This window comes from Mesoplodon mirus (genome assembly GCF_964341445.2).
Source record: "Mesoplodon mirus genome assembly, chromosome: 14".
NCBI lineage: Eukaryota > Metazoa > Chordata > Mammalia > Artiodactyla > Ziphiidae > Mesoplodon > Mesoplodon mirus.
In genome coordinates, this window is record NC_138990.1 from 32,899,046 (window position 1) to 33,041,972 (window position 142,927).

At 48.2% G+C, this 142,927-nt stretch overlaps 1 protein-coding gene across 5 annotated transcripts; it reads left to right on the plus strand.

Moving 5' to 3' along the window:
* Nucleotides 1-33,745: 33,745 nt before the first annotated feature.
* On the plus strand, nt 33,746-106,775 carry LPIN1 (lipin 1). Of its 5 annotated transcripts, none has more exons than XM_082642481.1 (21): nt 33,746-33,801; nt 52,760-52,960; nt 53,714-53,809; nt 57,142-57,449; nt 60,044-60,169; nt 62,336-62,443; nt 65,872-66,001; nt 67,338-67,653; nt 68,767-68,860; nt 69,520-69,710; nt 70,769-70,862; nt 71,616-71,685; nt 74,992-75,084; nt 78,144-78,223; nt 83,807-83,933; nt 85,424-85,572; nt 85,935-86,021; nt 93,730-93,882; nt 99,444-99,558; nt 101,024-101,127; nt 104,241-106,775. In XM_082642481.1, exons 2-21 carry the CDS (start codon nt 52,769-52,771, stop codon nt 104,398-104,400), a joined length of 2,793 nt encoding a protein of 930 aa, XP_082498607.1. In that variant the 5' UTR covers nt 33,746-33,801; nt 52,760-52,768; the 3' UTR covers nt 104,401-106,775. The 5 variants fall into 5 exon arrangements, with proteins under 5 accessions (XP_082498607.1, XP_082498610.1, XP_082498606.1 ...); XM_082642480.1 differs by having other exon boundaries at nt 33,757-33,880; XM_082642484.1 differs by lacking the exon at nt 62,336-62,443.
* Nucleotides 106,776-142,927: the final 36,152 nt, after the last annotated feature.

The following is a 142,927-nucleotide window of genomic DNA, read 5'->3' on the forward strand; positions in this document are numbered from 1 at the left end:
GTATATCGATGCCTTGATGTTATCATGGCTGCTTCTGCTGAGTTCCACCTTCTGGGCTTGTGGCTCCAGGATGCCAAGTGTTTTAAGTGTACCCAAGATTTGTTTTATTCCAGTGCAGTAAGACATGTGGACACAGAAATGACTGTCATGAAGGAAGAAGTTTGTAATTCTCACAGATCCCTAGAAACAGGAAGCAGATGCTCCATGCAGGGCCACATGAGGAAGCACCAGGGTCAGTCAGGTGGTAGAAGGCGAGAGGGGAACATATGGGCAAGAGTCTTTATTGTGGTTTCGGGGGGAAGGAATGGACAGGCAGGGTCAGCAGGCTTCAGACTGGCTGGCGTGAATGATTGCAGCAGGCTCTGGGGGATGGAGCTGTCCCTGGTTGTCTGGGCCCTCTTCCCGGGGTGATTAGGACAAGTGGATAGTAGCCCAGAGTGTGAGCATTTGATCAGAGAGGTGGTTGAGTTGAGGGCTCTGGATTGGTTGGTTTGCATATGAAAGGCAGGCCCCTAAACATCATCAAGCCTGGGATCTGAAGGAGAAACCAGTCATGGAAAGCTGGATTTCAACTGTGTCACTTGTAAGAGTTTTTTTTTCTTTTTCCTTTTTTTTTTTTTTTTTTTTTTTGGCCACTCTGCTGCAAGGCTCGTGGGATCTTAGTTCCCCGACCAAGGATTGAAGCCGGGCCCTTGGCAATGAGAGTGCAGAGTCCTAACCGCTGGACCACTAGGGAATTCCCAGAAGAGGTTTTTATGCTTAAGAAAATAAAGAAGTAAATACTGCTGCTTTTTCTTTTGACTCACAAGACTAGGTGTTCAGTAGCAGAGAAACGACACTAATTTCTCTTCTTGGCTACTCGGGGAGGGGTAGTCTCTCCAGGATCAGCAAAGCTCTAGATATTAAAGTATTAAATACAGAAAATAAAAAGACATGGTTAAGACACCATGGAATGTGGGTGCTTGAGACAGACAAACCTTGGCTTACTTGGCGTGGGCTAGAGACGAAGATCTTAGTGAGAGCCCAGGGCTCTCTCTTTGATGAGACCTGCATGGAGAGTGTGTCAGGATGGTAGCAGAGAGGGCTTGGGCCAACCTCCCTTCCTCTGGCCTTGGTTCAGTCTTCTCCCTCGTCCCCATGGCACAAACATCTTCTCCTGTTTTCATTCATCTTTACTGCCCTCCCTCCCTCCCCTCTCCCTCCCCCAGCCCTCCCCGCCCTCCTGTGTCTCCTTCTACTAGTCTCCCCATTCAGACTTGAATTTCTTCTTTTCTTTTTTTTTTTTAAGATTTTTGATGTGGACCATTTTTTAAAGTCTTTATTGAATTTTTATTACAATACTGTTTCGGTTTTCTGTTTTGGTTTTTGGCTGCGAGGCATGTGGCATCTTAGCTCCTGGACCAGGGATGGAACCTGCAATCCCTTCATTGGAAGGCGAAGTCTTAACCACTGGACTGCCAGGGAATTCCCCAGACTTGAATTTCTTTTGTAAATTTATTTCCTTTATTTATTTATTTTTGGCTGCGTTGGGTCTTCGTTGCTGCGTGCAGGTTTTCTCTAGTTGCGGTGAGGGGGGGCTACTCTGTTGCGGTACGTGGGCTTCTCATTGCAGTGGCTTCTCTTGTTGCGGAGCATGGGCTCTAGGTGCGTGGGCTTCAGTAGTTGTGGCACATGGGCTCAGTAATTGTGGCTCACGGGCTCTAGAGTGCAGGCTCAGTAGTTGTGGCACACGGGCTTAGTTGCTCCATGGCATCTGGGATCTTCCTGGACCAGGGCTCAAACCCATGTCCCCTGCATTGGCAGATGGATTCTTAACCACTGCACCACCAGGGAAGTCCCTGAGTTTCTTAAAACTACTTACTACCTTACCTTCTCTGGCGGGGACGGTGGAGATGGGAGATGTGGATGACTGACCCCCAGGGTTGGAGACCACACCTGTTACTTCTGCATCAGAATGTCCCCTGAATGAGTTACCAGACACACAGAGACCACCATTTGCTCAGTGGAAAAGGGATTTCAAGATTGTGTGGTTTGAGGAAATCCTACATTTTATATTCCCTTTAGGAGATTGACAGCATACAATGAGGTAGTAAGGAAAGAAGTTATGCAGGAAATAAATCTTTGTCTGTTTTATCTGATGTTTCCAGAATTACCTGCCCCACCGCAGAACTGGTTTTTGCATAAGACTTACTACCATCCCACGAGAAATCCTTGGGGAAGGTTGCCCTGCTTGCCGGGTGGAGTGGGGGATGGCTTGGCTCTGAGCTGCCCACTCATGGGCTTGGACTGATGATCTTACAGGGCTTCAGGTGCCCCAGGAGCCCGAGGTCACTGCCCCCAGAACTCTGGGCTCTCATCTTGGCCTGATCCTCCCTGGGTCCCCAGGCTCCCGGCATCCCAGGGCATTGTACCAGGCCTTGCTTCTCTCTGGATTCCCAGCTCCTGGCACAGTGCCTGGCAAACAGTGGGTGCTCAGTGGTTGCCTGTATTGAATGAATTCCCCAATAGAACCCACCAATTAGAGGCTATGCCCTTGTTTTCTAGTCAAACCTTATCCTTTTATAGGCACACACACGCGTGAATACATCTGTGGTCTGTGTGGGTTCTTCTTAAAAATAGGCAAGGAGGCACGTTAGCACTGGGATTGGATTTCACGGGGGAGAGTCGTCCTCATCATTTTGCCATAAATACACACACACACACACAGAGAAAATAAGAAGACACACAGATAAACACACAGAAGCAGAGGCTGTTTAGATACAAGCAAACACATAGACACACTTGCAAAAATAGGCACAATCACAGATGCGCAGATATAATTTTACATGAAAACAAACAGAGAAATACAATCCAGACGCACTCCCCACATCACACATCCTCTGTTCTGGCTATTTATTCCTCCAAAGCAAACTGCTTCACAAATTAGTGCATTTACACCACAACTATCTCATTCTATCTCATGATTTCGTGGGTCAGGATTTGGGCAGGACTTGGCTGGTGATGCTTCGCCTCCTCATGTGATGACTCAGTGAACCTGACTGCTAGACGGGCCGGTCTGGATGGACAACGCTGGCTTCCCTCACATGGCTGGTGGCTTGGTGGCAGTGACTGGTAGCCCGGCCTCAGCCGGGACTGTTGCCAGGAGTGCCTTCCGGGCCTCTCAGACGTGACATCTCAGGGTAGTCAAACCTCTTACGTCTCAGCCGGCATCCCCCATAAAGAACATTGCAAAACACGGAGGGGACAGCTGGAAGGTTTCTAATGACCTCAGGAGTTGAAGAATGTCACTTGTCCTGCATATCACTGAGCAAGCAAGTCTGTTAGGCTTCCTCAGATTTAAGGGGAGGGCTGTTAGACTTTATCTGTCAATGGCAGCAGAGAATTTGAGGCCATCTCTAATCTAACACACACACACACACACACACACACACACACAAAGGCTTCCCTATTAAGCACACCACTGGGGTTGCCTCTGGGTCTGAAGCTGTGGCAACTGTGAGGGCCGTGCCCTCGGGCAGAGCTGGGAGGTGCTGCCTCTCTTCACTGTCCTCCCAGTGGCTGCACATGAAATATGAGGCTTGGGTAAGAGCCTGTACGGGGTGGGGGGGTGGGGGGTCACTCCTTTCAGGGGAGAGTTCTCTCCTGGAAGTTACATCTCAGGTACTTGCAGGGACCAACACCACCTTCATCTTCCCTTAGGAAAAGTACAAAAATCAGGCCATCCACTGTCCCCTTCCTTTACCAGTTGCCTGCAATCCAGATGGAGTGATGTTGTGGCTTAGAGGTCAGTCACACCTGGGTCAGATCCCAGCTCACCCACCCCCGCTTGCTAGCTGTGTGACCTTGGCCAAGTTTCTCGACCTTCTGAACTCCAGTGTCCTCCTCTGTATGTTGAAAAAGTCCCACTTTTATACTTCCGTTCAACAAGTATTTATTGACTATCTTCCGGGAGGTGCAATGGTGAGAACAATAGGCACTGTCCCTGATGCAGGAAGCTGTCATTAGCTGAAGAGTTATGCAAACAATTGTAACTTTGCCAACTGTGCCAAGTGCCAGCAAAGAGCAATAAAGGTGCTATCGGAGGGTGCAGTCACGATGTGATCACTGCCAAAGAGGCCAGGGACCACTTCTCTGAGGTGATACTTGGCTGTGGTCTGGGGGATCCATAGCAGCTCACCAGCTGAAATGTGTCTTGGGCAGAGGAAATAGCATGTGCAAAGGCCCTGTGGCTGGATGGAATAAATTGAACAGGAGATGGTGAAAGACCAGTGTGACTGGGTCAGAGAGATCAAAGGGTGCAGGTGGGAGATGAGACTGGACACGTGGGTGGAAACTTTGTTCACCAAGTTAAGGAAGGGTTTAAAAAATTGTATACGTTTTATATATTTATTTGAGTGGTTTTACTCATGGAGGTAAAATGACCAGATTGTGTTTCAAAAAGATGCCCTTGGCTGCAGCAAGGAGAATGAACTACAACGTGGCAAAAGGAAATGTGGGCAATCCCATTAGGAGGCTGTGCCAGCAGAATAGTGCCCCCCTAAGATGTCCATGTCCTGATCCTCAGAACCCGTGAATGTGTTAATTACATGGCAAAAAAGAATTAAGGTTGCAGATGGAATTAAGATTACTCATCACTGACTTTAAAATAGGGAGATTATCCTGGATTACCCAGCTGGGCCTGACGTAATCCCATGAGTTCAGAGAATGGGTCAGAGACATGGGACATCAGAGGCACTCAACCTGCCCTCGAGAGCTTTGAAGATGGAGCAAGTGCTATGAACCTCATTTTGTAGCTGAAGAAACTGAATATCTAAGACATGAAGTGACCTACCCAAGACCAAGCATTATTAAGTATTATAACCAGGGCTTAGATCCAGTTCTCTTGACTACAGACTCTCTTTCCATTTCTACACTGGTCTAAGGGATCCTGGGGGACCCAGGTTAGAGTCTGACTGGGTCCAGTTCCAGCCCCACCTGTAGTGTCCTCCTCTTCACCCCATCTCCTTCCAACCAGAGCAAACCCTTCCTTATCCTCTTCCCTTACTTCAAATCGTATTGACAGAGGGTGCTGGTCTGCAGAAGAGGGGGATCTTGGCATTGGAATCATGATGTAGGAGGGAACGTGCATTTAGGCTTATAGAATTTTGGAGATAAAGAGCACTTAGTGTAATTCTGTCCTTTGACAGATGAAAAACTGAAACCCAGAGAAGGGAAGTACCTTGTCCAAGTCCCCCTCCAAGTTAGTAAGACAGTCAGGACTAAATCCTGAATTGCTTCCTCCCCAGACCAAGCCTCCTCCCACTGCATCCTGGGCTGTTCCCAGGTGTCCCTGGAATCCTCAGCTGGCGTTTGGATGCGTTTTCCCATGAAAGTAGGCTGTATAAACCGTAGTGCCAGCAGGTCCCTGGTTGTACAGCTGAGCATTGCTTCAGTTCATCTAGGCTATGGCTTCCTCTGCCTTTCCTCCCCTGGAAAAACGAACTCACTTGGGTGGAACTCTTTCTATGCAAAAATGTTACTCTCTATTTAAAAAGAAGTTCAGATGAACAAATGGACTTTAGAATGTGTAAACTGGGACGCGCCTGGCCTATCACTGTGGACTTAAGGCCTGATGATCTGGAAGACTTTCTCTCTGAAGTCTCCCTCTTTCTCCTTCTGTGTGGTGGGAATCCTGTGGTCCAAATGTTTCTCCATCAGTGAAACAGCAGCAAGAGTTTTGGAGTCACGCAGACCTGAATTTGAATTTGGATTTAGGCCCATATATGTGACCTCCAGCAAATCACGGGCAAAGGTGTAGCAGTGAGCAAGGCCCTACGAGGAACACAGGAGACTGTGTCCTGGACCTTGATCTTCATCAGGCTGCCATCGAGATTCAAATTCACCTTCATTGAGCACCTACCATGTGCTGGTCACTGTCAAGTACATCTCTCACTTAATTCCCACAGCAGCCCTGAGGTGGGTAGTGTCATGTAGGTTCTTTAGAAGAGGAAACGGAAGCTCAGAGAGGGTGAGTCAGTGGTTCAGTATTACTCTACTTATAATTGGCAGAGGCCCTGACCAGGACCAGTCTTTGTGGTTCTATTTCAACTGCCCTACACCCCATAATGATTAATATAGTCAAGTGAGCAAGCAAATCAACACAGCATAAAGGAAAAGACAAGAGGAAAGTGTCTATCTATCTCCTATCTATTATTCTATCTACATTTACTAGGTCCATTCTCCAACCATTTTTTCATTTTTCTATATCTGTCTGTCTATCATCTATCTGTCCATTACTGTATTTATCGAAGGACAAAAGATGGTTCAAAACATAACGGAATTTCTGTCTTGATCAGCTGAGGCTGTTATAACAAAACTGCCACAGACTGGGTGGCTTAAACAACAGAAATTTATGTCTCATACTTCTGGAGGCTAAAGAAGATGTGGGTGCCAGTACAGTTTGGTTCTGGTGGGAGCCCTCCCCCTGGCTTGTAGGTGGCCACCTTTGTGATGTATCCTTACATGGCAGAGAGAGAGCTCATTTCTCTCCTATCTCTTCTTTTAAAGGCACTAATTCCATCACAAGGACTCCACCCGTATGACCTTATTACCTCTCAAAGGCCCCACCTCCACATACCGTCACACTGGGGATTAGGGCTTCAAATATGAATTTGGGGGGGGGACACAAACATTCAATTCATAGCAGTTACATATGTCTAAATTAAGTGAGGAATAAAAGAAAAAAAGAGGTAGAGGCAGAAAATAGAGCCAAGAATGAGGCTAAGACAAACATGCGTTTCGTAGAGTCTGGCTCATGTATAAGGAGTGGAGCAGAAGTGTGGCTCTGGCCCCCAGTGTCTCAGGAAGGACCTGAGCAATTACACACTTCATGGTACAAATAAGGGGAGAGCAAACCAGCTGTTCAGAAGATGCTCACCTGTTCCTGACATTGAGACCTCTGCGTTATCATCATCCAGGATTAGCAATTAAAATGTGTGCACTATTTTTTACACAGTATTATATCTTTTCATTCTTACATCAGCTCCAGAACTATTTTATTTTTCTCTTCCTTTTACAGATGAGAAGATTGAGGCGTAGGAAGGTTAAATTCCTTGCTAAAGGCCATACAGCTCTTATTGGGAGAATGGGAGTTCAAACCCAAATTCATTTTTGGCTTCCCCCATGGTTGCTAACTGCTTGGTGCCCAGGGACCAAAGGTTGGGTTCCAAATTTTGTGTTAGAATTTTGAATGACAACAGACAAATAGCTGTGGGGTGGAATGAGATTATTTTCTTCTTAGCTTTGAGAGAAATTACTGTTGAAATACATGGGTTCACCATTTTTGGTGTTCTTGTGTTTATTTTTAATCTCTGAAATCAAAGCAAATTTCTGGGGGATCAGAGTCATTGCTCCCATGGCAGCAAAAAATATATCTGGTATTTGATTTGCAACTTCATTTTTAATTGGGACCAAATCCAAGCATTGTGAATTTAAACTGCGGCCAGCCTTCCTAGCCTACCTCGTGAGTGTAAAATCAGTGCAACTACTGTACCCAGCGAGTGCTGGCGGGCATGTGACTATGTTTGTGTCCCATGAGGAATTTGAGTTGGGTGGTTCAGAACATCTGTATCCAAGTGGCACGATATTTTGCAGAATGCTGTAATACTCTAGAGGAGCTAAAATGGAGGTGGTAACTGGACTTCCAGAAGTGTTTCAAATGCATTGATTGGTTGAAACCAGGACTGAAATAATTACTATATTAAGCCATTTATAGATGCAGAAACCAATCGCCTTGCCCGCTTTCCCTACCAGGATCTGGACTTGAATAGAATTCCTTAACTCACATCTACCTTCCTTCCCAGATTCTGTCTTAGAGGAAAATCTATCCTTTTTATTACAGATGTTCCAGAATACTCTAATGGTCCTCCCCAAATTTATCCTTTCAGTTTTCCTCATTGGTTGATGTTTAATGATACCATCATCTACCAAGTCACCCAGGCCAGAAACTTCAGTCATCCTCAAAATCTCCCTCTTCTGCACCCACCCGACCATCCGAGCCAATCACTAAGCCCGGGGGCCTCTCCCACTAGGCAGCGCTCACAGCCGCCCCTTCCTCTTCCCCACTACTGTCACCACCTTCCTTCACACCCTGGCCACGCTTTGCTAGAATAGCCTTCAAAGGAAAAAAAAAAAGGGAATTCCACGGCCGTCCAGTGGTTAGGACTCCGCACTTTCACTGCCGAGGGCTTGGGGGTTGAATCCCTGGTCGGGGAGCTAAGATCCCACAAGCTGCGTGGCTAAGGGGAAAAAAAAAAGCCTTTAAATTTGCTTCTCTGCGTCCAAAACACGGATGTCCGAGTGATCCTGTAAAACACAGGTCTGATCATCCTGCCCCTCGGCAGCTCCCCACCGTGTGCAGTCATTGTTCTCAAACTGTGTTCTCTGAAGCCAGGGCTCTGCAACCAAGACTGGGGACTCCAAGCCTCTTCCCTGAAAAGACCACAGCATTCCCCTTCTATTTTTTTAAAATTAATTAATTAATTAATTTTATTTTCGGCTGCGTTGAGTCTTCGTTTCTGTGCGAGGGCTTTCTCTAGTTGCGGCGAGTGGGGGCCACTCTTCATTGCAGCGCGTGGGCCTCTCACTGTCGCGGCCTCTCCCGTTGCGGAGCACAGGCTCCAGATGCGCAGGCTCAGTAGTTGTGGCGCACGGGCTTAGTTGCTCCGCGGCATGTGGAATCTTCCCAGACCAGGGCTCGAACCCGTGTCCCCTGCATTGGCAGGCGGATTCTCAACCACTGCGCCACCAGGGAAGCCCCATTCCCCTTCTATTTACATACGGGCTTCTGCAAAAGGTTTTGTTTAAGGAGGGCATTTGTTAAAAAAAAGGAACTTTTTTTAAAATGACCCCCCTCTGCCCATGTCTCCTGACTGTAGACCATCCCGGGCCTGCTCCGTATCACTTGCACACGATGGGATATTCTCCAGTCCTGGGCACTCCTGGCTGTTCCCCAGACATAAGTGTGGTGCCTTTGTTTCTTCGAACACACCCTCTTCTCTGCTTGGAATGGAATCTCTCCTCTCTCCCCCGAGAGCTCCACTTATCCTTCAGAAGCAGCTCAGATGTCACCTTCTGTGGATGGCACAGGACCTTTCTTATATTTCCCGCAAGCAAACTATTACCTCCCTCCCGGGCTCCCACCCGACCCTGGGCATGTCTTGGTGGTGGTCCTGGCCCTGAAAACCTTTTCTACATGTCTTCCTGCCTGCCCCCCCACTAGATCATGCGTGACTCAAGGACAGGATTTCTATTTTACTCATCTCTGTGTTCCCACTACCTAGCAAAGCACTTGGCCCCTGTGAGAAACTAAATGAATCATCAGGTAAAACAACACCAGTAATTATCTGCCAATCAACAGTATGGGTTGGAAAAGCTAAATGCCGTAGATGAAGAGCAGGTAGGGTGACGGGCAAGGGGATGAGAGGATGAGGGAAATAGGAGTAGGGGGCTTCAAGGGTTGTTGATTCTGGGCTGCTTTAGTTGCACTCAGAACATATGTGGTTTTTAAAAAATTTTACTTTATTTATTTATTTATTTGGTTGTGCCAGGTCTTAGTTGTGGCCCGTGGGCTCCTTAGTTGTGGCATGTGAACTCTTAGTTGCAGCACACATGTGGGATCTAGTTCCCTGACCAGGGATCAAACCCGGGCCCCGTGCATTGGAAGCACAGAGTCTTAACCACTGTGCCACCAGGGAAGTCCCAGAATATATATGTTTCTGAGTATAACTTAAGTATAGTTTAAGGACTATGAAAATGTATCACATCCCTTAGGCTGGGAGCTCTAATGGGGACCCCTGTTGGAAAAGCAGACTGTGCAGGTCCTACTTGCTTGGATAATTTCATACCAACAGTCTTAACAGCTCATCTGTGCAGGAGGCTTTGCCCTTTCACCGGAATAGACTCAGTGAATGCTCACAACACACCCATCCATTCCAGGGTTGTTGTTATACCCATTTTACAAAGAAAACTAGCCCTCTGCAGTCATACAGCCAAGAAACAGTAGAGGCAGCACGTGAAAGCATGTCTTCGGACTCCAAATCCCATCATTTTTCCATGTTGCCTTATCTCCTGACGTTTCCCCAATAGGTCCATGTGCTCTGGGAAGGAGGAGACCACAGAGAAGTAAAGGAGTAGGAGAGGGAGATTTATGACCTCACGATGTGTCGTTTCTTACCAAGACCTCACACTCTGAGTGTGTTCAGAAAAACCTCACCAAATCCTTCTTCTTACTGCATTTCCTTTTTTTTATTGAGATATAATTCACACACCATAGAATTCACCATGTTAAAGTGTACAGTTCAGTGGTTTTTAGTATATTCATAAGGTTGTGCAATCGCTACCACTAATTCCAGAACATTTCCATTAAGTAATTTCTAATGTTTTTGTTTTCCAGATTCCAATAATGAGAGACCCTGGATGGATTCGAAATGTATGGTCTTCAAACATTAATGTGAGTAGAGTTGCTATGAATGCCTTAATTATATCAGTACCTTGACATTTCAAGATGAGAGAAAATACTCTTTGACAAACTGGTTTATTGCCATGGATACATTCAGTCCCCAAACCAGGATTCTGCCATTCGACTGAAGCTTTCAGAGCTGGGCTGTAGCCCTTTCTAAAGGTTTGATGAGCCCTCGATGAAGCTAAGAACATTATGGCTAGTTTCTAACCTCTTCTCCCTGCGAGCCAACCTCTCCCACACATAGATCTGATTTTGTCACCTCCCTGATTAAAAAGCATTCAATGGGGCTTCCCTGATGGTGCAGTGGTTGAGAGTCCACCTGCCGATGCAGGGGACACGGGTTCGTGCCCTGGTCCGGGAAGATCCCACATGCCGCGGAGCGGCTGGGCCCATGAGCCATGGCCGCTGAGCCTGCGCGTCCGGAGCCTGTGCTCCGCAACGGGAGAGGCCGCAACAGTGAGAGGCCCACATACTGCAAAAAAAAAAAAAAAAAAAAAAAAAAGCATTCAATGGCTCCCTAGTGCCAACAGGAAAGTGTTCATATCAGGTTCATGCCATTTGTTTGCCCTTAACGGACTGTCACGTTTATTTAATGAAAGCCCTGCGGCTGCCCCTGAACCCCTCAAAGCCCTCCTGAAGATTCCACCTCTTCCTCCTGCACCCATTGGCCCCTTTTGTCACTGCCCTGTGCCTGGTCCCCAAGCCTCAGCTGGGCCCTTCAGGTTGTCTGTGTGACTGTACTTAGTGCTTTGCTCTCTGCTCTTTTAGGGTCTCCCTAGACCCCATGTTCAGCAGCCCGAGGGCCAGCACCACGCCACCCCCATGCCATGCCAGCTTCCAGGTTCTGCTCGTGAATCTGGCTCGCTGAGCCTCTGTAGTCTGGGGGGATATTTTGCTGAAGCATCCCTGGCAGCGGTCCACCTACATCCTGGTTCTTTTCTCACAGTATGTTCATCTCGCCCTCACCTTGCCTAAGTTCAGCAACTTCATACAACTTGCTCTACCCCATAGATTTTAAGCCTGAGATCCTTTCCTGTGGAGAAAAGACTTGGAAAAGCTCAGGGAAAGGCTTTTGGAATAATCCAGGGAGGAAGTGATAAAGCCTGAAGACTTATGTGTCCTGCCTGTGGCCTGTCCTAAGCCTTGGGGATATAGAATAAAAGTAACACTTGGTCTCTCTCTCAAAGGGCTCAGTGTAGAGAGAGACTCTGGTCAGAGTGTGGACCGAGAGGCCTAGTGCAGGGCCAGGCAGAGTGAGAGATTCTTCCTCAGATGAAGCCAGAGGCTCCAGTTAAATGAATGAAGAAGGCTGCTGAGGAAGGCCTGGCCCCGGCGATGCTGGGAGGACCGCAAGTTCTATTGATATTTCCCAGTGGATTGGCAGAGACGGGGCCCAATCAGAGGCCAGGAATCTTAAGCAGGGCAGGCAGTTAGTGGCAGCTGAGCCTGGAGTGAGGGGAGCCATCCTCTATGGAGGAGAGAAAGGGCAGGAGGTCCCGGTAAGTGAGCCGCTCCGCCTGTGGTAAGCGGGCAGGCTGGCCATCATGAGGTGTTCTGATGCTGCCATTCTCCGTGGCCAAGTCCCATTCTGCAGACCTGGGGGCTGGAGCCCATGGCCACCAGGTTTCCAGGCCCAGCCTCCAGCCCAAAGTGCAGGGCAATGGCCATGGTTACAAGGGAGGCGGTCAAGGAAAGGCATCAGTTGAGCCTCTACTGCCAGGCCCTGTACTCATGTGGTAACAAGACAGGAAGCAATGGACAGGGGATGTGAAATAGGAGTTTCTGCTGCAAGGGCGAAATTACAGAAAATCTTACCATCTAAGCAGGGGACCTGGATTTGGGGTCCAAAGTTCTGGTCACATCTGCCACTTAGAGTACGTGTGGCATCGAGCAGGTTCCCTAACTTCTCTGAGCTTTAGTTCCTTGGGTGACCATTGGGAGTGCGTCCGATCGTGACCACAGAGTGCTTGCTGTTCACCACCAGGCATTGTGTAGACGAGAAGACAGCTTGGAACTCAGCTTGGAGGGGTGGGGTAGAGAGTTTAGAAGCAATTCAGAAAAATGCTTCCAAGAGAAAGTGAGTCTTATGCAGCGTCTTGAAAGAGGTCTAAGCTAGCCAGGCACGGAGGTGAGAACTGGGTGGTGGGATTGAAAGAAGGGAAGAGTGGGAGGTGACAGTGGAGGAGGAGGGAGCAGGGTGCTCATGATGGGGAGCCTCACTTGCTTTTCTAAAGACCTTGGACTTTATCCTACAAGTAATGGTAATGGGGGGTGTTGGCATTGAGGGGCCTTAAGCAGGCGGTGCCATGTCACATCTGCAGCCCTGTTCCAGGGTAGTCATGGGATGGGGCTGGAGGCAGGGACATTTAGGGGGTCATCGTCAGCCTGGTTGAGCTGAAGTGTGTGGTGGACAGTCCAAATGGAGGTTTCCAGAAGGTAGCTGGATGTTTGGTCTGGAGCTGAGAGGCAACGTCAGGACTGGAGATACTGATCTGTGGGTCAACAGTATCGCTGACGTCTCCAAGGGGGACAAAATCACCCAGAGAGTGTGTGTGGCCAGGGGAGGTGGGCGAGGTCACATCGGTGGGTTTCCAATCAGAACCACTACTGTCAAAGCTTTTGGTAATTGTTATGTTGTTATCCTTAGAAGATAGGTTCATAAATTCCAAAAATGCTTAGTGACGAGAAAACCCAAACGAAGAGAAAGTACCACAGGGCAAGAGAGTAGGACTCAAAATCTCTGTCTTTGCCTGTCTGTCTCTTTCTCTGTCCCTGTCCCTGTCTCTGTCTCCTACTTATTGTGCAAATAAATGTTCTAGGCACGAGGGTACACTGATGAGTGTGTCATGGCTGGTCTTTAACTTGAAGGGCTCACCAACCAGTAGAGGAGATAGAGGCATACGAAATGATGCAGTGACAAGGCTCTGTGAAATGTGCCGTGATGGAGTTCCATGTGGGCTGGTTAGTACAGAGAAGCCAGTGATGAATTCTTCATGGACCCGAGGAATGTCTGAGGGAAGGCTTTCCTGGAGGTCCAGCTCTCAGTTTGAAGAATCTTGGTCTGGACGTGGGATGCAGAAACCCCCCAAATACACACCAGCATACCCATCCCTGCACACATGGAGGTTCATTCAAGGCAAAAGGCCCTGAGTTCTGGAGGGAGAGTTGAGCAATGAAATGTTCACCCAAACTGCGTAACCCGTCTAACTCAGGCGAGGGAACGTGGTACAATTAGTCACATGAAGCCTCCCTCTTGGCCAACCTGTGCTTTGATTGCCCCATTTCTGACAAAAGCAGCAATTCTCAGAATTCTAGATTATCCTGGCACAGTTACTTGGAACCATATTTTGCTTACTCCTTTTCTTTCTTATCTTTCAGTTTGAAAAAGGACAGGATTTAAAATGTCTTCTTGAGAATAAATATTGCAGCCAGAGCATGGGATGAGTTGTGCGAAGAGGGGACAAGATGGGAAGCCTGACGGGGGTGGCCTGTCATAAAACCTCAAGCAGAGCTCAGGTGCCACTGCTTTGCTCCCAAGCCTGCCAGGGCTCCCAGCCCAGCCTCAGCCTTCCCCACCAGGCTTTCTAGCCCTTGGACCTATCACATGCTGTTTCCTCTGCCTGGGATGCTCTCACTCACCTTCTCTAAATAATCTCACTTATCCTTCCTTGTAGTTTTCTAATCTGTAAAATGAGAGTGATCATTGGTACCCTACTACATAGGCTGTTGTAAGAATGAACTGAAACCACGTATGTGAGCGGCCCTGGCACACAATAAATACTCAATAAATGTTAAAAAAAATAAATAACAATAAAATGTCTTCTTGGATGGAGAGCACATTTTGTGCAGGGAGGAAGTGACTTTTGATTAGATTTAAATTAATTTTTGAAATATTTTATCCAAGTGCTTCATGTGCCTATTTTCTAGAAAATCAACTAGGAGATGCTGACTCACGACTAAAGCCAACTACTTACGTATCTTCTTTGCACCTTATCCTATGGAGTGACTAATAAAGGAGAATCTAGCTGATTCTCACAGAGCATCATATGCTAATGCATACTCCTTTTTTATACTCTGCCATTTATGTATAATCTTATCCTGTTTTAGTTTGTTCCTTATTCAGACTCTGCCTTTCTTATATATAGAGCTTTCCTTGGGGAGAGGTATGTTTTTCCTGGAAGTTATGTTTGCCTTTCTTTTTCCTTGTTAGCAGGAAAAATCTGTGCTTCCCATTCCCTGCCTGTCCTTTCTCCCCTGCCCTCCGTTCCCACAACACACACACATAGTGTCCTTAAGCTTTTACTTTAGTCTATCACTTGGAAACTATCACAGTCTTTATTTTTAAGCCCATTAACTTGTTTTTAATTGAGATCTATTTATCTTATTTGGATGACCATGATTTTCATATAGCACTTCGGTTTTCTTATTTATTTAACAAAGCTTATATGGTGCTTACCAAGTGACAGGTTCTCTCCTAAGAGTATTACAAAATTAACTCATTTACTTCCTTACAGTAGTTCTATAAGTTGGTCTTATTATTATCTCCAGTTGAGAGATGAGAAAGTGAGCACAGAGAGGTTGAGCCACTTGCTTAAGGTCACACAGCTGATAAATGGCAGGATTAGGATTCAGACCCACATCTTCTAGCTCCAGAGACTCTATTCCTAAGCACTGCAATATGCTGCCTCTATAAGAAGTTTCTCTCATTCAGTAGTTTCTAATTCTTTTCATTTATTCCTTGCACTTAGTACTTTTATCACGTTCCCTAATTTTCCCAAACTCTCAGCTCTCTGTGCAGGAGTCCTTTTTCTCCTATAACCTCTCTCTGCAGGAAATCTCTCTTCCTGCTTGCTCTCAGTCTTCTGCCAGAGCTGTCGTCTTGGGAGGCTCTCACTACATCCACCTTTACCCAGATCCTTGTTTTCTTCTTAGTTCACTCTTTAAAAATAAGCAAACTGGAGTTATGTTTTCATGTAACCTCCCAGAAAAGGGAGATAGAAGATAAGTTTTCGAGCCCTTGCCTGTCTGAATCTCCTTTTTAATTTGACTTCACATTTGATAGTTTGGTTGGAATTAGCATTTGAGGTTGATATTAATTTTTCACAGAATTTGAATGCATTGTTTCATTGACTTCTAATAACCAATGTTACCTCTATGCCAGTCTGACTTTTGTTCCTTCCTGGGTGACCTACTATTATTATTTTCTACCTGTAAGTTTTTAGGGTCTTCAATTAATCCTCTGTGTCCTGAAGCTTCACAGTGATGTGCCCAGCAGTGGATCATGTCTCATTCATTCTGCTTAGACCTTGGAGCACAAGTCTGTACTGTCCTAGTGGACAACATACTTGTAAGCTAATGAATATCAGCAGATTAAATATGTCAACAGACTAAAGGAAAATGGAAAACAAATAAAAGAGTGGCGACTGGAGACCCATGAAGTTCCCCTCTGTCTCTCTTATCTCATATACCCCAGCTTTTTGGTCTACAATTGGTATGTTTCATTCACTCAATCTTCTACTTTTGTTATGATTATTTTTGGTAATCAAATTTTTCCTTTAACAGATTCTTTTTTGTTCTCCAGTCTTTTTCTCTTTCACAGCATTCTCCTGTTTTTTTGTTTTCTGAATGAAATAACTTCCCAGATCTCTCTGAGATTTGAATTTGGGAATTTCTTCTTATTAATTTCTCTTCTGTTCCCTTCATTATTTTTATTTCTTCTGGGGTCAGGCTTCCCCCTGTCTGTCATTCTTTCTCTTGCATGTTGCAGAGTTTCCTCAAATGTCTGGTGATTGGCAGTTGACTGTATGCATGGGGTAGGAAGGTTGCCTGGAAACTCCCATGGCTGGGGTTCACTCTAACCAGACAGGGAGCTGGTGGTTACCTGGGGAATGGTGTGGTTCTGGCTCCGGCACCTGTTTGAGGGTCTCCTGGGCAGGTAGCCCCTCCCTTGGCTGCAGCCCCCTTGCAGGTATTCCAGGTTGTAACTTGCTCCGTGTTATTTCTTTTTCTAAAATTTTATTTATTTTTTTATTGAAGTGTAGTTGATTTACAATGCTGTGCCAATCTCTGCTGTACAGCAGTGACTCGGTTCTATACATATAGACATTCTTTTTTTTTTTTTTTTTTTTTTTTGCATTACGTGGGCTTCTCACTGCTGTGGCCTCTCCCGTTGCGGAGCACAGGCTCTGGACGCGCAGGCCCAACAGCCATGGCTCACGGGCCTAGCCGCTCCGCGGCATGTGGGATCTTCCCAGACCGGGGCACGAACCCGTGTCCCCTGCATCGGCAGGCGGACTCTCAACCACTGCGCCACCAGGGAAGCCCCTAGACATTCTTTTTTAATATTTTTTCCATTATGATTTATCACAGGATATTGAATATAGTTCCCTGTGCTCTACAGTAGGACCTTGTTGTCTATCAATCCTGTATATACTAGTTTGCATCTGCTAATCCCAAACTCCCAGTCCATCCCTCCCCCACCCCTCCCACCTCTTGGCAACCACAAGTCTGTTCTCTGTGTCTGTGAGTCTGTTTCTGTTTTGTAGATAGGTTCATTTGTGCCATATTTTAGATTCCACATCTAAGTGATATATGGTATTTGTCTTTCTCTTTCTGATTTACTTCACTTAGTATGATAATCTCTAGTTGCATCCATGTTGCTGCAAATGGCATTATTTTGTTCTTTTTTATGGCTGAGTAGTATTCCATTGTATATATGTACCACATCTTCTCTATCCATTCATATGTTGATGGACATTTAGATTGTTTCCATGACTTGGCTGTTGTGAATAGTGCTTCTATGAACATAGCGGTGCATGTATCTTTTTGAATTATAATTTTGTCTGGATTATGCCCAGGAATGGAATTGCTGGATCATATGGTAATTCTATTTTTAGCTTTCTGAGGAACCTCCAGACTGTTTTCCACAGGGGCTGCACCAACTTACATTCCCACCAACAGTGTAGAAGGGTTCCCTTTTCTTTTTTTTTAAATAAGTTTATTTATTTGGGGCTGGGCTGGTTCTTCATAGCTGCACTGTCTTTCTCTAGCTGCGGCGAGCGGGGGCTACTCTTAGTTGCGGTGAGCAGTCTTCTCATTGCGGCGGCTTCTCTTGCTGCAGAGCATGTGCTCTAGGCACACAGGCTTCAGTATTTGTGGCTCACGGGCTCTAGAGCGCAGACTCAATAGTTGTGGCCCATGGGCTTAGTTGCTCCGCAGCATGTGGGATCTTCCCAGACCAGGGCTCGAACCTGTGTCCCCTGCCTTGGCAGACAGATTCTTAACCACTGTGCCACCAAGGAAGCCCTAGGGTTCCCCTTTCTCCACACCCTCTCCAGGATTTGTTATTTGTAGACCTTTTAATGATGGCCGTTCTGACTGGTGTGAGGTGGTACCTCACTGTAGTTTTGATTTGCGTTTTTCTAATAATTAGTGATGTTGAGCATCTTTTCATGTGCCTACTGGCCATCTGTACTTCGTCTTTGCAGAAATGTCTGTTAAAGTCTTCTGCCCATTTTTCGATTGGGTTGTTTGTGTTTTTGTTATTGAGTTGTATGAGCTGTTTGTATATTTTGGAGATTAAGCCCTTGTGCTCTGCGTTATTTCTTTAGTCAACCTTTCCCTTTGCTTTCACCTTCCAAATTTGATTAGATGTCTTTTCCACAGAAGATGGCCCTCCTGTTCTCTCTCTTCACTGTTGTAAGTTTTTAAGTTCTGAAGTTTCCTTGAAATTTAATGAGATGCAGTGTCTGGAAGTAAAGGGAAAATAAACACACCCGTGTTTGTTCTGCTTCACCTGCTACCCTGCCCCCGGATTTTCCTCCTTGTTCAGCATTGTTAATGGAGCTATTCTGCACGTGTCCGATGACATTCACTGTGTTCCTATCTAGAAATGCACTGCATATCTCTTACAGCTGATTGCGTTTCTTAGCCTGAATCACGATAGCCCCATTCTGCTGTACACGTCCCGGGTGGACTAGTGCCAGGCACTAGCACAGTCAGATCCAACAGTAATGTAGTTAATGAGAATCTTACAGAGAATGTCATTTCCTGTTCAGTGAATGCTTAGGTTTTATAGAGATGTCCCAGGGCTCCTTTCTCACTTGTGATAGATAGAAACGTTCTATGAATGTCTCATTTCAGTGTGTATTCCCAATCCTCCCTTTCACCAAATCCTTCTCCCACCCCAGTGGGCATCCCGTTCTGAATTGTTTGTGTTTGTTTTCTCTTGCTGGACACACTGTGTATCGACTTATCTTGAGCCCTTTGAGGACAGAGGCATCTCTTGATCGTTAACCCCCACTGTACCTAGCACAGCGTAAGCACTCAGAAATGGCTGGTTCAGGACATGTCAAACCTGAGCTTTCCAATAAGGTATCCACCAGCCACGTGTGTCTACTGAGCAGCTGACATGTGGCTGGTCCAGACCTAAGTGTGTTACAAGTATAAAATACATACGGGATTTCAAAGACTTAGTATAAAAGAAAAGAATGTAAAATACTTCACTAGTAATTCTTATATTGATCACCTGTTGTAATGGTAATACTTTAGATTTATTGAATTTAATAAAATATTTTATTGTAAAAAAGAGAAATGGCTGGTTGCATAAATGGGTGCATTCTTTGTGACTTCCCTCCTGCCTCATTCATGATAAGGGCACTGGTACCTTTAACACCAGTGCATCCCTAGTTAGTTTATTTTTATTAGGATGGATATACATATTTGCAACCAGGCATTATGACCCCTATATAATAATTACGCATACACTTCAAAATATTTATTGAACACCTACTAAGTGCCAGAAGCGGTGCTAGGTATTTAGACAGAAATGGTCTTTTCCTTCCTGCAGAGTCTGTCTGCTGGGGAGAGATTTTACAGTAACTGCACACACAGATGGAGCATGTAAACTATGCTCAGTACTTTGAATGGGAGATACGCAGAGCAGTGTGAGTGTCTAACAGGGAGGATTGACATAGATGGGGACGTTAGTGATGCTTGAACTAAGGTTGAAGAATGAGCAGTGGTTACGCAGGTGAAGAGGGCAGAGGATTCCATGCAGGGGGAACAGCAGGTACAAAGGCCTGGTGGTAGGGGGGAACAGGACAAGCACAAAGACAGGAAAATGATCCAGTGCAGCTGGGGCTTAGACTGTGTGGAGAAATAGCGGAGCCAGAGCAGCCGGGACAGCAGACACGCAGTCAGACGTTCGATGCTGGAGCAGCGGGCACGTGTGTCTGTCAGAGAACCGTTTCCCATTCAGATGCTCTCTAGCTGATCCATCTGTCTGTGAGTCTCCTGAGGACACTGCAGCTGAGCTGAGCATCAGTGGAGCAAGATCGTACTGTGGTGGGTTTGATGCTACAGAGCAGAGAACCATAGAAGAGAATTGAAACTGAGCAGTGTTGGGACCGGGATAAATCTTTGTCTGCCCGGCCCCCAGTCCCTGCCTCGCATTGGAAATTCAAGAAACCCTCAACTGATTCTCTGTCTTGAGTACGCCCCACTCTGCTCAGAATTTCCTCTGATTAGGTTAGAGATGCCCAAACCTTCACTTACACATCCCCCGGGGAGGGAGACAGGAGAGGAGAATATTGGGTGCGGGTGTTATAGTTTAAAATTAAAGTGAAATCACATTAATTTCTTCTTCTGAAACTACCTCAATATCCTCTGAAATGAACGGAGATGCCCTGGGGTGTCATGGGCCCAGGACTGACGGGTATCACACTGCATGTGCGTTTGGGGGGTTGGGCAGGGGTGACGATGCAAGACTGTCTGTACCTATGAAGTCACAGCACAGATGTGTAGATGACAGGTCAGAGCTGATGGTCCTCTATTCCCACTTCCTCTCTTTCTGATGTGGAGACTGAGGTGACATCTGCAGGGTCTTATAAGTGGCAGAATACAGACCAGAACCCAGATCTCCAGTTCCCCAGAACCACACTCTGCCCAGGAAACCTCAGATTCCAGAAAGATCTGTGGGATTTTTTTACTGGGCCAATGTCCTCACTGTTTGGGGAGGAAAAAAGCACAGAGTGTGGCCAAGACCCAGGTCAAATTTATTTTTTAAAGCTTTAAAAAAATTAAAAAAAAAATTTTTTTTTTTTGCTGCGTTGGGTCTTCGTTGCTGTGCGTGGGCTTTCTCTAGTTGCAGCGAGCGGGGGCTTCTCTTGTTGTGGAGCACGGGCTCTAGGCTCGCAGGCTTCAGTAGTTGCGGTGAGTGGGCTCAGTAGTTGTGGCACATGGGCTCAGTAGTTGTGGCTTGCAGGCTTTAGAGTGCAGGCTCAGTAGTTGTGGTGCACGGGCTTAGTTGTTCCATGGCATGTGGGATCTTCCCGGACCAGGGCTCGAACTCATGTCCCCTGCATTGGCAGGCGGATTCTTAACCACTGCACCACCAGGGAAGTCCCCCAGATCAACTTTAGTGTGGAGCTCGGGGAGGGCCACTTTCCCTCTGGGGACGTGGGTTACCTTACAGATGCAACCTGAGCGCTGGACCAGGTGCAGATCTAAAACTCAGAGTTAGCTTTTGGAAGCAGTTTGCTCTCAGAATCTCTTTAGACAGAGTGTCCCTGGCCCTTTTCTCCTCTTGGGGCAGAAGCCTCATTCAGCTCTCTTTTACCCAACATAGAGCTTCCCTAGAACCAGGTCATCCTCTGTGGGGGGCGGGGTGGAGGTGGAGAGCAGCTAATTCAATCCAGGAGCCGAAGAATCAGGTGGCAGCGTTTTGAGCCTGACCTGCCCACCTCTACACAGACCACCGTTCCTCTGCGGGCTGCTCGGGTGGGACACAGCAAGGCTAAGCCCAGAATTCTCAAACTGGTTATGCAAAAGATCCAGCAGTTCACTCTGGATCTGCCTCCCGTTCAGAACCCTCCACAGCCCTGTTCCAAGTGGGGATCCAGCTGGGAGCTCCCAGGGTCCAGACGCAGCCCGGATGGTCTCTGTACACGCCTTACCTGTCTCCTTCGGTCTTTTTATCATGATCCCAAATTCACCTACTTTCATCCTTCAGATCCCTTGGAATCTGCAGGCAGATACGATCCTACCCTCGCATTAGGCCACCATTTTTCCATCTCCCATTCCCCCTCAATGGGTTTTCTTTTGCAGGTTAAACAGCTTTTGTTATTAGAGAGTGGTTTGGCCTCACCTTTCAGGTTGTGGGTCGTTCCTTCCATAGAGGCGTGTGCCATCCTTACAGAGCTCAAGTGTGAAGGTGGCACCGAATGTGGTTTTGTGAGTGTGGCGTGATCTGCAGAGAAAACCAGGAAAAATGACTTCCTTCCTTTGTTTCAGGCTAACAGCCATCTATCTGCGCAGCCCAATACCACAGGTTTGGGGAAGTGTGAAGCTTCGGGGTCTTCTTCTCCTGAGGCTGGCAGAGGGGCACAGAGGCTGGAATCTCGTGGCCATGCATATGCTGGCTTCATATCTCAGTAGAAAACTGTACACTTTAAAGACAAGAATCACAATTTAAGAAGCGAGTTAATGTTTTTCAGCCTCCAAACTTTGGTAAGGCTGGGTTGACATGATCTGGAGAAACTACAAGAAGAGCCTCATATTTGGTTGAAATGATTTGTAGATAGTTAGGTACTGCTGCTTCCAATGGCATTCTCTTACACAGGACAGAATCTGCTAGATTTGCACATGACATCCAGAAATGTGCTGGGTTGCATGGTGACAAGTCAACAGAGCAATGTACAAATCCCACGCAGTTACTGGAACCTACTGCTCAGCCTTTTAACATTAGAACATCCTTTTCAGGACTCTACCTTAACCACAAATCTATCCAAGCTACCATGAGCTAGAGACGAAAGGAACAATTCTCTTCCTTGTTAAGAATTGGCCTTACAAACGCGACTTTTCCATTAAGATTCAAAAGCACCATCTGAAGAAGACATGGGAAGGGGTAAGTGGGTTGTGTACATCTGGAAGACCAACTCTGGCTCTAACTCTGGATTTTCCCAAAGAATGAGAGGGCCCATGGTTTGTGAACCAATATTTCCAAGTTTTACCTTCTACTCTGATGTTTAACAGCTGGTGGTAGGCATTCTGGTCATGCCTAAAGAAATTGCTTGTGAGAAAACAATCCCACTGTAATCCTAAGCATCTGTATAAGGCATCTATATAAAGACGGGGTGCAAGGTGGTCCTAGAGATTCAGCTAAATGTTTGAGTTCACAGTGTCACACCTGAGCAAAGACTTCTAATGCTGTGTAGCAGTATTGTCATATTTTAAAGGATTCCAGTCTAACTGTATAATAACTTAACAGTTTATCACCATTTAAAACTATTTTTAGTTGATGGATAATACAGTTGTATCCTGTAATTACTCATCATTTTTGTCCATGACTTAGGCATTTCAAAGGGTTCCTATATAGCTTAAATTGCTTGGAATTGATGCTTTTTCTGCAAAAAGGTCTATTATATAAATATCTTACTGGTATACTTAGTAGATAACACCCAATTTTCGTGCTCTATAAAAAACGAATATGCTAATTCCTTCCTCAGTGTTTTCTCACTTTGTTAGAGTGACTGAAAAGTCCCTTCTAGTTAGCTTTTTGTAACTCAGAATTCAGCAAGGCAAAATCTGATTTCATGGAAGAATTTGGTCACATTGTGCTCCTAGCTTTCGATCAGCCCCAGCGTTGACTAGGTTCTGTTCTGGATCCAGTGCTGGCCTCCAACCAGCTCCACGCAGCAGCCTCACTGAGCCCTCTCTCTCCTCCCCTGAGCACCACCAAATGCTGACGTCATAACCCCAGTGGGGTCATCAGAACCCTGCCACCCAACAATGAGCTTTTCCCGGAGTCTTTGCAGAGGGCACGGGTGAAAGGACAGTGGAGAAGGAGAGAAAAGGGCAGTGGAGGAGGCAGGTTGAGGGGCAAGATCAGGAGGAAAGAGAGAGAAGGGTGAGACTGGGATGGGAGGCCAGCCATGCCTGTCCTACCAACAGCCAGTAGGCAGTGGCCCGGGCTGATGGGAACTAGAAAACTAGGAGAAAGAGGAAAGTCAGCCAGGAGGCCAGTGTTCCCATGACCAGTGACCTCCATATGAAATTAATGGAAGTTGAATGGGGTCCTGCCCACATGCCCTCCAAGTGGGGAAGGTGAGGCTTTCTGCTGGCAGTGAAGGTAAATGGCTGGCTTGTGGGGGGTGGACACAATGGGGTATCAATCCCCACACGACACGTCCAAATGTCCCCCGTGCTGGCTTCTCAGCCACTGAACCCACAGAAGAATGGAATCAGTGGCTGAAATCTGGGGACACTAGAGCCCTATCACAAGACTCTTGGGGTCTCAGTTCTACCTTCTGTGAATTGCTTTGCTCGGGGCTGTTACACGGGTCTCCTCATCTGTTCAGTGTCATTGATTGCCTTCTTGGGGAGTTCTTTGAAGAATGGTAAACCATGGGGCATTATTTATACAAATATTTTCCAATATTTTACCTTATTAACATGGGAAATGCAAAGGAAATGCCACTTAGAGGTACATGAAGGCATGTGACACTGAGTGTATTTTCAGGGAGTTCTGCAAGTTGGTGCCTAATGGGAACCTCCAGAGTCTACTTCTCATTAGAAGGACAAAGCAATAGGGACAGGAACTTCGATTCCCAGACCAGGACCCAAGCAGAGCCCACAGCACCCCTGGGGAGTAGGTGACGTCTGCCTTTTCCCTCCATCCCCTCCTGGCTCCCTCCTCCTCCCCTTCCTGTAGGCCCAGAGCAGCTAGTTGTGAACGATCATCAGCACACAAATATTTATAGGAAGTGCAGTTTCACTGGGATTTAAGAGAGTGCTTTTTTCCTTTGTTTTGTTATGTTTCTGAGTTGGGATAGGGTGGTAGCCACAGGCCTCTCCAAACAGCCAGCTTGGGTGGACAGACACCCACACTAGGGTCCCAGCTGGGAAACAGGCGAGCACAGCTCCCGAATCACTTTCTCTCCCTGGTCTCTTGCCCTTCTTTAATGGATGATGGCAGAAACAAATGAAAAGTCCGTTTGTCTACATCACTTCCAGGGAAGTTCTAAGGGCTCTCATTTCACAGCTTGGGGCAGGACTTAGCCCACCCGGAGCCAGTGTGGGGATTAGTGCTGTTACCGCTGGGGCTGTGAGAAAGCCCGAGGAGTTTGGAAAGGTGTGGTCCCTTCCTCCGTCCTCCATGACAATTGATGCCGGATCGTTGCTTGACCCCGGAACTGGATACCTAGACCGTCGTAGAAGCCGCCGACCTCTACTGTCTTCTGCCGCCCAGCCTTCCCGCCATCCCGCGTGGCCAGCCCACCCTGGCCAGATTCATTTCCATAAAATGGGGGTTTCATAACATTTCCCTCCCTGCTTATAAGCTTTTCATGGTTCTCCAGGGCCTTCAGTTTAAAGCACCATTTGCGGTGCCTTTTTTTTGTTTGCAGTAGGCCAATGTTCACTTTAATTGTAATTCTAAATTACTTACTTTCACATTAACAGAGATATTTCATAAACCAAGGAGAACCAAGTATTATATATTTTTTAATGGCTAACGTGATTCAGAGAATTTTTATTAAAAAGGGATCAAGAGCTGGTTGAAATTCTCACCATAAATATAACATGTCTATTACTATTTTTATTCACAGTGAATTCAGATCAAAGCTTCCCGAAGACTTATACTCTCTAACATAATAGGGATGACAAGTACTTGACAGCCACCCTCTAAAGCATGGGCTTAACACAAAGCGAGGTGGTTTGAAACACCAACTATAATACGAGGCTGCCACTTGAGGCCATGACGTGCTGGTCTCAGCCCGCTTGCCCGTATTAACTGCTCAGCAAATCCCCAACACGTTTCTGACTTGCCCGCTGCCGAAACTCCGATAAGCTTGTCTTTCCACGTTTACCTGCACCCTTTCCTCCCACCCCCACAGAATTCCTTCTCTATTCATTTCCACTGGTTGTCATGCAATGATCCTTCAAGGTCTGGATCAGACCCCATCTGCTTAAGTAAATTAAGCACAGCGTAGCATCTTTTTCCACCCAGAACTCTCCCAGCACTCCTCCCTAACTCCTTGGGCCTTTGGGCCTTTGCCAATCGTTTGTAACTAAGCATATGTGGCAATATCGAACCAGTCATCTATTTTTTCTCAAGCTAAGCTGCAGAATTTATTCAAATGTCACCAGTTTTTCTGCCAATTACTTTTTCTGTTCCAGGATCGAGTCCAGGATCCTCAATGGCATTGAGTTGTCCTTGCCTCCTTAGTCCCCTCCGGTCTGTGACAGTTCCTTGGTCTCGCCATGTCTTTCACTATCTTGACACTTTTGAAGGGTACTCATCAGTTACTTTGTTGGAAGTCCCCTCGATGTGGGTTTGTCTGGTATTTTCTCAGGGTCAGATAAAATTGTTCTACTGTTGGGAAGGAGGTTACAGAGGGGACACGCCTCCTCAGTGCATTCCATCAGGGGCACGTGGTGTCGCGTGCATCACCTAAGATGTTAACCTGCATCCCCTGGTTAAGGCCATGTCTGCCAGGATTCTCCACTGGCTCTCCTGCATGGTTTCTGATGAGAAATATGCTGTAATTCTTATCTTGTTCCTCTGTGTAATTTCTTTTCTCAGGCTGCCTTTGAGACTTTCTCTTTCCTTTAATTTTCAGTGGTTCAATATGATATGCCTATGTTCATGCGTGTATGTGTGTGTGTGTGTGTGTGTGTGTGTGTGTGTGTGTGTGTGTGAATATGGTTGCTTGGTGATCTTTGAGATTCTTGGATCTGTGGTTTGGTGTCTCTCACTAATTCTGGAAAATTCTAGGCCATAATTTCTTTAAAGATTTCTTCTGCCCAGCTCTCTCACTCTCTTCTTCTGGCATTTGCTACATGAATGCTAGACTGTTTGACATGGACCCACCACTTCAGATGCCCATTTCTTTCTTTTCTCCTCCCTTACTCTTTTTCTCTTTGAGTTTCAGTTTGGCTGTTCCTGGTCACCTTACTTCAGCTTCCCTGACTCTTTCCTCACTATGTTGAGTCTATTGATGAGCCCACTGAAGACAGTCTTCATCTTCATTACTGTATTTTCCATTTCTAGCATTTTCCTTAGATTCTTATAGTTTCCATCTCTCCAGTGAACTCATCTGATCTTGCATATTGTGTACCTTATGCATTAGAGACTTTACCCAATACATCAGAATAAAAAAATGCAAGTCAGGGGCTTCCTGGTGGCGCAGTGGTTGAGAGTCCACCTGCCGATGCAGGGGACGCGGGTTCGTGCCCTGGTCCGGGAAGATCCCACATGCCGCGGAGCGGCTGGGCCCATGAGCCATGGCCGCTGAGCCTGCGCATCCAGAGCCTGTGCTCCGCAACGGGAGAGGCCGCAACAGTGAGAGGCCCGCGTAACGCAAAAAAAAAAAAAAGAAAAAATGCAAGTCAGATAATTCCAGCATCTGTGTCACATCTCACCTCCTATTGTTACTGTCTCTTGGAAGCGTGTTATCTTGCCTTTTCATTTGCCTCCTCGTTTTTTTCTTGAACGCTGGACATCTTGGTAGAACTGGAGAAACTTAGACAAATTGCTTTTAATCTCTAGAAATGGACCCACTTTTCCTCCTGGCAGGCCCTTAGCGTGGGGGTGGGAGTTAACCTGGGTAGAAGTTGGGCTGGGCTTGAGGTTCCTTGTTGCTATGGTTACCCTCAGTGCACTGAACCCTCAGATTCCTGTGGGAACACCTTGTGTTTCAGCGTGTGGTTTGCCCAAGAAATACTTGCCTGACTCTCAGCTTTAGACCTTCCCTTTGCACTGGGCCTCACAGAGGGTCCCTTTGCCTGTTATTCTTCCTCCCCCTGCTGCTCTTGTTACCCTGCTGTTGTTCCTGTTATAGCTCAGAGGGTGTGGGGTCGCAGAGGGAGACAGTCTCTGTTGTTCTAAGTCCCAGGGGCTGCCTCCTGTCCCTGGTCCTCTGAGGTCTGGCTGCCTTGGTTCCCCTGTCCCTGAGCAGCAGATCGAATAACAACCAAAATTTTTAAGTAGTCATGTGTGTCTAGGATATTTCTCAGTATCGTCAACAACTTTGTTGCGGTGTGAAAATATCTGTGACCTGTACTTGGTGGCGTTGGTCGCAGGAACTGTTGCTACCGTTGTGTGTTGTCGCCCTACCTTCATAATTGAAGGCAACGCTACTAAATGTGAGTTAGAAGTTAGTGAAATGAAGACTTAATTTTTTCCACATTGAGTTCGTGAATTTGTGCTTTCTCTCCGTGGATCCTTTGGACTCCTAGCATGCTTTGCGAGAGAACTTGCGGGATGAGGGATGGACAACAGTAACCACTGGACCTGTGACCAGAAGCAGATTGTAGAGCTTCTCTCGTGAGTTAACCTTGGCCGCCCCACACCGCATGCTTCCCTGTACTGGTTCGGGGAACCAAGGGGCAGGAAGGCTGAGGACAGCCAGGCCGGTGCTGGGACACAACATTAAAAACAAAATCTCCACCCATCCCAGAAAACCTCCACAAAGGGAGACGAAAAAGAAAAGCGTTTAGTTATCGAATAAGCATTAAACCAGGCCATCCAATAAGAGACTGCAAAGACATTAAGGGATTTCACACGTTCATGTAGCCAGGCTGACACGTGTTCTCGGGTTAAACGACAACCAGTCCTCAGTAAGAGGACCTGACAGCACCATTTGTCACACACGGTTCACCTGGTAACGGGGTGGCCATCTGTGTTGGCTTATTGCCTTTATCCAGAGGAAAAATGACGCTTCCAGTTCCTTTGTGACAAGAGCTAGTTTTGCACCGTGGAGCGAGGCAGGACACCTGCCAAAGTTAGGCGCCTGCCCTCCCAGGGACGCGGGGAGACGGGGGCGCCATCTTTCTGTTTACATTTCTGAGAGGTGGCTGCCAGGTACTAGGAATATTTCTGAGTTGTACAGGTGCCCAGAGGCTTATTTAGCTTTTAGAAAGATTTACTTTTTTTTTTAATTTTAAATTTTTATTTATTTGTTTATTTATGGCTGTGTTGGGTCTTCGTTTCTGTGCGAGGGCTTTCTCCTGTTGTGGCAAGCGGGGGCCACTCTTCATCGCGGTGTGCGGGCCTCTCACTATCGCGGCCTCTCTTGTTGCGGAGCACAGGCTCCAGACGCACAGGCTCAGTAACTGTGGCTCACGGGCCCAGCCGCTCCGCGGCATGTGGGATCTTCCCAGACCAGGATTTGAACCCGTGTCCCCTGCGTTGGCAGGCAGATTCTCAACCACTGCGCCACCAGGGAAGCCCTAGAAAGATTTACTTTTTAAGATTTACTCTCAAAGGGGCAGAGAAAGAAATGTGTAGTAAGTGTCCAATAGTAAATGTGCTAAGAAAAGGGGGGAGGGGCAGGCAAGCTCTTCCCCTTGTTGCAGCAGGGAAGATGGAATTCTGTCTTGGTTTGTACTGACCGTCACACCAGAAAGCAGCAGTTGAGTCACAGCTCTGTACCTCCTTCCACAAAACGGAAGGGATGAGGGGTGGAGAGAGAAGCCAGAGGTTTACTGAGGCAGCGTACCCATGGGTGCCAGAGGAGGCCATGTGGACGCTCCCTCATCTTTGATGCTCCTCGTAGGTGCATGTCATTTTGCTCATGTGCGATGTTAATGTTCTGCTTTGGGTTAAGGGAAATTGAATTTAGCTCTCCTCCTAAGCACAAAGGAACGTGTGTGCTTTAAAATCCAGGAAATTGACTTGAAGTCTCCGGAGTGGTTAATCCCTCTCCCAGGCTAACTAAACCTAGCGGATCAATTCATCAGGCATTCAGCGTGTCCTCGGAGACCTCCCTGGGGGCCCAGCATGCACCGGACACCAGGGAAGAGAGACGGGTATGAATTCATTGTTGCATTCAAACTGGGGAGTCAATGCCACATTTGAGCCACAGGGCACGAGCTCCGCATTTTCCCACATGCCTTCATGGGGCCTTTCCACGTGCTGGTCCTTCAGCCTGAAATATCTCCTTCCACTCCTACTTCATCGGTCAGGGGTCTTCCCCATCCTGAAGGCCCAAACCGTGATACTGTTCCTTATCAGGCTTCTAAGTGTTCAAAATAAATAATAATAATAATAGTAGTAGTAATTATCATTACTATTATAAAACTCACCAGAGTGGACCATGTATATTGTGCCAGGCATTGCACTAAGTACTTTAGATAATTTATTCCTTCAAACAGCCCGTGAAACAGATATTTCACCCCAGTTCAGTAGAATAGGAAACTGAGGGTCAGAGAGGTCAAGATCACATAACTAGCAAGAGGTGAAGCTGGGATCAGAGCCCAGCGTGGAACCCCTCGCCCTGGCGTCTCCCCTCAGGCTTGATCCGGTCTTCTCTGCTCTTCCATAGCACCTGCTTCTCTTCCTCCCTCAGTTCTCCCTGACATCAAGGCTCGGATGTTTGACAGACTTACAGAGGCCTTGAAGGAAGGTGCCCTGTCTGGCTCATGGCTCTCTCTCCTACAGTGTTGAGCACTGTGTCTGGGCTACACTAGGTGATGGAAAAGGGGATACGAGCAGAACGGGGAAGCACTGCACCAGGGATGGACAAGCAAAGGTAGTCACTCCTAGGATGTTAGTGACCTGAGACTTTGTACTGTAGGTTGAGAAGATGACCCGAGTCAATACAATTTCTCCCTTGAAAATTTGGGGTGAGGGGAAATGAGGTAGGTGGTCCTGTGAAGGAAGGAGCTACCTGGTGAGCTGTGTGTAGGAGGCAACCCTGGAGAGGAAGCAGAGGAAGCAGCTGGGAGAGGGAAAGGGGGCAGAGCTAAGCAAGTGGAGAGACAGCGAGGGACAGAGAGAAATCTGCCACAGTTCAAGGCCCATTTCTGGAATCCCTGGCCCCTTTCAATGTATCATGCTCCACACACACACACACACTCACACTCACACTCACTCACTCTACTTGAGTTGTCTTGTATGGGTTCTGTTACAAGGACATTTAGAAGGAATATAAATTACATGTTGACCCTTGGCACAGGGTGCTGGGAGAGGAGATGGTGGGCTATGAGAGAGGGAGGGGCAGCCGGCCAGGGTACAGGATGAAGGGACGTGGACTCGGAGAACACTGGGCTGTAAACGTGACCGCGCACTGGAATCTCATGGGGCGTTCTGCAATGTACCGATGCCTGGGTCCTGCCCCCAGAGACTGTGGTTACCTGATGTGAATGCTGGTCTGGGCATCCAGAGTTTTAGCAGTTCCCCAGGTGATTCTAATATGTGAGAAGTTTTCGTGGCTGGTCTGGGCATCCAGAGTTTTAGCAGTTCCCCAGGTGATTCTAATAGGTGAGAAGTTTTCGTGGCTGGTCTGGGCATCCAGAGTTTTAGCAGTTCCCCAGGTGATTCTAATATGTGAGAAGTTTTCGTGGTAAACACTGCTTTCCCGTGTTAGGGGTGCGTGAGAATGTCCAATTCGGAATAATTTCACTTATTCTAAGAACAAGAGATGATGAAAGCGATGACTTGAAGTCCTTGAGTATAGAGTGACTTTCCTCAACCAACCCCAGGTTCTAGGTCAACAATTAAAGAAGTTGTGCTTAGTTAGCCTCCAGGCAACGAGCAGATGCCAATGTGGATGGCTATTGGCGAGTTTAAATGCTGTATATTTACAGATATGAGAATTTGTTGGCAAATCCAGTCCCTTCTGCTTTCTTAATTGTTTGTTTAGAGATGACAAAGGATTATATCAGCATCGAAGATTTTATCTTAACTGGGTGCAAAGGTCTATCAGCTGAAAATTCTAGTAGCTGAGCAATGACCTTGGGGTTGGCCCTGAGCCCACGGCCTGTAACAGGTTGCATAGTGTCTTCTTGCAGGAAGCTGATTTTATTCTGTAGCCAGCTTCCCTCACTGAGCTCAGAGGCTGGACCACGATGTTTAGCTTTGGGGTCCAGGTTTCTGGTGGGGCTCTACCTTCATGATTTCATCTACAAGCCTAATTCCCTCCCCATCCCAAATGCCATCACACTGGGAGTTAGGGCTTCAACATATAAATTTGGGGGGATATAAACATTTAGTCCGTAGCAGATGCATTTCCCAGTTGAATTCCAAATATGTTTTCTTCTCAGGCAGATTCATCTAGTATGGCCTTGCCAATGATTAAAGTACCAGTCACCGGTCACTGTCCCAGGTTCCCTAAGTGGCCTCATTGCTGCCACCTCATCTCTCCTCTTCCCTTCACCTCCCAACCTTCTCCAGAATCCAGCAGGACCCTGCTCTGCTGTGCTTCATGTCTGTTCTCATTGGCAAATGCTTGTGCCAGACCAAACGGAGTGACTGTCAGTCCTGGGCCTGGCAAAGGAGAGACACATGGCCCAGCGGAGGGTGCACTGTGCTGTCTAATTAATGTATCTGTTAGGGTGAATTAGGGTGGTGTGGCCTTCAAGCTGTGGCCAGTTGTCAGCCGCTCCCCTTAATCTCCCTGCGACTTCTTTTGCCCTCTTGGATGCCTCAGCCCTCATCTATGGTCCTCCCCCTAATTTGGGGGTGGGCCCTCTGTGCTTTGGTTCCAAGCATTCGCTCCCCCTGGTGTACCCTCCCTCCTCCTCCTGTGGAACCCAGGGCCTCTCATACCTGCCTCTTACCCCAAGAGACTCGCTTTGGTTAGCCCGCCCACGGGCACCCCGCTGGGATGGGACCCCACTCCACCTCTGGTGGATTTCCAGGCCACTCTGTGCCCTGCCCTCCGAGGGGGCGCAACGCAAGCAGCACCGGGTGGTCCCTGGTTCCCATCTGATTCTTGAGGCCTCGGGCAAGGAAGGGAGTGCCTGTGCTGAAGGCCTCCAGCCAAACCCTGGCCTTGCATCCTATGGAGATTCCCTCCCTCCCTAGGAGACCAAGTCAGGCACCAGAGATAAAGTATAGCCCTCTGGGGGAAATTCATTGTTCTTTCTCTGGTATGCTTTCTGCCCAGGGCATTTACAGAGCTAACCACTGTTGTCACTGTCAGAAGATGAATCAGTTGCACACCCACCTGTATCGTTTCATGAGACTCAGGTGAAGAGGGGCGAGCAGTCACCCTCCTGTCTCCCCTCCCCCTTGCAGAGCCCTTTCAATTGTGTAGGTAGTTAACCTGGAAAACTTCAGAATTCCCAGGATTGTTATTGTCACTGGATAGAAGGACAGAGATTTCCAGCTGGAATAGGGCGGCTTAGATCATTCTCGTTGCTTTTCTATGTAGAGAAAATTTCTGACAGTCGAGGAGTTGTAATTGTTTAGCCTTACACATCATCAGCCTTCTCTAGGTGTCCCTCCCAGGAGGCAGGTCAGCAGTCTGCTGAGTCTTGAGGCTGGGCAAGCCAGGCAGTCTCTGTATCACAGCTGGGCTAAGCACTGAACAAATCCTGGGAATCACCACTCCTTAATGTATAGGGTTCTAGAACTTAAAAATCTTTCAAGTTAGCAAAGGCCATGTATTTCACATGATGGCCATTTCCATCCTCAAAGTGGATCTATGTGTTGAGCATCTGCCTCCCATTTTCCAGATAGTGAAACCGAGTCTGAGTCTTTTTAGGATCGAGGGTGCTTGCGTCGCTTTGCCCTGGCATCACTCCTCCCTCCTTCCTCCTCCAGAGGCTGGAGCAAGTTTACTCATCCCTGTCGTTTCCTACTCCTCTTCCGAGTTGGGCTGAAGGCAGCAGGTCCAGGGATTGGCCAGGGGATCACCTCAGTTGTCCTGGCTGAGTCACAGCTGGGTGACTGCTTGGTTGCAGACAGCAGGGCAAGGGCCCTCCCAGGGGGACTCCAGCCAGGGCAGGATCAGCAGGGCAAGGGCTTTCGTGAATCCAACTCCGTTTATACTGAAACGTGATCTAGTGTTTTCTCCTCATTGCTTGTTGGAAACAAATTCTCCCTGCAGAGTCTGGGCTTGTGTACATGCAGTGGAAGTAATGGGGATAGCAGAGAAAGATAGCAGATGACCCTAAACTTCTACCTAGAGCCAGCCGGCTTCTTCAACGAGCACCAGAAGCCTTCCCCTTCCCGACATGTCTGGGATGGCTGGAAAAAAATCTCAGTCTTAGAGTGGCCAGAACTGCACTCGTGTTTCCTTCCAAGCCCGCATCTTCCGTCTTCCTTCTGCATCTCAGTAAAGAGCACTAAGGTAGGCGAGGAAGGAGGGGCTGGCTGCCCCGGCACTTCCTGCGAGGGAGGCCCGCCGCCTGGGGCCGGGCGGGCCCTGAAAGTAGCCGAGTGGCTCGAGTCTCTTGAGGCCCCTCGCGCCACCCCGCTCGCCCCGCCCCCGGGGGCCGGGCCGCGCACACCGGGAGCGCGAGGCGGGCTGGGTGTTTGCATACAAAGGCGGCCAAGCGCGCGGCGCCGCAAGGTGAGTAGCAGCCTCCAAGCCGCCAGCCTCCCGTGTCGAGTCTCCGTGGAGCCCCGGTCAAACCCCGGCCGCCGCCGAGGTAGGGGCCACAGCCTCTGCGGGGCCGGGCTGGGCAGGGCGGGGCGCGGCCCAGGGGCGGGGGGCGCGGTCGGGCCGCTGCCGGCCGGGGGATGCTGGACGATGCCCGGGGACCACACTCTGTCCCCGCGGCCCTTTCGGGGCAAGTGTTTCGGGGAGAGAGGCGGAGAACAGGCCCAGGGACCCGGCGGCCTCGTGAGCTTCCCTCGGGCCTTCTCCCAAAGGGCTGACCTTGATCGGCGTGGCGAACTCGAGGGGTGGCCGCGGGACTCCGTCCTGGCAGGACGTGTGGGTTGTACCTGGGCAGCAAGCAGCCCTTGCTTAGCGCCGGGGACTTTTATGAAACTGTTCGGGGAGGTGGAGGTGGGTTATTTAGGATTCCTGCTTTGCTGTTGAGGAAACAGGCTCGGGGAGGTTGACTTACGTGCCCAAGGTCACACAGCTCCTGGGCGGCAGGCTGAGCCCGGGTTGGAATCCTGGTTCTCGGATTACATACAGTCTGGTCCCTCCTCTGCCAGCTTCTGTGCACCTTTCCTGCAGCCTGCTGGGTTCTAGGCCTTCCATCAGATGCCCCTGCGAATAATTTTATTTTGGGGAAGGCAGGGAAAATGTAGGATGAAAAGTAGTGTTTTGAAATAACTTGAAGTGCCGTGGAGCAGGGGTGTGTATAGATAACCGGCTGGTCATTTGCGTGGAGGGTAGTGGCTGGAGAACGCAGTTGTCAACCCCGTTTTTGACCAGCAAACAGGAACGTGACTAAAACAACTGGCCGTGTTAATTCAGAGAGTTTTTAGAGCCTAGTAGTTTCCAGGAGTGTTTTGGAGAGATGAGCTTATCAACTTTTTATGGGAGGGGGCGGGTAATGGGGGGGTGATTGTAAAATTTACTGTTTGTCCCTGTGCTATAATTTGGGTCTTATGAATTAAAGTAAGCAATTGCGCAATGTACAGCAACTGAGAAATAAACACACGGATGCGTCTTCCCCCCAGAAATGGTGGAAATCTAAGAGTTTGTCTTCTGGTTCTGTATTTTGATAATGCTTCATTCACATCTGCCGACATCTGTTTTATTATCGAGTGTTTTTGTGTATGGGTGTGTGGTTGGAGCTTTTATGCTTGTTTGTGTGGAGGGCCGTATGGTGTGGAGCCAGGCCTGGACAGAGCCCTGGACCTGAACTTAGTGGTCCTGGAGGTCTGAGCTCTCGTCTGGGTTCTGCGTTAGCTTGGCAGTGGTGCCCTGCCCAGGTGCCTTCACCATCCCGGGTCTCAGTTGTCCAAAATCTCAGCACTCTGGAAAAGAATGGCTGCAGAGGACAGACCTGCTGAGTCTTGTTGCAAGGGAGAGAACTTGGGCACTCGGGTGGGGCACCGACGGATCTCCTGGTCTTGAGGGGACCTCGGTAAGGCTGGGAAGTCTGCCCTGGGAGGGGGTAGTGTGGCCAGCCTGGCCAGGAGGAAGTCTGTAAGCCTAACCCCAACCCAGTCAGCTGTGTTCAGGGACCTGGACCAGAGGGTGGGGGTGGAGGGCAGGAGATGGAGAGAGATTTCAAAAGAAGGGCCTGAGGCCTATGGGGCACACAGGCTGGTGCAAAGAACTTGGCTTTGTAGTTTTAGCCACTTACCCACTTGTAACTTGGGCCAAAGAGACATTCTCTTGAGTGTCTCTTGAGTGTTTCTTCTCCTAGGCAATGAAGAGAGAATCACACCCATTTGCAAGTTATGGTAAACAGATATACAAGAGCCCCTGGGAAAGAATGCGGGGTCCCTGTGGTCACTGCTATTTTAAGGGAGGAACACAGGGCGCCAGTGAGGAGGGCTAATTGTAGAGTTGGGACAGGCCTGCCTGACACTGGCCTCTGGGCTGTAAATCAGCGCTGTGGGACCCCCTCTCACACTGTGAGTTGGCCTCCCCTGAGTCCTTTCTCTTCTTGGTTCAAGGTCTAAAAGGTACCTAAATGTGATGAATTGATTTGGGCAGGGGTGCCGATGGGGATGGGTGACGGTGACGCTGCAGGCAGCTCATTCCAGGGAAGGCCTGTTGGCGGGAATGGCCTTTGGAGAGTTTTGAAAAAGACCTAGAAGATGGTGGTCCAGTTGGGACACTGAGGCTGGTGGTTTGACCTGTTTGCACTTCAACTTCCTCAGCGTGACCGAGCCATGAGAACTGGGAGCTGTTGAGGTGACAAGGAACGTGCGAGGCCGTGACGCCCGGTCAGCGCTGGGGCGAGTGCCCTGGGGAGGGCGGGTGATGTCCCACTTCTTAGGTTTCACTGAACCCTGGCCGGGTTTATTACGCCCGAAGCCCACTCACTTAGAATCAGTGGGATTTGTGAAAAGAAGTGGAGCAAAGTCCGAGCAAGCCCATCAGCGGGAGCTTTCTGAGCTGTGGGCAGCGGGTCTAGAGAGAGCAGGGGCCTGACACCTGCCTTCATTCCTGGGAGCAGGTCCAGCTGGGGGGGATGCAATGTGCCGGGCTTGGGATACCCTCCTGACAGTGCGGGGGAGCTGTCAGGGAGACCGTGACCTGCCCCGCTGTCCTGTGTCCTCCACACTTCCCTGTGGGCCCCTTCTCCTTCCCCTTCCCATGTCTCCCCCCCCCACCCCACTTTTTATTTAAACAACAAGAAGTGAATACTGACACAGGCCAGTATTCTTCACATAATGGCCTGTCACCCTCTGGTTCTAAAATCAGTTTAGTACGCCCATGGGCATTTTAGAAAAGGTGAAATAGAACAGAAGAGAAAATCCCAGACCCGGACATACTAATCTGAGGTGAAACTTGTTTAGCTGAGATGCGTGTGTGTGTGTGTGCATGTGTGCCCCCGCATGCGAACTCTGGTGGAGGGAAGCCGGGTGTATGAGACCGAGTGCCTGGTGTGTGGGGAGGGGCCTTCGTGTGTCAGGTGTTGGACAAAGGGACAGGGCTCCGTCTGGAGAGGATGCTTTTCCGCGCTGGTGATGGAAACCACATCTCTCAACACACTGAGCAGGTTTGGGATTCTTGCGACAACGTTTTTTCCTGGTGCTGAATGCTGGGCTTTCGAGTAAAGAGCTACAGGTTGTTAGAACAGAGTCATGGCTCTGCATCAACTGCCTGTTTACTCCTAAGGCCGACCACAGACCCTGCATTCGAGACACCCTGTGTGCCCAGTGCTCCTGGGACACGATCAGCACGCTTCCACCATGTGCCTTCTTCCCGGAAGGCCCGTTATCTCCTTGACACGTCTTCTCTCTTTTTGGTGAAAGCTTCCTCTGCATTGATTGGTCTCTCTAGGCATCCACCTTTGTTTTACAAAAGATAGAAGCAGCGAGGGTCATGGGATAACCGGGCACCCACAAGGCAGCTCCCCGCTTTGGCCAGAGAATTTCCTGCTGGTGAACTCTGCATCACCCCAGCCTGTGGCCCAGTCTTCGGGTTGCCTTTGGGCTCAGCTTTTTGGATAAAATGGAAATGTATTCCCAGCCTATTGGAATCTAACCATACCCTTCTGATATTTCTGTATTAATTCCAACCAGTAGTATTCTTTGGCCCTGTCTTTTTGGGAGGGTGCGATCTAAATAGTTGACGTACGCAAAGCGCTGTCAGGCTGCAGCCTTAACTCACAGTCCAGCCTTTGGTGCCGTTTGTGACCAGAGGGTTAGCACCTGGCTTTCGTTTGGCCGTGCACTTGGAAAAGATCTCCACGTATACCCATCCTATGAGGTGGGTGCTGCTAGGGTCGTCCGTTTTATAGATACGAGACTGTGCGGCCGAGGGTCGGTCATTCGTTCATGGTCATGGCTTAGCAGGTGGTGGAGCTGGGAGGTGAAGGCCAGCTGTCTGCCTCTGCGGCTCAAGCTCTTACCCCTGAGCTGTGGGCAGCACTCTTGAGCATCCAGGTGATATTTGAGTGGAGGGAGCAGGGTTCGTGCAGAAATCACAAAAGCAGGGCTTTCTTTTTGGCCAAGACGCAGACCTGGACGGAGGGCCCTTGCTGGGGTGTAAAGAGAGGCTGCAAGCCCTGTGCTCCATTCGTGAGTTACGGGGTCAAGAGCTGGGGGATCGGGGTCTAAACCTGGGCCTGTTTTTCCAGCACATTGGCCACCGGGGTAGTTCAGCCGCCTCCACCCTCCACCACCCAGACCTTTTGTGCTCCTTGGCAAGGACCTGAGAACACTCATCACACGGGATTGTAAGATCGGAGCGTTGCACAATCCCAACGCTGGAGGAGTGGTCACCCATCTGACCTTTCTGACCAAAGCAGGACCACCCCGCATCACCCCCTCCTGTCCAGCAGTTTCAGTGCTGGGGAGACCCTGACACTGAGCAGACCAGAGTTTGCCATCCCTCCCCCAGTTCTCTGAGGTCATTAAAAATTAACGTTAAAGCAGTACATGCGCATGTAGAAAACAAAACCCAGGAAACAACGCTTTGGAGATACTCGTGATGAAAAGTGAAGGTCTCCTCCTCTTCCCCAGGCCTGTTCCCTAGGGTCAGCCTGTGAACCTTGTTTGGTATGTACATCAGTCCATAATTTTTTTGTGCATATGAGAATATGTATAAATGTAATTCTTAGAAATGGGTTCATATTATAAATATTTTTGTACTTTTTTCACACAGTATATGTACCTTTTCATGTTAGTATTTGGAAAACTACCTCTCCCTCTCTCTCTTTTTTTTTTAACAGCCTCATAATATTCAATTATATGGTGTGGGTGGTCCCTAATTTACTTAACTGAAGTCCTGTAGATATTTGTTTCTCATTTTCCTTATTATAATCAGTGCCTTGATTACTGTTTTGTACATAGCAGAAGAATTGCTGGAGTTTGCTGGTGTGTGCAAAAAATGACAGCTATTGCCACAATGCTTACCCTGTTTATTACCCCACCGGCAGGGAGTGGGCAGTGTTCGTTTTTTTCCTGTTCTCACCAACCCCTCAGGTTTTTACAAAATGCTTTGATTTTGGACCACCTGAAAGGCCTCCTTTGATTTGCATATCTTAAATTATGAATAGGATTGAGTATCTTCTCATACATCATTGACCAAATGGACTTTTTTCTCTGTGAACTCTCTCTCTCTTTTGCTCATTTTTCTGTTGGGTTGGTCTGAGGCCATCTTAAATTGACATTAATATTTTAGAGGTGGATGATATTAGCAAAGCCACAGGGTTATGAGAGCTATGGCTGGGGTACTGAATTTTGGCAGAAGTTCCAAGAAAGCAGTGTTTCTTGGCAATCTGTGAACCCTGGAGAAGGATTCTGCCAATTTTGGATGAAATGCTGATTTTTCTGGTGTCACAATGAGGTGAGAAGTCATGAGACCTCCATTCCCTCATCTTGACAAGTGTTCGCAGCGCTGCCCTCTGGACCCATAAGAGACTGGGGTAGCTGGCGCGTTTGTGCATCTGCTGTGTGCCCAGAGTGTGGGGCTCCTCCCCTGTGGGCGGCCTTGAAGGAGGAGAAAATCTCCTCGGCCTTCCCTCTCTGTCTTTGCTGAGTGTCTGGAGTTACTCTGGACGCCCGCTTTCCTGACTGACTTCCGCAGAGTGGCAGCCCCCTGCATCCTGGACACACTCACGCCCCACGCCTCCTGCCATATACCCTGCGTCCCGCAGGATGGCCTGCAGCTGGCTCGCCTTTCCTCTGGGCCTGGAGCTGAGCTGTGATGGGCAGGACCTGCTTAATTCAGAGAGGGCTTTGGCGCGGGGACCCCAGGGCGGGCTGGTTTCGCTGCTTCATCACTTTTGTCAGGAAGTATTGATATTAGTCTGACCTGCAAGCTTTTCAAAAGCATCGCAAGTTTTTCTGGTGAATTTTTCTTACTTTGGACCAGAGTGCCTCCTGAAGAACACTGGCCTGCCAGTCAAGTCCCTGCATCCCCAGGGGTACCGACGGACACAGAAGTTTGCTCTCTTGCATACGAAGTTTCTCTTAGTGCTCTGTTCAAGATGGTCGGACATGGGCTTCCCTGGTGGTGCAGTGGTTGAGAGTTCGCCTGCCGATGCAGGGGACACGGGTTCGTGCCCCGGTCTGGGAAGATCCCACATGCCGCGGAGCGGCTGGGCCCGTGAACCATGGCCGCTGAGCCTGCGCGTCCGGAGCCTGTGCTCCGCAACGGGAGAGGCCACAACAGTGAGAGGCCCGCGTACCGCAAAAAAAAAAAAAAAAAAAAAAAAGATGGTCGGACTAACCCATGGGGCAGCTGCTGCCGGACTCACCTGGTCCAGACTGGCCAGGGGGAAGGGACTTGTCCCAGTGTGTGCTGTCAGCGCGGCAGGGGTCGGCGTGAAGCCCAGGCACCTGGACTTCCGGTCTGGCGTTGTTTACGCTGCGTCACGCTGCACCTAAGTCATACTTCCTCGTTGGTATTTTGTATATAATTTATCACACCTGCCCACTGATAAATATCAACGCACAGCGCCCTGAAGAAAGATGTGCCTCTTTGCCATAACTGTAAATATCACGAGGAAGATACGCTGTTTATAAACCAATTTCATGTCCATGTAAGTCTTATTAGTCATAATATCAGTTTTGGAATTTCTTAGAAATTGTCTTTTTTTAATGCTTTGTATGAAAACCAGCGTTTGCCTCATAACCTCCCAGGTGAATGTGATCTTGGCCAGTTCCGAAGCAGCACGATGTTTATGTTGATACTCAGAGCTGGTCAGACCTCACATTTGGACCCCAGACGTGGAGACAGAGTCTGGAATGTGCCCAGCGGAGATCAGCCAGGGGTGATGGGTGGAGGCCCCCCACCCATCCCTGTGAGGCCCGGCTAGAGTGCTAGGGCACAAGGGGCAGTCACACAGCCGTCCTCAGATGAAGAGAGAGACGTCCCGGGGCTTCAGGGAGCTGTGGGGAGAACCCCAGGGAGGCAGCTTCTGTCGTGTCCTCGAGGAAGAATGGTCCTAGCTAATGATTCACTTTGTTATACAGCAGAAACTAACACACCATTGTAAAGCAATTATACTCCCATAAAGATGAAAAAAAAAAAAAAAAGAACTTCACTTTGAATTTATTAAAAATAAATGGAAATACTTATTTCAAAAAAAGCCAAATGGCTTAAATACGCCCAGGGGCAGATACTCACTCTCCCAGAGCAAATTCTTCAGTGTCCAGAAAGCTTATAGATGGACGTCCACGTTCAGTTGTTCAATAACTGAGCCCGCTAAGATGTAAGACTTCCAGCTTCTCAGGACAGGAATTAGCCTTGGCTGGTGCCAAGCCCCGTGCTGGGCACAGGTGAGCTTTTGTGTCATCTGGGTGCAGGGGGAGTGGACGTGTGTGGGAAGGGGTGGGATTGGCTAGTTACTCACCAGTCCTCAGAGGTGACTTTCAGACGCTTGAGGTAGATCTGGATAAACAGGAGGAGGAGAGGGTTTTATCCATGGGTATTTAATTTAGATTTTAATGGTAAAACCTCTTTGCCCTTTTTCTTCGTTAACTCAAAAGTAATGAGACCCTTTGCAGAGCTGCGAGGTCCCTGGGGCATGGCCCTGACTATCAGCTGCTGGCAGGGCTCAGCCGAGCCTGTGCGCCTGCCCCGAGCACCTTCTGCTTACCTGCGTGTGCCACCTGGAGATGGCAGAGGATGAGGCTGGTCTGCCGCTCCTGGACCAACCGGCCAGCACAGACATACCCCTGGAGCAAGCAGACCAGTTTCCAAGCCAGCAGATAACTCTTAAAATGTACCGTGGTGGATAACTTTGCCTTCACCGTTGGAGAAGTGAATATATTTTTAAATGCTGTGCGTTATATTTACCTTTCCGCAGGAATTTAAAGTCTGCGTGCACTGCCCCATAGGTAGGTCGGACCATCAAGTCATACGGGAGGTTGGCAGGATTGTCATAGTGTTGGATATAGACTGAACCTGGGTTTGGATAGTACTTCTACCCCTTACCCTGCCCAGGTTATATATAGACTTTCTGCAAACTGGGAAAATTATATCCCTTGCATCATTATGATAACTAAGCACACAATTTAAACTCTTGATTATTATCCCATCTAGACAGTGTACCAGCCTTAATGGTATGTGAAAACGGACAGCAGGTTTAAAGGCTGATTTGCTGCGTTCTTGTCTTCGCCTAGCATTGCCGGTAAATATGCACTCAGTGGATATTGAGAAGTCCCTCAGATGCGCTCCTTTGACCAGAGTAGCTGGCAGGCCGCACGCTGGCCCCGGAGAGCAGTAGCTGGTTGGGTTTCTGGGGGTGTAAATCCTGGTGCTGATCACAGGAACACAAAGTCAGGCCTCGCCCTGCGTGATGTTGGGTTGGTTTTCCAATCAGGACACTCCCTGCATGTGCCTTAGACCCAGATTCCACAGGAGCCCCTTAGGCACCTGCTGTGAGGGGAGAGTTGACAGAGCACAGGGCTGCTGCGTGCACAGGTGGTGGATTCCTGGCAGGCTCGCTCCAGGAAGCCATGAGTCATCCTGAGGACAGAAGTGCCAAAGATGTCTTTAGATCCCAGACTGAATGAAGGAGGGTGTCTGACCTTTTAGGCCTTGAGGACTGTGGGGGAAGGTTTTGGATTGACCTTCTGCAGCCCCAAGGAGGGGTAGCTGAGGGAGGTGTGAATGCTTGTGAAAATGTCACACCCAGAGCCCACGACTGAGTCCGACTTATTGAGTCATTTGCTCAGGGAAGAAATGGCAGACGTTTGGCCTGCGCTTTCCAAGGGCAAAGACCTTTTCAAAGTCACCGTCTTGTACCTCGCTCTTGGTGACAGCGGCGAGGCCTCATCAGAGAGGCCGTGTGAAGACCTGGCCGCCGTGCACACAGCTCACAAGTGCCGGAGGAAGGCGAGCATATCCAGGTCTTCGGAGCCCCACTGACTAAACACATACGCGCACCTGAAAGCGGAGAGCTATGTTTATCTGTGACCTTACTGAGGACTACAGCCTGGGTGCTCCAGAGAGGTAAGGGGGGAGCCAGGGGATAGAGGAATTTTTTGCTGAAAACAAAAAATGTAGTTGAGCATCAAAAGATTACTGCTAATGACAAAACCCCAGACATCTCAAGTTAAAGATTTGAGGGCTTGTCTATGTGTGGGAAGATGCAGGAATCTGGGCTCATTGAAATGAATTCTTTGAAATAGATTTTAATTGTCTAGAGCCGGTATCCTGTTTTTCTCCATCCTGAGTTCCCTTCAGGGTGCACCGTTGGGGTGGCTGCAGTGGCGGGTGGCTTGATGGTGGGGCGACATTCATTGTTTACCAGAATGGCAGGCAACGTTATTTGTTTACTGAAATGGCAGGCAGCATTTTTTTTTTGTCCACACCCCCAATTTTATGCAGTTTCTATTTTTCATACTTATCCTTTATCTTTCATGGCCTGTTTGTTGTCAAGAAACGTGTTATGAGCTTGTTACCTAAACTGCGTTTGTAGTGAATTTAGTTGGGGGCATTGTCTTCATGAGTCTTATGTTCCTGGGAGAGAACAATTCCCGTTTTCTTAATTTCTTCTAATTTTTGAATTTTAGCACTGTTCCCCTCATACCCAGACTTGCTAAGCTACTTTGAGGCCGTGTGTGAGCACGTCTGGAATTTTTTATGATGGGACAGAAAAAAATTCCCAAACAAATCCCTGTCCGCTACATCCCCCTGCCAAAAAACAGAAAACAAAAAAACCCCCAACAACCCTAACACACAAAAACAACTCCAAACCCCTGGTTTCTTTTCTTTTTTCTTTCTTTTTTTTTTTTTTTTGCGGTACACGGGCCTCTCACTGTTGTGGCCTCTCCTGTTGCGGAGCACAGGCTCCGGACGCGCAGGCTCAGCGGCCATGGCTCACGGGCCCAGCCGCTCCGTGGCATGTGGGATCTTCCCAGACAGGGGCACGAACCCGCGTCCCCTGCATCAGCAGGCAGACTCTCAACCACTGCGCCACCAGGGAAGCCCAGAACCCCTGGTGGGATGAAAACTTGCTTTTATGTTGTTATGACCAGGTCATAGAATCATCACCTTAGAGCTCCATTCTTTTTTTTTTTTTTTTTTTTTTGGCGGTACGCGGGCCTCTCACTGCCGTGGCCTCTTCCGTTAGAGCACAGGCTCCGGACGCGCAGGCCCAGCGGCCATGGCTCATGGGCCTAGCCGCTCTGCGGCATGTGGGATCTTCCCGGACCGGGGCACAAACCCGCGTCCCCTGCATCGGCAGGTGGACTCCCAACCACTGCGCCACCAGGGAAGCCCTAGAGCCCCATGCTTGAATTTCCTTTACAACCTCTTTGTTGGATCGTGGCTGAGATTCTTTGAATACTCCCATTGATGCTGGGCTCACTCCCTCTAACGAGTCAGTTCTCTTAGAAGCTTGGTCTCACAGCTTGTGCTTTCCACCCTGGCTCTGGGATGGCCTCTCTCTGATTCCGACTTTCATTACAATCTCTGATCACCGGGGTGGCACTGGCTACCCTGTAAACGTGTGCCGAACGTTACCGACTTTTACAACTAGATGACTGCCATCTGTTTCGCTAAAGCCACGCGACTTTGATACCAGTTCCGTCCAGCAAGAAGGGGAGGCAACGCTACGCACAGCAGGACGGGGGGGCCTGGGGTTCAACCTGGTTCAACCTGGGCTCCCGTCCTCACTGCCGCTTATCGGCTGTGCCGCCCTGAACACCACGCAAGCCCGGCGCCCTAGTTCCTTGTCGGAAATGGGGTAATGATGTCGGTCCTGAGTACTCAGCTTATGCAAAGGAGTTTCATAGATTTGCATCAGATGAGCTGCCCTGGGCAAAGGAGTTTCGTGTGTCCTGAAATGCTGAACAAATGTCGTGTGGAGGCTTGCGTGGCCTTTCACCTGGGATTCAGGAAGAGGTGATTATTAGTGATTAGTGGCCTGCTGAGGGTTTGCAGCACCCACGGGGTGGGCGTTAGGTCTGATGGCTCTGGAGTATTCCTTGTTCTCCAGAGTCAGTAGGCACCTATCGTGGTGTTCTAAGCCCATTAAGATCTTTCTCCAAACCATCATTTTATCTTCTTTGCCTCCACTCTATCTCCCTGGAGTTCCTGGTTGTTGCATCAGGTAAGAAGCATGTGCGTCCAGACTGCACCTGCAGCTCCCCGGAGAGCCTCACGGAAACAAGGATCGGTCTGGGGGCGGGGGGGCTGGGGTGACCGACAGAAAGTTAACATCATACAGCAGTAGAGTTTGTTTTCTCAGAGAGCTGGAAATTCTGTTTCATTCTGGATGTCCTTTCAAAGATGATCCACAGGGCCTCCCTGGTGGCGCAGTGGTTGAGAGTCCGCCTGCCGATGCAGGGGATGCGGGTTCGTGCCCCGGTCTGGGAGGATCCCATGTGCCGCGGAGCGGCTGGGCCCGTGAGCCATGGCCGCTGGGCCTGCGCGTCCGGAGCCTGTGCTCCGCAACGGGAGAGGCCACAGCAGTGAGAGGCCCGCGTACGAGAAAAAAAAAAAAAAAAAAAAAAAAAAAGATGATCCACAGGTTAGCCTTTGCTGAAATTCTAGTAAAGTCAGGGAATTTGTTTTCAATAATTCTCTTTCATTAGCTTCTGGTACGTTTCCTCATTTTTCTTTATCTGATGCCCTGTCTCCTCGTTCCTCATTAAAGCACTAGAATATTGTGCCCACCTGTGTGGCCATGTCTGCCCTGGGGGCCCCCTCTGTGACATAGCTCCGCATCCCCCTACCTGCCACCGCCGCAGTCCTGTTCTGCCACAATGGTCCCCAGGGAGAAATAGGCTTCTCCTGCACTGTGGTACGTCACTCTGGGACATGCGTTTGTTTCAAAGTGGTAAGAGTAGGACCGAGGCAGCTTTGATCGTGCATCCTCTGTTTCCATCGAACCAATGCAAAAGCGTTCCCAACCAATGAAGCATTTTCACTTTTTGGAAGACAGTCACCGTATAGATTTAATTCAGTCACGTCATTCCACACGTACCTAGCTTAATAGACAAATACAAGAGGTTAGGCTCCTGGCAAATGCTGAAGAATGTAGTCAAAGGCAGCCTGGGAAGTTGAAGGAAACACGGTTGTGTGTGGCTGCAACATCTCCTGGGTCCCTGGGACCGGCCAGGTGCCCAGAGGTGAGCAGGCCCCCTCCCTGTCCTCAGGGAGGGCAGGCAGCTTGGTGGATGGGGTCTCTCCAGCCACTTGACAAACAACAGCCTGCATTTATCAAGCAACTGCCCAGGATGGGAGGGGTTGGTGTTAACTGAACAGGAGGGCCACTGGAAGGTTCAGTTTGCAAAACAATGAGTGATTTTGGGCGGGTAGATGAACAAGGTATCCTGACATGCAGATGAGGACGTGGAAGACGCGATGGGAAATACAGGTTAAGGGGTGATTGTAGAACTCTTGCAGGACTTAAAGAGATGAAGGTAGAAGGAAATGATGAAGGTGAGAAAGGTTTAACAAAAATGGTGATTCTGAGAATTGTGTTTATTGAGACAGTTTTGCACTCTTTTTGACCTTTGCTAAGGTGAGGTTTCCCAGCCCCGAGTCCTGATCCACCAGCCTTCCTGGAGAGGAGTAACTCCGACTTGGGTGTCGCCTGTCGTAGCATCACTGTGTCACGGCCGGGAAACACAGCCACAGTATGAAAATGGAGACACTGTTATTTCCTAGATAACATGCCTTCGATAATAGTCTCCTTGACAGAACCCAGACCGGGAAGGGAATTAAAATCACTTTTATCCACTTGCATAATAAATGAGCGGGAATGATTCCTGAATTGACAATTAAAGGGACTGGCCTAAAATAATTCAAAGCCCCGTATTTAGGTTCTTTTTTTAAAAAATTAATTTATTTATTTTTGGCTGCGTTGGGTCTTCGTTGCTGCACGCGGGCTTTCTCTAGTTATGGCAAGTGGAGGCTGCTCTTCGTTGCGGTGCGCAGGCTTCTCATTGCGGTGGCTTCTCTTGTTGCGGAACACGGGCTCTAGGTGCGCGGGCTCAGTAGTTGTGGCTCGGGTGTCTAGAGCGCAGGCTCAGCAGTTGTGGTGCACGGGCTTAGTTGCTCCGCAGCATGTGGGATCTTCCTGGACCAGGACGTGTCCCCTGCATTGGCAGGTGGATTCTTAACCACTGCGCCACCAGGGAAGTCCCTAGTTTTAATAATTGATGCTCTTCAAGCTGAAGACACTGTTGATTATGAACGTTGTAGATAGAATCCCCAGTGGGAATAAACTTTTGGATTTTTGTGTTCCATGGTGTATTATCTATTTGGGTCTAATACCACTACTGCAATGGTTTCTAACTTACGGAAGAGTATCCGGAAAGACGCTGTTCCAATGGCATGGAATAATCTTAGAAAATTAGTAGTATTCCAGGAGGTCAAGCTGGAAGATGTCATGTTGAGAAAAATATATTTACCTGTTTCCTAACCTCAGAGTTAAGCACAGCTTAGAGAGCCCCAGTTTGGCCAGAGGGTTTTTTTGGAGGTTTGGCTCAGCTTTCCTTGAAAAACTTTTTTTTTTTTTTTTTGTGGTACGCGGGCCTCTCACTGTTGTGGCCTCTCCCGCTGCGGAGCACAGGCTCCGGATGCGCAGGCTCAGTGGCCATGGCTCACGGGCCCAGCCGCTCCACGGCATGTGGGATCTTCCCGGACCGGGGCATGAACCCGCGTCCCCTGCATCGGCAGGCGGACTCTCAACCACTGCGCCACCAGGGAAGCCCAGCTTTCCTTGAAAAACTTTTGAACGAGGGTTGTGGAATCCCGTTTCACGTGGTCAGTGAAGCCTTGTCAGGTGAAGCAGGTGTTTCCTGCCAAATTCTGAGATTAAAATCAAGAGATTGAAAAGTAACTTGGAATGGGGTGAGTGGAGAACAGGTGTCTCAAAGCTGTTCAGTGGAAGTTGCAGCATTTGTTTTGTGTACAGGTTTTGCTCATCTCTGGCTTCTCTTGAGGTCCTGAAGGCACCTTCTTCTTCAGGGCAAATGTTCCCCTCAGCGCCTGCTCGTGTGTCTCTGCAGACACCGTGGCAGGAGGGAGGTGAAGGGTGGCAGGGAGGGGGACTCTGGCTGGCCTGGCTTCTTCACTGACATCAAATTAGCTTCTTCCTTGAGCCTTTTACTTCAAACAGAACTGACGGAAGTGAAACTTGGGAACCGGTGCCCAGCTGGTTTATTCTTGTATTCGGTACCTATTCGCCAGCATGTATTTACAAGAGACCCTGGACGAGGGGAAGGTCAAGGAGAGTGTGGTTGCCTTCACGCCCCTCGGCCAGGCAGGCACTGGAGGTGACGTGGGTCCAAGCTGTCACTAAAAGAAATTTTTTAACCAAATAATGGTTCATCTTCCTGAAACGAGTTTTGGTTAATGCAGTATTCTGCTTTACCCTCCTTGTAAAAAAAATTTTTAAATGGTGGTAAAATGCACATGACATAAAATTTATTCATTTAACCACTTTTTTTTTTTTTGCAGTACGCGGGCCTCTCACTGTTGTGGCCTCTCCCGTTGCGGAGCACAGGCTCCGGACGCGCAGGCTCAGCGGCCATGGCTCATGGGCCCATCCGCTCTGCGGCATGTGGGATCTTCCCGGACTGGGACACGAACCCGTGTCCCCTGCATCGGCAGGCGGACTCTCAACCACTGCGCCACCAGGGAAGCCCCATTTAACTACTTTTGAGTGAACAGTTCAGTAGACTTAATGTAATACATGCACGTGGTTGTGCATTCACACAGTGGACAGTCACCATTTAGCTCCAGAACTTTTCTCATCTTGCACAACTGAAGCTCTTTCCCCGTTAGACACTGTTCTGCCTTCTGTTTCTATGGGTGTATCTGCTCTAGGTACCTCAGATAAGTAGGCGCATACAGTATTTGTCCTTTTGTAACTGGCTTGTGTCTCTTAGCATAATGCCCTCAAGGCTCATGCATGTTGTAACATGTGCCAGAATTTCCTTCCTTTTTAAGGCTGAGTAGTATTCCGTTGTGTCTATAATACTGCATTCTGTTTATCCATTTATCCATCTGTGGCCGCTTGGGTTGTTCCCACCTTTTGGCTGTTGGGAGTAATGCTGCTATGAACACGGGTGTGCAGGTTATCTCTTTGAGACCTAGCTTTCAGTTCTCTCTACTGTATACCCAGAGGTGGCATTGCTAGGTCATGTGGCAGCCCTGTCTTAAGTTTGTTGAGGGGTCACCATACTGTCGTTGCACCGTTTTGCAATTCCTGCAACAGTGCACGTGGGTTCCATTTTCTTTACATCCTCACCAGTGCATGTTTCTTCCTACTTTTTAGGTAGCAGCCATCCAAATAAACGTGAGGTGGTCGTGTTCTCCCTTCTAAAAAACGGTCAGCGCCCAGTTTTGGCAGCCCCAGGGTGTAGATGTTGACAGATCCTAGGAGCCTGTTGCCAGGTGGGGTCCTGACCCTGTCATCTGTTAAGGATTATAGACCAGATTTTCTGCCTCCAAGTAGAGGTGTCTTCAGATTTGTAGATAAGCTATTCAATAGAGGGGGGAGCTAAAGATACCAAAGCAACTTCTGATAATTTGTGGTCGGAAAAATACACCAGCCCATCCCGTGGCCCCCACAAAGGGAAGATCACAGGGCTGGACATCGAGAAATCTGAGTCCGGCTCCATCTCTGCCGTTGGGGGAGCTTGGCCTGAGTCACTTACCATTTCTGGGCTTATTTCTTGAAAACGAGGGTGTTGGGGCAACAACTCAGTCTGGATCCTGCTAGTTTTGGAATTCTCAGGTTCTGCACAATAACCTGGAATTTACTCAGGAGGGGGGAGGGATGCTTTGGTCTTGAGGACAAGAGCAGAGAGCAACATTTCGTTTAAATTATGAAAGGTGCCCTTTCAGTTGCTAAGGATTGAGGAGTGCAGCCTTTATCTTTGGGACAGTTGGAGCTGGAATTGGACCTTGCAGGTCACCTAGGCTGATGTCCTCATCTTACAGATGAGAAGCTAGGATGCAGAGATGGCAATAGCATCCAGTCATGAGCTTTCTCTTTCTTATGAATGAAAACTACTGGCTGGTGGGGCCTGAGGCCTTCTCAGGTGTGGTGCCAGCAGAGCAGTGAGCTGGCGTGGGTTCCGGACCTCAGTGCTGGGCAGGTGGTCACTGTCATTCGGGTGAGCATGGCTCCTATGTGAGGGTGATGAAGTTGGGGGAAGCTGTGGGGGATGGGGGAGGGGGGCTCAACAGAACCAAAGCCGAGGTAGTATTCCAGGCCTGTGATCTTGGGCGTTTGCCTCATGGCACGTTTGCTTGTCCTTAAGTTTTCCCATCTGAAAGGCCTTCTACCTACAGGGTTATTGTGAGAATCACGTGAACATGAGGCCATGCATATGAAAGAAATCATACAAAAATGTTATTTTTACTGCGGGTACCGCTGTTGAGTTAGAAGTTTATCTCTCTTAGTGAGCCCAGTGTGTTAAAATCTAGGTTGACCATTGTGGTGATGATTTCTTTTATAAAATGATTCCCTAGAGGGAGTGTCAAGGTTACAAAGAATCCTTCTCTGTATTGTTCAGGAACTGTCCCCCCTCCCCTTTTGCATGAATTTAGTTAACCTGCGCCACTAAGCAGACTTAGAAGGTGCGTGATCTTCTGTATTCTCGTGCCTGGGCCTTTGTTAGCAGTGGGCGCTGTACAGCTAGGGAGCCAGGTCTTCGCGTCTGAATGTGTCTTGGGAAGGTCTGCCTGCTTCCTCCTCTGAGGGAATCCAGAGGGCGTCGTTTATTAAAGTTGCACAGCGAGCCAGAGGACTTTCTCACACTCTTTTCTTTGAAGCTTTTGTTCACTGACTTAGGTCTCTGGCTTGTTCTAAATTAGAATTAGATCAGCAGTTCTTGGCCTTCCCTGGTGGCGCAGTGGTTGAGAGTCCGCCTGCCGATGCAGGGGACACGGGTTCGTGCCCCGGTCCGGGAAGATCCCACATGCCGCGGAGCAGCTGGGCCCGTGAGCCATGGCCGCTGAGCCTGCGCGTCCGGAGCCTGTGCTCCGCAACGGGAGAGGCCACAACAGTGAGAGGCCCGCGTACAGCAAAAAAAAAAAAAAATCAGCAGTTCTTGTTTGCCTGCAGGGCATTTGACTGACCACGTTTGAGCCTCCATTACCTGGTTGTGAAGCAGGGATGCTAATATCACCTTGCTTGTGTTGTAGGGGGTGAGGTGAGGCTTATAAAGGGTAGTTTCTTTTGTTTTTGTTTTTGTTTTTATAACTTGAAAGGACCAGGCTTGATCCTTGGCCTCCAGGAGAATCTGCCTTCACCAAGTGACAGGAAAACCACCTGGCAAAATAGAGACACATCGTCCGAGCGAGGAAGTTCACAGTTACAGTGTAACAGAGGCTCCTCAGGGCCAGGTGTGCACACGTGCTGCGGCAGCTGCTGGAGACGTCGTTGGGGCCCCGGGGCGGGTGGCATCCATGTGGTCCCACGTGCTCCTGGGTGGGCTCCCTGAGGAACTGGGCTGTGTGGGCGAGGGCTGGAAGTCACGCTGCGTGAGCCCTGTGTGCTCAGGTGAAACTGGAAGCCTCCAGAGCGTCAAGTGTGCAGAGGGGAGGGCACACGAGAGCCTGGACTCGGCCCCGAAACGTAGGCATAGCTGGGGCTGGAGAAGGAAGGACCTGGCCAGGGAGGGACCACTGAGCAGACCTGCGTCCCCGAGGGAGGCCGGGCCATTCTGAGTGTCCGAGTCACATCAGGGCGGGGGACCGGCAACTGGAGGGCGGGCCAGGCCGGCTGGGCAGCCAGGCGGGTGTGGCTTACGCCGGGGTGGCCGTCAGAGCCCCAGCCGTGAGGAGGGCCAGGGCTCGGTGCCGGCGGGGCTCCCGTTGCCCTGCGCCCCAGCGGCTCCCGGATTGACACTCTGCCTCGTTTCTTCCGTCACTGCCGCCTTTCAGGCTGGCATCCTGTCTTGTCCGCACCATCACCAGAAGCCACAGGTTGGTCTTCCTGCCTTCAGTGTCTTTTCTTGCCCGCCTTCTCTACATTTTTAGCACAGCGCTCTTTCTCAGTCACGGATCGAATCCTGATCTTGTGGTTCCCGAGTCCCCGACGGCTTCAGTTGCTACAAAGCACCTTCCGAGTCTCCTGGCAGGTGTCGGTTCTCGTCCTCCCCCTGCGCATTCTCTGCCGCAGGCGCCACCCCCTCTGTGCCTGTGCGCACACCTGTCTGTCTGCGGTGGCCTGTCTGCCTTCCTCTCCCGGGGAGCATCCCAGCCCTGCTCCCCACCCGTCGACGGTCGGCTCCTTTGGGGTGGCTCTCCCCTTTCCCTGGACGTAAGGCCCTCAGCGTCTCCTTAAGTCCAAGCAGACACAACCACACGGACGTGTTTTCTCCTTCTCTCTCCTTCACGAGCCCGAGTCCCTCCGGGGGACGGGGTCTGCGTCTTTTTAATCTATGTTCCCAGCGCCAGGCCCCTCATGGAGTGGAGGCCCTGGATGTTTGCTGAGTGGACTTCGGTTGATCGGCTGGGCAGACAAACCGAAGCCGAGCACAAGTGTCCCTCGAGATGTGAGAGCGTCGGGCGGGCAGAGAAGGACCAGGATGGAAACTGTTCAAAACAAAAGTCACTTACTTTTTCCTTCTCAAGTAAAAATAGTCATTTTTTTCTACCAGCATTATTAAACACCTACTCTTTTTGGCGTGGTGGGGCATATGAAGAGGTCTCAGATATGGTCTCTCTTCTCAAGAGTCTTAAGATTTGGTCTGTAAAACCTGCTCGTGATGACAGAGCAAGAGCCACACGTACCGTGGACTCAGAGAGGAAGAACCCGGGGACGACGGAGATCAGGCCTCCTGGGGTGGCCAGGCTTTGGGGTGGGGGAGCGCTGGGTGGGGCCCATTCCAGGGGAGCCAGATGCCCTGAGCTGGGTGTCTTTGAAGTCAGGCATGCGGTGCGTGCACGTTCACCTTGACCGGCTCTAGAGCCTGCCCCAAGTTAATCGTTTGTGCGCCTTGCTTGTGTCTCTGTTTCCTAGGCTCAAACCATGAATTACGTCGGGCAGCTGGCAGGCCAGGTGTTTGTCACCGTGAAGGAGCTCTACAAGGGGCTGAACCCTGCCACCCTGTCTGGATGCATTGACATCATCGTGGTCCGCCAGCCCAACGGGAGCCTGCAGTGCTCCCCCTTCCACGTCCGCTTTGGGAAGATGGGGGTCCTGCGTTCCCGAGAGAAGGTGGTACGTGACCTGGGGGACAGGCTCTCTCCTTAGAGAAAAATCCTCGCAGTTCTGCGGCCTTATGTATCTGGAGCTCCTCGCGGACCCCGAGTTTTAGCTTTCCGTTGGAAAGGGCTGGTCCCTGAATTGACAGTTACTCAGAGTTTTCTGATTTCTATGATTGTGTACATTTCTCCAAGATTTAGTGGCGTAAACCCACTGTTTATTAAGCTCCGGGGGTTCTGTGGGTCAGGAATTCACACCAAGTGCAGCAGGCTGGCCTGTCTCTGCTCTTTGCCGCCTGGGGCCTCAGCTGAAGACTCAGGGCTGGGGGCTGGGATCCTGTGTAGATGCACTTGCTCACTCGGCTGGTGGCCCTTGGCTGGACTCCTAGCCGAGGCTGTCACCCAGACGCCGCTGCGTGGGCTCTCCATGTGGCCTGGGCTTCCTCACACCATGGCGGCTGGCTGCGAGGGCAGGCATCATCCAGGGGAGGGAGCCGGGCGGACTCTGCCTTCTTTTTCTGGTCTAGCCTCGGAAGCCACGTGGCCTCACTTGTGCTGTCCTCTGTTCACTGGGGCAGTCACAAGCCTGCGTGGACCCAGGATGGTGGTGGTGGTCTGGGAGTAGACCCCGTTTCTTGACCAGAGTGACCAATGGAGGTTTGGAATTGTGAGATATTTTGGGGATGTATGTGACTGAAGTGTATGTAGAGACCTGGTCATTGCCTGTGAGGTTTCCTGTTGTGAGGAAGAACATATGTTTTTTCTTCAGGTTGACATAGAAATCAATGGGGAAGCCGTGGATTTGCACATGAAATTGGGAGATAATGGAGAAGCATTTTTTGTTCAAGAGACTGATAACAATCAGGTAAGGAAGGCTGGGTGGTGAAGCTCACTCCCACATTTTGAGCTTTGAGCAGTGCTCATCTGGGGGCGTGTGTGGAGAGGTGATACTGGTGCCGGCTGTGTGGGTGACGGAAGAGGAGAAAAGCGGCTGTTTACCTGTCCTCGGGATTTGAGCCACAGGGTGAGTGTGTGCTATGTCTACCCAAGACTCAGCAGTCCCATCCTGCTGCGTTTGCTCCCTGTTTCCAGGGAGACAGAGGAGTTGAATGACACTGGCCTGAAACCATCATCCAAAGCATACAAGTTATACTCGTGTGTCAAATCTCAGATGGATGAAATGTTCTAATTTTTGTCTAGTGAGTGACCAAATCACATTACTTTTTGACTATGAAAAAATGTTTAACAGCTCTGTTGAGATATAATTCTCACACCATGTGCTTTAGCCATCTCACGTGTACAGTTCTGTGGTTTTTAGTGTTTTCACGGATACGTGCAAGTCATCCCCGCAGTCAATTTTAGAACATCTTCATTGCCTCAGAGCTAGACTCTGTGCCCTTTAGCTACACCTCCCCTATCCCTAAAGCCCTAACTCCCCACCACCCTGAGCACTAAGCAACCACTAATCAAACTTTCTGTCTCTAAGGATTTCCCTGATCTGACCTTCCATCTGAACAGAATCACATGGTTTGTGGTCTTTTGTGCCTGACTTCTTTCATGTACCGTAATGTTCTCAAGGTTCCTCCGTGTTCTGGCTGTGTCAGTACTTCATTCCTTTGTATGGCCGAATAATATTCCACTGTATCTGTAAACCTCATTTCGTTTATCTTTTCATGTGTTGGTGGACACTTGGGTTTGTTTCCACCTTTTGGCTGTTGTGAATAACGCTGTGTACAAGTTTTCGTATAGACACATGTTTTCATTTTGGGCGGTATATACCTGGGAGTGGAATTGCTGGGTCGTACGTAACACTGAATTTACCACTGAGGAACTGCCAGACTGTTGTCCAAAGCTGCTGCACCATTTTACATCCCCACCAGCAGTGCATGAGAGTTCTGATTTATCTATACCCTCATCAATACTTGCTCTTTGACTTGGTGATTCTAGCCATCCTGGTGGGTGTGAGGTGGTATCTCATCATGGTATTGATTTGCATTTCCCTAATGACTACTGATGTTGAGCATTTTTTCATGTGCTTATTGGCCATTTGTATGTATTCTTTGGAGAAGTGTCTATTCAGATCCTTTGATCGTTTTTTATTGGGTTATTTGTCTTTTTATCCTTGAGTTATGAGTTCATTATATATTCTAGATATGAGTCCCTTATCAGATAGATGATTTGTAAATATTTTCTTCCATTGTGTGAGTTGTCTTTTCACTTTCTTGATGTTGTCCTTTGAAACACACAAGTTTTAACTTTTGATGAAGTTCAATTTATCTGTTTTCTCTTCGTGGCTCATGCTTTTGTTGTCACATCTAAGAATCCTTTGCCGAGTTCCAAGTCATGAAGATTTACCCCCATGTTTTCTTCTAAGACAAACCATTTCTTTTTACTCTTTCATTCACTGGGAAAGCCACTTTGAAGGGATCTGATGTAGAGATTCCTCAATAAAAACCACTTGAACTAGTTCCTTTATGAGAAGATAGCCTTTATAGAGGAACGGCTCTAAATAGTGGCTCTAAATAGCTCCAGGCTCTAAAATGAATGCCCATAGTTTCAATTTCAGGACAAAAACATCCCAGGCTCTGCTTCCTTTTGGTCTTCCCAAAGGTGCGATGGTCTCTCCCAGCCTCAGCCTTACCACTCAGATGTGGATTTTATACGTGTAGCACATTGTCTGATGCTCTCTAACCCGCTTTATTTATTTAATTATTTATTTTTGGGCCATGCCGCGGCCTGCGGGATTTAGTTCCCTGACACGGGATCGAACCTGAGCCCCCTGCAGTGGAAGTGCGGCGTCTTAACCACTGGACCGCCAGGGAAGTCCCTCTCTAAGCTACTTTAAACTATCAGCAGCATGCTTGTTAATCCCCCCTCTTTTGTATATATTCTTTACTTCTTTTTTTCCCTAGGTTTTCTTTCAAACTAGTTTATTTAGGGGTTCCATTGTCTCTCCTTAATACGTTTTAAGTATTTCTCTTATGCTTCTTCACTCAGTAGTTCACCTAGTTCTGGGTGTCATCTTGATCAGCCAACCATCTTCGTAACAAGATTTATTGACAAGTCCTGGATTTTCTGATAGAGCTTCATTAATTTCATTTACTTCTGATAGAGGGGAACGGAGCTCACGAGCAGCTTTCACGCTTTCCAAGGCACTAGACTCCTCTTGTTTGTTCAGTTCTGTTGCGACTTCAGGCAGACTCAGTAAACAACATCTCCCAAAGCTTCCTGTGTAAAACTGCTGATTCCCACTGTTCCAGTACCGTTTTCTGTTGTTATCCATTCCTGTTTGTCTGTGAATTTTTGCGTATGTGTCAGGCTGTATGTACAGTAGTTACATTGTTCCATTTTATCTGACAACGCTGTAAGGTCGGGATTATCATTTCCATTTTTCTGATGAGGGAAACAGACTCAGAAGAAGTTAAGTGACTCTGCCCAAGATCACGTAGCTCATCAGAGGTGGAGCCCTACTTTTTACTACTTGTTACCAGGTTTCTGATAAGAAATGAGTCATTTGACAATAAAATGATTGCTATAGTTTTTTAAAAAAACTGGTGAATCATTATAAAACAACTATTAAATTGACAGGCGGTGGAGGTTTTTTTGTTTTTTGTTGTTATTTTTGTTTTTTTGTAGAGAAGAGGGTCGGGACCTAATCATTTGACAGCCACATACCTAGGTGTGCTCTGGTGCAGGTGGGCACTTGGGGCACGGTGTGGGGACACTGTCAGATGTTTTCTTTAAAAATTATTATTAGCCTCTTAATTCAATGCATGTTAAAAACACACACATTCTCTCTTACACACACACACACACACACACACACACACACTAGAGTGCAAAACGGAGTCCAGTTCCCAAGGTAGTGTGATGACTCCAAGCCCATTTTTTCCTCTTTACCCTGGAAATTTCAGACCACGTTGAATTTTGATAGCCTGAAATAACTGATAATTACCTCACTTTGTTATAATTACAAAAACGCAGGATTCAGTACAAAAGGGCAGTTAGTGACTTGTCAACTCTATGACCACCTGTCAAATTCGGCAGCCACGTCTGCGGATTGCCGTGACCGCCCTGTGCTCCCCACGGCCCACGGTGCTTGGGCTCCGGAATTAGCGCTGGCGGGTCGTCGGCACCACCGGCTCCTTAAACCCCAACTATCGCCGCTCCTTCTTGGAAACGTGTTCTGTCTTTCAGGAGGTGATCCCCATGCACCTGGCCACCTCCCCGATCCTGTCGGAAGGAGCCTCGAGGATGGAGTCCCAGCTGAAGAGGAACTCCGTAGATTGGATAAGAAGCCTGGACTCCAACACGTCAGCCCAGGTCTTACCTCCCAGCGAGACCCCTTCAAGTGGCTCTTTAGTGAAGAAGCGAAGGAAGAGGAGGAGGAAGTCGCAGCTGGACAGCCTGAAAAGGGACGACAACGTGAACACGTCCGAGGATGAAGACATGTTCCCCATAGAGATGAGCTCGGACGAGGAGGCCGAGCAGCTGGACAGCAGTAGGTAAATGTGGGTGAAAGGGAGGGCCGCAGTTAGAACTGGGGGAAGTCATTGTTTAGGATGATCCTTTTTTTTTTTTTTTAAATTGACGTATAGTTGATTTATAATGTTGCGTTAGTTTCAGGTGTACAGGAGTGAATCAGTTTTTTTAATATATACGTGTATATATATATATATATATATGTATATATCTGTTCTTTTTCAGATTCTTTTCCCTTATAAGTTATTACAGAATATTGACTAGAGTTCCCTGTGCTCTACAGTAGGTCCTTGTGGTTTATCTATATATATAGTAGTTCGTATCTGTTAATCCAAACTGCTAATTTATCCCTCCCCCCTTTCCCCTTTGGTAACCATAAGTTTGTTTTCTATGTCTGTGGGTCTATTTCTGTTTTGTTCATTTATATCTTTTTTTTTTGATGGCACATATAAGTGATATGGTACAATATTTGTCTCTCTCTGTCTAGCTTACGTCACTTAGTATGACGATCTCTAGGTCCATTCATGTTGCTGCAAATGACATTGTTTCATTCTTTTTGATGGCTGAGTAGTATTCCATTATGTATATATACACCACATCTTCTTTATCCATTCGTCTGCTGATGGGCATTTAGGTTGCTTCCATGTCTTGGCTGTTGTGAATAGTGCTGCTATGAACATTGGGGTACAGGTATCTTTTCGAATTGTGGTTTTCTCCATATATTGGCCCAGCAGTGGGATTGCAATAGGATTATTCTGATAAACTTTTTTCCCCCCAGAATTTCTTACTCTTCTGTTAATGCATTTGAGACTGAATTTTGGAGTCCTGCAGGCCCGATTCTAAAGTAGCATAAAGATGGGATGTAGCTTGTGACAGAGAGACAATTGGTAACATCCTTGGTGATAACTCCAGCTTTCCAGATCAGAACCAAGAAACAGGAGCTCAGCAAATGAATACTTCATGCATGAAACCATTGTTTCAGAACCCGCTTATTCTTATTTGAGCACTACCTGTGAGCCTGGCAGTTGGGCTGGTGGATAGTTGGAGGCCGATCTGTTATAGACTTAGGGCCACAGGTGAATGTAGAACATGACCGGTTTCTCCACAAGCAGACTTTTCAATTTTGATGAGGCCGAAAGTTGAATGGACACCTGTTGTTATTTTTCTTTGCTTTTAATAGTGTGGCAGAATGCTGTTTCTGGGTATTACTATTGTGGTGAAAAATGCCATTTTTAAAAGCCAAAACATTTGTAAAGAATATTTGGTGTTTCATATTTTTATGTAATTCAGTGTAATTTTTGATCATTGTTTTTGTGTCTTGTTAACACAAAAGAAGGGAGAAGGATGGATAACTGAATCGTTTTGCTGTACACTTGAAACTAACATAACCTTGTAAATTAACTGCACTTCAATTAAAAAAAAAGGGAGAAGGAACATCAGGATTAACCTCCTGCTTTGTTATTTAGAATAGAATTTTTTTTTTCCTGGCTAAAAATAAAGGCACATTGGCAACGTCGATTTTCCTAACTGTGGCCTCTGATCTGCTGTCAGCTCAGAAGCTGGGTGGTTGGGTTTATTACAGTCCCCTTCCCTGCGTGGCTTTTAGTTCCAGAACTTAGTGTTAGGTATTTCATATAACATCCAAAAATAGAGACCAGTGGCCTCTGCGTGAGTGAAATAGTGAATCCTATTTCGTTGAGCATGCTATACCTGAAACGAGGTAGCTTTGCAACCATTTCATAATTATAAGACTACGATTGGTTGTGACATTTATTTAATTCTGCTAGACGAAACATTATCTGTGTACGGCCATACAGGGATTTGGTAACTCACTCGTGCATGGCAAGAGTTTTATTAACCCTCTGGGTACGGTTTTGGGCCCAATCTACCTCTCAGGCTTTTGCGACATGAAATGTGAAAGACAACTTCGTAGGCCCTACAGTGTAAGTAATAAGCAGTGTGGTCATCGAGCCCATGTCTAAGTCCCAATTCTTGAACAAAATCACTTTACATTTATAATTCAGCCAAAGCATGAGCACACAAAACATTTCTCTGAGTCACTTTTTTCCTGTCCACATTCCTGGAATGTGCCTGGAATATGCCTGGGTAGTTTATTTATTTTATTTTTAAAAATCTTATTTATTTATTTATTTATTTTTGGCTGCATTGGGTCTTCGTTGCTACATGCGGGCTTTCTCTAGTTGCGGTGAGCAGGGGCTACTCTTCATTGCGGTGCATGGGCTTTTCATGGAGGTGGCTTTTCTTATTGCAGAGCACAGGCTCTAGGCACATGGGCTTCAGTAGTTGTGGCACATGGGCTCAGTAGTTATGGCTCGCGGGCTCTAGAGCGCAGGCTCAGTAGTTGTGGCGCGTGGGCTTAGTTGCTCCACGGCATGTGGGATCTTCCCGGACCAGGGCTCGAACCCGTGTCCCCTGCATTGGCAGGTGGATTCTTAACCACTGTGCCACCAGGGAAGTCCCGCCGGGGTAGTTTAAAGGGAGATCATGTTAATCTATGAAGTATTAGCGATAATCAAGGAAAAAATGGAAACTTGCCTTTATTATGAATCAATCACTAATAATTCTCTGACTTTGACTTTTTTTTTTTTGTCTCCAGAACTCTTTCTAATGATATACCTCCTTTCCAAGGAGATATCCCTAAGGAAAACCTTTCCCCAGTCATGACTTACCCTCAGTCAGCATCTTACCCGAATTCCGACAGAGAGTGGTCACCTAGCGCCAGGTGAGTGGCTGGTATGTGTACGTGTGTGTTCACCTGTCCTGGTCCAGAGGATTCCAAGTCAGTTACAGGAAACGTGTTTAATAAAATAGTGAAATCTAACTAAAAATGAAACAAATTAGGACTCGAAAAAACACAGTTTAGAGTAGGAGGTACAGATCAGGATTAAAACCAGAGAATGTGAAGATCATCAACTTCTATCTAATAGCAAAATGGAACTACAGATATGGCTCTTAGCTTCCCCAGGAGACACTGAAAGGCCAACCACTTGTTAAGTTACATAAAGCTAATTGTCAACAGCAGCAGACAGGTGACAGAGCCTTTCTGGATAGTGAGCCCTAAAGTGGAATTCAAGAGCAGAGAGGTTGCTTCGGGGGCCCCTGCAGGCATTTGGGGCTGTGAGAATGATGCCTTCTTCCCTTGCTGCGTTTACGAATATTCATTTCCCTGAAATGAGCTCTCAAGGGGCCCTAGACTTCCTGTATCAACTTGGAGAACCAGAGCTGCTCGGTGTGCCAGGAAGACTCTAAAGCCTTTAAGGCTGTGAAACCTGTGAGGATATGGGAGCCCTTCTGAGCAGTTTTCAGGATTGGGGTGGAGACAGACCCGAAGCGTGTCTTCTCAGCAGGGTAATATCACCCCTGTCGGGACAAAACTTGCTTCTGGGGTGGCAAAAAAATCTTAGATATTATAATAGTGTGTAGCCTCCAAAGGGCCACAGTACATAAGCAGATACATAGTATATCCATGGCATTACAGTTTCATGGTGGAGGGAGGGCTATTGGAAAAAAAAGCGTCCCGGAGGTGTGGCGAGAATGGAAAAGAGGTTGGGAAGCACTGATCTAAGTGACGGCGACATCCTTAGGTTACCTGTGCTCCTAACGTGTTAGGTTTGCTTCTGGTCTAAAGGGGAGGTGTCGGAGCCCCTAAGCCCTGGCACGTGCTGCAGGGCTTCCCACCTGAAGCCAGGCTCATGTAGACACCACTCCCGGTTCCAGTTTGACCTGAGTAATCTCATTAATGAGATGGCATGGTCAGCGCTGTGTGCTGAAGTTGAGGTTGGAGAAAAATGGATGCAACACATGCCTGGTTTCTAGCCAGGACCGTGACAGTGAATGTTCGTCAGCCAGGGTGGGGCTGGGGGCCTGTGGAGTCCCCTCATGGGGGTCTGTCTGTCCTCAGGCCAGCCCTGTCCAGTAGAAACATAATGCTAGCTACATATGTAATTAAAAATTTTCTAGTAACCATCCTTAAAAAATGAAAAGAAACTGATGAAATTAATTTTGATGATCTATTTCAATGACCTGGTATATCCAGAATATTTTCATTTCAGGTAATCAGTTTTTTAAAACATTATTGAGCTGTTTCACATTCTCATTTTCATAAGCCTTTGAGTCGTGTATCTCATATGTACAGAACATCTCAGTTCGGACCAGTCACATTTCAAATGCTCAGTAGCCACATGCAGCCCATGGCTGTCATATTGGACAGTGCAGGTGTAAGACCTTTCTAGAACCTTGTACGTTCTCTCCCTAGGTCTGTGGAGTTAAACCCTGAGGGAAAAAACACAGTACTTTTAGGAAGAAAATGATGTGGAATATTTAGAAACCACTAACAGGTAGAAAAATCTGTTCAAACACTCTAATTTTAAGCATTTAGAACAAATGTTTTAAACACGATCCTGAATATGTTTCTCTGTCTTTCATGTTTGGCTCTGTGAATGCAGAAGAAGGACCATGTCAGATTAAGTGATCTGGCCACTGTTAAATGCAATCACAAATTAGGATAAATAGATACATTTCCATACTTGGGTTTATGTGTTTTCTTTTAAGAGACAGTTACCAGCCCAAGTTATCAAGCCTTTTGGAATAAGTCATTTGATTAGGCACTAAATTCTGACCCAAGAAAAGCAAGCTTTTATGGGCATATGGTTGAAATAGAAAGTGAAATGGGTGTCTTGGCAGTTTCCTGTTTTTGTGGTTCAGAAGATTCATGTTGATTTCTTAGTGATTTCAACATGTGATCCTCTGCTATTGTTCGATGCCCAAGTACCTTCACTTTCTTAAAGATGTTACTGTGGAGAGTAGTCAAATAATTGATAAGAAATTTTGTTTAATTGAATTGACCTGTGATTTCTCTCTCCTTTAATGTGGATCACGTGGCATCCAGTAGCCTGATAGATTGCAGGGGGCGCCCCCCTCGTCTGGCAGTTGCGACCGAGGGCGGTCTTTCTAGTTCTTGCCCTCCACAATCTTCCGACTTCCACGCTTCGGAAAGGTAGATGGGTTATCTTCCCACCGTGGATGTCTTTGATAATAAAAACTTTGATCTAACTCTTAGAACTATGTGTTGCCATTAACCAAATTACTTATGTGGAAAATACATATAGATTCTATGAAGTGAAAATGTAGATTTAACTCTTATCAATCTATTTTACCAACTAACCAAATCACTTATGAAGAAAATACGTATAGATGATTACTTTTCCTTTCATATTAAGCATTTGTCGATGGCTAGATTTTTTTTTTTAAAGTACTAAATTTAACTCTCTGGAAATTAGGGTCAAGCATATAATTCTTTCTAATTTTGTGAAGTGCTTTGAAAAATAGAACAATGCATTGAAAATTGGGAATATGATCTCTGTTTTGTGTCTGGGGTTGTTCAACAAATAAGTTTACGAGACTTTTTTAAGATGTTGCTTAAGCATAAGGAGAGTTATTATTATAACTCACTAAATAGCTTATGGACTTTCCGGGACGTCCCTGGTGGTCCACTGGTTAAGACTTCACCTTCCAAGGCAGGGGTTGTGGGTTCAGTCCCTGGTCAGGGAGCTAAGATCCCACACACTTCACGGCCAAAAAACCAAAACATAAAACAGAAGCAATATTATGACAAATTCAATAAAGCCTTTAACATGGTCTACATTAAAAAAAAATTCCTAAAAAAAATGGCTTATAGACTTTCTGCGTAATATAATCAGATGTTTCCACAGCATTTGTAGCATAGAATTTTGGAGAATAGCATAGGATGGACTTGAAGGTTTGGGGTCCTAGGTTAGAGTCTTCATCTGAGGCAGAGGCCTTAGATTCCTGCCTCCATTCCCTCAACGTTGCCCACGCTTTGACCTGCCTGCTTTGTAGACTTACAGGGTTTTCTTTAGAAACCTGAACAGAGAAGCTGTGATTAACTTCTACCAGGGAAACTTTTTCTTTTTGATTGAACAACCCAATCTCAGGACGTACTTCACTCACAGGTTAATGTGCAGAAGAAAGGCCGTTTTAAAATGAGGTCAGCTAAGTTGTGAGCAGTTATAACTGATGTCCCTGATTGGGATTTCGGGAAAAAATGCTGAAAACTATTATGGCTAATAAATGCATTCGTTACGAAAATCAATCAGTGACCCTGAAGCTTACTTTTTTGAACAACCCTTATCTTAAAAGTCTAATACTTGGTAATCATATTCGAAATTTTGGAATCATCTTCCTCATCGATCACACTCAGCATTGGTAGTCTTCTTCCTCATTCATCTCCTGTCTGTCTGAATTCTCTCAACAAGCAGCGCAGACTATGCTCACGTATTTGGGTGCAGCATCCTTCCGAGAGGCTGGTGCGGCCTGGGGGGGGGGCAGCGTTTATTGTAGCGGCACAGTGAATGTGAGAGGTGGCACGTGTAGCTTATGGCTCACACAGGGCTGGGTCCTTTGTGAATATGAATTTGCCCACCTGCATGCCTCTGTGGGAACCGTGTGGCTTGTAGCTTTTATCACAGGATCAGAACGTTAGGGGTTCTGGAGTTGAGCCGGGTGACAGAGCTGTGTTCAGTGTGTGCATTCTTCTAGAGTGGGGTTTGGTAAACTACAGCCCGGGGCCCCAATCCGGCCCACCCTCTGTTTCTGTGAAGTTTTATGGGGCTCAGCCAGTTTGTCCATATATTGTCTGTGGCTGCCTTTGCACCACACGGGCAGAATTGAGTAGTTGCTGCAAAGATCACATAAGCCACAAAGCCTGGAATTCTTGCTACCTGGCGTCTTAGAGAAAACGTTTGCCGACACCTGACTCCAGAGCAGGCTCAGTCTCAAGGGCCTGACTTAATTTTGTGCGGTGGGTAAGACAATGGATTGTTCCAAAGAATTTATAACAAAATATAAATAACTTGTATTCTTTTCAAACAAATGATTTGAGGTTTGGGTGCAGCGCCGATGAGGGTAGGAAGCCAGGTACGATGGATTTCCCCCGTGATGCCTCTGGAGAAAGAACGACCCAGGTCACAGTTGTTGGCACAAAAGCCCCTCGCTGGAGGCCACAGCACTCCATTTGCACACATCACTGATATTGAACGTGTCATTCTGGACACTTTGGTACCAGAAAAGCATTGACCCTTTGGAGAAAAGCAGACTTAGGAAACTAGAGGAAGCAAGACAGATGGGAGGTGATGAACACTTCACCTCTCAGATGTCTGGAGGGCCCAGCGTTCCTTCTCAGGGGACTCCTTCCTTATGGGCACGAGTGTGTGTGTGTGTGTGTGCGCGCACGCGCGCGCAGGCACGCTCACACGTGTAGAGGTGTCCCATCGTTTACACGCCCACGGTATGCTATCTCAGGGTCCTCCTCTCTGCAGACTGGCCAAGCGGAGCCCGAGGGCTGCCATGTGCCATTGACACGGGTGGAGGGCAGCGGGCGCCCAGGGAGGAGGAACCAGCCAGCGTCCCCCTCAGTGTGAAACGACGGAGAGAAGCAGCATTTAGTCTGTTTGTCCGAATGGCTGGACTAAAGAGCCAGGAGCAGTTTAGCCGTTCAGGGTCCCTATTTGTCTGAAACATGCTGTGTGTCATCCACGAGCTCTCCTTGTCCTGGCAGGAAAGTTCCGTTCCCTTGGAGCTGACATCTCACTTGAACAGATAAATGAAACCAACCACATGATTGAGAGGTGACTTAGGGGAGACCGTGTGAGGTCTGTGAGAGAAGGTGCAAAAGGAAAATTGCAAGGGCTTTCCTTCTCACATCATTTAAAACTGTCATCTTAGAGGAAATGGTGCAGGACATGGAAGACCAGAGATCATTAAATGGGTCTTTCTTCTCATCCGGATGTTGTTTAGAAGGCTGTGAGAACTCTGTAGATAAGTTGATGGTTTCTGTGCTTGGACGGAGGTATGATGGCTCAGGGCTCAGGACTGAAAATGTAGAAAACGCAGAGAGGCAAACCCAAGTTACAGCCACGTAAAAGCTGGTCTGAGAAGTAAGCATCATGATGTGTTGTTGCAGGAAGAGCTTAGCACATAGGAATCTTTGAAGTATTCTTGGAAGATACAATATGTTGCAAAATCTCAGCTTGGAGGTCCCTGCCACGTTAGTGAGTTATTGGTGGAATCTGGCATTTGTGGTAAAGTTGGCCCATGATCAGTTTCCCGTTTCATCTCTCTTTTTTCCAACTTCCCCTTTTAAACGCGCCTTCTTCTCATCTTTACTTACTTGGAATTTGGCGGCATGTTGGGACAGGGCTACCCAAGTTGGGAGCACCTTCCCCCTTGGCACGTGTTCTATCGACCCCTGGTGGCCACAGAGGGGATAGTCATGAAGCCGTGGACGTAAGGCAGTGGCGGGTTGGGTGCATTTTTCTGGGCTCTCCCGAACCATAGAATTCTGGGCCAAAAGCAATTTTAAAAGTTTCCCTTCCCACTTTAATCATGCGTTTGTGTTTTCTTAAGTCCTTCAGTTTCCCGACCTTCAACACCTAAAAGTGATTCGGAATTGGTCAGCAAGTCTGTGGACAGGACAATGCAGAAGGATAATCTAGAAATGCTCTGGCTTTGGGGAGAATTGCCCCAAGCCGCAAAGGTAAGTTCCCCCCCGCCGCCTGCTCAATTTTGCCATGCACCAAAGGTAGTTTTGAAAAACATATAATGGGCATAGTTCTTTCTTTCAAGAAATTTTATTTCATATTCCAATGCGTTACAAGAATCTTGAATTATATTACTATATTGCAAGCTGGGGCTTTTTTTTTTTTAAATAATAATATTGTAAGATCCTTGGAAGATGCTACGGCCTCTTGTATCCCCAGTAAATCTTAGTGATATGAATAAATGAATGAGTGAGTGAGTGAAGATTGAAAGCATTCCTGTTATGACTCAAGAAGGGTAGCTCTTTGGAGACCAGCTCTGTTGAGGCTGAAGTTGTGGGTTAAGTCCCCTTCTAGGTTATTTAGGTTATTTAGCTTTCACGGAAAATGCTGATTTCTCTGCCCACAAGTGGTAGTGCTGATCCAGCCAACCATCTTTACAAATTCATGTCATTCGTTGCTGGAGAAACGGCACGAAAGTGCAGACCCATCACTTCTTCCGGCAAAACAGTTCCAGCCACAGATCCACTGTTGCATTGTTTTCATGTGTGCTCGTAGCTATGGGATCAGATACAGAAATGCATACGCTCTCCCCACTCTCTGGCCCACAGATTGCATTTCGGTTTCTGTTTGGATAAATCTTTTCCATAACTGGAAACTCCTTGGAGACATAGAGTCAGACATGCTAATTTCCCACTCGTGTGAACTAGCCACCAAGTCTGTCCTTGTTCATTCACGTTTTGGGGGTAGACTTCATTGAAATATAACACACGTGCAGAGAAATACCCAGATCCTAAGTGCCGAGATCAGTAAATTTTCACACTGTGAACATGTCCACGTGACTTGCACCCAGACCAGGAAGTGGGGCTAAATCAGAACTTGGAAACCCTCTGACCCTTTGCAGTTACTGTTCCAACTGACCACCCCCCCCAAACCCCCAGGATAAACCCAATCTTGACCCTAACAGCAGAGATTAGTTTTGCAAGGTTCATCATGTTGGGTGTAATCGTAATTCACTTGTTATTCTTATTACTGCAAACGCCCTGTGGTGTGAATACACTTCCCATTTTCCTGCTGGACCTTTGCGTTCCGTTGCTAATCTCACTCACTGCTGTTTGGCAGTTGATGTTTTCTGTGAAAGTTCATTCACTTTGGAAGTACTGTCCTGGGTTTCCAGACCTTTCGGCAGGTACGGAATCACCAGGTGACTCCTGAGGCTTCACCGTGTCCTGCCAAGTGTGGGCATGGCTCTGGAGATCCTTGCCTGCCCAGGTGTTCTTTGGTGACTCAGTTTCTCTCTGACCTTCTCTCTCCATCCCTGCCCCTTTGATCTAGTCATCTGCACACAAGATGAAAGAGTCCAGCCCGTTGAACAGTAGAAAAATCTGTGATGAGATGCACTTTCAAGCCATCCACAGTGAATCTTCAGACGCGTTTAGTGACCAGTCACCGACCCTAGCTGGGGGGTCTCCCGTGCAGCCGCTGTTGGAGGAGAACAAGCCGCAGACGGAGGTGCAGTTCGCGAACGAAGAAGATGTCGAGGCCTTAGGAGCCGCAGCGCCCCCGTTGCCTACGATCGAAGAGTCCAAAGCCCTGTCTGCTAGCGCTGCCCCAGCAGCCAGCAAGACGGATTCACCTTCTAGGAAAAAGGGTGAGAATGCCGGTCCTTCCCGGCTCCCTCCTGTGAACTTGGGGCTCGGCAAACTACAGCTTCTTCCCCCCAAAGTTCGGAGTGCTTCAGAGTGGAAACAGGACATCTCTCCTGTTCGGTCCTTACCCTTTTGCTGAATATGTGAGTTCTCAGAATTTAGTCATAGAAAATCCGGCCTGAAGGAGGCCTCAGGGATGGTGTGGTGAGCCCCGCCCTGTGCAGGTCAGGGATGCTGGGGTCCAGCACACGCTGGGACTGCACAAGACGTTGATGACTAAGCTAATCTGTGCCCCCCTCTCCCCTTGCCCCTAGTTTCTCTCTAGTGCATTATCCTGTTTTAATTTCTGTGTACTGTGTGTCACTATTTCAAATGATCATTTGTTTCTTTTTTTGCCTGACTTCCCTACTAGAACATATGTGCTCTACAAGGTCAAGAATCTTTTTGGTCTGGTTACCTGTTTCCGTGGTACTTAGAATAGTGGTTGGCACGTAGTGGGGGCTCCTTACATACAGCTGAATGCCCACCTTGTTGCCTGTCTGAGCAATGCCCTTAAGCCTGTCAGTTAGCCGTGTGGCTTTGTGCAGTGTTCTAGGTTTGTATGAACCAGTGACATAATTCTCCAGCAGAAGTAAACTGTAAGGCTGCAGTCATGGTGCCCAGGGACCGATGGTACCCTCTTTAGGGTACCGTGCTTCAGAGTTTTGATGGGGAAGTGCTTCATGAAAGCGTTATTATTTAGTAATAATAACAACAAAACCAATGCCATTAATACCAATAATAGTAATAATAATAATATTGATGGTAATCGTGTCAATATATTGAGTGCTTAGTACTCTTCAGGTCCTTCCCAGCTGGGGAGCTGAGGCTCAGAGAAGTTAGGCGACCGGCCCAGGCCACACGGCTGGCGAGGGTGGGAGCCACATGCGAACCCAGGCCATCGGCCTCGGCGGCGATGCTGTGCCGCTGGCTTCTAGCTCTTGGGTTTCTTGCAGTTTGGGCACTTGTGAGCACATCTGCACACTGTGCTCAAGTGCCCTTTCTGGAGACAGGCAGAAGTCCATGAGGTTGTTTCTGGAGAATAGCGCTCTGATTTGACCCCTTTGCTGTTTTAGACAAACGAAGCAGACACCTTGGTGCCGACGGCGTCTACTTGGATGACCTCACAGACATGGATCCTGAAGTCGCTGCCCTGTATTTTCCCAAAAAGTAACAATCCTTTTTATTCTTCATACCGTTTTCTGTAATCTGAATATTGATCTGGGAGTCCGCTTTTTCCTTACATTTGATTAGAAAGTGAGTAAGAAAAGGCCGCAGGAGGCTCATGTTTTACTGTGAGAAGAAACCAATGAAAGCAGTGGACTCTCTGTGTAGATGTGACTGTGGGTGTGTCCCCAGGTGGCATCTGAGCGGGAACGCAGGCACGAGGCCACCTCCCCGATGGCACCAGGGTGGTGTCGCAGTGGTCAGCGGCCCACAGCCCGAATCAGTGGCAAAGAGCGGGCAGCTGTGTGGCCCTGTCCCTCCCCAGGGGAGAGTCCCCCGTGGCCATTGGGGGCCCATCTTCAGTTCTCCCGTGATTTGCAGGGAGGGCCAGATCCTCGGAGCGTGTAGCAGAGGACTGTGGCCTCTTAGGACAGCGTGCTTTCTCTTCCGTCGGTTTCAGTGTGTCCGGGAGAGGGTGCAGGGAGATGCAGAGGCCAGAAATAACTGTCTTCCCTCCTGAGGTCGTTCACTGAGCTCGTCTGTCATTGTCGTGGTACCTGAATGAAAGTCTGTCCTGGGATGAAATCATTGGCTCCTCGATCGCCAGAGCCCCTTGATATCCACGTGAGACCTCACAGCCCGTTCCACTCTTCTGCTTCCAGCGGAGACCCTTCTGGGCTCACAAAACACGCCAGCGACAACGGAGCCCGCTCAGCCAACCAGTCCCCGCAGTCCGTGGGCAGCTCTGGCGTTGACAGTGGCGTGGAGAGCACCTCGGACGGCCTGAGGGACCTGCCATCCATCGCCATCTCCCTGTGCGGCGGCCTCAGCGACAACAGGGAGATCACCAAAGGTACCGTCCGGGAGCCGGTCCTCAAGCCAAGAGCGCCCCCTGGTGGCCGCCGCTGGGAACGGCTTGAAGCCTGGGCTCCTAGAATGCGTTCAGGTCACGGGCGATGTTCTCTGGCCCAGTTAGTGGAGCACACGTGACCCACTGTTGCTCAGGACCTGAATGTTGCTGCCTGGCAGTTGGCTGACCTCAGGGTTCTGTGGGTCACACGTGGCTCCAGGCGACAGCAAAGCCACTGGGGTCACGGGTCGTCAAGTGTGCCTGCCGCGCACAGCGTGTGCCCGTCCTGCAGGGGTGCCCCAGGGCGGCAGCGTCAACACGGGGGAAACGCAGTACGTTGCAAGTGTGCAGAAGTGCCGGAGGAGGGAGGGATGTCTGAGCAAGTGCTGGGACACATCCCTGCTGTATCTGAAGGAGGCACCCACCCTACTTATAACAGTGGTGTCCCTGTGTCTTACGCCAGTTATGTGGTGAGGTGGCCCTGAGACCCCCAGTCGATGCAGTCAGCCATTCCAGCTGATGATTCCTGGCCCTGGTGGCCCTGGGTGTTTCCCACCCCCAGCCTGCCTTAGGCAGGTCACCGCGCTTTCATTTGTGACTTTGTCCATCCTCACGACCACCGAGGGGGAAGGCGAGGTTCCTATCCCTGCGTTACATGTCAAGGAACTGAGGTTTGGGCGGGTGGATCACTTGCCCAAGGTCACACCAGTGACTGTGACTTAAACCCGGGTGGCCAGACCTTGAGCCCTGCTCCCCGGTCATCTGCTTCTGTGGACACGTGTGTTTACCGCAGTCCCACACGCCTGCTGCTGCGTAAGTGTGTGTGCCCTGATTAAGGGTCAGCCGGCCCCCCGTCCTCCGATCGCCCCACCTCCCTCCATTTATGTGCAGACACTGCCCCCAAACTAACGGAAGCCCCCTTTGCAAATAGATTTTATAGGATTGTCTGCACAGTTGGAATGTATAAACTCTCAAAATACCTGTGAATATGAGCGAGTGAAAAACAGGCCTGGTTTTTGAACCAAACTTTCCTTATGTTTTCCCTATGCTTGCTTTCGCAGATGCGTTTCTGGAACAAGCCGTGTCGTATCAGCAGTTTGTGGACAACCCTGCCCTCATTGACGACCCCAATCTTGTGGTGAAGATCGGGAATAAGTAAGTTCCTCCCGAAAGTCATTTCAGCTGTCGTGTGATAGTGCTTCAGCTTCAGTTTCTCAACTATAGAGACCTGGACGATAGCTCTTGGAAATGTATGAAATTAAGTCTTTGTTAAAAGTCTGCTACCGTCTCTTCACTCTTGGCAAAATGCTGCGTCACTATATAGCGAGAACATTGACATAACTGGATCCCGGGGCGTCTACACTCACCTGCATGAGATTTCATGATGGGAGGTGTGATGTCACAACCTTGGCCCATGGGGCTCGGCCCGTATGATGTGCGGGTGTCGCACGGTAGACTGTGCACACACCCCGTGAAAGCGTCGTTGTCTAGGGTCAAGGGGCGTGCACGTGTTTTTACAGACTGTTGGCAAACTTTTCTCTCCAAGAGGAAGCCATGGACGTCTACGCGCTGAGGGTCCTAGTTTCCTTTTTCTTGAAAGGTGGCAAGAAACGCCCCAGCACGTTGGTGGTGGATGCGCTGCGGAGCGAGGGCTGCTCTCGGCGGGCCGCTTGGTCGCTCGCCACGCCGTGTGTCGTGCCAGACGGCCGTGGCTGCTGTGGGTTTGATGGAGGAGGGGCTCCTGCAAGGGCGGGGCATGTGGGGGGCCGGGCCGGGGTGCTGGCCACAGTCTTCGGCTCTTTAAGGACCCAGCTGGGGTTCCAGAGCCTTCCACGACCGCTTCTCAGGACATGAGGCTTTCAGTGTGAGCCTTGGTCTTCTGACGTCTTTTTTGTTGTTTCGTGTCAGATACTATAACTGGACGACGGCGGCACCTCTGCTCCTGGCGATGCAGGCCTTCCAGAAACCTTTGCCAAAGGTGAGCTTTACCCTGAGAAAGAAAGGGACATGGAAAATGATGGCGAGATGAATGGGGGGGGCTGGAACTTAACTTAGATTTTTTTTTTTTTTTTTTTTTTTTGTGGTACGCGGGCCTCTCACTGTTGTGGCCTCTCCCGTTGCGGAGCACAGGCTCTGGACACGCAGGCTCAGCGGCCATGGCTCACGGGCCCAGCCGCTCCGTGGCATGTGGGATCTTCCCGGACCGGGGCACGAACCCGTGTCCCCTGCATCGGCAGGCGGACTCTCAACCACTGCGCCACCAAGGAAGCCCGGAACTTAGCTTTTCATTTAGAAACCACGAGGTGAATTACACTGTACTGTTTGGAAGTCCAAGGGTGTAAACGTCAGGGTCTCTCTTGCACCTTGACTGTCCTTCCCCCCTCCTCGCAATCAAGGCAGTCCCCTGTCCCCGCACCTGCCGTGCCAGGGACACAGGTGGAGGCAGAGCAGACGGGCCGACATCTGAGCCCAAGGGAGATGAGGGGAGAAAGGGTGAAGGGTGGGAGCAGGCAGCAGGGTTGGGCGCAGGGAGGTGCTGTACCAGATGCCAGGTGCCACCGTCAGCATCAGGCGTCCCTCAGCCAGGAAGCAGGTCTGGGGCCGATGGGCCGAGGAGGAGCAAGTGCGGGCTCCGGGCAGCTCGTAGCCGCACCTGAGCGCAGGTGAGCGGCTGCAGGGAAGAGACAGGGCGAGGGGCAGATGCACCGCCGCGGCCCCGCTGTGCCCGCGTCCTCCCCCTGCCGGCTCCCTGGGCCTCGCCTGGGATTGACTGTTTTCTGGCGTTGGGTCTTTCTAGCAGATGCTGCGTTCTTTTTGCTGCAGAGGCCACGTCTCACACTTGCCTCCTTCATGTGCTTAGCGAGTGCTTTGTTCTGCCGGGGATGTTGTGGTCTGTCGGAACTCTCATCTCTGAGGTTCCTGAAGGTCTAAGCCGACTTCGCTGAGCCCCTGCTCTCTCCCTTGTGGTTGTGTGTGTGCGTGCTTTGGGATTGTGGCCTCATCCTTGGTGGTGCTTTATCTGTGAGTATCCTTTGTGGACGGGGCTGAGGGCGTGTTCTCCAGAGTGGGTTTTGTTTTGTCCTCGGCAGCTTCTGCATAGCATCCATGGCCCAGGAGAGACGTTTATGTTATGTGTCTCAGCTCTTACAGATCAAAAAGAAGAAAGAACAGTGCACTAGATATTTAGTGATAAAGTTCACAGAAAAAGAAACGACTCCTGAACTTAAAGAAATTAGTCTTTGTGGTAGGCGTTCTCAGTCTTTCTACAGGTTGTCAGTAATTTTTTGCATTCTGTTTTTGCTGTTTATTTAATATAGAATTTATCTTTATATGTAGAATTTTTCACCGTTTTCTTTTGTGGCTGCTGGGTTTTGTATCACACTTGTATATTTTGAGAGTCATGAGTGAGGTATCAGGAACCAAATCAGTTTTTTTTTTTTTCTCTCTCTTCAGCTGGTTATTGAATCAGGATGCTTTGGTTGCAAGAAACAGAATGACTACAAGTGCCTAAAATAATTGGGGTTTATTATCTGGCATAATAAGAATGTTAGAGGTTGGTAGTTTCAGGCTTGATGAATCTGGGTGAGCTTCTTTGATTTCCTTGGCTTCCCCTTTACGATCCCAAGATGACTGTTTTACCCATCATCTCATACAACTGCATCCAAAATAGGAAGGATAGAGGCAGGCTTCTCACATTTCATTGGCCACAACTTGGTCACATGACCACCTCCAAGCCAGTTGTTGGCAACACAGTGGAAGGGCCAGTCGAAGTGGTGCTGACCAATCGAAGTTCCTCCCTTGGAGTTGAGCCTGCCTTCCCAGAACATCCTGTACACAGTGTAGTCTGATTCTCAAGCAAAGTGTTGGCTATGTTGGCAAGAAAGAAAGGGGATGATTCACCCAGGGAAGCAACCGAGAGGGTCTGTCAAAGCTACCTAATTATCCCGATACCGTTCATTAGATAACTCTTTCTCCCACTGATAGGCAGTTACAACTTGATCATATTACTACTTCCTCCGTGAATTTAGATTTATCTCTGGACTTTGTCTTCTGTTGCATCAACATGTTTACTCATGTCCCAACACTGCTTTCTTTTAAATACTATGGTTTTTAAATGTATTTTAATAAAATAAATTTTATTAAGGCTCATGCCTACTTATTATTCTGTCTGAGTTTTCTTGGCGAGTTTTGTTTGTTTGTTTTATAATTGAACTTTAGAATCAATTTGTCTAGGTTTGAAAAGAATCCTGTTAGTTATTTTTAATTGGAGTTTTGTTATATTTATGGATGAAATAGGAGGAATAGGGTAATTGACATCTTCATGAATTGTCCTATTCGTGAATTGGGTATGCATGGTTTGCTTTTTGGTCTATTTTGTGGTTTTCTTTTGTGTCAGGTAGGGATTTTTAAATGATAGAAAGAAGCACACATCAGGCTAAATATGTGAATTATTTCTCTTTCCATTTACCTGCAACTCGTTCGGTTGAAAGACTTAAATCTTTCTTTCAATACTAGCTGAGGTATCAGCTACCTGATAGTTCTGTAAACCAAGGAAAGGAAATTAGATAACATTTACCTTGGTCCTGGAAGTAGCCTCAAGATGGCTATTTTGTTCTTTGGAAATATGTAGAAAATTATTATTATTTTTAAAAAATTTATTAAAGTACAGTTGGTTTACAAAGAAAATTATTAATTAACATTTAATCTCCTCCTATTCAACTGGCATTTATTTAGGGCAAGAGTATGAATTTTCTTTTTAATACTTGAGCTTTTAAATCAAATACATCTATTAATACTCAGTGTACCAAAATTTGGAAACTTACATTTACTAAAAAGATCCTGTGCATTTTACCTTTTGTTGAAGACTGTTTACCCTATACCTCCTGTTAATCATTTCATTTTTTATTTTATAATCATCTTATTGAGAATAACAATATCATAATCAGTAAACCACTTTAATTTGAAAACTTCTGGTCTGACTAATCACTAATGATTTTCAATGCTTTCTTTTTCTGTTGTTGTTGTGTTGTATTTTATTTGTTGTTTGTTTATTCCTTTAACATCTTCTTAAGTCTTCATGCTTAAGTTATCTTAATGTAATTTTGGACTCCATTAGGTTTTGTTTCTCAAAAATTTTTAATCCGCAAATAGTATGTTGTGTTTTCTCTGATTTTTTTTTTTTTTAAATCTTACTTTAATTTGCATGTGTGTGTCTTTTGGTTTGAATGTGCTAAGTTGATCTTTTTTTGGTTCCATTATTTATGTTACCATCCATTTAAAACAGGCCACGGTGGAATCTATCATGAGGGATAAGATGCCCAGAAAGGGAGGAAGATGGTGGTTTTCATGGAGGGGAAGAAACAGCACAATCAAAGAGGTGAGTCTGAAAAACAAGAGCGTTCCTACTTAGCTCAGTGAATTTTGGTTTTGGGTAGTAGGGTTTGTCTTCACGTGCGTGTCAGTGAAAGAAGCCATCACACTGAGTGTGCAAGAGTCAGGCCTGCCACAGGGTACGCAAAGGCAGCACAGAATGAGGGGAGGTGGAGAAGGGCCCGGAGCGGTGAGCAGAGTTGCCGTCACCTCCTGGCTCTGTTACCTCTCAGCCTGGGGACCGTGGTCGGGTCACTCCTGCTCTGTAAAGTGTCTTCATCTGTAAAAAGAAGAGATTCAACGTGATGTTTAAATTTTTTTTTTAAGTTAAATATCTTCCTGTTGCTTGTGAGAACAGTTTTAACGAGGTAGACTTACAGCCTAGACTAATTCCCATTAGTTGTTTCACTTCGGTGGCTTTGGCTTCCATATCTATAAATGCCTATAATTTGTTTCAGATCTTTGCAACCTCTCAGCCTGTTTCTGGAAGCACTTTCTTTGCTTGGCTTCTGTGCCAGTGTGTCTGCCTGGTCTTCCCCCCAGCCTCGGGGGCTGTTCCTCCCCTGGCTCAGCCCCTTTGTAAGTGGGTCCTCAAGGGTTGTCTTAGAGCCTTCTCTCCTGCTTCGACTGCCTGTTTTTCCCTAGGCAACCTCATTCACGCCCATGCGATGACTCCATTTTTATTAACAAGGAGGGCGTTTTGTACTCCATGTCCATTTATCAGATAGCCAACTAGGCAGATATCTCCATGTGGATGCTTCAGGCACTTCAAACTCGTCATTTCTGAAATCGATCTGATGGTTTTCTCTAGAGTTCTTCCTTTGTTGGACCACCGTCAGAAAATGGCACCATTGTCCATCCACAGGCTAGTACTTCCTTCTTCCCTCACCCCTCCTGTCAGTTCGCCATCCTAAATATCACTCAGGCTTTCCATTTCTCTCTAGCTCCACACCCCACAACTCAAGGCTGCCACCTTCCCTCCGAGGATTGCTTCCAAATGGTCTTTTTGTATCCATTCTTGCCCTTTCTTCCTCATTCTCTGCAGTTGGCATTGGTCTATGTAGTATAATGGCCGCATTTATATTTCTCCCTGCTTAAAAGCTTTCCGTGGTTTCCCAGCGCTCTTATAATTAAGACCAGTATCCCTAGCATGGTCTACAGGACTTGTGTATCCTGGCCCCTGCCTCTGTAGAGCCTCACCTTTTGCCATTCTCCCCTGCCCTCTGTGCTTTGGTGTCCCTGGCTGAAAGTACATTCTACCCCAGGACTCTTGCATGTGTTATTTCTCTGCCTAGTGTTCTTAGGACCCCTGTCACCCTTCTTCACTTAATTAACTAGCATCTCAAATGGCCCTTTCTGGGCAGGTTAGTCTAGTCTGCTGGTCTCTGCTCTCCTAACCCTGCCCGTGAACTTTTCCTTCACAGGTTTGCTCATCGTTTATAATTATACACCGATTAGTACGACTATTTGATTAACATCCCTGTCCCCTCCAGACCCTAAACTCCATGAAGGCAGAGACCACACGTGCTCCTTGTGGCTTGGATCCCTGTGGTCTCCCGAGCACCCGTTTTGGGACCCAGAGCAGGGGTCTGGCAGATGTTTGAGGGAATGCTGATTATACTTTTGGAATCTAGTGTGAAGAAACCCCAAGGGCAGCGGGCAAGCTGGTTATTATAAGCGTAAAAGAAATCCCAGGAGCTCAGTTTGTGTATTTCATTAGTTCAAAGGGAAAGAGTCTGTTGGGTGGGTTTCATCAAGATAAAACTGTTCTTGGGCATTTCCTGTTGGCATACCTGAGCTTTACTGACTGTCCCGTTATCTCCAAGGGGTATCAACACGGTAGAGCAAGCATGCGCTTTACTTTAGGAGACCTAAAGTGTAAGGGGCCTTTCTGATTCTCTTACTGGAGAGCAGAATGTTCGAGAATTTAAGATGAGGGCTACTTCAGAGACCTATTTTTGCAGAGTGTCCAGAGTTTCATTAGTTGGAACTGAGGAGAATGCGGCGTGCAATAAGGAAGAGTTACGAGATCTCTTAAAAACCTGAAATATATTTCAGATAGATACACATTTTTGCGCTGGTCTAATAAAGAATTGTTAATAGTGGCGGCCAAGTTACCTGCCTCAACAGATAAATTAAACATTAACTGGGCCTGTTCTCACATCAATTATTTGCATGCTTATAAAAAGCTAAAGAATATTTGAAAATCGCTGGTACCCATCAGATGTTAAGCTTGTCACCCTGTTACACTGTTTCTATCACTCATTTTCTTTATTCATATTAAACACATCCATCTCTGCCCCCCTGACCAAATGACCACGAATCATGAAATTTGATTGTACATTCTTTGTCCTTTGACACACCTGTCTGGCCTGTGATGACTTCCTGTGATGTCTGTGGGGCTAGTGGATGTTCTCCTCTTCCTTTGCCTGCTGCGGGCCAGGCTCTGTGTTTATGTGCAGCTTCTCCGTGGTCCTCACGGCAGCGTTAGGAGAGGCATGTCATCATCCCTGTGTAGCTGGGGAGGAAACGAGGCTCCACAAGGTTGCATGACTTGCCCGAGGCTCCTAAGCCAGGGAAGCAGGACTGGGCCCAGAGCTCTGAGAATTCCAGAGCCCTTTCCAGTATATCAAAGGAGCATCTTCTATTAAGAGCACGCAGTATTGAGAAAGAGAATGCGCCCATGTTTTTCTCAGGCAAAATATGGTGTGAAAATATTTTCAGGCATTTCTATCAGCAATTATAAGAAAATATTTTGAAAGCCCTCGTGTATCCAAGCAGCCTTTGATAAAGCATTTGCATAAGCTACAGTGATTATGAAGTTTGGTTTGGTGCCAAGAATACTTATGGAAAACAGACTTATTTTTGTCAGAAATATTTCTCAGCTTAATTGTAGACGGCTAAGCAAAGGAGTAACTGGGACCCACCGTCCCTGTGGGGGCGTGCCGTTGGGGAGGGCATTGGGGCCCTGCTCTGGACTCTGGGGAGCCCGTCACAGAACGCCAGTGGTTGTGTAGGTGGTTTCCCTTTGGTGTGTCCATGATTCTTTGTCTTCTTCTTCTCCAGGAAAGTAAGCCAGAGCAGTGCCTGGCAGGAAAGAGCCACAGCACTGGGGAGCAGCCGTCACAGCTGGGCATGGCCACCAGGTACGGTGTGTTGTGGCTCCTTTCTGTGTCTAGGGTCAAGGCACAGATGCTGATAGGATTCACCGAATAGCCCGGGCCATGGACCCAGATGGACCTGTTTGCAGACCTGCCTCTGTCCTTTACTCGATGACCTGGAGCAATTTACTCAAATTGTTGTTCCTACGAGTCAGATGGAAGTGCCTGCTCCTTAGACACCGAATTTCCAAAGTAAATGTGAGGCGTACATGAGATAATGGGACGAGCACCCCTCGTGCTCTTGGCATGTGCTAGCCCTCAGTTTACGGAATGTGGTAGCAGTGGTGCTAGATAATGGGGAGGAGGGTGAACAGCGGTGTTAACAGTGGCACGAAAACAAGTGGCCCTTCTCAAGGAACTTGCCTTTCTCTACAGTTTAGACACTTACCAGGGCTTACATTGACACCTTTCTAAGTATTGGTGAAGATTCATCTTAACTTGGTACAGGAGGCCTTAGATTTTGATAATACGGATCCATATGAGTCGTGTTTTGTCTTCAGGGTAACCTGCTTGTACGGGATTTGAGGGTAACTACCGTGAGGGCCATGCCATCACCCACTAATTCGACGCTGTTATTGCATATTGACGCTGAGTGATCCGAGCTAGTGTAACACCTTTTACATATGACCTCACCCTTCTGGTATTCCTGTGCTTGAGAAACCCAGGGTTGTGTTTCTTATTTAGCAGGCAGAAAATGCTAACGTGTTCCCTGAGGGCAAGATGCGTATCTCTATCCTATTTTTTTAAAAAATTAATTAATTAACTTATTTATGGCTGTGTTGGCTCTTTATTGCTGCGCGCAGGCTATCTCTAGTTGTGGCAAGCGGGGGCCACTCTTCATTGCAGTGCGCGAGCCTCTCACTATCGCGGCCTCTCTTGTTGTGGAGCACAGGCTCCAGACGCGCAGGCTCAGTAGCTGTGGCTCACAGGCCCAGTTGCTCTGTGGCACGTGGGATCGTCCCAGACCAGGGCTCGAACCCGTGTCCCCTGCATTGGCTGGCGGACTCTCAACCACTGCGCCACCAGGGGAGCCCCCTCTATCCTTTTTATAGCTTAGAGGCCAAGCCAGTGGCTGACCCAGAGCAGGCATGTCTTAAATGTGCTATTACTGAACTGATGAGATTTTCCCAGTGTATTGTTGTTTCATAGGGGAGGCGGGCTTAGATTTCAAGTCCTTGGATTCCTGGCCATAGCTCTGTATGTTAAGCTATTTTATTTCTAGACCTCACTGTTGGAAATAGAAACTCATGTAGGTGTCACGTAGGAAACAGTCTGATTTCTTTCTTGTCCTCTGTGGAGCAGAGTGTGCAGGACCTGATAAAGCTCTGCATGGCAGGGCCGGCTCTCGGCTGGGATGTTGTCACAGGACACCCCTTCTGTTCCCCCTGGTGGTGCCCTGGCACTGCTCCTTCCCACCTCACCCCCTGCCGGTCTGCCCTGGACAAGGGAGCAGGGTTGAAGAGCTTGTGTGTTTCTTTTCCAGTCTTCACCCTCCATCTCTGGCTCATTCTCTGGGGAGGGGCTTTCCAGCACGGTTATCTGCATACATTCCCAACCTGGAATTTTGAGTGTACCTTGAGTGAGCTTGGAGGGGAGAAGGCAGGTGGAGCTCGGGCTAAGAATGTGCAGTCCTGAGGGGGTGTAGGAGGCCGCTAGGATAGAAGGCAGTGGGTTTTCGGTAAGTAGGTGTTTGAAGCAGCAGGATGTACACGGCAGAATTTGGAGTCAGGCAGATCCGGCTTGGAGTCCTGGCTGAGGGAAGGGACTCGCGTGCTGTCCGTTCCCAGAGCAGCCAGGGAGGGAGACGCAAGCAAAGATGCCACCCTTCTGTCCCCGAGCAGTTTAAACCAGCAGTTTGGCTGCATTGGAAATACCCTGCTCTCCTGGGGCTCTCTTTTTTTTTTCAGTACGTGGGCCTCTCACTGTTGCGGCCTCTCCCGTTGCGGAGCACAGGCTCCGGACGCGCAGGCTCAGCGGCCATGGCTCACGGGCCCAGCCGCTCCGCGGCATGTGGGATCTTTCCAGACTGGGGCACGAACCCGTGTCGCCTGCATCGGCAGGCGGACTCTCAACCACTGCGCCACCAGGGAAGCCCTGGGGCTCTTTTTGAGACCCTCTGTGTCCTGCAGTAATTCCCAAGCAGAAGAGGCAGCATGAGCTGGGACTTTGTCACTCTCCTCTATGATCTTTGGCAAATTCATCAGCCCCTCGGTGTTTCCTCCTTCATCTGTGAGATGGGCACAAGACTGACACCCACACCGCAGGTGTTGGCTCACCGAACCCTCACGGCAGCCTCATGAGAAAGGAGGTGCAGAACGTAAAACCCAACAAGGCCACATGGGCTGTGCCTGCGGTCAGGAGGGTGGGTGGCTCTGTGGTGGCCTGGAAGACACAGGCTCATCTTAACCGTGCAGTCGCACGTGTTTAAAATTACACTCCACAATAGGGGCCAAACGCAGGATGTCCACCCAATCCGGCCTGCGCTATGCCAGTCTGAGACCTGGGGAAGGCTGGCCAGGGGCTCAGAGAGGTTTAAAAGGGACAGAACACGACGGTGGCTCGTACGGGCTTTGTGTTCTTCTCCTTTCCAGCCACGTGACCGCTCCCGGAGGCCGCCCGGCGGGCCGAGGGTGGAGGAGCCATCAGGGCGCTCCTGCGGCGCTTCCGGAGCTGGAACATCGGCTGACACCGTCCATCTGAAGCGTTTCGGACTTCCTAGTATCTGATACGATCCTATTCAGATGTTGACAGAAACGCTCTGCCCTCTTAGATAGAAGGAGTCTGACGATTGGCCACTCTGAGTTAGTCAGCCTACATTTTTTTACGAAACCTGAAACACGAAGAATTGACTCCTGCGAAAAGGATCCGAGGTTCTGAAAAGTCTTCGTGTAAAGTCTCCTGAGCAGTGTACATCTTTTCATTTTGACTGGCATCCTAGTCCCCTAATTAGATTCATGCGGTTGACTGAAAAAAAAGTGTCGGAGTGCTTTCCTAATTGACAGACTTGTGATTGACAGAACAGTCCCTGAAGTCTCATAATTGAGCAAACAGCCTGTCACCATGCAAGTCATTAAAATACCATCAAAAACTGAACACTGACAAGTGCGAACTTCAATGTTGTTCCCAGCTCCTTGGCTGAACACAGACACTCGAGTGAGATGAGCCCTTTTGTTTCGTTCTGTCGCTCCTTGCAGACGCCGCAAAGCCAGCGACACTAAGGACTGTTGCAGGGGTGGGGAAGGGGGTGGCCAGGTCCACAGATGACTGTGCCCTCGCCCTAAGCCGGCACCGCCAGCCGGGGTGTACAGCTCCCATCGCAGTTTCTGTATCTGTGTTTTCCTTTCTGCGCTCCCTCAAACGTGGCATGCTGCACCGATCTAGGGGTTTTGGTTTTTGTTTTAAAGTAGCAGATGGAGATGAGAGCTCTTCTGCTTTGCTTCCGCATCCCACCAGCAGAGGCTCACATCAATCTGTTGCCACTGAGAGCTTCAGTTCACATTTGGATCTCATTTCCCACCAAACTGTTTGCATGGAACATAAACATTTTCCAATTCAATGAGGGGCCTGTAGCTTCATCTCCTGGGTTCCCACCCAGGCACTGGTCAGGCCGCTTGGCTCCAGGACCACGTGTACCCGTCTGTCTGAAAACGATCCTCTAGGTTGTTGGTTGAAAAGGATCAGCGTTGTTTGTAGGGTCAGCAGGGGTCGGAAGGGGAATGGACTTCTGTGTCATTTTACAGATGAGCCACCGAGGCCCAGAGAGGAGTCCTGTGGTTGTGAGCCCTCTCCTGGGACGCCTGTTTCCCGGTCCACTTCTTTCTGTCTCGTACCTGCCGGCCTCCGGGATCTCTTGGTCGGTGGGATGCCGTTTGCTCCCTTGCACTTTAAGATGAGGAAATCTAGTCTGAAAGAAAATAGTCTGAGCAGGGTAACACAGCCTGAAGTTCCTGGGGTTCAAACCCAGGCTTCTCAGGTCTCCACTCTACCTAGAACCGGCCCCCAGCGTCACAGGTGTAGATTCATTCATCCAGTTGTAGCTTGACCCCGCCGTGGACCAACCGGGATTCTGGGCTACATGCTCTTTCTCCGTGGACATAGTCACCTGTCCCCACGGCTCGTTCACCAGGGCTGTGTCCCCGTGATGGCCAAGTCTGTGACTCCAGCCCAGATGGTTCTGTGTAGCTCCTGGACCCTTCGTCCGGCTGCTCTCGATGTCCTCTGCCTTCTTAGCATAGCACTTGTCCAGCTCTGTTGTGATTGTCCAGACAGAAAACCCCGGGGAGCGCAGGGGCCAGGCTGCTTGCTGTGGCCTCCATGCCTGGCATGGTGCCTAGAGGCATTGGTGGCATGAGCTCCAGTCCACCAGCCCACAGCCCACAGGCCGCCCCTCGTAGGGCCCCGGGAGCAGGGGCCTGGGGAGGGGCGGCTCATTCTGGACATGGAAGGAGCCAGTAGAAAGAACACAGAAGCGGGGTGCCGTGTAATGGCGTCTTCCCTCTTGTCTGCCCTAGTGCGGGGCAGTATTGGATTGTAGGAACTGCTTCTGAAACGAGCACATGGGGCAAGAAAGCAACAGGCTGCAGAGGAAATACCCAATCATTTCCTGGTAGAAGGGGAGGGAGGGTGAGGGCAGGAGGACAAGGTAGGAGGTCACTGAGATGCAAAGCTAAGATGGGGCCCCGTGTGCCTGTCTTGCATAAAGGGATGCGCTGAGCCAGAAGCTTTGCGGGGGGGAGGCGTGCATCTGGGGAGTCGTGGGGGGACCTGCTCTGGGGCTGCCTAGCTTTCTCCGTTTAGCCTAACAAACGTTTACGAAGCACTTTGTAGGGTGTTAACGGCATTTTCAAGGAAAATGGTCCCGGGAAGCAGGTCTAGTACTGCTGGGTTGGGGACTATGCCATAGCCGGATTTGAATCCAGGGAACAGCTAATTGCTGACATGCCTTATCTGAGCTATTTAAAGAAAATGAGCATGCTTCCCACCCGCACCTCCCAACCCCGACCATGTGGAGAAGTCCAGAAGCTCTCGGAGTGCTGGGTTCTGTGCAGGTGAATAAGGTACGGCTCTTGCTCCTGGGGCAGCCTGCTGAGGGGTCCAGGGGAGCATCGGGGGGCCCTTCTTGGCTCCCCTGGCACCTGTTCGTAAGGCCTAGAGTGTCCTCGTTACTTGGGATTGTGCGTTTGGAGCGGTGTGTACCGGGAACTGATCGGCTTGGACGTGCAGGAACTTTGGGCTCCTGTGCTTGGCCAGCAGCCTGGGACAGGGGAAGAGAGAGAATGTGAGCCTCCTCCAAGGCCAGGAGGGAGCTTAAACCCGCTGATCAGGACGGGGAGCCTCTTGGTTTAAAGTAGAGTGATGATGACAGGGACGTGAATGAGGAGAGGCAGTCCCGGATGAATAATGCAGGAGCCGCGTGGATGGGATTAGCGACGGCGTCTGGTCGGTGACCACCCGGAGACAGCACCGGGAGACACCCGATGGGCTCCGTCATCGATTCCGGCCTGATGCATTTTTAATGGCTACCCAGATGTACTTCCTAATTGGCAATTACATCACTGTGTGTTCCAGAATAAAGCATGAGTCATCCTCCAGTGATGAGGAGCACGCAGCTGCCAAGCTGTCCAGCACAGGCCACCTCCCCATGCTGTCCAGCGTTAGCTACAAGAAGACCCTGCGCCTCACGTCAGAGCAGCTGGTGAGTGTCCTGTCCTCCCCCTCCACCACGCTGTGGGCACTGGCCCAGCCATGGCCACCTGGACTCAGTGGGTTCAATGATCCGGGCGTCCCTCCCATGCTCTGGCTCCGGCTTCAGCTCTGGCACCTTCTCTATCCAACTGCCCGCTGCCCCCCGACCCCACGACCTCACATCCCCCTTTTGCTGCCTCCGGTTCGCGCCCCACATCAGCTTCTGTCCAGGCTGGCTCCAAAGCATCACTTCCCCTGTGTCGGCCCTGACGCTGCCCTGGAGGCTCCTGTCCGCAAGTGTTGGCGGAAGGCGGCCCAAAGGCGTGAATTTATCCTGAGCTGTGAATGACGGAGAACCCGAATCGCAGGGCTGTTTCCACTTTTCCAGAGATGTTTGTTAAGTCAGCTGCATCTCCTGAATTGGGGGGAAATGGAGCACTTGTGATGGGGTTCAGAGAGCTTCCGGTAGCAGGGGACCGTCCTGGTCACAGTGTCCTCTGCTCTGTGGCCGTACCACCAGTTGTTTTTTTTTTTTTTTTTTTTTTTTTTGCGGTACGCGGGCCTCTCACTGTTGTGGCCTCTCCCGTTGCGGAGCACAGGCTCCGGATGCACAGGCTCAGTGGCCATGGCTCACGGGCCCAGCCGCTCCGCGGTGTGTGGGATCCTCCCGGACCGGGGCACGAACCCATGTCCCCTGCATTGGCAGGCGGACTCTCAACCACTGCGCCACCAGGGAAGCCCCGTACCACCAGTTTTAATCCCTGGGCCCCGTTTCCCAGAAGCAGACAGCGAGCAGGTATCTGCTCTCTGCTGCGCTCCTAAGAGTTCGCGGGGCCCAGGCTTAGTTGTGACGGTGTCTGCTGGGAAAAAGAGCGGTCAGGCCTAACACCCTGCGCCGCTGGGGGCGACCTGGACTCCCGCCCCCAGCTGGCTTGCACTCGAGGGCCCCGGTCCCGAGATTCAGAACCGCTGAGAGGGGATTCTGCCTTCTGAATCCGGTGTGATTTCCTGGGGTCTAGCTTCTGGGCTTCTGGATATGAGATGTCCCTGATAACTGAGACGACTGCTTTCTTCCAGTTTGTGTCCGTGTATTAACTAGTGCTCATGGCTGGTTCGGGGAACATATTTTCACACTTGACTTAGATTCGTCTCCCCGGCCATGGCCCTTCGTACTCAGCCGTGGCCTAGTAAGTGCATCCCAGTCTGAAGTTGTGATTTCCTGCAGCGACCCTCAGAGCCTGTCACTTACAAACCCCAGGGGGCGTGGGTGAGGGTGAGCTGCGCTACGCTGGGGCCTGCGAGGGGGCCTGGGGTTCAGGTTGCCCAAGTCCTGGCAAGCCCAGTCCTCCTCGAGAGCGAGACAGGGAAAGAACTGTACGGTGGCCTAGGGTGGTGCTTTGAAAAAAATAAAATCCGGATCCGGTTTCTCGTGGAACAGAAACCGAATATCCCTCTCTCTGAGCCTCGCCCTCCAGTGGACACAGAGTGCGTATCTTTCAGAAAAGCCTGAAGTTGAAGAACGGACCCAATGACGTGGTCTTCAGCGTCACCACGCAGTACCAGGGCACGTGCCGCTGTGAAGGCACCATCTACTTGTGGAACTGGGACGATAAGGTTATCATCTCTGACATCGATGGAACCATCACTAGGTGGGTCCCGCCGACTCGGGGCCGTGGGACCCTGGGGCCTGGAGCCAGAGTGTCAGTTCCTCTTTCCGGGGCATCGTGCAGCTCATGCAGTTCAGTTTCTGGGGCGGTCGGTGCCGCCCGCGGAGCCATAGCTCCTTGATTTAAACAGCTGCAGTGGGGGATCGGGGGTCGCTTCCCTCTGGGGCGGCGGCTCCCTGACTTTGTTGCTCAGTTTCGGGGTTTCCGTCCAGAAAGCAAGTCATGCATCCCATTTGCATTTTTTAATGAGGCATTTATGGTGCGATGAGTCAGAATAACTTTTTTTTTTCCCCCTTTCGCGATGCCCTTTTAACTTTATTTTTCCTGTCTCTGTTTTTATTTAGATCAGATACTCTTGGCCACATTTTGCCCACCCTTGGGAAGGATTGGACCCACCAGGGCATCGCCAAGCTGTACCATAAAGTGAGCCAGTAAGTACACAGCCGAAGTACTTGCACACAGAACCTTTGCTGACGGGCTGACTTACAAAGAGGGGTGCCCCTTGGCCAGGGAGGGTCCTGAGCGCGTGGGGAATCCCGCCAACTCCAGATTTGAATTCAGTACCAGAAGGCAAGAAAGGAAGTGGCCTGGGAATTGCAAGTTGACAGAGGAGGAAGGCGGTGGCAGCCTCAGGGGAGGGGTTGAGGTTCAGTTCATACTGGGGAATGGCACAGATAGTCGGGTGAGGACATGGTAGTCTCTGATGTAGACCAAGGGAGTTACTTTAGGCTGAAAAGGTCCAGGTTCCAAGCACGTTTTGTGGGCCAGCCAGCGGTGCACATCTTGCCCATCTGGTCCAGGGAGCGCCCTGCTGAGGGGCCGTACCTGGGACGTCAGTGTGGGAGGGTAGATCTTGAGTTGTTCTCCTGTGTCGGGCACATCTGTCACTTAACTCTTACAGTAGTTCCGAGAAGCAAGTAATATCATTTCTAGGTTTAGAGGGTTAAAACAATTTGTCCAAACTCCCATAGCTGCTAAGAGGCAGAACTCTCTGAAACCCTGGGCAGCCTATAGCTCCAAGTCCAGTGCTTCTGCTCTGGTGCGTCTCCAGGGTTCAGGGCCCTTGGGGTCCCCATCCCTGCACCACCGCCAGCAGGTGCTTGGTCCCACTGTCTCCATCTCTCTGGGGACTAGGGTCTCCCACGTAAGTGAAGCCTCTCTGCCCCGCTGCTCTCTGTCCTTGAGTTAGTTACAGCCGGGAGGTGCCCTGGGCTCCCACGTAAGTGAAGCCTCTCTGCCCCGCTGCTCTCTGTCCTTGAGTTAGTTACAGCCGGGAGGTGCCCTGGGCTGATGGGACTCTGCCCCGGTGTGTGCACCTCCGGCCCACGGTGGCGGTGACGGTGGCGGTGACGGTGGCGGTGATGGTGATGGGGAACGGGCACTCAAAGCTTTCGCCAGTACTCTGAGCACAAGTGAGTGAAGTACACTCTCCTGCTCCTCGTCCATTCATTTATCCAGCATTTATTGAGTGCCTGGTGCTGTGATGATGACGGTGGGGACGGTGGGTCCCAGTTACTCCTTTGCTTAGCCGTCTACAATTAAGCTGAGAAATATTTTTGACAAAAATAAGTCTGTTTTCCATAAGTATTCTTGGCACCAAACCAAACTTCATAATCACTGTAGCTTATGCAAATGCTTTATCAAAGGCTGCTTGGATACACGAGGGCTTTCAAAATATTTTCTTTGGCCTCCTGGACCTCACGCTTCGGGTTGGTGGGGCATGAGGTGCCTGGGAGGGCCTTTTCTCCTGGTGGATTCAAAGCTTCTCACTTCTTAGATGCCCAGCTCATTGATTTGACTTTCCTTCTGTGGATGTCTTCCTTAAGAAATGTTAAAAGTAACACATGCTTCTTTGAAAAAAATAAATAAGAAAAACGAGAGAAATATAGAAGTACAAAAGTCACATCTTTCTCCTGCCTTACCAATAAGTCCTTATTATGTCCAACGAGCATACAGGTAAGCAGAGAAGGTACGACACTTACACAAGGGCCGCTGTGAGGTGGATTCTCAGGAGTAGAGTTGCCGGTGGAAGGCCGAGCACACCGAAAGGTTTGGTCGGTATTCCCGAGCTGCCCCCAGAGAGGTTCTCCAGGCCTCGCTCCTGTAGGCGGTGTGTTCAGGGCCTTCCCCGCCACCTCCGCATGGCTGACTCTTTGCCTCGAAGGATTAATCCACTGATGAGCTGCCTTGACTGGCCTGACACTGAAAACTGTCTCTATTTTTAGTCGAAAGAGACCCCTGTGGGTCAGGATACAGAGTAGTTCACAGCCTGATTCATTTTAGGTTTTGGAACATAAAGCTATTCCTGTTCTTACTGTAAGGTTTAAAAAAAAAAGGCACTGTGTTTTGCCTCTTTTTTTGGGGGGGGGGTTTGATTTGTGTCTCTCTTGGGTTTTCCTAGAAAAGGTATCTTCTTGAAAAATAAAGTTGCGTAGCTTACCAAAGAATGCCTGATCGTTCTTTTGGTTCTATTGATTGATTTAGAATGAGTCCCCTCTGTGGGTGAGGTACCTGAGAATCACAGAGTGCTTGTTGTGTTTTCATTTTGGTTGAGAGGAAGGAGCTTGACGCTTAACTTGTTCACTGAGTTTGAGGTGTGTCCTCTGTGACGCCCGGACGGTTAGACCAGTGATGTCCTGGCCGCCCCCCAGCTTGGCCGTCGCCTTCCGGGGCTCTGTACAGGAGCGAGGGCGGCCTCCTTAGCGTGGCTCTCAAACCCTGCGGTTTCGGGTCAGCTTCCGCTAGTTCCTGACCTGCCGCTGCTTCTCCACAGACCTTCTTGCTCGAATCCAGTCTGACTGTTCCCCACCCCGTATCCGTCGCTTTCCCATCTTCTCACCTTTGCTCACATGGTGGCTTCTGCTTGGCGTGCCTTTACCTCTGAGTTTTGCCTCCCCCAGTTTTTCAGCCTGCAATGCCCGGCTCAGACCCCGTGGTCCTCACCAAGCCTCTCCAGGCCAGAATCGGTGCCCTGGGCAGCTCTATGTCCTCCTCCTCTAGGCTTCCTGATACCCAAGGGCTCGGCCTGGCTTGGTGGCCTTGGTGCCATCCCAGAGTTCTAGCCCAGGCCGGACGTGGTGTCGGCTTTCGTAGCTGGTTAGAGCGAATGCCCATCCAGGCAGCGTCTCACATGCTACCTCCTCCAGGTCTTCGGCAGCCCCAGCTGGGAGGAGGTCAGGGACTGACTGAGAACTGGCAAAGGCTGGGTGGCCGTCTCTGTTGGTGTCATATTTGTGATTGCCCAGAGACATATTTAGAGAAATGTTGAGCATGACAGAGTACCAGGACGAAGGGGCCGTTTAATTGAGTTTTGGACTGATCACTCTTTCCCGATGCTGCTTTCCTTGCATTTGGGTAACCCTCAAAGTTTACGCACTGCCGTATTTTTCTGATGGAAAAGCCAGTCTTGCAGATGACCACTTGCCAGGAAACAACAGAAAATGAGGACAATTGTATTTATTTTTTGCCAAATGTAATTACTTGTTTGAATAAGTCAGCCCATGAGAAATTACCTGTCAGGTTGATTATCACCTTGTTCGTAGAGGGGATATAAAGCTCGCTTGGTTATTGATTTTAAAAAGCGGACTCAGTTATTGATGAAAAGGAGCTATAGCAGATACAGGTAGAAGAGATGGGAAACTCCTGCGTATTCAAATATACATGTTCAATAAGTAGAAGGAAAATAAAGCAGGACCGTTTCCTAAAATATCTAGATCATTGAGCCAATGGGGATTTGCGGGGGGCTAAGTATGGACAATAACTGCCCTAATTTCCTACCTTCCTTGATAAATATTTTTATATTCATGTAACCGGAAATCGGTGGCTCCATGACTTAGTGAGAGGAATGCTTCCTGTGTTTCCATAGATAAATTAGTTCATCTGTGGCCTGAGGAATGTATTGTCTGAAGCCGAGATGCTGAAGACGGGGACCGATCATTAGCAGACTCATTAGCATCTTTCTTCTTCTCCTGCCCATAGCGCTTCTTTCTTGCCCTCACCTCAGGTCTTCCTAGGTTATCGCGTCATCGCTGTCTGCCAGGAAGGGAGAGGGTGGTGTGGCGAATGGGAGCGGGTCGGGGACCTGGGCTCCAGGGGCCGTAGCCGTCGGCCGACCACAGACCTTCCGACCCGTCCCCGGCTCGTGGCTTTGGCTTCCTCATCCCTAAAGGGTGGAGTTGGATCCCACCATCCCTCCGATCGGTCCCTGCTAGGCTGGCAGCGCTGCGCCGCTGGGTCGTGTGGTTCAAGTCAGTCCTGAGCCTGCGTGCGCTGTTCCAAGCCGAGGCTCCGTGAGAGGCCTGAGGATGTGCTGAGCCTGACCACAAACCCGCTGTGCACCGGGCGCTGTTCTGGGTGCGCTGGGGGGTGCTGCCGGCCCCTCCCGTCGGGCACCCTGTGACCCCCAAGAAGGACACCTACAGCACGCCCCGTAATGAGGCACTGGGGCGGGGTGTAGTGAGAGAGGCAGATTTTACAGACGTCAGTGAAGGAGAAATGAATTCTGATTGGAAGGGCGAGGAATCAAAGAAGGCTTCAGTGAGAAGGTGGCACCTGAGCTGAGCCTCACTGGATGAACAGAGTTTTGAAAGAGAGGAAGAAGCTCCTCACAGGTGGAGGTAGCAGTGGGAGGTGGGGCTGAGAGATGGGCAGGTTCGTGGGGATGAGGAGCGCTCACAGAAAGGAGGCCGCGGTGCAGGGGGCTGGCGGTGCAGGGGGCTTGTGGTGCAGGGGGCCGGTGGTGCAGGGGGCCCGCGGTGCAGGGGGCCCGCGGTGCAGGGGGCCCGCGGTGCAGAGGGCCGGCGGCCTACGTGACCTGGAAGTTGGCTGGCACCAGACAGCAGGGCCCGTGGAGGCGGGGCTGAGAACGAGCCTGAGTTTGGCCGTGAGCTTTCCTTTCTTAAGATGGCAGGTGAGTACCCTTCCTCTAGGGCTGCAGACAGGGCTACCGAGTTCCCTTTCCTCTACATCACTGGCGTTCAGTGGGGATTTTGCCCCCCATGGTATATGTGGCAGTGTCTGGAGACATCTTTGATTGTCATGACTGGGGCGTGTCATCGGCAACTAGTAATTAAGAAACTCCTATACAGAAGCTTATCTTGGAAAATTAAGTAGAAGAGGTCGAAGGTTACCCAAAGGGAATCTATCCAATCTATTTCAGTACCTCTCCAGGCCTCTAAGAGGGATGTAGAGATTGGGACGAAAGGGGAACATCATTTGTGCCAAGCCTGGCCATGGCATGATGCCTTCTTTTTGTCTCTGGTGTTTCCCCAGAGCCCTGTTCTAGTTGCTGAGATGTCAGAGGGATAAGTGTGACCCACGTGTGTGTGTTGCACCTCTGTTCACTGGTACCTCTTCAGGCAGGGCTGTCCTTCCTGCCCTGGGGTCCCTCGTGGCCACCTTGCTCCGTCCCGTGTCCTGTTTCCGTCATAGTTGGTCCCGCAGTAAGTACACTCTGCTCCTGCAGGGAAGGGCTGTGCTGGGCCCCTGAGCACCCCCAGCCCAGCCTGGCTCGGGAGTGTCCCGTGGGTGTGCCTGCTGTGTCCTGCTCCTGGCTGCCCTCCTGAGCGAGGGGTCTTTTTTTTTTTTTTTTTTTTTTTTTTGCGGTATGCGGGCCTCTCACTGTTGTGGCCTCTCCCGTTGTGGAGCACAGGCTCCGGACACGCAGGCTCAGCGGCCATGGCTCACGGGCCCAGCCGCTCCGTGGCATGTGGGATCTTCCCAGACTGGGGCACGAACCCATGTCCCCTGCATCGGCAGGCGGACTCTCAACCACTGCGCCACCAGGGAAGCCCCTGAGCGAGGGGTCTTATCCACGAGGGCTACCGTTGAGAGTAAGCTTTCTGGTGACTCGACCACCTGAGTGACTGATGGGAACACCTGGCATTTCACACAGCATTCACAGGGGTGAAGGCTTTGGAGAGGTGATCCCTGCTGCCACCAACGGGCATTTCTCCCGTTACGACGTCCTCGAGCTGCTTTTCCAGCTACGTTTAGTAACGGCCTTTGAGGCAGAACACTTGTGTGGTGAGGACAACCAGTAGCAGCATCAAGCCTTGAAGCATATTTGCAAACCAAGCCTTAAATAAAATTAGCAGCTCAGACCCCTGCAGGTGGCAGCTTTTAGGACTTCAATGTGAAGAGCTATATACAGAAAACAAAAAAGATTGCATTAATTAGACAGCTCAGATACAAAGATGTTTCATTAAAATGCTTGCTTGATTTTCAGATGCATCCCTGTATTCCAAACAACCTGGTATTTCTAGATTCTCTTCGTCCCAGCACTTTCCTGTTTCTTGGTTTTAAAGAACATATTATTAGGCAAATCTCAAGACAAGTCCTTTGGCCAGCGCGAAGTATTCACGGTGGAGCAGTAAGTCAGATAGGAGGCTGGTAGTTTGTATTTACCCATCAGCAAAGATTTACAAAGTGTCTGCTACTTGCCAAGCACTCTTTTTGGCGCTGGAGTTAACAGCGAGGGATGAGACAAGGTCCTCACCCTCAGGGAGCTCGTGGATTAAAGAGACCCAGTCAAACACGGGGCTGTCGTGTAATATTAGTGACCGGTGGTGCATGAGGAAAAAAGCAGAGCGAGGGCTTAGTGCCTGGGCTGAGGGTGAGGGAGGGTGTGTTTCATTAGCTAGGCGGACGAGGGAGGGCCCGCCGAGGAGGTGCGAGGACCGGTGAGGACACCTGGTGTCCAGCCCGGTGCCAGGGAGCAGATGGGGCTGGAGAGAAAGGTGGGGACCAGGTCTCAGTGGCCTTGCGGGTCCCGGCGAGGAATTTGGATTATATCTGAGAGAACTGGCAAGGCTTTGGAGAGTTGAGTATTAAATTTTCTTTCTCTGTGGAGGCTCGGTGGGGGGCAGGGATATGTTTGATGCTGTTGCAGGAATAGAGGTCAGAGGTCCCGCTGGCAGAGGCGGGGGGACTAAGGGGCGGCACGGGGTTTATGGTGTTATGGGTGGGACTGAGCGGGCTTGCCGATGGGTTGCGGTGGGGCTAGAAACCCAGGGGGACCCCTGAGATGTGGGCCCCACCGCTGGGCTTCCAGGGGTGCCTGGAAGCATTTGAGGTACTACTCGTGGGTATCTGATGGGTAACGTGGGGTGTGCCGTTGAGTGCATTGCTCTGGAGCTTAAGAGAGGGGTCTGGGCTACAAACGTGAAGTTGAGAGATATCAGTGTACAGACTGGGTTTAAACATTTTTTTTCATGTATTTAATCCAATATATTAAAATACTACCATTTAATCATGTACTCGATATCAGAACTCTGAATGGGAGGTATCTCATATTCTGTCTTTATAGTAAGGCCTTGAAATCTGGCATTTATTTTATATTTGTAGCACAACATCTCATTTCGGACTCCTAAGTTTTCAGCGGTTCAGAAAAAGGGACACGTAGTTCTCTTAAAGTAGTAAAGTTGTGTTTAACAGAAGAACCCTCCTGTGATCTGTTTCTTCACTCGTGACACTTCCGGCACCAGATGTGTGGGGTTTTCCCACGTTTCACAATTCCCAAGTTCTCTTCAGACACCAACTGGGTGTCCAGTAGTCTAATTCTGACACTAACTACCTAGTTAGTGCAGACTCCACGGGTTAAGGGCTCATTCCCTCAAGGCTGCCCCAAATTCAGACACCAGTCGTAAGTGGTAGGTCCTCAGCTTACCCACACTTCTGCCTGACTTGGCTACTCATATGAGGGTTCCCACATGCCCTCCCCAGGTTTGATGACGGCGCATAGGACTTGGGGAAACGCATTCACCGGTCTATGTTATCAGGGTATTACAAAGGATACAGCTGAAGAGCCAGATGGAGATGTATGAACAGTCCGGGTGCAGCTAAGTTGGACAGTTTGATGCCTCCGGCCTCAGTTTCCCTAACTGTAAAGCGAGAGGAAGACACCTACTGAACAAGGTTCCCGTGAGGATTAAACCTAGTGAGGCCGTGAGGGTCCTTTAGCAAACGGCAGGGAAAGGCGTTCAGGCTTCTTTCTCCATTAAGATTTTATAGAATGCGGCCTCTGCTTGGGAATTAGAGCAGCACCCTTCCTCCTGAAGCAGATACAGATCAGGGTTTGTGCACGCGAGATGGCTGCATCGTGTGACGCCGTTAAGCGTGAACGTTTCGTCTCTTTTTCAGAAACGGGTACAAGTTCCTCTACTGCTCCGCGCGGGCCATCGGGATGGCGGACATGACGCGGGGCTACCTGCACTGGGTCAACGAGCGGGGCACGGTGCTGCCCCAGGGGCCGCTGCTTCTCAGCCCCAGTAGCCTCTTCTCCGCCTTGCACAGGTGAGGGCTCGGCCTGCCCGCCCCCCGCCCGCACCGCTGGGCCGGCTCGGGACCCCTCTCCCGCTTACCGGAGGTTTTGCCGGAATAGCTGCTTTCCTCGTCCTCCCAGCTGACACCCCCGCTCCGTGCTGGGCCCCGGAGATTCAGCCTCCAGTGCGGGTCTGGCTTCATCACCCATCAGCATCCTTCGCTGGCTCATCACGGCCCTCGGGAGAAAGCCCGAGGCCACGAGCTCGGCATCACGGGCTCTTCACCACCCGCCTTGTCCTCCTCTCCCGTCTCATTCTCTCCGGGTTCCGGGATTCAGTCGTGCTGAGCTGCCTCCATTGTCCAGAGAGATGATCTGTGCTCTGAGCCTTAGCACGTGCTGCCCTCCTTTGTGGGGAGCTGCCCCTCTCCCTGCATCGCTGGCCTGAGTCTTAGTGACTCTGAGAATCTATCTGTGTGCTTTCCTTGCAGTCAGGGACCTCGGCTGGGTCCAGTGGCCCCTCTACTAGCCACCGTCACCACCTGCCTGGCCTGAGACCTCCTGTAATGAGGAGTCCTTATCACACCATTTATTTTTATAGACCACCAGCCCAGTTCTTTTCTTTCATTGGTTATTTCTAAAAATATTTATTTATTTATTTTTTTTTTAACATCTTTATGGGAGTATAATTGCTTTACAATGGTGTGTTAGTTTCTGCTGTATAACAAAGTGAATCAGCTATACGTATACATATATCCCCATATCCCCGCCTTCTTGCATCTCCCTCCCTCCCACCCTCCCTTTCCCACCCCTCTAGGTGATCACAGAGCACTGAGCTGATCTCCCCTTGTGATGCAGCTGCTTCCCACTAGCTGTCTATTTTACATTTGGTAGTGTACATATGTCTGTGCTACGCTCTTACTTAGTCGCAGCTTACCCTTCCCCGTCCCCGTGTCCTCGAGTCCATTCTCTTCGTCTGCGTTTTTATTCCTGTCCTGCCCTTAGGTTTATCAGAAGCTTTTTTTTTTTTTTTATTCCATACATATGTGTTAGCATACATCATCTGTCGATGGACACTTAGGTTGCTTCCATGTCGTGGCTATTGTAAATAGAGCTGCAATGAACATTGTGGTACATGACTCTTCTTGAATTATGGTTTTCTCAGGGTGTATGTCCAGTAGTGGGATTGCTGGGTAGTATGGTAGTTCGTTTTTTTTTTTGTTTGGTTTTTTTTTTTTTTTGGTATTTTTAGTTCTTTAAGGAACCTCCGTACTGTTCTCCACCGTGACTGTATCAGTTTACATTCCCACCAACAGTGCAAGAGGGTTCCCTTTTCTCCACACCCTCTCCAGCATTTATTGTTTGTAGATTTTTTGATGATGACCATTCTGACCGCTGTGAGGTGATAATCTCCCTGTAGTTTGGATTTGCATTTCTCTAATGATTAGGGATGTTGAGCATCCTTTCATGTGTTTGTTGGCAATCTGTATATCTTCTTTGGAGAAATGTCTGTTTAGGTCTTCTGCCCATTTTTGGATTGGGTTGTTTGTTTTTTTTGATATTGAGCTGCATGAGCTGCTTGTATATTTTGGAGATTAATCCTTTGTCAGTTGCTTCATTTGCAAATATCTTCTCCCATTCTGAGGGTTGTCTTTTCCTCTTGTTTATGGTTTCCTTTGCTGTGCAAAAGCTTTTAAGTTTCATTAGGTCCCATTTGTTTGTTTTTGTGTTTATTTCCATTTCTCCTCTAGGAAGTGGGTCAGAAAGGATCTTGCTGTGATTTATGTCATAGAGTGTTCTGCCTATGTTTTCCTCTAAAAGTTTGATAGTGTCTGGCCTTACATTTAGGTCTTTAATCCATTTTGAGCTTATTTTTGTGTATGGTGTTAGGGAGTGTTCTCATTTCATTCTTTTACACATAGCTGTCCAGTTTTCCCAGCACCACTTATTGAAGAGGCTGTCTTTTCTCTGTTGTATATTCTTGCCTCCTTTATCAAAGATAAGGTGACCATATGTGTGTGGGTTTATCTCTGGGCTTTCCATCCTGTTCCATTGATCTATATTTCTGTTTTTTGTGCCAGTACCATAGTCTTGATTATTGTAGCTTTGTAGTATAGTCTGAATTCCGGGAACCTGATTCCTCCAGCTCTGTTTTTCTTTCTCAAGATTGCTTTGGCTATTTGGGGTCTTTTGTGTTTCCATACAAATTGTGAAATTTTTTGTTCTTGTTCTGTAAAAATGCCATTGGTAGTTTGATAAGGATTGCATTGAATCTGTAGATTGCTTTGGATAGTATAGTCATTTTCTCAAGGTTGATTCTTCCAATCCAAGAACATGGTATATCTCTCCATCTGTTTGTATCGTCTTTAATTTCTTTCATCACTGTCTTATAGTTTCCTGCATACAGGTCTTCTGTCTCCTTGGGTAGGTTTATTTCTAGGTATTTTATTCTTTTTGTTTCAGTGGCAAATGAGAGTGTTTCCTTAATTTCCCTTTCAGATTTTTCATCATTAGTGTCTAGGAATGCAAGAGATTTCTGTGCATTCTTTGTATCCTGCTACTTTACCAAATTCATTGATTAGCTCTAGTAGTTTCCTGGTAGCATCTTTTAGGATTCTCTGTGTAGTTTCATGTCATCTGCAAACAGTGACAGCTTTACTTCTTCTTTTCCAATTTGAATTCCTTTTATTTCTTTTTCTTCTCTGATTGCTGTAGCTAAAACTTCCAAAACTATGTTGAATAACAGTGGTGAGAGTGGGCATCCTTGTCTTGTTCCTGATTTTAGAGGAAATGGTTTCAGTTTTTCACCATTGAGAACGCTGTTGGCTGTGGGTTTGTCATATATGGCCTTTATTATGTTGAGGTAGGTTCCCTCTATGCCTACTTCCTGGAGAGTTTTTATCATAAATGGGTGTTGAACACCAGCCCATTGCTGATGACCCTCTCCCCTTCCCCTTCATGCCCGCATTCAGGACTGCCAAGCCAAACTAAGTCTGGCCTCCTGGTGGGGGCCAGGAAAGCAGTGGCCTCCCCAGAGCTGGGGGCCCAGGGCAGTGTCCCGAGCTGCCCTCAAAGCAGTGGATTGAACTTTGAGACTTATAATCATACAGTCACTCATGTGTCTCTGTATAAGAGTCCTGAGATGTAGACTGTAAGGCCCTTTTAGTGCTAAGGAGGGTTCTGGAGTCCACAGAAGTCCATGCAAAGCCAGGACCAGCCCCTGGGTCTTCTGACACTCAGTTTGGGGCTCATCAGCATCATCCTCATCTAAATTATGTTTTGTTGAGGTGCGGAAGAATAGTTTTAAAAATATATGCAAGGCATCTGTCGATAGATAGATAGACAGATATGCAGTATCTCTGTAATATACGCAAGCTGAAAGGGACCCTTGAGATCATCCAATAATCAGACAGTGAGCACCAGCCTGCCCACGACTGAGATAAAGCGAGAGGATGAGCTCTCACTTCACCCTCTGAGCCGTAATAGTAACTGCTATCCCTGGATTTTGCGTTAGTCATTCCCTGCTCCTCTAAATAGTTAGCACGTGTATGTGTAATCCTAACCAGTATGTTGAATTGTGCACATTTGTGAACTTTATGTAAATGAATCATATGTTCTTCCGGAACTCACTTTTACTGCTCAACATTCCCAGGATTGTTGAGAGGCGCTGTAACTGGCTCGTTTTTGCTTCTGTGTAGGTCCCGTTGTTAGACTCCACCACAGCCCGCATATCTTTTCTACTGTTGGTGGGTGCTTGAGCCACTTGCGGTTTTCTGCTCTTAGGAGCAGTGCTGCTTGTGTGTGTCCTCTGGGGGCACCTTGCAGTGGTGCTCCAGGGTATACCCCCAGGAGCAGGATTGCTGGGCCACAGAGCACGCACATGTGTGGTCTTCTTCGGCCATTGCGCACTGTTGTCCAAAGTAGTTGAACCAGTTCGTATACCAGAAGCAAACAGTGCGATGTGTTCCTTCCATCGGCTTTACTTTCTTACCTACATGTTGTCAGCCGTTTACGTTTTTGCTACTCTCGTGGGTAAGAAATGTCTCTTTTCACGCGTTTATTGGCCATGTGGGCTTCATCTTCTGTGAAGTGCCTGTTCGCGTCTTTCCCTTATTTTCCTTTTTTTTCTTTTTTTTTTTTTTTTGCGGTATGCGGGCCTCTCACTGTTGTGGCCTCCCCCGTTGCGGAGCACAGACTCCGGATGCGCAGGCCCAGCGGCCATGGCTCACGGGCCCAGCCGCTCCGCGGCATATGGGATCCTCCCAGACCGGGGCACGAACCCGTATCCCCTGCATCGGCAGGCGGACTCTCAACCACTGCGCCACCAGGGAGGCCCCCTTATTTTCCTTTTGATTTGTAAGAGTGTTATGGATTGTGCACACGTAGCCTTTGTTACGAGTGCTACAGATACCTTTCCCCAGTTTATGGCTTTTGATGAACATAAATCTGAGTTGCCTTTAGTTGAACAGATCATTTCCCCTGTAGTTTTGTTCTTTCTGTGTGTTGACAAAGCCTTCCCTGACTGTGGGCCTGAGGAAAGTCTCCTATATTTGACCTAAAGGTGTTGCCTTTCACATTGAGGTCTGTAATTCACCAGGAATGACTTTTGTATATAGAGTGCACTAGGGGTCCATTTTCTTTTTCTTTTTACCTGTATGGATATTCAGTTGTCTCAGCACCATTTGCTGAAGAGTCCCCTTCTCCTCTGCTTTGACTTGTCGTCGTGGTCATAAATTGAAGGCCCGTGAATGTGTGCCTCCATTTCTGGCCTTTGTTCATCTGTGTAGCGATTTGAGTCACATTCCTTAAAAACATGCAGACAGGGCTTCCCTGGTGGTGCAGTGGTTGAGAGTCTGCCTGCCGATGCAGGGGACGCAGGTTCGTGCCCCAGTCTGGGAAGATCCCATGTGCAGCGGAGCGGCTGGGCCCGTGAGCCATGGCCACTGAGCCTGCATGTCCAGAGCCTGTGCTCCGCAGCGGGAGGGGCCGCGGCGGTGAGAGGCCCGCGTACCGCAAAAAAACATGCAGACAACAACGTGGTGAAAGTTTAATTGAAATGACAGTGAATTTGTAGACCAATGGAGAATTAATATCTCATTATAATATTGAGTATTCCAATTCAATTGTATGGTATATTTCTTCATTTATTTAGGTCTTTGCTAATATATTGCAATAAAGTTTTTAACTTATTTAGAATTTTTGCACTGGCGTTCCCGAATGAGATTGGCCCACACTTTCCCCATACTTTACTACCTCTTTCGGTTTAGTTTTTGAGGTCATGCTCGCCTCGTGAAGTGAGTCTGGAGAGGTTTTCTCTTCCTCTGTGCCCTGGAATTCTTTGTTGCTTGGATGACTGGGGGAGGTCTTTGTTGAAATAACTTGTCTGGGGTGTTTTCCTTGTGGGAAGACTTGAAAGTACGGATTCATTTTCTGTCTAGTGCTTCTCTGGGATGGCTTAACCGACTTACGCATATTTAACTTCTGAAGATACAAAAGCCCTCTTAGTATCCCAGCACCTTTGACGGTTAAAAGTAGTTTGATGCTCATGAAGCTCACGCTCTCGTGCTGACCCATTATTTATTTGTTTTAACAGAGAAGTGATCGAAAAGAAGCCAGAAAAGTTTAAAGTCCAGTGTTTGACAGACATCAAAAACTTGTTTCTTCCAAATACAGAACCCTTTTATGCTGCTTTTGGAAACCGACCAGCTGTAAGTAGTAGTCGGGTATATACGAGTTCTTGAAATTACTGTCTGTTCAAATAGCCATCATCTGAAAGGCCGGCCTAGACTCCCATGTGAAGCCAGATTCTCCTACTACTAGAAATAACTGCTAAAGAGCCGCGTGCCTACATCTAAAGGCAAGGAGATGTCATTATTTCGTGGCCTCTAGTTTTCTTTGAAGGTGGGCTTGTGGGTTTCAGTTTGAAGTTTGAAACTAGAAACTTTAAATTCCAAATTGCTTGCTAAATTAGTAAAACAAGGACATTAAATAGGATTAGACCCTTACTACCGGCATGGGACCAACAAAGCACAAAGGTGAATTCAGTGTCTCAAGTTTTAAGAGTGTTATTTCCTATGGTAAAAGTAATACTTTGACATTTTGTGCGTACTTCCCAAATTTGCTAGAAAGGTCAGCATTCTGGAGAATGTAGTTGGGTACTTACTTCCCAGTCAGAAAATTCTCCTCTTTTGAAACTCATGCCCAAGAAAACGGGTCACAGAATAACCTTAAGGAATGTTAGAATTGCAGGGGATGTAGTAGGTGGTTTACTTTTTAACTCAGTTCTTGAAGAGAGGGGTGAACTGAGGCCCAGAGAGGACAACTGACTTACTAGTTTCACATCCAGAGACGTTCTTTCTCTACCTACTTGGAGGTATTATTCGAGTTTAATGGAAGTTTGATAACACAGGTAGACCTCGTTTTATTGCGCTTCGATTTGTTACACTCTGCAAATATTGCATTTTTTTTTTTTTTTTACAAATTGAAAGTCTGTGGCATCGACAAGTCTGTTGGCCCCATTCTTCCAACGGCATTTGCTCACTTCCTGTCTCTGTGTCACATTTTGGTAATTCTCACGATATTTCAAGCTTTTTCATGATTTTATACATTACAGTGATCTGAGATCAGTGATCTTTAATGTGACTGCTAGGACTCGCTGAAGACTCAGATAAGGGTTAGCATTTTCAGCAATAAAGTGTTTTTTTAAACTTTTTTTTTTTTTTTTTTTTGCGGTACGTGGGCCTCTCACTGTTGCGGCCTCTCCCGTTGCGGAGCACAGGCTCCAGACGCGCAGGCTCAGCGGCCATGGCTCACGGGCCCAGCCGCTCCGCGGCATGTGGGATCTTCCTGGACTGGGGCTCGAACCCGCGTCCCCTGCATCGGCAGGCGGACCTCCCAACCACTGCGCCACCAGAGAAGCCCTAAAGTGTTTTCTGTATGCACGTTTTCTAGACATAAAGTGGTTGCATACTTTATAGAGTACAGTGTAGTGTAAACATAACTTTTATATACACCAGCAGAGCAAACCATTCATATGATTGGCTTTATTTGCTGTGTCGTGGTGTCTGGAACCGAACCCGCAGTAACTGCGGTGTGCCTGTATTTGTATCAAATCTGAAATATTTGTATTTACAGTGAACTCTTTTCTTCTAATTAACACTTTACCAAATATAGGATGTGTACTCGTACAAGCAAGTGGGGGTGTCTCTGAACCGGATATTCACCGTCAATCCCAAAGGCGAGCTGGTGCAGGAGCACGCAAAGACCAACATCTCCTCGTGAGTATTGCGCACCCTCGCCGCGATCGCTGCGTCATAACTGTTGTCATCGTCTTGACCTTGGAGTGGTGTTTCATAGTCAACAGTATACCTTTCTAATCCTTCGGTGCCTATATTTTAATCTTTAATTCCTACAAGGAAAACATATGTTAACGCCTCGGATTTTGTCCAGAACCTAACTTTTGGACAGCCTGCATTAAATCAGATCCCCACCGGGTCGAAAATTTAAAATGAGTGGTTAGATGCTGCTGCAGAGTGGAATGGCATGAATTTGAAAACTACTGGCTTATATTTGCCGAATTCGTTTTGAAAGCCTAGAATGCGAATTAGAAATATAGCCAGATTAAACTATCAGGAGAAGATATATTTAAAGATGAGGAACCTATGTAGCCCTTCCCATTACTGACCTGTAATAATATTCTCACCAGAAACATGGCTATGTGACGGTAAGAATTCTTCTCGTAGTTTTGGCCGAAGCGCGTTCTCCCCGAGGCCGTGGGCTGAACTGGGTTACTGTTGGCAGTGACGCCTCCTGGCTGGCCGGGAATGTCCCTTGACTTGGATATGTCTCGCTCTGGGTTCCTGACTTCTTAGAGTGGAGGGTGTTTCCTCAGCTTTGCCCACTGGGTGATGTCGGGCAGACAGGTGTCGTCCTGCCTTGTCCATTTCAGAGGCCGTACCCCTGTTGGCCTGATCCCTGAGACCTGGAAAACGGCCTCTGGCCTGAGCGACCCCAGGGCGCCTGCTGGGGTCCTCCTCATGTGGAGGAGTGGGACTGGGGGAGTTCGGGTCTAGCGGCTTCCCAGGGATTGGGTTTTTTTGTTTGATAGAGATCTAGGTTCCCCTAGGGCAGATTTTCACTTTCAAGATGATCCTTTTACCCGTTGGAGTCTAATCCAGCTTAAACAGGACAGTTCCAGGCTAGAAGGCGCCCTGGGGTCTGCCCCCCAAGCCTCCCTCCCCCATAGCCAGGCCAGGACCTAAGTAAGCAGTTCCCAGGGTATGTGGGGCGAGAGGGGAGCCGGGGAGCCAGGACCCACCTCCATCCTTCACAAGGGGAGGCCGTGCCGGTGGGCAGCACGACAGCAGGGACTCTTTCTTCCACACCCCTGTCCTTACGGTTCTCCCTCTCCTGAGATCTGAGTGGCCGCCCTGATAACGTCTCAGTTCCCTCTTCTCCGTCCTTCCCCACGTGAAAGTGTTTCCTCGGTCTCGAGGAGAGAGCGTATTTCCATTTAGGGTCAAAAGAACTCTCAGCTGATGGCACATTGCCCTGAAGTGGCAAAGGTTTCTGCCCAGGCAGCAGCCCAGTGGCATGTCTTGTCATAAGGGGTGTTGAAAGGGGGATGCCAGCATCTACGGAGGTCTGCCCAGGAGGCCTCTGAGGTTATCCCGTTCGCTGGGACGCTGGGGTGAAAATGCACGCTTTGCCCACGCCTTGGGGGAGGAAACTTTATTTATCGCCAAGGAATGGTGTCTTCTTCCACCTAGACCGGGAGATGTGATTCTCCCTGTGGGAGAGAGACTCTCCTTCCCCAGTTTAAGCACACACTTTTCTCTGGTACCAAACTCGGTACCACCCTTTCAGAGCAAGTGGGTGCTTTGCCCCTTGGAAGCTGGGACATTGTCTCGGAGAAGTCAGGGGCCCACGCCGATGGGGGGGCTTCAGTGCTTTCTTTCTTGGCATTTATGGCCAGCAGTGCGTGAGCTCTGCCTGCTCTGAAGGAGCCCTGCGCGTGGAGGGTTGGTCCGAGAGAGGCACAGACGGAGCGGGTTCAGATCTGCTGCCCCCGAACCCCAGTGATGAGCCGTGAACCCCCTGCAGGGAGGGGCCACCTTCCAGAGCCACACAACTCAAACAGACAGGTCTCCAAGCCAGAGGGTATTTTAAAATTTTGTTTTAATCCCTAGGAAAGACGATTCTTGCTTATTAAGAGAGATTGTCCCCATTTTGTGCAAGCACAATGTTTCCCCTAAGCTCTTTGGAGGTCCTTTATTAAATACACACACACTCATCCTTATTTAAAAGTTATTTTATGCCTCAGAACATGCTAATTCCTTGAGTTTGGATTTCAAAAGCCTTTTTGGTTCTTAGCAAATTGGAGCTGAAGAGGGACCGGTGGCTGTCAGGGAGGACTCCGAAGATATGCAGGGAGGTCTGGGCTTGTCACAGTTTCTGGTTGGAGGTGCCCGGAGGTCTGAGAATGCATATTCAGTAGAGCAACTTTCTTTTTGTAGTTCTAGACCACAGAAACTGATATGCAACATCTTCTTGGGAATACACAGAAAACAGAGTGAGAGGGTCTTGCAGGGAGCGTTGAGAAACGCTGATCAGGTCCAAGTCCATATTCATAAGGACCTGAGGCCCAGAGAGGGCAAGACACCTGCCCAGGGTTCCACAGCAGTAATGCGGGAATAGATCCCAGGTCTCTTGACCCTCATGCCAACTATGGCTTTTTTTCCTGGGGCTAACAGTTAGCCAGGGCGAGTTATTTTGTAGTGTTCATGATTTATTGTTGAATAAATTTACGGAGCACCGGCTTACATTCTTTTACCATGGCGTACGTTATCTAATTTAATTCTCACATGAGCACTGTGCACAGTGTTCATTCTCTCCCTTTACAGTCGAGGGAATCGTGGCTTAGAGAGATGAAGCCACTCGTCGGAGGTGGCACAGCCCATAAATGGCAGAGCTGAAGGTCAGATCGGAGTCTCCTAACCCCAGGGCCCAGTGCCCTTTCATTGCACAGTGAGGCAGCCTCTGGGTGACGCTCCGAAGATGTGCCTTCTCTGTGATTCTTGTCTCTGCTGCCCCCAAGGCGGGCGGCTGTACGTCTGTCATGCTGTCTTGCTTCTGCTCCTTGGAGTGAAGTCAGGTCACACCCGCCTCGCCCACGAGGCCGTCTCCGTCTCCCCTTCTTGGCAGACTCTCTGGTTTCCCGTTAATTAGTGAGGGATTGTTCTAGAACAGCCTCCCTCGTGTTAAGCACATGGTCCATTCCTGGGGTCCTGGATCCCTCCTGACTCCCGGGCACCACTCGGAGGGTACGTGCCGGTGTCCCGTGTGGCCGAGTGTCCCTCCCAGGCGGTGACGTTGTCCGTTTTCCTCCCAGGTACGTGAGACTCTGTGAGGTGGTCGACCACGTTTTCCCCTTGCTGAAAAGGAGCCATTCTTCTGACTTTCCCTGCTCAGATACATTCAGTAACTTCACCTTTTGGCGAGAACCACCGCCACCCTTTGAAAACCAGGACGTTCATTCTGCATCAGCATAGCACGTTCCGGGCCACCTCCTGACATCCTGCGAAGATCAGGCGCCCCCATTAAAGGATAGGTTTGGGAACCTGCAGAGGAGCATTTCTCTCCCGGTCCCCCTGGCCAGGGTTGACATTTCTAAGTGATGTGTACGTCCTAGACAGGGCGTCGGGTGCGTCCCTGGTGGGGAGGCCATGCCCGGTTGAGGCTTCAAGCCCGTGGCAGCGCTGTCCTCCCCAGCCTGCTGCAGGCTTGGAGCGGTTAGTGTGCAAGATGGTCTGTGAAGCGGGGGGTCCCTGGGATGACGGGATCCAAGGAGGGGCGCCAGGTGTGCACGACTTCTGGGAGAGTGGGGGACACATCTGTGCCACGTGGAGGGCTGTGCAGGGTCCCGTGACCTGAATCTGAGGTCTCGGAAGGGACTCCGTTCTGGGCCTTGACCTTGTGGACGTCCCCTTGTGGTATTTGCCGACTGGTCTGATGTTTTTAATTCCTCTGGTTAAAGCTAACCTATATAACTGGCATATTTCCCCCTATTTTTGTAGCACAAGGCTGGAATATTTATGCCTTCACGCACCCGTGGCAGGCATTTTATTTAGAATGTGCTTTGTCCAGCTCCCTGTAACTCTGCAATGCCTTAAGTTCAGATTATAGGAAACATTATTAAGGCAGTATTTCGAATCAGTTCGACACTCTGCCAGCAACCTGCCCGGCAACGCGCTGCTGAAAACGTGGGCTCGCACAGAGCTTATGCCAGGCGGTGATGATGTCAGTTTCTTTTGGGAGCTCTCGACAGAAACTGGTTGGTTTTAAGAAAATAGTTTGAAGAAGTTAAATTATATTCTTTGTAGATAGTATTATTTTATTACCTTACTCTGATTGGGTTACTGTTATAAGCATTTTAGCCATGTTCTTTCTATTATAACTGTCAGTAATACATTAAAAAGATATACGTGTGAGACCATCCAAAGAGCCTTATTCTGTAATTCTCACAACACTGACCCTCTTTTGGAATTTATGAGTCATACTTTTTATTTCCCTTAGCTTTTCCCACTCAGATTTAAGGGCAAGTGGATAAGTAGTCATTTGAGTGACATTCGTCAAGCCGGTAGAAGATGATTCTTTTACTTGTTTGTTAAATTGGCCTGTGGAGAAGAGAATAAGTTGAAAAGTGAAAGAATTATTTTGGTAAAAGATTTCGCTTTTCGAGCTCTTAGTTTTTTAAAGAGCGTTTTACTCCAGTGGTTGAGATGCTCTCCTATTTAAATCGCATGGTTAGAGTCACGGAGGCAAACAGTGAAACAGTTGAATGCAGTTTTACTCTTTCTGTGAAAGAAAACCCAGAGGCGTTGCCTTCCCTGTCGCTGGTGGGCTCTGCTGGCAGCGGACGCCTTTCCCGAGCGGTTCGCGTGGCCACCCAGAGAAACGCAAACACCTGTGCGTAGCTGGTCGCAGATTCGCGGAGCAGCACACCGCATGTGCAGATGCCCTTTTGGAGGCATTAAAAATGATTTAAAATAGTCCTGCCTTAACCTGGGCTAGCCATTAGTGACCTTCAGAGGCTACATTCATTCCTTCTGTCACGAGTGTATTTTGGGGTGAACTTTAACTGCTGTGAACTAAGTAGAAGACGACCAGCTGTAGTCCTCTCTCGCAAAAGCATGCAACTTTGGACCCGCAATTTTGATGCACCCCAAGCTTCCACGCCACTGCCCTCTGAAACAGAGCACGCCTTCCAGAAAGTCGCACTCGGGTCTGTGTCAGGTTCAGAGTGTGACCCCTGGAGAGGCAGTGACATTCACACCTGCCTCGTGGCTTCAGAAAGCGGGATTTGTGCCCGGGCAGCACTCACGCATGTGCCAGCTTGTTTATCTGTGTTCACACGACCGTAACTCAGTGACCGCAAAGCCACGTGCTAGGATGCTGTGTTTGGACCACGCATTTCAGAGTCGCCTGATGGAAACGAATCCCCACATCGCGACAAGTCATCAAACATTCATCACATGTGATGAAGAAAAATATATGTCCCTGGTACATTGGAGAAAATGATTACACCTTCAAAGAGGAGTCCCTTTTCCATTTTAGGTTTGGATCGCCACTTTAAATATATTTTATTTACAGCGCTTGATCTGTATTTGTATGTGCTGGTACAATGATAAAAATCACTGTAATACTTCATTGCATTGTGCTGGATGCAAAGCTAGGATATAGTGTAACAAATGAGACAAATGAAAGACTTCCTGAAAATCAGGCGTGTGAATTTTAAATAATTTTTGGTAAGTTATTAAGATGCTGATTTCCTACTGTGTGATATCAAGCATGTTATTTTCTACTCAAAAAACAAAAAAACGAAACCCCTAATGCTGTGAACTGTTCATTCAATATTTGGAATAAAGGAGCCTGTCTCTTCTGATGCCTTCGGTGAAATACTGACCCTCTGTATGCACTCGTGGGGGAAGGAGGGGTGAAGACAAAGAGGAGAGGAGAGGGCTGCCCCCCTGGGCTTGTCCCACCTTGATGGGAGTGACTGGAGCAGGGAGGGTTCAGTTAAACGCTGTACCTGTGGTACCTCCCGGCTCTTACATGGGTGGGCTCTGTTCCCTGTTCTTGAATGGGATGTCAGTCAGGTGGCAGCCACAAGAGAAAACACAGGAGAGGCTCAGGAAAACCAAGCTTATTATACTTGCAGGTTCTCAGAATGGGAGGCAGCTCGCCAGCAGGGCCACGTGGGGAAGCACCAGGGTGGTCAGGAGGCAAAAGACAAGTGAGGGGGGGAGCTGAGGCCACGGCCTTTGCTGGGATTTCTGCAGGAAAGGCAGGGCAAGGTGAACAGCTTAGGACTGCCTAGTGCGAATCATTTCAGTGGCCTCTGAGCTATAGGGGTGGCCCTTGGTTGCCTGGTGCCTTTGCCCTGGGCTGATTAAGGCAGAGGACTAGTGCCTGCTGGGGGTGCACAGGCCAGACAGGAGGCCTGGCTCTGGATCAGCTAGTTTGCATATCACAGGCATTCTTCAGCTGGGCCCTTTGCTCTCTCTAAAAAATGGCCAGCCCGTCTTTCCCAGCCAGCAAGTTTTTTAAGATCCCAAAATACTATAATATACGTAAAATAAAAGAGACAATACAGGTTCCCTTGCCTCATGTCCACTGTCCTCATTTTTTGGACACTTTCTGTGGTATACCCGATTTGTCTCTCATTTTGAACAAATCAGTCAGAACCCTTGGCGAGTTTACCTAGATCACTTGAAAGCCGTCATAACTCCTATCGATTTTGTGCATCGTCGACACAATAGGATGCCTGAGACATCCTATTGATTTACCTGTGTGCATCAGCCTGAGTGTTTCGGGAATAAATGTAAGAATATTGGTCCCTAAATGCTTCAGAGATGTCTCCACAGGGTACCAGGCTGAGCTCCTCCTGATGCCCAGATGCAAACAGTTCATCTCTTCATGCCTCTGTATCTTAAAAACAAAACCAAACTCTCATTTAGCTGAACATCACAGATTTATTCCAACCCTGATTTCAAGTTGTAGGTGCGTTTATCTGGAAAGCAAAAATCAGTATAAACTGCAGTCTTGGGCCCGGCGATCCCCACCTGCTCGCCCATCACCACTTTCTCTCCGTGGAGCCAGTAGGCTATGCTGTTTCCATTCGGTTGTGCAAGTAGCCTTCACACATGTGCCGGGGAAACCAGCTCGGTAGCTTGCATTTCCCCAGTGTCTCAGCTGTAATCACCTGAATATTCAAAATACTTCCTATCCTTGTTTTCAAACCCTGATACACCCCGCCAAATTTGCCAGGGCCGTCATCGGGCCTCAAGGAACATTGCCGATGGGTCAGTGACCGCCGGCTTTGGACCTCAGAGTGACCTTTCCTATAAAAGGTAATGCAGGCAGCCCTGGTACACTCCTGGGACAGGAGAACAGGAGTGGAGGAAAGTTACACAGGCCCTATTTTAAAAAATGAAACTCTGGAATCTGACTGACTTCCTTGTTCCAGCAGGAGTGTCGTCCTAACCAGCTGTTTCAGGGAGCTTTGTCACGTCACCCATCATTTCCTACTCATCTGCCTCCCCTTGAAAGTGTCTGTACAAAGCACTGTGCTCTGCTTCTACGGGTCTGCAGTGGCGGGGGGTGGCGGGGCATCCCGTCTCTGCGCTAAGCAAAGATAAGGTGGTTAAAAGCACCACTAGAGGGCTTCCCTGGTGGCGCAGTGGTTAAGAATCCACCTGCCAATGCAGGGGACCCTGGCCCAGGAAGATCCCACATGCCGCAGAGCAACTAAGCCCGTGTGCCACAACTACTGAGCCTGCGCTCTAGAGCCCGCAAGCCACAGCTACTGAGCCCGTGTGCCATAACTACTGAACCTGCGCTCTAGAGCCTGCGAGCCACAGCTACTGAGCCCACGCACCACAACTGCTGAAGCCCGTGCTCCTAGAGCCCGTGCTCCGCAAGAGGAGAAGCTACCTCAATGAGAAGCCCGGGCACTGCCCCGTTTGCTGCAACTAGAGAAAGCCTGCGTGCAGCAATGAAGACCCAACGCAGCCAAAAATAAAATAAATAAAATAATTAAAAAAATAAAAAAACCCCAAACCCAACCAAAAAAAAAAAAAAAACGCCACTAGAGTCTCCTTCCTGTTTCTGACCCCTTTTTCAACTCCTGCTGCAGTGGAAGGTGGAGGTGGGTGTCACCACCACGGCCATAGGTCTTGGTGTCTGCAGGAAACTAGAATTTGAGCAGACAGAAGCTGGCCCTGGAAGTCATTGGCCCCCAGATGGCCACCGGGGGGCGCAATCTGTTTTGGTTGGCAGTTCAGCCTTTAAACACATTGTCCTGGCTTGACAAAGGCCCCTCCCTGTAGTGCTTGCCTTGGAGGCCAGCCAGGTGTGTTGTGAGCTTATGGGGAGAGAAAGGAGTAACATGCGGGACCATTCGGGTACCAAAGTGCCCTCAGTTGGCATAGCCCCAGGTCAAACAACATTAACCGGCCTGGAGGAGGGAGTACTTTGTGGCTGCTTGTCATTCAGGTCTAAGACCCATTTAGATTCGTGGTTCTCAGAAGTATATAGTCTCAGGGCCTGTAGCGCCAACATCAGAGCTCGCTAGAAATGCACGTTCCTGGGCTCTTCCCTGGGCCTCCTGAATCCAACCCTGGGCACGGGGCCCACAGTCTGTGCTAATAAATCCTCCCCAGGATCCTGATGCACGCTCAAGTTCCAGAAGACACACCTGAGGCTGGATCCTGTTCCCAGGGAGCCGCTTCTGTATTATGGCAGCTGACGTCTAACTTTGGCCTGGTCAGGGCCACAGAAAGGAGCTGCTGAAGGATGGGGGCCCCTGGAAACCCAATACAGCTCCTCGACCGAGTCCAAGGTGTCCCGAGCCTTTGAGGCACAGCTGCCAGCCTGAACCACCTTCCTGGGCATCTCGGGCCGCTGGTCCCGGCTGGGAGGAGATGGGAGTGCGTGTGAACCCGCAGACCTGGGCTCGGCCCGGATTTCTGATGGCTCCCTTCCTCCCCCAGATTGTTGGAGCCTTGAGTCGCTGTCCTGATGCCAGCGAGCTTTTCACTGGTGCAGGAAGTCCATTCAGCCTTGCATTGCTTTTAATGAGTTTTGCAAGCAAGTAGCCTCTTCCGGTGACTCATGCTGCCTTTTGTGAACCGGAGATGGTGGTTTTAGGTTTCACTTTGGAAAGTAACCACGACTTCTCCGCCGCTGGAATCCGAACAAGTTACATTCATTTTGCAACAAAGAAATGTAAATGTAGGAGCGCCAGTCATATTTCTGCTCTGATTGTAAAAACATCCTTTTCCGAGATGCACGACAGAGCCAAGCGAAGAAGAAATGGTTTATATTTTCAAGGAACGCATTCATTTGGGAACTTTATATTTTTCCTTCCAGAGTGGCCTGATAGTTTCGCTTTTATTCTTTTGTCTTTTTGATTCATATTTCAGGGATATCCTAAAAATAAACAGTGCCTGTTGACTGAGTGAAGCGGTTAACCTCTGTTTTATTGAGGGAGATCTAGTTCTGGACAAAAGTTCGTGTTCTGGTCTTCATGCAGCTCACAAAGGCTGATAATGGAAGTAATTTCTTAGGCAGTGAAATTGTTTTCATCTCGACCTTCCGCAGAAATAAGTTTACGGTACCCGCATAGGTGAACCTCTTAGCCCTGGAGAGTGTGTGTTAAGTGGACAAATGCTACGTAGCATCTTTTCTCCGATTCAGACAATACAGTGATCTCCAAAATGTGGTGGTGTTGAACTAAGTCATTTTTATATAGTTGTATTTAAGTACGCATAAGCAGAAAGCAAGAGCCCTTATCCAATAATAAAACCAAAATGCATTGAAAATTAAGAGCAGATCAAACTAAAGCACCAATGAAATTCAAATTCACCTGAATGTTACGTGGTAGAAAATGATGTATTAAGGCTAGTGAGATGATGCTGGATTTGGGTTTATAATAGAAGTATCCGTGTTTTATGTTTCATTTGTCAGCTTGATTCTTTTGATTTTTGAGCATGGTGGGTCATCATTTAAATCATTATTAACACTGACTTCTGCAAACTACAGTAATGAAAAAGTTCTTATTTCCCATTTCCAGCAACACTGACGGCTAATGAGCTGTTGCAGATTCTTCCAACAGGATGGGGGTCCCCTCAGTAAATTGTCTGATGGGATGAGTGTGGCACCGACTTGGAAATGGGGACTTTGGTATTTAGCCAGGGCTCACGCTACCGAGATTCCATTGTCCTAATCTTCTCTGTTTGAAGTGCCATAAAACTGTCCTTTGGACATCGTGTGACATCATTCGGTACTTAACGCATCAGCACACTTGGAGGCTGGGTCTGGGGTGCCCATCGCCCTGCTCTCCTCCAGGATTCTGGTTGATGGAGCACAAGTGAAGAAAATGGGCACTCACGGGTCAGCTTTTTTCCCCAAAATGACAGAAGTTATGGAAGTTGCCTGAAGTTTCATTGGAGCGTTTAAATATCTCTTTTCACCCCCCAAACTAGAAAATTCCTCCTGTCTTTGGCTCCGTGGAGAAGGGAGCATGCCTGCCGCTTTTGGGCCCAGCTGGCCTGCCCCCGCATCGTGCGACAGAAACTCAGCGTTGTGTCCCTTCCTAAGGGACACAAGAGAGGCACCAACACGTGTCCTCGCTGAGGTGATGGAGACAAGAGGACACAGAGCAGGGAAAAGGCCGTGAGAAAGACCTGAAGCATCTTCCACAAATTACTCAGGGTTGAATCATTGTGTGTGCCACAGTGCCTTTTCGAACTAACACATTTTGAAAAATGGGGTAAGCGCTTCCTGTTTCGACCAGAAATGAATGCAAACCAGGCCCTGTTCCTCTCACCGAGCAGAGCTTGACCTTTCAATTCGGAAATACCTGCAGGGACCCAGTTCTGCTTGGGTGGGCGAATGGAGCACGTGTCACTGAAACTCCTGCCAAAGACACCGACTCCGGGCTGCACTGGAGGACTCGCCAGGCACCACGGAACCTACCGACTGGACGCACCAGAGTGTGAACTGAGGAAATAGCGTCTGGGGTGCGGGAGTGAGTGAATGGTACTCGTCTTCGGCCTTCTGTTCTTTGTTAGCCACAGATGTGTTACAGCAGCCTAGCCACACAAAGGAATGACACTCATGTTCCGTTGCTGAATTATTGCTGTATAATATCCTGGTGGAAATGTTCATTGGTTTTGGACTTCCTGTGACAATGGGGCAGGGACAGGGCATTTGGAGACCCTGAGCTTTAGGAGGTAGAGCAGAGGTGGTTAGCTGTCCTCTGAAGAGTCCTGCTGTCCTGGAGAGTCGTTGCTGAAAAACAGCTTCCTCCCAGGGACTAAGTTCCCCAGCCCCCAGCCCCCAGCCCCACATCTAGGTGGGGCTGTGTCACCCCCATCTTGGCAATGGAACTCTAAGCAGCAGTGATCTGACCACCTCTGGGCCAAAGCAGTTGAAAAACAGGTGTGCCTTTTTCACATTCCCTGTCTCTCTGCATCACTGGAAGCGAAGGTCTCCAGGGCAGAGCCACAGGATGGAAGGAACCTGGATCCCTGAATCACTCTCTAGTAGGCCGCCTGCCAAATACGCAGATGAACTTTGCAGAGGGAGAAATAAGTTTCCATGGTGATAACCTCTGAGATTCAGAGGTTTCTTTGCGACAGCAGCTAGTGGGCTACCTAACTGATCCACAGGAGGAGAGAACAGATGAGGGAAGAGATCTCACTGGAGAGGATCATGATGGCAGAGCCGTCCTGGGGAGGGAGGTGGCCGCCCAGGCCTCCTGGGACAGCGAGGTCACTGTGCTCTAGGAGAAGTGGCCTTTCATCCTGAGTTCTGTGTTTTCTTTTCCTGTTTGTTAAAGAAGGAGAAAAAAGGAGAGAGGTATTTGACAATGTGAAAAAATGCTACTGGGAAGCTTTCTTCTCCGTAAGATGTTTTTTTGGAGAAGGGAGGAATTAGAACTGCATTGAAAGAATGACAAACAATAAAAAAGGAGCAACTCTCAGCCCCAGGAAAAGTGAAAAGTTACAGAAATACAGAATATCATGGCGTTTATACTAGGAGGTTTGGGGATGGGAAAAGAGGGTACATGGAAGATAAAATCTTCATCTGTCATAGGAAGTCAGTAAGTAGTATCTAAATTTGGTTAATGCAAATATTATAGTACGTTCATATTATTTAGAAATAGAAAAAATTCAATACCAGAATCAACAGCTGAAAGAGTTGGAAAGGCCCGTCTCCAGAGAGCAGAATGGGTATGTGTGTGGTGGACAGGCCAGGCTAGAGTTTGGTTCTGTGTCTTCTAGTAACGCTCTTTGACTTTTAGGACTATGTGAATATATTATTATGGTTTCAATAAAACAGATGAAAATTATAAAAGGATGCCAGCAAAATAAAGTGAGACAGAAACAAAACGAACAACACAGAGCAGGAGCAGGAAAGAAGCAGGAAGAGGAGAGAGAAACGACCTGCGGAGACTAGACCCAGCACTCGCCTCTCCTCCCCACCACGCTTCCACTCTTCCTAAGGGACAAGCCTTCTTCACTCATCAGACTCTTCAAGGACAATATTTTTTTTTTTTTGCAGTACACGGGCCTCTCACTGTTGTGGCCTCTCCCGTTGCAGAGCACAGGCTCCGGACGCGCAGGCTCAGCGGCCATGGCTCACGGGCCCAGCCGCTCTGCAACATGTGGGATCTTCGCGGACCAGGGCACGAACCTGTGTCCCCTGCATCGGCAGGCAGACTCTCAACTATTGCGCCACCAGGGAAGCCCAAAGACCATCCTTTTTATTCCATCCAGTGGCCAGATCTCAAGAGCACCAATCCATTTATTTATAAGCTGCTTTATGCCTAGAGTGAGTGTTTATGGAACAATCAGAGTGCTGTCTGGTACCTTAGAGCTGGTACTTGACAATAAAGCCAGCCTCTGAAGGAGTAAAATACATTGCAGACCCACTATACGCCTGATAAAATGCCAGGTACTAGGGGCTCCGAGGAGCTCATGGTCAGGAGGAGATGGACGTTTAAGAAATTGTGTGCTGAGGTGGGGCAGGTGCAGCGATAGAAATGTCCAGGGTCCTAGGCGGGGGTGGCAGCGTGGAGGGAAGGGTAAGTTTATCTGGGGGCGGGGACGGTGGGTGCTAGGGAGGTGCCTGGACTGGGTCTCACTTCTGGCTGAACAAGTCTCAGAGCCTCTCAGAGCCCCCCGGAGCCCAGCTCCGAAAACGTGTGAGCAGGGGGACCACCTCCTGCCCGCTCCTCTCTCGACCTCCGAGCCCAAGGCTGGCCGGGTGGGCTCCCAGCATCTTCACACCTGAGGGGAGGGAGACGGAGCCTCATCTGGGCTCAGGTCCAGGTCGTCTCCATCCCAGCTCTTCTCTTGTTCTTCCAGGAGAGAGGGGGCTGTGGACACCTTGTCCAGGTTAAAAAAAAAACCCTGATATTTGGTTCCTACCGGCCTGTTAGTTCTTCATGCAGAATGGAGGAGGAGTAATTGATACATTTAGGTGCGTTCTGGCTGGGAATCTCTGAGCATAAACTTTGCGAGTTTTACATGAAGAGAAGGAGATTCTTGATGGGGAGGCAAAGCATTTACAGACCCTGTGGGCCTCCGTTGCCCTTGGGGAGGCTGCAGCTGTGTGCCCCCATCAGAATTACAGCTGTGGCTGATGCTGGTGAGAAGTCTTAGAACAGAGAACCTTCGAGGTCCTACCATCAGAGATCCTCAACCTTGGTTGGATATTAGAATTAATGGGAGGGGGGTGGTATTTTAAACAGCACTGATGTGTAAGTCCTGCCCCAGACCAACTGAATCGGAGTCTCTGGATCTCCATCCTCCAGGGAGGTGGGGCTCGGCTTGCTTGTCCCTGCTCACATCGTAAACTCTGATTATTAGAGATTTGAAAGACCCAGACAGTGGGTTCAACCACAGCAGTGTGATGGTGGATTTTATCTACAAAAGGATAAAGACCTTTGTGAGCCGGGGGAAGGAGTTGTTTTATGAGGGTTATTCCATCTTGTTGAGTAACGCAGAGAGAAAAAAAACCAAAATGGAATTGTGGGGAAACAAAACACTACAGATAAATGTGCTTTGCTCTGCTGAGGGAGCAGAGATTGATGTGATACACGGTTAGGCACTGGGGGTGCCAGGAACACCTGGGGAAACAGAAATGAAGAGACTTTAAGAGGCAGAAGGGAGCCTCTAATAAATATGGAGACTTCAATTTCTCAAGTTTTCAGGAAGACGGCAGTGTCTCAAATGTCACTTTCTGGAGAGCAGTCTATTTGCAGCCATCACCGCGAACCTCCTCCAAGGTGAAGGCTTCCTGCTGAATTTGTGCTCCTGGAAAAAAAAAAAAAAACGCTACCAGCAAATGGCCAGACTCACTGGGATTCTGCTGAAGCTGAAACCAAGCAGACTGAACTTTTTCCCATGTATTTTCCATTTCTTGTCCTCTCACAGGAATTTCTGAAATCTGTAGTGGTGTTTGGCTGAGTGCTGAACTGTGCAGTGAACTGGTCTCGCCACCATAATTTTCACAGAGCTAGGGATTTGCTAGGGTTTTGTAACATTTGTGGGTGGTGCTGAGGTAATCTTGTGGTTCTTCATGGATCTTTGGAAAAATGGGGCATATGAGAGACTTGGCATTGGATTTCTGCCCCTTTGCAAGTGTTAAAAAAATCACATCCCTTCCATTGGAAGGAGCTCAGGAAGCAGCCGCTTTGGAACAAATCCATCCAGAATCTACTTCCATCAGGACCTCTTTCTCTAATCCTGAGTAGAATGAGACATTTGAAAGGAGAATTATTTTAGATTCGATTTCTTTGGCCTTTACTTCCTATGTGGAAATTTAAAAATGGGAAACAATTTAGTGTCCATATTTGAGAGCATTCTTTAATGTATATTTGGCCTCAGTGTACAGTCTCTCCAGGTCTGTATTAGACTGTATGGCTGAACTTAACGTACAAAGTGAAATAGAATAAAGGTGAATTTTCAGAAGAGGGGAAATGTGGCCTTGGAGTTAGTTATTGTCTTGTTTTTTCCCATCAGAGCTTTTGGTGATACACATGGAATAGTGATAGGAATTGAGGGGGTGGGTTCACACCTTGGGGAGTGATGTCCCCATCAGGAGGACAGCTGCACTCATAGATGCACATGGGATTCGATGTGAATGCAGAGTCTGGTGGCAGCAACCACCCTATTGGTTTCAGTCTGCATTTGATCAGGTGGAATGGCCTGGGGGACGATGGGTGACGTAAAACATCCAAACACTATCCCAACAGCCTACTCACCCGCTGACCCTTCTGCGGTTGGTAAAGTGGTCCTCAGAAGAGATCAAATTTTAGAATCATCTTTCATTTTTTAGTTGTGCAACATTTCAGGTGGATTATGGATTTGATACCACCTCATCCCAGGCAAATATCCACTGTCCGGTTGGATTAAGTTTTCTGTTTATTTAACCAAAGGTGCAGACACCTATTGGAAGTGAGGTGGTCACACAGCGGAGAGCAGAGGGTTCACTGTGATGCATGAGAGTTTCCTCTGCCCATTTATCTGCAGGACAATAGCCAAGTAGGATGGTCTCTCACTGGGTCTATGAAAGTAAATTTTTTATTGTTCTATGATATCCAAGACAGCCCAGTTCTGCAAGTTCAGCCCTGGACTGCCATTTAATATTTTTTTATTTAAAGAGAGAAAGGCAGAGAGAGAAAGAGGGCGAGGGAGAGGGAGAGGGAGAGAGAGGAATTGGTTCACAGAGTTGTGGGTGCTGCAAGTCTGAAATTTGCAGGGCAGGCTGGCAGCCTGGAGACCCAGGGAAGAGGGGACGTAGCTCAAGTCCAAAGGGAGTCTGGAGGCAGAAGTCTTTCTTCCTCAGGGGACCTCAGTCTTTTCCTCCGAAGGTCTTCAATTGATTGGATGAAACCACTCACATTATGGAGGGTCCTCTGCTTAACTCAAAGTCTACTGATTTAAATGTTAATCGCATCTAAAAAAATACCTTCACAGCAACATCTGGACTAGTGTTTGACCAAACAGCTGGGCACCAGGCATAGTCTAGCCAAGTTGATGCAGAAAAATTAACCATCACAGATGATAAAGCTGAAACTCAGAGAAACATGGACTGGTGTAGCTAGGACTTGAGTCAGGAGCTGACTCCAGAATTTGTTCCATTAAAGCCACACCGTCTCATTTAGTGTGTGTATGGATGGGTAGGGGCACTGGACCTATTAACCCCAGGGTCTGCTGATGGCAGCAGCCATTTTTCCTGCCTTGATAACCTTCTGGTCACCTTACTGGGAGAAAAATCTGGGATTCCCCCAGGTTTCTCAGGATAGCATCTCTGGAAGACAGTTCTCGAAGACCTGGCTTTGTGGGAAGGTAAGGATTCCTGGGTAGATGCTGGAGGCTGGCCCAGTTCAGTTCAGTTCCATTGAATCCAACCTGAATTCTTTTGCCCTGACCATGTGTTGGTTTGCTGTGGGCTACAGTGTAGGGTAGGAGACACAGAAGAAAATACATGGCTCATGCCCTGTGGATTTGGTGGAGAGGGAGGCAGGCAAGCACAGAAACAAAGACTGCACAGAATAAAGAGGACTGGGGTACATATTATAGTGGGAACCCAGGGCTGCCCCCCGAGGATGACCTGCCGCATTACTCAAATCAAACCTTTCTAATTCAGTCCTTAATAGACAATACTGAAAAATACAATTTTTAAAAGGCCTATTTAAATATGTGTTGCTTTGACATTTTAGCCAAGCTTAGTTTGCCTTTGACAGAGAACTTTATGATAAAGAACTTGTGATCAGCGGTGACGTGCGTATGTGTATGTGTGTGTATAATTTATCGGAAAGAACCAACAAACATGGATTTGAATCCTAATTGGTGCTAAAATTAAAATAAAGGTAGAATCAAGACTCTCATGGAAATACATAATGAATACATGCCAAGAATTTTATTTATCTCATTAATTAATGAGGGAACCAGTAAAATGTAAAAACAGGTTCAATGGAGAATTCAAAGAACACACAAACACAGGCAGTCAGGAATTGGGAAATGACTTTGCAAATAGATGCAAAATAATTCAGTGTCCACAAGGCAATAATCAGTTGCGGCTCCAAGGACCCAAATTCATTTGCATTTCCATGGACAAGAATTATTTGCATTACTATCAGTTTTCTACAGTTTACAGAGTAGTAAATAGCACAAAGAAGCCCAGAAGTTTTAGATATCTTGAAAGGATGCTCTAGAAAGAACACCTAGTCATCTGTTTTATTCCCATTTCAGAGACCTCCACAATTTTTTTTCTGACCCTGGGGAATACTGGGTTAGTGGCTTTGGGCATGTTATTTAACCGCTTCATTCCTCATCTGTAAAATTAGGCTGATATTTCTTCCCCGGCTTGTTTTGCAGATGAAAAATAGTAACATACATATAAATTTTCTGACATAGAGGATTTTTCCAATCAATATTAGATCTTCTTGCATTGTATTTGTTTTCAAACTGATATGCAAATTTTCTCTCCCATAATCTCTTCACCCGTGCATTTGTCCCTTCCACTTTTGCGGTAGGCCTGACACCAGGCACGTGCCAAGCTCTCACGCACAGCTGATGATCACACAATGAGCAAATCAAAGGCTAGGAGGGGCTTTAGACTGGTGGCAGGGGGTGTTGAAGAGACCAACAAGTACATCAGTAATTGTGATTTCCTGTGACACGCACAGGGGTAACTGGAATCCTGCGAGGGTAGCCCAGGGCAGGTAAGTAGTGGTTCAAAGCAATGACTCAGGAGCCACACTGCCTGGGCTAATTAACTGTGTCCATGGGCAAGTGACTTAACCTCTCTGTGCCTCAGCATCTTCACCTTTAAAATGGGGAGGATACCTGTAGCTTGTGCAGATGGAATAAATGAATTAATGTTTGTGAACATTTGAAGAAGCTCCTGGCACCTATTAAGTGCATTCTAAGTATTAGCTATTACTATTTAATGAATTAATATACGTAGGTTGAACAAAAAGTAGTTTCTACATAAAAACCCAAGTCAGGGAAGGACAAAAGTCATAGGACAACATTCATATCTCCTGGTTGCTACACTGAACTGATAAACCACACTCATGCAATCACTTGGTTTTACCGGGTTCTGTTTTCTCCCGCAGGTCGTTTCCTCCCCAGGCTGAGCTGGTACGGAATTAAATCTTATGGACCCTGCTCGGGCCCTAGCCCGGCCAAGGCTCTCTGTGTTGGTGGGAAGGGTTCTTTTTCCGTTCGGGTAGGAACAGCCGGAATAATGAAACTGAAGCTGAGATCAATGCCGCACAGGCTTTATTCAGTGGCCAAAAAATGGAGAAGCGGGAACTAAGTTCACAGAGCAATTTCTTGCCCACGTGGCAAGAGGAATTTAATTTAAAGAGTAAAGACAAAGGGAGGAGAAGTGAGGCTAATGATGGGGGGCATATGCATTAGTCTATGGGGAAGAGGCGGGACTTTTCGAGGGAGAGGGGTAATTGGTCCTTAATGTCTGGCCCTGGTCGTCGGTAGGTGTGTCATTTAACATGCTGATGTAGTCAAATCAGCCTATAATGAGACGGGGTCTGTTGGAGGTCAGATTCATCACCACCTTGGTCCCACTTGGTTCCATCTGTTTTTTTTTGTTTGTTTCTTGGTAGCTTCCTTTCTTATCTCTGGACCCTTTAACTTAAAGATTGATGTTTAACTCCTGCTAAAGACTGATTGGGCTTGTCTTTTGGCCTCAGTGGCTCAGTGACTGCCGGTCCTGAATGCAGGGGACACGTGAAGGAGGTTGAAAACAGACTAGATTTAAAAGGCTCTTGCAAACCCTTAACGACCCCCAGAAAGGGTGGAGATGCTAACGCTATGGGCCCTTTCTCCTACCCAAATGGACCAGCTCCCGTCAGCTCTGCAGAACAGCCTCCGAAGGCATTTTTCAGAGTTTTCACCTCGTCAGAGGAGGCATCTCTAATTCTCTGCTGTTTTTTCTGTGTGTGGCATAGTCTTCAGTGCATATAAAGATCTGATGAGCCACCATTTGGCCCAGGGTTAGAACTACAAGGAGTGATGTGATGACTTGAGCACGTGTTATATACCAGGCGTCGTGAGAGGTGCTACGGCTTATTATAAATCTCATCCTGAAGACCACCCTCAAGGTGAGGGGAATGAAGGCCGTGTGTATAGTGGACGTGGACTCGAACCCAAAGCCGGTGCCAAAGCGGGCTGAGTTTCTCTGCACAGAGGTGGTGAGGATCTGGCTCTTCACTGGCTCTGACCTGCTGTTGGGCAAGCTTCCCTGAGCCATGCTGCTCAGGGGTAAATGGAGGGACAGGTGAGCAGAGAAGGAGGGACGGACGGGGAATCTCTCACAAGGCTTGGGCCCGGCCGGGTGGGCTGCGGGGTCGGGCTGGAATGGATCTCACCGGCCACGCCTTCCCGGCCCACTGCCCCCAGCCCAGCCACACTGAACACCAGCCCTCCCCATCGCCCCGGCTCTCTCCTCCCCTGAGAAATCTGGGGACCATTTTCTGAAAACATTGGACAGATCCCAGGCAATCCCTACCCTAACTTCTGTTAGTATTTCCCACTCGTAGAGACAAGAGCATCACTGGTAATTACACAGCAAAAGCAATCTCGAAGGGCCCTGGGTGGGCGGGCTAAGACTGCCCTGCATGTCAGGAGCCCCCCTCCTCACTCCTGGTGTCACCCCCGGAGAGTCCCTTCCCCTCTCTGGGCTCCTGTTTCTCCACCATTAAGTTAACTGATGGGGCTGGACCACAGTTCTCTGAGTGCGGGCTCTGGGCTGGCAGCCTCAGCCTCAGCACCACCTGGGAACTCATTAGAAATGTATGTTCTCAGGTCCCACCCCAGACCTTTGGAATGAGGCATTCAGGGCTCGGGGTGCAGCAATCTGTTTCCCCAGGCCCTTTGGAAGGGGGTGGTTCTAGTATAACCTAAAGTTTGAGAACCACTGGTTAGGTGAAGTTTAAGTTTCCTTCTGGCTCAAAGAGTCTACGATTCTCTCCTCTAATCTACGAAGAGGACAGGGTATACCTATTACCAACAGCATCTGGGATGATGACCGGCAGGGGAGTGGCCTCACACAGTGAAAATGGAGCTAAAATAGGTGGCTCTGGAAGTTCCTTTCAAGGCATCGCCTATTATCGCTGTTACCTGAATGCCATTTGCTAGTTTATTGAAGCAAAAAGCAGACCCGTGGGAAGGTCCTGACACCCTGCAGTGAACGCATTAGGAACAGCTCTCGTTGTCCCTGGAAAGGTGCCCTGTGGGCAGCACCTGAAGAGGGAGGCTGACAGCAGCATTGTGCCTCTCAGAGCGGACACTGTTTCTCCTACTGGTTGCTGACACAATTGGGCAAGTGTGCACTGGCCCGGCCGGCCTCCAGCTGCAGCTGTGTGCCCCGCGCTCCCTGGAAGGGCGCCTGGCAGCCCGAGAAGGGGCGATCTGTTTCCCCGGGAGGATCCCCAGCTCCTGTGGACAGGTGTGTCGTTCACAAAACTTCTGCTTTCCGGAGCTAGCCTGGGACGGAGCCAGGAAACAGTTATCTCAGAGCCTAGCACGTAGGAGGTGGGGTGAACATCACACATCATCATTGCTAAGAATTGCTTCGGGGCTCAAGCGGAATCCCAGAATCAAATCTGGGCAGCTCCTTGGCTTCTGGTGCTGCAGGGAGGGACACATGATCTCAGCTTCCTGCTTTCCCCAGCTCCTGTCTAACAGATAAGCCGTGGAAGGAAATTACATTTTGCCACGTGGCAGGCTTGATGGTTTCACGTCTACGATATCGCATTACACTCACCATGGCATTGCTGGGTGGAAGTTGTTTCTAATTTCCAGATGAAAACTCTAGGGTGCAGAAAATAAAGATCCTGACCAAAGTCACACAAAAAGTGAGTCTAGAGTCAAGATACTAAATTTAATTTCATTAATGAGTACTTATTATGCAGGCAAATAATGTACTCATTATAGAATGGGTTTCTGTTTCTAATTATCCTGTGTATTTAGTTATTATAACTGCTTTTTATTGATTTTATTTAATATATCTATTTAATTATTCTTATCATCCCAGTAGTGCTTTAAATAGGTATTATTGTCACCATTTTACAGATGAGGAAACTGAGGCTCAAGGGGATAAATTACCCTTGGTCACAGAGCCAGGAAGTGGCTGGGCTTGAACTGTACCCCAGTAGGTATTTGGATGGATGGAAAACATCATGGTCTATTCTCAGCCGTGTTCCTCTGGGGTGTGGATTTGAGTGTAGCCTGGAAGAACCTTGCTTCCTATCCATGGTTGCAGTGTCTGAATTTTCACCAGCTTAGAATACTTAGGCTTCTAATCTCCTTTAACCCCCAACCCCAAGTGATTCATTTTCTCAGTGAGTGTGGATAGTCCTGGACAGGTGAGCCATCAGATAAGTCGCGTGAACTGTACCTGATGAGACATTCGGTGAGGCGTTGATGTCACAGGCTCACACACTGAGCACGTAGTTCATCTACAGGCTTTCCTTTGGGCAGAGGCACCTCGAGGGGTATGGGAACCCCTGGAGCCTGGGCAGGAGGTGGGGCATCTGTTCAGAGGAGAATTCCAGAAGGAAAGGGATGGATGAAGGAGAGAGAAGGAAAGGAGAGGAATGAAGAAAACCTTCCCTACATTTGCCTCTTGGGGCCATGTGTTCTCCATCTTTCAGATGAAGCAATGGGCCTAGAGATGTTGGAAGACAGGTTCGGTTAAACTGGAGTCACTCAGCGAATCATTGATGCCCACAACAAACTTATTCTGAGCATCTTCTCTGTGTCAAGGAAGGGGAAGACAGAGAGAAGACACCATCTCCACCTGCAAGAAACCCACCATCGAGTGGCAGATAGATAGACTATCCTAAGGGATCATACAACAGGACACGGTCTGTAATTTTGGCCAAGTAAGCTAAATTTCACAGATACGAGAACAGTGGAGAAAACGCTCTTCCTGGCTTCCAAGTAACAACAATGAACGTGGGGCCTGCAGGTCCCAGAGCACATTCACACGTCAGCCAGAGGATTGAACGCATGGCTGGTGAGGGGATAAATACCACCCCACGTAGACATGTTTTGCTGAGTCTAAAGTCACACGACCTGTGAGTGGCAAAGCTGGAACTTAAACCTGTGTCTGAGATTTGAAATCTCCTGTGGTTGCCAGCATCAGGGTAGGTGAGCAGGGGCAGGGCTGGGGCAGTGAAGTCTATGGATGGGAATAAGCTGGGGAAGGCTGGGGTGACGTCACCCAAAGTGTATCCCTCAGACCTGAGAGATTCAGGTCAGAGCTGAGAGCAGGAGGTAGAGGCAGAGAGGTCACAAAATGGCAGCGTGCCTCACGGCAGAGTCCTAGGGAGGCCAGGGAGGGGAGGGAGGAGGGATGAGCCATTACTGACTGTGATTGGGCACCGGGTATTTTACATGATCTCATTTAGTCATCACATGAAACTACGACGTGGGTTCATGATCTTGCTTAGGGATGAAGGGAGGTGGCTTGCTCAAGTCTGCCTTGTTAAGAAGTGTCAGAGGTGGGTTTTGAACACTGCTCCCTGCCTGACTCCAAGTCCACTTCTATTCCTACACCAGCCGGCATCCCCATACTGGGTTCCACCCCATCCTGTAAGATCTTTACTGTGGCATCCGTCTCAGCTGTCCTGCCCCAGCCATGTTTCCTTTGGGGACTCATGGTGGATCATACTCTAGTAACAACTTTAGTTTGGTGTTAGGGTCTTACAACCATCTAGGGGAGTAAACTGGTATCCATTGATCCAAGAGACTTGCTGTAAGAGGCTCAAAAGGGAAATATCAATATAGAAGTGTGGGACTAGCTCAGAAGAAGTGCTTAATTCTAGAGAGACGGAGAAAAAGGAAGCAAGCAATCCAGGCTCAGGGAACAAGTGTAAGCAAAAGCTTAAATGGGCACGCAGAAGTCTTGGGGTTTACATGCCTGAAGTGCAGGCCCTCTGAGCTGGTGGTCGGAGATGAGGCCAGAGTGGGCAATCTGGGCTGGATACAACGGCTTGGAGTGCCTGTAGGTGATAAGGAGCTAATGGAGGGTCTTGGGGAGAAACGCAACACCAAACAATGGAGAAAATTCTTGTCCTGTTAGTTGGGGCCAGGGAGCAGGGACTCCTGCAAAGATAAACGTTTTTGGTTGAGTGGGTCTTTCCTGAATGCTGAGAGGGAAATGCGTCTCAGGTGGCCAGGGCTAAAGTCCTCCTCAGACACCTCCTCTGAATGGCCTGAGTCATTGGAGGCTAGAACGTTCTGTGGGCCGGCCACGTGTGTCTGTCCAGGATGATGCCGTGTGAGCACTTAGATCCCAATGCTTCTATTCATGTCTCCGGCTGATGCCTCTGCTCAGCTGTGGCTCCTTCTTCTATTCACACTGGTCCAGTGACAGGAGACAAGGTCCCTGCTGCCTTGGCATTGCCCTTGTAGTTGAAGTACAGACAGTAACAGTGTAATCAAGAGGATGCTCTACAAGGTGCTACCTGGAGGTGAGGCAGAATTATTGCAGGGGCCGGGTGGGGGAAGTGGTTGCTTTGGAGAGATGACTAGCTAAGGTCTGTGCTGAAGTTGAGCATTGAGGGTGAGCACAATTCATGCATGAGATGAGCTGGGGAGAGGGCTTTCCAGGCAGAGGGAACAGCAAGTACAGAGACCTGGGGCTGGAGGGAGCCAGGTGTGCTCAGAGCAGTGAAAGAAGGCCCGTGTGACAGCAGGGGAGGGAAGGGACACGACAGGAGCTGAGAGAAAATGGCAGGTGGCTGATTACTCGGGGCCTCCCTAAGCCATGGGGAGGAGGTGGAGTTTGTTTTAAGAGCACGGGGAAGTCACTGAGGTATCTTAAGGAGGTGGGGGGAAGTGGTGGGAAGGAGGAGTAACAGAGAGCCACAGTGAACGTGAGGGTCAGGTGGATGGAGGCTTGCCCCAAGGGAGGGGTGGTGGGAGCAGTGAGCAGCAGGTGGGTTTAGGAAATATTCTGGAGGTAGAGCCAGAGGGATTTTGACTGTTTAGATGGGAAGCTTAAAGGAAAAGGAGAAATCAGGGGTGTTTCCTGTGTTTGGGGTTAAACTAGCAAGATGGTGGTAGCAGATAAAGCGAATTAGGAAAGGCAAAGGGAGGAGCCCACTTAACTCCATGCTGGACACGTTAAATTTAGGATACCCATTGGGTGGTTGGATACATGGGTCCATTGGACTTCGCACCGTGGAAGGCTTTAGAATCCTATGAAGAACATTTTCAGAAGCATGGAAATGAGGACATGGAAGCAATGAATTTGGATGACCACTCTGAGGCGTTCTGCTCTGAAGGGCTCAAGGGGAACTGTTTTTTTTTAGGCAATTTAAATTTCTTTCTTCTTTTAATTGAAGTATAGTGCTTTACAATATCACATTATGTTCACATGTATAGCACAGTGATTCAGTTCTACATATATATTTTTTTCAGATTATTTTCCATTATAGGTTAATACAAGATACTGAATATCGCTCCCTGAGTTATGGTAAATCCTTGTTGCTTATCTATTTCATATATATAGTAGTGTGTATGCGTTAATTCCATATTCCTAATTTACCCCTCCTCCCCTCCATATCCCCTTTGGTAATCATAAGTTTGTTTTCTGTGAGTCTGTTTCAGTTTTGGAAATAGATTCATTTGCATTCTTTTTTAGATTCCACGTATAAGTGATATCATATAATATTTGTCTTTCTGTGTCTGACTTAGTTCATTTAGTATGGTAATCTCTAGGTCTATCCATGTTGCTGCGAATGGCAACATTTCATTCTTTTTTGTGGCCAAGTAATATTCCATTGTGTGTGTGTGTGTGTGTACACACACACACACACACACACACACACATATATACACACACACCACCTCTTCTTCTTTATCCATGGGAAATTGTTTCTTGATAAGCTAGGGGTTATGTGCTGAATGGTATCCCCTCAAGTTCATATGCTGAAGTCCCAACCCCAGTGCTTCAGAATATGACTGCATTTGGAGAGGGGCATTTAAAGAGGTGATTAAATTAAAATGAAGTCTTTAGAGTGATCCCTAATGCAGTATGACTAACGTTCTTATAAGAAGAGGAAATATGAACATGTAGAGGCACCAGGGATGTGTGGGCACAGAGGAAAGACCACGTGAGGACACAGTGAGATGGTGGCCATCTACAAAGCAAGAAGAGAAGCCTCAAAAAACCCAACCTGCTGACACCTTGACGTTGAACTTCCAGCCTCCAGAACTGGGAGAAAATGAATTTCTGTTGTTTGAGCCCCCAGCCTGTGGTGTTTTGCTACAGCAGCCTGAGCTAATACGTTCAGCTAGTCAACACCCCTAAGGACATTTGTCTGTGTGTGAACTTGGGCCTTTGACTGTTGGCTGAAATGACCACCCTCCCTGCCCCCGGTCTGCTGGCCAATATTGCACAAAGGTCACCCCCTCTGAGAAGGCTTCCTTTATCCATCCTTTTCCAGAAGCTCCTTAGGGGAGTGGCACTGTGGGGGCTGCTGCTCTGCACAGTGCAACCTGCACTTCTCATTCCCTTGCCTGCTTCTTTGTATCTTTTCTGTAGTGTGCATCACCTTCTTATGTTGCCTGTGCTCTGCGAGCTTGCCTTGTCTCTCTGTCTTCCTCCACTGGTATGTAAGCTGCATTCAGACGGGCAACTTTGTCCATCTTGTCCCTGCTGCATCTCCAGGGCCTGGGACAGTGCCTGGAACCTGGTAATCACCCAATGCACTTTTGTTAATGAATAAATAAGTAAGAAATAATGGTGCAAATCTCTCTGCCACTGCTAGGCATCTTGCTCTCCCAGAGGGAAGGTCCTGCCGTTTTGATGTGCCATTTGTTTTCGCCATAAGAATCATAACTCGGTGTTTTTCTTTGCCTTTGTGTTCCAAAAAAATGAGGCAGTGTTTGGCTTATACAGTGAGTGTTTCTGACGTGCACCATAACGATACTGTTGAGGAAGGCTCATCAAGGGTTTGCTAGCCTGAAACTTAGTTTCACATCCTGTCATATATGATCTTCTCACTTCTCTGCCTTTGCCAAGCTTTGGTAAAAAAGTGGTAGTGCACCTATTTGCAACCCTAAACCAGGGTTATAGTCCCAAGGCCTGAGGAACTGCCCCACAGTCAAGGTGTGGGCAGTGTGGGTTCTCCCGTGGTGCTGTGATGGGGAGGGCCAGGCACACCTGGTCCGCAGTGGGTGTGCTTGCTCATCCAAAGGAGAACAAAGGCTTCAGCTTCTGCCCTCCTCTCTGCAGTTTTCCTTGAGTAGATGGAGTTTTCCCTCAAACCCTTGGTAGAGTCCATGTCCTTCCCACGTGGCATAAAGAGTTGAAAAGGGCTCATTTAGAGGACAAGCAGCAAAGCAAGCCAGCTGGCTCTGCTACCTGCTCCCCAGCCCCCAGTGTGCGTGGGAGGCTGTCTTTGCAGTGCAGTGGGCGAGGCGCTGGGACCAACCCCTCGAGGGAGGCCGGCTGCCCCGCCTGACGAGCTGGGTGCCCTGGGCGAGTTCCTCTGCTTCTCTGAGCCTCTGTCCTCAGCTGGCAGAAGAGCACGAGGACATCCACCTCGAAGCCATTTGTGCAGGCCAAGCAGCTGGTGCACAGGGGACGGTCACTAACTGTTGATGCTCCTCTCCCTTCCTGGGCGAGATCATCGTAGTCTAGGACTCAGGGCCTTGGGGCAGGGATGACGATCTCAGATGAGCAGATTTACCACTAGTTTTGGTCACTTTTGTCCTCTTATTTTTAAACCGTTCATTTAGAAATGAGGGAACGCTGCTGCTTCCTAGCTTGGGCACTCGGGAAATCCCATTTTCTCGGTAAATATAAAGAGAGATCAGAGCCTGAGCACAATAAATGAGTGCCCAGTGCTGGACCACATGTATACAGGAGCCGAGCTGGATGCAGAAGCTTCTAGATCTCAGTACTTCTGACATGCTGCTGACATGAGGGTCCTTTTTCTCTCTGACTGGCTGTGCATTGTTCCTCCACAAGTTAGGAGCCTCCCACTCCCCTCTCCCCCGCTCCAGAAAGTCAGCTCCCCTTGATGAGAGGCTCCAGACCAAGGGTTGAGAGCTGCCTGGTCCTGAAGCTGGGATCTAGTGGCTGATGGTTCCCTTCCGCTTTGACTCTTTTTCTTTTTCTCAGAGGTTTATAAGAAGCTTGTGCTCATTCTTTCCTGTACTCATTCAGTGAACACTTACCAAGTATCTACTTCTATCTAGGGCATGCACAGATGAAGATAGTGCTTTATGTATGGTAGTAAAATATGAACAAAGTCTCTGGGTATTCAGATAAGGGAACAACTAAACAGTGAATGGGGTCGGGGGGGGGGAGGTTTCACAAAGGGGTGATATTGGAGATGGGTCTTGAAGGTTGAATAGGAGCTCTCCTGAGAAGGAGAGTCATCCCAGCCAGAGAGAACAAGAGGAAGAGAAGTACTACAAAGATTCAAAGATGTGACAGATCCCAGTGTGTTTGGGGATGTTGAGGTTTCTGTGCCGGAGTCCATGACTGGTGCAATTTTTGCCTGTGTATAGGAGTATGGATAGTAGATATGCTTCTGTGTTTATAGGAAGGTCGGGTGTGTGTGTGTTGGGGGGTGATTGGGGGGGGGAATGAATGGAACGGTTGGTAGGGCCCAGCATGAAGAGACTTGATGAGCCTGAATATCACCAGACATTGGAGAGGAAGAAGGGTCCTAGTCTGGGACAGGAAACAAAGGGGGTAAAGCTGTCACAATAGTGAATGGTTTTTCAGAACCCTCAGTGGTGGCTGCCACCGGCCACCTAGGACTGGTTCGAGTTCCTTTAATTCGGCGCCTGCCTGTGCAGCTTGATCTCCTTCCTAATGTGGCCCCTCCAGAACAGCTCAGGGCTAGGAAGAGGTCCAAAAGGAATCAAACCCCTCCCAGGCTTTGAAGTAGTTTGTCATCTTGGAGGATGATAAAGCCCCGGGCATTTCCTGAGAGCCACTGACAAACACAGCTGCTGTTCTTATTTTTGCATTTAGTTTTTCCTATTCTGTTGGATTCATTTTACAAAAAGACCCAGTTACTGAAGCCTGGTCCAGTCATTCACTCAGAGAACGTTTATGCTTCAGGACCTATTCCAGGCTGCATGAGTTCAGAAAGAGGAGGGATTTTTCAATGACAGCAAATTCATCGTCTTGCCCTCTGTGAAATTAATTATCTCCCTGGACCTCAGTTTCCCATCTGTAAAACTAGCAGAGCAATTCTCACCTAACAGGGACGTAACATTCAAGGTACATGGAAGCATCTGGCTCATCAGAGGCAGGTTTTTGTTGCTCTCCTCTGACGCGTACCTTCTCTCTGAAACATTGTTTTTACTTTGTTTGGGCAGGGAGATGGGTGTGGTTCTCCAGGCCACCAGCAGATGGCGCCCAACAACGCACCCTGCTGGGAACGAGGTTTCCCCCGGTCCCCAGCCCTCCCCTCCCCCCTGTCTCCCCCACCCACTCCAGACCCTTCCCTGCCTTCCTCCCCTTCTCAGTCATTCCAGGACCCAGGCAGAAAGTCACACAAAACACTTTGTGTTTGTCAGCAGATTCCTGGAAGGTCAAGCTGAAGGATGAATGCTCCCGGGTAGGACTGGAAGGTTCTTTTTTCTTATTTTCTTATTTATTTTTTTCTTTTCTTTTTTTTTTTCTGTCTCTCATGAGTTGCATCACTGGGCAGCCTCTTGGCTTTATTCATCAGACTCCTGTGGTTTTTAGACCTTTCCCAATTGTTCTGTGTCTGCTTCCTTTCCAGGTCCCTTCTGGCCAAGGCAGGATATTCAGTGTTGGCTGTGGCCAGGGAGCTGGTCCTTGTCCAGCGTTTTCTGTGGTCACTCCTTCTGCCCACCCATCGTATCTCCCACTCCCAGAGCCCAAACAGATGTGGTCCTGGGGACAGAGACCTGACATTGCTATGATCCCAGGTGACTTTGTCTCTCAGCCCCAAGTCCCACATAGGGGAGTCTTGCCTGGCAGGGAAATGGGTTTCATCTTCAAAGTCTGATTCTTTACCTTGGAAACCCTGGCCTTTTCCCTCCCTCTCCCTCTCCCCAACCACACATGTGCTGCTGCTGGTATTTTTAATTTTGCCAGGTCTTCAAGGAACTATCCCAAATTGGGTAGCCATTTGTTTTGCAGGTATCCTGGGATGGTCCTAATTTACCCTTCTGACCCATTGTCCCTGTGTCAGGTTTTAGGACCAGAGAATTGATATTTTGTTGGAGGAAGGTGAGACTGGCCATCCAGAGGCATGCTGTATACGGTGTAAGAAAGTGCTTTTCTTCTTTACTCATCATCCTCACTGTACGCTGGGCACTGTGAGTTATGATATGTGCAGCGAGCAATGAAAATAGACCTGGCCCCCAAGGAGCCCTTGGGCAAGGGGGCATTAGAAGACAGACACAAATATAGTCCCTGGAGGGAGACGCGCTGTGGAGTAGGTAGATCACACGGGTCCAGGAGCTAAGAGATGGGAACAGGAGTGGCTCTGCTCACCATCGCCCCCTAATGACCCACTTGGGGAATTTATGTTTCCTGTCACTTCTGCAACTTTGGGCTCTGAGGGTCTAGAGGTCTTGGGTCCCAGAGTGGCAATGTCCTCACCAAGGAATACAACAAGAACCCATAGACTTAAAGCTACAGCATCTGCTGGCCATTTTGGGCTATCTGGGCCAATAATCATCAGGCAAAGAAAGGAGTTCCTCTACTGGTAGAGGTAATCAATCAGCTGTGCTCAAGTGAGGCTGCTGCTTTATAACGAGGGCAGGGGAAATGCGTTTGGCATTAGTTTGTCCCCTGGGCATCTCTTGGCACTCCCACACTCGATTTTGAAAGTAAATGGGCAAGTTCCACAGCTATGGCTTAATAGGGGCTCAGGCCCCCTTAGGGGATGGTCCAGTCTCCCTCTGCCTCAGGAAAATCCACATAGGTCAGCAGTGCTAGCTAACATGGTGGGAAACAGTGTGGGTGGTGGAGGAAGGAGATGATGAACTTCAGATACAACCTTGGGAACAACGCAACAGCCCCTTTCTTGTAAGTTTCCCCAGGAAGTATGCCCAGTCAGAATCCTGAAGAAGCTGTGCCTTAATAGAGTGAACTTAATATGAGAGGCAAGGGATGTGAGTGGTGAAGGGTTGGATGCATTGTTGATGCCCATGTAGGCCCCTTTTACCCGATAGTTTCTTCTCTTGAGAATTGCCTTGGATAGTGGGTGCAGCCCTGGAAATGCTTACAAGGTTATGCTCTCCCCCAGAGGATGGGTTCCAGCCAAAGGTTAACTCGGGATACAGAAGACTAGACTGACCCCTTGCCTCAAGGTAGGACAACTCTAGGGTTTCTTTTATAGTCCACATAGGCTTCAGCTGAGCCCACATTTTTGCTTAGCTCTCTCCACTGCCCCATGGGCTTCCCTCTCCTCTAAGGATCTTACTGAGAGCCCTCCCTTAATGGATCACTTGCACAAGGATCCCTCACTTAGTCCCTGCTTCTAGAGAACCTGACTGAAAATCAATAGCTGTTGGAACAGAAGAGAAGGAGATACTTTTGTCTGGGAGCTCAGAGGAGTCTTCCTTCGGGTAGGTCTTGAAGGATGCATAGGAGTTTGGTTATAGGAAAAGACATTCTAAGCAGAGGAACAGCATAAGAAAGGTACAGTAGTCATGTGCTCTGTCTCGAGAATATCGGGATGTTTTATTTGGCTGAAGTGCTAAGCTTATGGGGTAGGATGGGCTGTGAATGGCAGAAGTAGTTTGAAACTAATTTGTAAAAGTCCAGGTAAGAAGATGGACTTCAAGCTTTACATCCGAGATAACCCTGGCTAGAGCTCTTCCCTTGCTCCGTTGCAATTGGCTCGGACCGGAGGGACCACCACTTAGGAGTTAATGGCTATATAAAAAAAGCATCCTATGTCACATTCCAAGTCAGTGGGAGAGTTAGGGTGTAAGACTCACGCTCCCATTTTCCAGCCCAAGGCTTTATCCTTTGCTCATAACACTGAAATCCTTTGACTTCTAAAATAATATTTTTAGCCCACTGCTGCACTGTGGAGATAGACGTATCCTGATTCATCTCTTCCTAACATTCTTAACTGTTTCTTTTTTCTTAACAATTCCTAGCAATTAATAGTAGTTCAGATTCATTAGCCTCACTCTATGTCAGATGCTTTCATGTACATTAACTCATTTGATTCTCACAACTACCCAGTGAAGCACGTAGTGTTATTCTCATGTTAGAGATTAAAAAATAGAGTCACTGAGAGGTCAAATAAAGTATCCAATGGAGAAACCCAAGAGTTCCCCACTTTACTACTAGAGTATGTTTTTATCTATGTCATTTATTTTTTGTTGCATAACAAACCACCCCAAATCTTAGTGGATTAAAACAACAACAACTTATTTATTTGATGACTCCCTAGGTTGGCGATTTGGACTGGGATCAGCTGGGTGGCTTTTCTGCCTCAGTGGTGAGCTGCTGCTGGCTAGGCACCTCTGTTTCTCGAGGTTAGCTGGCTTACGGCTGGGGCCCTGGGGCAGTTTGTCTCTCATCACGCCACAGACAAGCCCAGGCTCTGTCGCATGGTAGTTGTCTTAGGATCCAAGAGCAGCCAGGTTAGACAGGCTCCGGCGTGTGAGCGCCTTTTAGCCTCTGTTTGTGTCACAACGGTTAACATCCCGCTGACCAAGTTACCTGGCTCAGGATCTGTGTGGTGGTTGCTGCCCAAGGGCATGGCTGCAGGGAGGGAATAATTTGTGGCACTGTTGTCCATCTATCACATTCTGTTTTCAAAACACTTTTTTTAGATTTTAAAAATGAATGTATGTATGATATATTTATATATTATACATGTATTATATGTATATTGTGTTCATTTGGAAAATTGGGGAGATACAGAAAAATCTAAAGAAGGACAAAAATCATCTAGAATGTGCCACTCAGAGATGATAATTGTCAGTATTTTAGTGCTTCCTCCTGTCTTATGAGCATGTGAATGAATTTATGACTGTGTGTATATATATGTTTGTGTAATATTTTCTTCTAAAAGAATATCAGAGCCTGCCTTTTAAATTGACATTATATTATGAACATTTCCCCAGTCACCAAATAATTCTTGAAAATATGATACTTTTCAATATTCTATCATATCTCTCCACCATATTTATCCTTACCCTGTCTTTAATTTATTAATGTTTTTTTCTGCTATTTAGGTTGCTTGCACTTCTTTTTGTTTGTTTGTTCTTAGGTATTATAAATGACAGTATATTGAAGACTCTGGAATATAAATCTTTATCCACATTTCTGGTGATTTTCCTAGGACAGATCCCCAGAGGTGAATTACTAGATCAAAGAAGGTAACATTGCTAAGGCTTTTGATACATTTTGCTTTCCTGGAATTTACTCTGGCACAGCCTGCACTGTGGCTCTCTCAAGAGTGCTAAGTATTATCCTGAAAAGAGAAAACATGATCATTTTTGCCAATTAGGCAAAAAAAGGTACCTATTTTAATTTGCATTCCTGGTAAGCAGTAAGGATAAACATTTTAGACATGCTTATTGACCATTTATAGTTCTTCTGTGAATGTCTTTTTCTTTAAAAAAAAGTTGTCCATTTTACATCAATTTGTATGAATTGCCCTGTATTCATGTTTGCTAAATTACAAATATTTTCCTACTTAGGTTGTCATTTGCCTTTTAATTTTGTTTGGGGAATTTTTTTTTGACATGTGGGGTTTAACGTGCTTTGTTGTTGAATCTATTTTTCTTTCTTTTTTGATAACAGCCATTGCTTTCATGTTTAGAACGTCTGTAAGATGTAGTGGCTTTGCCACTTAGCAGAACAATGTTCAGAAAGGCTGTCTGTCTCTGGAACCAGAATTGACAGGTAGAGCTGATGTGCTGTGTGACATTTCCCCTCCAGCTGAGCTTGTGTCGACTGCCTCCAGGGTCCATGGTTAACTGACACAAGGATGCTTGGCAAAGGCCTTTGGGACCTCGTGGTGATGCTGTGAGCCCATCAGGAAGCCTGTGCCTCGCTCACACCCGCTGCTTTTCCTCTTACTGTTGGCCCCAGCCTCCCATCATCCTACCCGGGAAGCGAGGGCCACACTCTTCTTTGTGTTTTTTATAATCCTGGTTGGACTCATCACCAGATACTCTGAGGTCCATGCTGCATGGTAGTAGTCTGTTGTCTTCCCCATGATGTGAACTTGAATCCCAGTGGCCGTGAGGCTGGTGTGTGATGGTGTTGCTTAGCAGATTGATGAGCAGAGCCATCCCTGTCCAGCTCCTGTATTTCAAAGTAGCTTTTTAGTGCCACCTGTGGAGTAATCGAGTGGTTCTTTCTTCATGTGCACTAAAGATGCAAGGAAATAACATTGGTGTTACAGATTCTCATTTGTACTGATGGGGATCTGAGGTTGATTTCCTAGTGGTAACTGGGAGGGAACGTGGTCATAGTGGAAAAAGGTGAGGGATACAGAGCCATTCAGAATGGGGTTCCCATTCCTTTCAGCCTCTTATTATGTTGCTCTGACCAATCACTGACCTTTCTGAGCCTCTAACTCTGATCATTAGTAGAAACTGCCTTTCTCAGAGAACTGTTATGAGTATGGAATGAGGTGATGTAGATCATGTATGGAATGAGATAATGAGATCATGGTTGGCACATAATAGGGTCTCAGTAAACGGTCAATAGTATTTTTTTTTTCTTTTTTGGCAATACCTTACGTCATGCAGGATCTTAGTTCCCTGACCAGGGATCGAACCCGTGCCCCCTGCAGTGAAAGTGTGGAGTCCTAACCACTGGACTGCCAGGGAAGTCCCAGTCAATAGTATTTTTACCCAGAAAAAAAAAGCAACCTAAAATTAAATGATGGTTTAGAGATGTTGGCAGTTTGTGAAAATTTCAAGAATCATTTTTTGGAATGTCAGGGATCTGTCACTATGCTTTCCCAGAAACATGAGGTGTGATGGGTTAGGTATAATGCAAAAACACAGCACACTGCACACCTTCTGTAAGCATTGATTTTGATATTAAAACAAACAGTGATATGTAATGGAGTTGGATGCAAAATTCACATGAACTTCTAGGAAAAAACATAAGGCTTCAAGGAAATTGCTCACCAGGGCAATTTGAGGGAGAAGTTTCCTCCCAGCCTCCTGGAAGGGAACCTCCCAGGAAGGTTCCCTCCTCTTGGGCACGTGCAGTATCTTTATACACTCCTTGTGGGGACATTGGAGCTGTGGAGAGACTATATCTTGTTCTTCAGGCACTCCGCTGGCCCCGTGACATTTGGTGTAACTGTGGGACTTGTCATAGACAACGAAACGTGGGCAGAAGTGATATTTGTCATGGGAGCAGAAGCTCATGAGCCAGCATCTGGTTCGCCCTTTTGCTCTGTCCAGTCTCAGCCATCGTGGAAATGGGACGAGCTTCACTCAGCCTGGGTCTCTGGCAGGGTCTCCCAGTAGGTCACAGTGACATGTATTGGGTGGGCCAAAAGGTTCGTTTGGTTTTTGCCGTAAGATGGCTCTCATAGCACTTAGTTGCCTTTAACTTCATTAGAAACAATTTTGTTAGATTGTATGTGACAACTGTCATATCAGCGTGCATTTAAAAAACGACTTATCAAAATCGGTGAATTTTTGTGTAGCCATTTTAATATTGAAGATGGAAGAAAAAAAGCAACATTTTCGGCATATTATGCTTTATTGTTTCAAGAAAGGTAAAAACGCAACTGAAATGCAAAAAAAGATTTGTGCAATGTATGGGGAAGGTGTTGTGACTGATCAAACGTGTCAACAGTGGTTTGCGAAGTTTCGTGCTAGAGATTTCTCGCTGGACGATGCTCCACGATCCAGTAGACCAGTTGAAGTTGATAGTGATCAAATAGAGACATTAATTGAGAACAATCGACGTTACACCACGCAGGAGATAGCTGACATACTCAAAATATCCAAATCAAGTGTTAGTCATTTGCATCAGCTTGGTTATGTGATTCCCTTTGATGTTTGGATTCCACATAAGTTAAGTGAGAAAAACCTTCTTGACCATATTTCCTCGTGCCATTTTCTACTTAAATGTAATGAAAAAGTTCTGTTTTTAAAACAAATTGTGATGGGCGATGAAAAGTGGATACTGTACAATAATGTGGAATGGAAGAGATCGTGGGGCAAGCGAAATGAACCACCACCAACCACGCCAAAAGCCGGTCTTCATCCAGAGAAGGTGATGTTGTGTATATGGTGGGATTGGAAGGAAGTCCTCTATTATGAGCTCCTTCCAGAAAACCAAACGATTAATTCCAACAAGTACTGCTCCCAATTAGACCAACTGAAAACGGCACTCGACGAAAAGCATCCAAAATTAGTCAACAGAAAACACATAATCTTCCATGAGGATAACGTGAGACCACATGTTTCTTTGATGACCAGGCAAAAACTGTTACAGCTTGTCTGGGAAATTCTGATTCATCCACCATATTCACCAGATGTTGCACCCTTGGATTTCCGTTTATTTCCGTCTTTACAAAATTCTCTTAATGGAAAAAATTTCAATACCCTGGAAGACTGTAAAAGGCACCTGGAACAGTTCTTTGCTCAAAAAGATAAAAAGTTTTGGGAAGATGGAATTATGAAATTGCCAGAAAAATGGCAGAAGGTAGTGGAACAAAAGGGTGATACGTTGTTCAATAAAGTTCTTGGTGTAAATGAAAAATGTGTCTTTTATTTTTACTTAAAAGACCAAAGGCACTTTTTGGCCAACCCAATAACACAAGCAAGAAATCAGCCTCTGTTGTTTTAAGTCTCTGGGCATTTGGGATTATTTCTTTCTGTAATTGCAGCAGAACCAAGCTTATTCTGACTGATACACTACTTGAGGGCAGATGTGGAAATGCAGATGGCTTCACTTTGCCCATATGGCCTTCACAGCGCTGCATTCACAGCTGACACTCAGATGTGTTTTATTTCAGACACTAATGGAGCAGGTCTGGGCCTCGCCGAGAAGATTTGGGTGTGAGGGTGACTGAGCTGGAACATTCCATTGACACCTGCCCCCGTTGGTATCAGGACCCCAGCACTGGTTTGGCTGATGAGGCTCATGAGGAGAAATAAGGGCAAGGACAGTCCTTTGTTCAGCATCTACTGGGTATCAAGACCTGAACCAGGTGCTTTCTCTACGTTCTAAAGATCATAGCAGCCTAGGGAGTTATTATTATTACTTCCCTTTTATAGATGGGAATGTGGTATCTCAAGGAAGTAACTTATTCAAAGCCCCAAAGCTGGTAATGGTCCGGGCTGAGATGCAAACTCAGGCTGAGGAAATGAACTATGAAGGGAGAATCTGTGTCCTTCTCATCCATTATTTATATTTCTCTGAAGTGCTGATTCTCATCAAATTAGAGCCAGGAAGTATTTTCTGACCACTCAGTCTAAAAAGGATCTTGTCCCCTGCCTCTGCATCATCGTTTTTTCTTACTGTGTGTTTTCCTCCATAGCTCTTAATTGTTTACTATCTGCCTCTCCCATCATGCTATAAATGCTAGCACAGAAAGGATCACATCCTCTCACTACCCCTTGGGTGCCCAGGACCTGATCACTAATAGCACACAGGAGGCCTTTAGTAAATGGTTGCTTTATTCAATAAATGAAGATCCCATACGTTGATGGAGGGTAATGTAGAGGTTAAAAGCACAGACTCTGGAGCCATACTACCTGGTTTTGAATCTCAGCTTTGCTAATTCCTGGCTGTGTGACCTTGGGAAAGTTACTTAACCCCTCCGTGCCTCATGTTTCTCATCTGTTGAATGAGGATAATACTAATAACTTTCCTCATGATAGTTGTAAGGATTGAAAGGTGTGTAAAACAACTTGTAAAGCATTTAGAACAGTGCCTGGTACACAGGAAGTGCTCAGTGAGTACCAGGCATTTGTATGTGTGAGTCCACTGGACAGTGTCCGGAATATGTTTCTCATCCTATCGCTGGTAGAGCCCATGAGAAAATGCTTGATGCTGCAGTGCTTGAAATCATTTGCTACGGTAGAAGGATCATGGAACTTGCAGTCAGACTGACCTGGAATGCTATCAATACCTAAGTTCTGTGACCATTAACCAGGTATGCTAAACTGAATGTTTGTGTCCCCCCAACATTCATGTGATGAAACGTAACCCCCAATGTGATGGTATGAGGAGGTGGGGCCTTTGGGAGGTGATCCGGTCATGAGGGTGGAGCCCTATTGATGGAATTAGTGCCCTTATCAAAAAGACCCCAGAGAACTCCCTCCTCCCTTCCACATGAGGACACAGCAAAAAGACTATATACCAGGAAGCAGACCCTCACCTGACATTGGATCTGCCATCATCTTCATCTTGGACCTCCAGCCTCCAGAACTGTGAGAAATAAATATCTACTGTTTATAAGCCACCCAGTCTCTGGTGTTTTTGTTACAGTAGCCTGAGTGGACTAAGGCACCAGGTGATTTGGGCAAGCCCGTTGCCCACGCACATTTGTTTCCCCATCTGTGAGTTGTGCTGTGTTAGCAAGCACATAGACCGACATTGCTGGGAGGGAGTGATACACAAAATAATGATGAAAACAGCAATGGCGGGCTTCCGTGGTGGCGCAGTGGTTGAGAGTCCGCCTGCCGATGCAGGGGACATGGGTTCGTGCCCCGGTCCGGGAAGATCCCACATGCCACGGAGCGGCTGGGCCCGTGAGCCATGGCCGCTGAGCCTGCGCGTCCGGAGCCTGTGCTCCGCAACGGGAGAGGCCACAACAGTGAGAGGCCCGTGTACCGCAAAAAAACAAAAACAAAAACAAAAACAAAAAAAGGCAATGACATATATGCATGGCAGACTTAGTATGTGGATAAGATGAAACTTGGTCTGTGAAGACCTCCTGCTCAGTGTAGGCGAAGAGCCTGTGAGTGTCTGTAACAAATGTGAACAAATGTATGGATGAAGGTGGATTTTGCTGAATGAATGCAGAGAAGAGACGGCATTGCTTTTTTGGTTTAGGACTTAAAAATCTTGTACTGTGTGGGTAGAAGAGATTATGTAGGCAACAAGAATTTCTCGGGGATTAGGTGAAATTCTGGCATGGAGAATCGCATTTTGAAGATTTTGCCAGGCACAACGTTTCTCTTGCCCTCCTCATGGGGCGGCCTGTGTGGGAATGGCTCTCTACTAATCTGTCGTGACACAGCCTGAGCTCATGATCACATCTTCCACTTACTACTGACTATGTGGGAACAAAGAAATCAAAACCATGGTTCCTAAAAGATTCCCTAATGGCTGCAATATTTTGGCTTCCTGAGCATAACTGAATTAATTCATGGTTATTGTAGACTAGTAATGGAATCCATCGACCTATGGCTCTGTCATGCTTGTTTGGGAGATATGCCAATTGGTTCCATTAATTCTGGGAGAAAACAGTTGTCAGCCAGTTTTTCTTTGCACCTCACCTGCACAGTTAAACATTGGGTGGTCTTTTTCTCCAGTTGAATAGATTAATCTGTTCCTTGTATAAAAGGAATCATGAGCTGAAACATTACATCAGACCTCTAGTCTGCACTCTACACTATGGAATATCAGCTTTATTAGTTCCATTCTTCAAGACATTGTGAAATAATGGGAAGCACATTGTGTAACGGAGGTACACATAATCTGTATGGCAGATTTCAGTGCACACAATTCCAAATGACCTTCTTGGTTTTCTAACTAAGTGTAAATTACTTAGTAACACTGGAGTTAACGAAACTACTATTCACTCAAAACAACATTGCTATTATTCATTTAATACAAAGCCCACGTGAGATGCCTCTAGTGTATGAAATACATTATGGGTAATTATGTAGTTGCCAAAGTCTTCTAAAGCATTTGTTTGAAAATTCAGGAAATGGAAACATCAGCATATCCAGATGTTAATTAACCTTGACAGTGATCACAGTGTAACTCTTTTGGTAAATAAGGCTGGGAAACATATTGTTATTGTTATTTGCTAAACAAGAGGGACAACAAATCTAGAGGTTAATAAAGTTTGCAAATCACTTCTCAGCTACTACCTCATTTGTAATTTTCGACTCCATTTTAGACAGATTCTGGGGAAATTATGGCTGAAAATTTTGTGAGGAAATGTGACACTTGAGATGATGAAGAAAGTGGTCTTCTGAAGCTGTTCAGTCTAAAAAGAAACATTCCCTTTCCTTGTCAAGGTCATCCTATTTTCACAATACGCAAGCAAGAGGTTTGTTTAAAAAACTCAAAGGACTTCAAAATTCTACCTAATCAGAACTTTAACTCTGGAGCCATCCTTAGTCAATAAGCATCTTTTATTATCTTCCAGGCACAGTGAAGGCAGGTACTTAATTGGGAAGAAGATTGAGGAGGAAGCTTGGGAGAACTTCTAGATTGATTAAAAAAAAACAAACACCCTTCTATTATTTTACTTTTTATCCTTTTTTATGTACAAAATATTGAAATATCAGGGTTAGAGGAAACTTTACAAGTTGTTTAATCCAGTTGACCACTGAATTTCCTCTAGAGAATTTGTGTCACTGGTCTTCTAACTTTGACTTGAAGTTGGGTGGTGGGAAGCTCAGCATGAACTAGCAGTCTTCCTAGTTTGGCTCGCTTTCACTAAATTTTGTAAAAAATTGAAGTATAGTTGATTTACAATGTCATGTTAGTTTCAGGTGTACAGAACAGTGATTCAGAGATATATACATACATATATATATAGATATAGATATAGATAGATAGATAGATATGGCTATTCTTTTACAGATTCTTTTCCCTTATAGGTTATTACAAAATATTGAGTAGATTTCCCTGTGCTATACAGTAAGTCCTTGTTGGTTATCTCTTTTATATATGGTGGTGTGTATCTGTTAATCCCAACCTCCTAATTTATACCTCCCTCTTTTTGACTATTAATTCCTTCCTTACTTATTTAAAATTTAGCTAAAATTCATTTCCTCATAAAGTCTCCTTGGTCCTAATTCCTTCTCCACCTGCCTCCACCCCCCCTTTCCCCTTATGGTCTCACACTCACCTCTAATGCTTCTACAAGACCAGCTGTGTCCGATAACATCCCTCTGGCCCTCCAGACCCTCTCTTCACCTCGTCCCTCTGCTCTCTGCCCTGGGACGCAACCTATATGGAATTCAAGGGGCTTCATCTGTGGGGTCCTGTATTCTCTGACTTCTGGTTGGCTTTGGCCATAGGAGACTGAAAGGAAAGAGGAGAGTGAGTTCGGATGTCTGTATTACCTAGGCGCCGACCTGTGGGGTTCTCTCTGGTTGGGTTTGTTCTTACTGATTGTCACTGATTTCTTTTCAAGGAGACCTTCTCTCTACATGACTTTCTTCAGGTTTCAGGAACTACTTCCTCCCTACATACTCTCTGTCTTGGGGGGACAGCTTCTCTGCTTCTAGCCTTCTTCTTTTGCTCCTTTTACATGTATTCCATTGCAAATAGTCCCTTCGTAAACAAATCTTCCTCGAATTAACCCAATTGGATAAAGCCATCTGTTTCCAGTTGGGACTCCGGCTGGTACAATAGCCCTTCAGATAATTCTAATACACTGCGTATCCACTATGTCTTCTCCACTTGAATGCCCCCAAGATTCCTCAACTGTGACTAACATTGCATGGCTTTAGGAATTCTACCCATTCTCTGCAATGTTCCAATGGGGCAATTTCCCTGAAGAAATGTGGGACCTAGAGCTGAAAGCAGTGGTCCCGGGCTGATCAGAACACAGCAGGGGGGCTTCTCTGGTGGCGCAGTGGTTAAGAATCTGCCTGCCAATGCAGGGGACACGAGTTCGATCCCTGGTCTGGGAAGCTCCCACATACCACGGAGCAACTGAGCCCGTGTGCCACAACTACTGAGCCTGTGCTCTAGAACCTGCGAGCCACAACTACCAAGCCCATGTGCTGCAACTACTGAAGCCCGCACGCTTAGAGCCCGTGCTCCTCAACAAGAGAAGCCACTGCAATGAGAAGCCCACGCACCGCAATGAAGAGTAGCCCCTGCTCGCCACAACTAGAGAAAGCCCGCGCACAGCAACGAAGACCCAAAGCAGCCAAAAAAAAAAAAAAAGAAAAAAAAGAACACAGCAGGGTTCCCTTTCATTGCCTCTGGAGACCACGTTAGCCACGGACACAGCTGAGGGCACGCGTGCAGACCGCCTTTGGACACCACATCGTGTGGTGGCAGCATGCCGAGCTTTTGTAGTTGTGCTGTGTGATGTGAGGCTTGCTGTCGGTCAGACCTCAGGGTGAGTCCCGGCTCCACCACTTACCGGACGTGCGAGCGACTCTGAGTCCATAAGGTGGGCTAAAGTGCTGCTCCCTGCCTCCCAGCTGTGTCCTGAAATGAGCCAGCATATGGGGAACTGCTCTGTGAACGGTAAAGGGTGGAGCAGCTATGACTACTATTCATCAGGTGGTGTTACCTCTGTTCTTCTCCCTTCTGTCTCTCCCTTCCCCTCCCTCTCCTCTTCAGCAGCTGCAGGGGTGTCACCTTTGACAGAAATGTCTCTCAACACTTCATCTCCAGATCCATCAACGTTCTAGGTGTTTCTCAAAGGCCAGCTCACTACGGCCACCTTCCCAGCACTCTCCCCGATCAACCCGATGACCCACTTTTTTTTTTTTTTTTTTTTTTCGGTACGTGGGCCTCTCACTGTTGTGGCCTCTCCTGTTGCGGAGCACAGGCTCCGGACGCGCAGGCTCAGCGACCATGGCTCACGGGCCCAGCCGCTCTGCGGCATGTGGGATCTTCCCAGACCGGGGCACGAACCCGTGTCCCCTGCATCGGCAGGCGGATTCTCAACCACTGAGCCACCAGGGAAGCCCCCCGATGACAGCCACTTTCCTCATTTTCTGCTAGAACCTTTGTATTTCTCCTGGAACATTTTGCTATTCCTAACTCTTAGCAAGCTAGAGGCAGAAGGAATCTTCGTTA

Coding starts and splice junctions, on each gene's coding strand:
- LPIN1 (XM_082642481.1), top strand. CDS start 52,769: ATGAATTACGTCGGGCAGCTGGCAGGCCAGGTGTTTGTCACCGTGAAG. Junction 69,711..70,768: donor CAACAGGGAGATCACCAAAG/GTACCGTCCGGG, acceptor TTGCTTTCGCAG/ATGCGTTTCTGGAACAAGCC. Junction 99,559..101,023: donor CTTTTGGAAACCGACCAGCT/GTAAGTAGTAGT, acceptor TACCAAATATAG/GATGTGTACTCGTACAAGCA.